General features: G+C 42.5%; 4 protein-coding genes across 5 annotated transcripts in view; 1 reads left to right on the top strand and 3 right to left on the bottom strand.

The window, feature by feature from the left end:
* Nucleotides 1-27,718, bottom strand: part of LOC120563933 (sodium channel protein type 4 subunit alpha B-like) — a gene marked incomplete in the record, with an annotated part of 54,190 nt that extends 26,472 nt beyond the window's left edge. Inside the window, 14 exon segments of one of the 2 annotated variants that reach the window (XM_039808457.1) lie at nt 5,711-5,782; nt 7,741-7,979; nt 10,138-10,189; nt 10,270-10,470; nt 12,156-12,297; nt 13,808-13,871; nt 13,968-14,174; nt 14,699-14,772; nt 15,238-15,366; nt 17,730-17,819; nt 18,833-18,951; nt 19,394-19,531; nt 20,720-20,885; nt 27,333-27,718. In XM_039808457.1, coding sequence (XP_039664391.1) covers nt 5,711-5,782; nt 7,741-7,979; nt 10,138-10,189; nt 10,270-10,470; nt 12,156-12,297; nt 13,808-13,871; nt 13,968-14,174; nt 14,699-14,772; nt 15,238-15,366; nt 17,730-17,819; nt 18,833-18,951; nt 19,394-19,531; nt 20,720-20,885; nt 27,333-27,448 — 1,809 coding nt within the window. 2 annotated transcript variants of the gene reach the window in all.
* A 14,711-nt stretch (nt 27,719-42,429) lies between these two features.
* Nucleotides 42,430-93,455, bottom strand: lamb1a (laminin, beta 1a). Its single transcript, XM_039808042.1, has 32 exons — nt 93,009-93,455; nt 90,010-90,215; nt 83,696-83,834; nt 80,876-80,949; nt 80,257-80,445; nt 79,723-79,786; nt 79,415-79,617; nt 79,075-79,195; nt 78,318-78,506; nt 76,130-76,309; nt 75,322-75,434; nt 74,775-74,854; nt 73,758-73,893; nt 72,705-72,863; nt 71,312-71,439; nt 71,100-71,220; nt 69,005-69,209; nt 68,283-68,426; nt 67,154-67,385; nt 66,482-66,645; nt 65,480-65,704; nt 56,391-56,608; nt 56,125-56,221; nt 54,511-54,880; nt 52,091-52,275; nt 50,798-51,039; nt 50,310-50,519; nt 48,351-48,495; nt 47,904-48,111; nt 46,475-46,616; nt 45,570-45,729; nt 42,430-43,182 (listed from the first exon to the last, which is right to left on the bottom strand). The coding sequence occupies exons 1-32, from the start codon at nt 93,031-93,033 to the stop codon at nt 43,043-43,045; spliced, it is 5,214 nt and encodes a 1,737-aa protein (XP_039663976.1). The 5' UTR covers nt 93,034-93,455; the 3' UTR covers nt 42,430-43,042.
* Nucleotides 93,456-100,982: 7,527 nt separating this feature from the next.
* The window catches only part of lamb4 (laminin, beta 4), a 57,814-nt gene continuing 22,906 nt past the window's right edge, over nt 100,983-135,890 (bottom strand). Inside the window, exons 18-35 of the mRNA XM_039808962.1 lie at nt 132,446-132,566; nt 132,014-132,194; nt 131,263-131,406; nt 130,262-130,493; nt 129,487-129,644; nt 128,641-128,865; nt 127,839-128,056; nt 127,072-127,168; nt 126,606-126,975; nt 126,347-126,507; nt 125,474-125,682; nt 125,051-125,251; nt 116,215-116,359; nt 115,297-115,504; nt 114,822-114,957; nt 114,553-114,723; nt 102,185-102,338; nt 100,983-101,417 (exon numbers count right to left, since the gene is read on the bottom strand). Of these exons, the coding sequence (XP_039664896.1) occupies nt 101,278-101,417; nt 102,185-102,338; nt 114,553-114,723; nt 114,822-114,957; nt 115,297-115,504; nt 116,215-116,359; nt 125,051-125,251; nt 125,474-125,682; nt 126,347-126,507; nt 126,606-126,975; nt 127,072-127,168; nt 127,839-128,056; nt 128,641-128,865; nt 129,487-129,644; nt 130,262-130,493; nt 131,263-131,406; nt 132,014-132,194; nt 132,446-132,566 (3,271 nt within the window). The 3' untranslated portion in view covers nt 100,983-101,277. The remainder of the gene's footprint in view (nt 101,418-102,184; nt 102,339-114,552; nt 114,724-114,821; nt 114,958-115,296; nt 115,505-116,214; nt 116,360-125,050; nt 125,252-125,473; nt 125,683-126,346; nt 126,508-126,605; nt 126,976-127,071; nt 127,169-127,838; nt 128,057-128,640; nt 128,866-129,486; nt 129,645-130,261; nt 130,494-131,262; nt 131,407-132,013; nt 132,195-132,445; nt 132,567-135,890) is intronic.
* LOC120564180 lies at nt 102,513-115,912 on the top strand. The gene is made up of 2 exons (XM_039808963.1): nt 102,513-103,726; nt 115,289-115,912. Exon 1 carries the CDS (start codon nt 102,723-102,725, stop codon nt 103,659-103,661), a length of 939 nt encoding a protein of 312 aa, XP_039664897.1. The 5' UTR covers nt 102,513-102,722; the 3' UTR covers nt 103,662-103,726; nt 115,289-115,912.

Below are 135,890 nucleotides of genomic sequence, written 5' to 3'. Positions count from 1 at the left end.
TACGGCCCAGACAGGTGGTAGATTTGATGGGGATGACTTTGTGACTTCATTAAGGGGTGTTCAGTTGTAAAGGCTTTTACATAGAGCTGTGTATCGTACAGCAGAAAGTGGAGAAATTTTGTGACGGTTGATGATTTCCGGCCATAAAGGATGAGGGTAGAGAATGAAGAGGGACAGCCGGGCGTGACCGACCTGGGGGACAACGCAAAGTAACTGTGTGTGGATTGATTTGGGTGGCCTCAGGGAGACGTATTCCTGTATCCGGGTTGTAGGGGTAAGATTTGAACCAACTGAGAGCAGTGTCATTTAGTCCAGTGGTTGAGGTGTAAACCCCCGGTTTGAAAGAATGTCATGGTCAACAGTATCAAATGCAGAAAGGTCCAGGAGTAGGTGGTAGAGAGGAGCCGGTGCCATTCATAGATGATAAGGAGGAGGTCATTTGTGACTCCGACTAGCGCGCCCGCTGCGCTGTGGGCAGCATCGGAAGCCTGAATTGAATTTTACAAAGAGGTTATTATGTTTGAGGTGATCCTGAAGGTGGATGGCAACTGCTTTCTCAAGTACTTTTGACAAAAGGTGGAGATCGAGATGGCCTATAGTTGGATAGGACTTCTGGATCAAGAGTGGATTTTTTGAGCAGTGGTCTGATAATGGCTTTTTAAGACAGGGGAACGTGGGCCAGTTTGGAGGGAATGGTTAATAGCAGCGGTGATCAGGGGACTTGGGAAAGTGATATGGGTTTTACCAGGGAGGTTGGGAGAGGGTCCAGGGGGAGAGGTGGGAGGATTTCATCTTCCTGATGATGTTTTGCACCTCTTTATGAAACCTCAGGAAAGCAGTTTAGGGGGTTTGGACGACGCGGTATATGTTGGGGAACAGTTTGGGTGGGGAGGACCAGAAAGGGCAGAGCCGCGGATATGTGCAATTTTTGATGTGAAGAAATCCAGGAATTTATTGCACTGCTCTTCTGTAGTGGTAGTAAGTGGGGAGGATTGTGGTTTGAGAAGGTGGTTTATATGTGGGAGAAAAGCTGCTTGGAATTTCCCGGGCTGTTTCTGATTGCACCGTGTAAAACTGTGACCTTGCCTCTTTGAGGGACTGTGCATATGTTTGTTGTTGCTCCCGGGTAAATTTGTTTGTGGACAGTGAGGCCAGAGGCTCTGAAGCGCCGCTCAAGGACCCGTTCCGCTGCCTTCATCTTACGAAGCCCATCTGTGAACCAGGGTGCTGGCGGCGTGAAGGTGACTGTTCTTGTTTTAACAGGGGCATGGAGGTCCAGGAGGCTGCTCCGAGATGACTGTTGTAGTAGTCCACCGCTTCGTCGGGCTGATGAAAAGTGTGGAAAGATGCTGAAAATCTGCTCGCCAAGAGTTCTGGGTTATAATGACACCTGTAGGCAACGTTTATTTGTGTTGAAAGCCCTTTTTTATTAAGCAACTGTAGGAAGGCATTCTTGAAATGTCAACAGATGAGCGCCATCAGCGGATAAGGGCAACAAGCACACGTTCATCAGCTGTTAAAATGTTCTCATCAGGTGTTAACTTCTTTGATCCCTTCGCCGACCGCGGATCAAAACCAGGGGAGACTCCGTTCTACTCCAGGGCCGACGTAGAACATGAATAACCACTTTAACTCTGCCCGTTGCACCTACAACATGTCTGCTTCCTCTTCTATCTCTTTCTGCCCACTTTACACACACTACACTCTCACATCACTCACACACACACACAAACCCGCAGCACCATTTTACAGCAAATTCCTTTATCGCTATGACCGGCGAGCCCAATCCCCGACCATAATTTCTAAATATCTGTCCGAACCCATGCCTTATTGTAATGGTCCACCAACATGAGTTTGTCAATGGCGGATTTTTAGAGAGCAGGCGAACCAATGCGCCAGTGTATGATGCCAATGTCATTGTTGATGTTATTGTGGTTTAGTAGTTTTTGCATCTGATAAAATACAACAATTTAAAATGAATAACAAACGAGACACAAAATTGCTAAGAAAATTTGCCACTTTTTAAAATGTGAATGTCCAATCAGTACTGCGGTATATGTAGTCTTTTGAAGAAATAAATAGCCCAATGTGAGCTATAATGAATGAGAAAGCGAGTCCTCCCTGCTCACGGATGCTGTGGCGGCAGTACCTACATTTACCAGGATGCATAAAGTGCTGAGCTGTGACTTCACTTAGCTCTCTCTTAGCTTTTAGTTAACAAAATAACTAAAACAAACAAAATATTCTCAAGAATAAAAATAAATATTCTTACACCCAAAACCGAGAAATACAACGGAATTCAAGTTTGTCTCTTTCACAAACCAAGATTGAAGAATGAATAACCTTGTTAACCCATCATATAACCCTTCATTCAAACGGGACAGAAACAAAATAAAACTTACAAAATCAGTCTTTGTTAGTGTTTTCCACTGTTCCAACAATAGGTAGTTTTTTTGAGACATGAAAAAATGCTGGTCCACTCGCTGGTTAAAAAACAAACAGTGGCTTGTTGGTGGCTCTCATGCCTTCTTCAGAGGCAGACCCTTAAATTTGCAAAATAGATGACACAATGTGCCCAAAAATAGCCCTGCTGGTCTTGGTTGTCCTTTCCAGTTTATTTTCTGCATCCTGAAGAAGGTTCAGGTTCCAACATCTGGTGGAAAAAGTGAAACCAGAAGAGTGGAGGCTGATATAGCCTATTATTATTGCCTATGGTTTTTAATGATATGATCAAGAATTTACATATGCCTTCGTGTCAACGAACTTTGCTCAGGTGTCCACATACTTTTGGCTATTAAGTGTTTATTACGATCCTCATTAGCTCCTGTCTCTCTTAAACAGAAGCTATTCTTCCTGGGGTGTTATTTCATAAGAATATTACATGAACTGGATTACATACGTCCGTAACATTTATACTCACAATACATCAAAAGAACAGCAAAAACATAACAACATCAGGGGGAACAACAAACATAAACTTACATACATAACAGTCGTACCAGTGTTTCCCACACATAGACTAATTTGTGGGGGTGCGCCGCACAATCAACACCTGCCGCCCCACATTGCGTTTCGTTTATAAATTTTTTTAACGCTATTTCAAACACGGTGTATTTGTTCAGCTGCACTTCCTTTCCCTGCTTTCCTCCATCTCTCTCAGTCACTTACATCATCGTGTTAATGTTGGAGTCCCGACTCTTAGCAAACTTAGCCTGCTTTAGAAAGTTAACTAGTCGCAAGTTTGCAGTAAAATGCAGTTGGGTTGTCGAGGTCAAAACACTATATATGTAGCAGCTGTGAATCAAATAAACTTATTATAAATAATGTTGTGTAATTTTTTTACTCTTACACTGAAAAAGGTACGTGTTGAGGATGAGGACCAGCCTGAACCGGAGGTATCAGTCTGAAACAGAGCTGAACAGTCCGACCAGTGTAATTAGTTATGTTATTAATTTGTTTACAATATTTTCAGGCTTCAGCCAGTGCTGCTCCAGCAGAAAGACAGGGTAAGGGACGGAAAGAGATAAATTTGTTAGGCATTGAACAAACTATAGGAGTGGAGGACAGAATCCAACAGCGTGTCCGCCTCAGTTTTTGATATTTGATTATATGAAAATAAGTATCTGCAATATCTGCAGGATATTGGTTTTAGCTTCAAAGCTCCCATATTGGCCGATCCCTTGATGCACCAGTTTATTGTGATTTAAGATTACTGTGTTCTTTCTTATTTAACACATTACACAACAACAAGTTCTAAACCAGTCACTTCTAACTTAAACATCCTCCATCTGCAGGTTGTTTCTGTCTCGTGGAGCTGACATCAACCAGAAGAACAAGGAGGGAGAGACGGCTCTGGACTGCTGCGTCTACGGCTCCAAGGTGTGGACGGCCCTCAACACCAACAAGAAGCTGACTGACGCCAGGAGAGGCAGGGACTGTCATGGAGAAAGAGTGCTCAGCAGGTAGACAGCAATACTGTGTGTGGGTGTGTTTTGGTTGGGTTATATAATAATATGAAAGCTTCTTTTCCAATATTATACGTAAAGAACTGTTATTTGTAATACATATTGCTGCTGTCTGCTCTCATCTGTGTTTGGTTGATTTTTATTTGCGCTGTTCCTCTGTGAGTTGAGACATTTATAACCATCTTGAAACACGTTGGACACATTGGTGAAACAAAAATCAAATGTGATCAAGCTAAAAAAAAATAAAAACAAGGCTGTTTTTAGGTTTCTGTAATGCGGTATTGTATATAGTGTGGAAAAGATGTATTCTACACAGGGAGTGTCAGAGGAGTTTGAGGAGTTCTCAGAGAATAAAAGATCCAAACCACCCGGGAACAGCTTTTTCTCCATTTTCTGATGTCAGGAAGAAGGTACTAGATACAAAAGGGCCAGCACTGAAAGGCTCAAGAAGAGCTTCTACCATCAGGCCACAGGATCCCAAATGTATAAGACCGCGGTTATTAATACACATTAATATTATTATTTACGCATGGTACTGCATGCACATACGTACGCATTATTATATTACATACATTGCATTACATTATTATGCTATACATACTGCATCGCATGCATTACATATTACATTACGCTACGCTAACATACGCACGTATCTGCACAACTACACATACGCATACTAGCATATATACATATATATATACGCACATACTACGTCATATATAAGCATACACATGCACAACATACCACATAGCATTATTATATTATCAATTATAGCATATAACATAGCATATAGCATTATTATAACATAATAGCAATTCAATAGCAACTATTAGAAGCACAATACATAGCACATAACATACGCATTATAACATATAGCATCACATATCATACAACACATACACATACTATACGCATTATTATATTAATATTACAAGTACAAGTACATTATTACGTAGGAAATATCATATTATATGCACAAGGTGAATAATACATTGTATATATGTAATAGTATAATAGACATATATGTATATATATATGTATATATATGTATATATATGTATATATATGTATATATATATATGGTAATATATGATATATATATATATAGTATATATATGGTAATATATGGGTATATATAGGAAATGTGTATATAACAAGATAGGTGGGGAAGAGAGGGAGAAAGAGAGAGGAGAGGAGAGATACAGAGAAGGGGGGAGAGAGAGAGGTAAGAAGGTAGAAGTAGTATAATAGATGGTGTGTAAGGAAGGAAGGAGTGGATGGAATGGAGGGGGAACTGACCAGAGAGTACAGGGAGCGCAGACCCAAAGGCGGTCACAGAACCGTAAGCCCACCCATGACCTTTTCCTGTGGTCATTTCATGGAATTCTGTGAGATCAGGTTGTATCTCTGCGCATTGATATCGTAAGGGACTTTTAACTGTTCTGTGTGAAGGAAGTATCCGGGATACAGTGAGTCTACGTGAAACAGACAGTCAACAGGCAGTTGTCACACTTACAATTAAAAAGGATAACTTAGCTTAACAACAGTTCAAAGTATATAGTCACCACTAGGAGCTGGTTAAGATATAAATAGCTCACCTGTAACGTAAGCAAATAGAACAGAGTAGGTATATGAAAGTGAATGGTCATCAAACACTGAGCCGCTTGTTGGCCTACACTAGGAGCAAAGTCTGACCTGGAAGTATCAAACACTGAGCCGCTTGCACACTAGGAACAAAGTCTTACCTGGAAGTATCCATACGGGTCCATGGCCACCAGCTTTAAGACCATCTCAGCTGCAAAGATTGCTGAGAAGACCTGACAGAGGACAAAGACAAAAATGTTAAAGAGGGGACAAAAACGTTTGAATTATTTATCCCTGATTTCCCCTTTAAGTACTTAATACTCATAAGTTCCAGCTTGTGCAATTCACACCAGCTCACCTCGGGTCAGCCTAAGGTGATAACCTGATCCTTAAAGCATTAGATCCCTTTATTTTACACTGTGTGTGTGTGTGTGGGCGTGGTGCATACACATACTGCATACATGTGCAATGTATATATGTATGCAGAGTATGTGCATATACATATTATATATATACATACACATACACATACAGCATAGTACATACAGAGAGTATACAGGAGCATGGGGAGAAGAGGAGAGGAGGAGGGAGGGGAGAGAGGGCACTAACAACAATACAAGCAACATAACACAATATACACAATACATATACAACAACACAACTATAACACATATACATAGCTATACAAATAACGCATTATACTCATTATCTATATTCAACTATACACCTATATCTATTATATAATATAACCAACCCCTATAACATATAACATACAACAGATATCACACTAACATATCAATATATACTACATACACATATTTATTATCACTATATTATATACAAACATATATAAACATTATACTACTATATTCTTAACGAAACACATCATAATACATATATGCATTATTACGTATTATTATACATGAACACACAAACACACATTACAAACTATAACATATACACAAACACCAGCATACATACACACATTACAAACACACATACTATATACACAGTACACACATAACATACACACACACACACATATCACACACACATATACTGCACACACACACACATACACACACACAGCAACACACACACATACGCTATACATACACATATTAAACACACACATACATCACTCTTACTCTTATGCATAAAACCACATACACATACACACATACACATACCACATACATACATACATACACACACACATAACATACACAATAAAACAATGTGTATATACACACACATATTCACATACATAATATCTCATTATTATATTATTATTACTGTAAAATATAGACACACACACATACAACACACACATTATTACAGCATACACATCACAAACATATACAAGCACATATATTGCAACACATACATATAGATATACATATACATACAACAATATACACAACACATATACAAATATATTATTATTACATACACACACTTATTATATACATAAACATACAATTATATAGAACACATTACACATATTATAGCAGTGCAGTATTATTATTACATAGCAACATATTACATTATATACACACATACAACACATACACATACATACAACACAGGACATAATTATTACATATGTGCACATACAGCATATTATTATTATTATACATATATACAAGTATTATTATTATTATATACATGTGCAAGTATACATATATATATGCAGTATTACACAATACATATATGTACATATATACATATTATTATGAGACACACATACATACATATACAGTATTATTACATACACATTACATATGCATACACAAACACATATACATATACATATACATGACATATATTACATATATTATACAAGAGGTATTATATTAATATTACATACATATTATTATATACATATACATTATACATACATATATGAGTATACATATATCCATTATATACATATATATCACATATACATACATACATTATTATTATACATCAGTATTATATATTGACATATATTACATATATATACAGGTGAGTATATTATTATACATATACATATATATGCAGTATATTATATATTATACATATATTATTATAGTATATATATACGTATATATATGTGTGTGTGTATGTATGTATGTATATGTATATATATATATATATATATATATATATATATATATATATATATATATTTTTTTTTATCTGTGACCAGATTTGCTTCACCCAGAATCTGCCAAAACTTCTCTGTCATTGGATAATGATCCAGAGACATGAAGACAGTGTTGAGGACGATGCAGACGACGATGCCGAGGTCAAAGAATGGGTTGGTGACGAAGGCGTAGAGCCGCTGTTTGAGCCACCGCCAACAGCCACAACAGTTCCACTTCAACAGGAAGTTGGCCAAGACAAACCAACATGGAGGACATGTCCTCTGTTTCTCATCCACACCTGAAACACACAGCTTCACAACCTGAATCACACTATTATCTTCATATCTATCGTTCTCTATAGTCTGGATCAACGGAAGTACATTTCCAGGATAAAACCTGACATCTGGAGCCAGCTGTTTGTTCTTGATATTTAATAAGAATATGTTAGATAATTTCCTCTCTAACTGGGAGGTTTTATAAAGAATATGTTAGATCATTCCCTCTCTAACGGGGAGGTTTTATAAAGAATATGTTAGATCATTTCCTCTCTAACTGGGAGGTTTTATAAAGAATATATTAGATCACCTCCTCTCTAACTGGGAGGTTTTATAAAGAATATGTTTAGATCATTTCCTCTCTAACTGGGAGGTTTTATAAAGAATATGTTAGATCACCTCCTCTCTAACTGGGAGGTTTTATAAAGAATATATTAGATCACCTCCTCTCTAACTGGGAGGTTTTATAAAGAATATGTTTAGATCATTTCCTCTCTAACTGGGAGGTTTTATAAAGAATATGTTAGATCATTTCCTCTCTAACTGGGAGGTTTTATAAAGAATATGTTAGATAATTTCCTCTCTAACTGGGAGGTTTTATATAGAATATGTTAGATTATCTCCTCTTTAACTGGGAGGTTTTATAAAGAATATGTTAGATCATTCCCTCTCTAACGGGGAGGTTTTATAAAGAATATGTTAGATCATTCCCTCTTTAACTGGGAGGTTTTATAAAGAATATGTTAGATCATTTCCTCTCTAACTGGGAGGTTTTATAAAGAATATGTTAGATCATCTCCTCTCTAACTGGGAGGTTTTATAAAGAATATATTAGATCATCTCCTCTCTAACTGGGAGGTTTTATAAAGAATATGTTAGATCATTTCCTCTCTAACTGGGAGGTTTTATAAAGAATATGTTTAGATCATTTCCTCTCTAACTGGGAGGTTTTATAAAGAATATATTAGATCATCTCCTCTCTAACTGGGAGGTTTTATAAAGAATATGTTTAGATCATTTCCTCTCTAACTGGGAGGTTTTATAAAGAATATGTTAGATTATCTCCTAGATCATTCCCTCTCTAACTGGGAGGTTTTATAAAGAATATATTTAGATCATTTCCTCTCTAACTGGGAGGTTTTATAAAGAATACATTTAGATCATTTCCTCTCTAACTGGGAGGTTTTATAAAGAATATATTTAGATCATTTCCTCTCTAACTGGGAGGTTTTATAAAGAATATATTTAGATAATTTCCTCTCTAACTGGGAGGTTTTATAAAGAATATGTTAGATCATTTCCTCTCTAACTGGGAGGTTTTATAAAGAATATGTTAGATTATCTCCTCTTTAACTGGGAGGTTTTATAAAGAATAAAAAAAATAAAAACTGTGTGTCTGTTTATGCATGTGTGTGTGTCTATTTGTGTGTATGTGTGCGTGTGTCTGTTTGTTTGTATGTTTATGTTTGATGTTTATGTTTGTGTGTGTGTGTGTGTGTGTGCGTGCGTCTGAGGGTGTGTGTGTATATGTGTGTGTGAGGGTGTGTGTGTGTCTGTTTGTGTGTGTGTGCGCAGTGTGTGTGTGAGTGCGCGTGTAGGGGGGGGTGTGTATTTTTATAGTGTAGTAAGGTGGGGGAGGTGATAAGAAGGCGAGAGTGGAGAGCACATGGCAGAGCACACTGGCAGCACACCAGTGAGGAGTTGTCTACTCATCTTCCTTTTCTCCACAAGCAGGTCTGTTCTTTTCCCAACCTCCATGCACATTTAGGTGCTGGAGTTTTGTTGTTTTAGTTTATTGTTTTAGTTTGGGCGGAGATTACCGGTAGTTCAGTTATTCGTTCTTTTTGTTTGTTCTAGGATTAGTTTACCCTTTTAGTTAGTTTAGGGGAGACGCGGGGAGCGACGCCCACCGCGAGGTTGGTCCAGCGCTTCCCATCTTTTGTTCTTTTGGCCGGGGTCTCCAGTCCTTTTTGTTTCTTTTTGGTTTGTTACTTTGGGAGTCTGCATTATTTAATAAAGCTTGTTGGATTATTGTTAACATGGTGTTTGGCATCCTTCTTTTCATATATGTTGCATCCTCATTCCCTTTTGAGCCTTTGTTTGTTCCTTTTAATGGAGGCCGTAACTGTGTGTGTGTGTGTGTGTGTGTGTGTGTGTGTGTGTGTGTGTGTGTGTGTGTACCTTCCATGTTATTTTCCTGATCCTCTGTGAGTGCCGCCCTGGAGGCTTCCCTCTGAAACAGCAACACATTTTAATTCTTTGTTTGAATCCAGCAGTTAACACCAACACGCCTGAAAGCTGACAGGATCTCACCCCATCTTCTTCTTCCTCTCTCCTCTTCAGCACAGCAACGATCCGACTGAACTCTTCTTCTCTGTCTGTGGCCTCGGAGACGCCGGCTTCACTGCACGCCATGGCAACCACCGCCACAGCCAGGCTAAGGACGCAGAAGCAGCCGGGGAAGACCAAGACCACGAATAAGATCACGGCAAATTTACCTGCTGCTCGTAACAGCTGTAGACAGGTAAGAGACAGGAGAGAGAGAGACAGGTAGGAGAGAGACAGGTAGGAGAGAGACAGATGGGAGAGAGACAAGTAGGAGAGAGACAGGTAGCAGAGAGACAGATGAGAGAGAGACAAGTGTGAGAGAGAGACAGGGAGAGTGAGACAGGTAGGAGAGAGATAGATGAGAGAGACAGGTGAGATAGAGACAGGTGACGCTTTTGACACTTTTTCCGATGTTTTAGAATTTTCAGAAATTAACTGACTGAGCAACTTTAAATTTAGAGAATTATATATAATAGGTTTAACAAAATGTTCTGTATTTTAAAGGCATACTATGCAACTTTTCCAGCTTCGCGAGCAGTAGTCGCAAAGAGTCAATCTGTAGGGGGACCGAAGCTGGAAAAGACAGCTTTAAGGAGTCTCCTCCTGCTGGACGTTACAGAGAATACAGGTTTAAGGAGTCTCCTCCTGCTGGACGTTACAGAGAATACAGGTTTAAGGAGTCTCCTCCTGCTGGTAGTTACAGAGAATAGAGGTTTAAGGAGTCTCCTCCTGCTGGACGTTACAGAGAATACAGCTTTAAGGAGTCTCCCCCTGCTGGTAGTTACAGAGAATACAGGTTTAAGGAGTCTCCTCCTGCTGGACGTTACAGAGAATACAGCTTTAAGGAGTCTCCCCCTGCTGGTAGTTACAGAGAATAGAGGTTTAAGGAGTCTCCCCTCCTGGACGTTACAGAGAATACAGCTTTAAGGAGTCTCCTCCTGCTGGACGTTACAGAGAATACAGGTTTAAGGAGTCTCCTCCTGCTGGTAGTTACAGAGAATACAGCTTTAAGGAATCTCCTCCTGCTGGACGTTACAGAGAATACAGGTTTAAGGAGTCTCCTCCTGCTGGACGTTACAGAGAATACAGGTTTAAGGAGTCTCCTCCTGCTGGTAGTTACAGAGAATACAGGTTTAAGGTGTCTCCCCCTGCTGGTAGTTACAGAGAATAGAGGTTTAAGGAGTCTCCTCCTGCTGGTAGTTAGAGAGAATACAGCTTTACGGAGTCTCCCCATGCTGTAAGTTAGAGAGTATACAGCTTTAAGGAGTCTCCCCCTGCTGGAAGTTACAGAGAATACAGCTTTAAGGAGTCTCCCCCTGCTGGACGTTACAGAGAATACAGCTTTAAGGAGTCTCCTCCTGCTCTAAGTTAGAGAGAATACAGGTTTAAAGAGTCTCCTCCTGCTGGAAGTTAGAGAGAATACAGGTTTAAAGAGTCTCCTCCTGCTGGACGTTACAGAGAATACAGGTTTAAGGAGTCTCCTCCTGCTGGACGTTACAGAGAATACAGGTTTAAGGAGTCTCCTCCTGCTGGACGTTACAGAGAATACAGGTTTAAAGAGTCTCCTGCTGGAAATTAGAGAGAATGCAGCTTTAAGGAGTCTCCTCCTGCTGTAAGTTAGAGAGAATACAGCTTTAAGGAGTCTCCTCCTGCTGGACTTTACAGAGAATACAGGTTTAAGGAGTCTCCCCCTGCTGGACGTTACAGAGAATACAGGTTTAAGGAGTCTCCTCCTGCTGGAAGTTAGAGAGAATACAGGTTTAAGGAGTCTCCCCTGCTGGTAGTTACAGAGAATACAGGGTTAAGGAGTCTCCCCCTGCTGTAAGTTAGAGAGAATGCAGCTTTAAGGATCATCAGCTTTGGATACTGACCAGGTGCACCAGGTTTTCCCAGAAGTCTTTGCTCATCAGGCGGATCATAGACAGCAGAGACCAACCAAACGAGTCGAAGCTGGTGTAGCCATAGTTTGGGTTACTCCCAGCCCTCAGACAGGTGAAACCTTCTGGACAGTGCCTGAACACATCATCATCATCATCATCATCATCATCACCTCCATCATCATCATCATCAGTTAAAACTAGGGCTGTCAGAATTTAAAAAAGTGAATCGTGATTAAACTCATGATTGTCCATAGTTAACTCGCAATTAATTTCACATCTTATCTGTAGTAAATGTCTTTTAAAGATAGATGATAGTATATAAAGAAATATGTTCTAATATATAAAGGAACATGTTTTATATAAAGGAATATGTTCTGGTATATAAAGGAATATGTTCTACTATATAAAGGAATATGTTCTACTATATAAAGGAATATATTTCTAGTATATAGTATATAGTATCTATATATATCTATATCTATATCTATATAGTATATAGTATCTATATCTATATAGTATATAGTATCTATATCTATATAGTATATAGTATCTATATCTATATAGTATATAGTATCTATATCTATATATCTATATAGTATATAGTATCTATATATATATATATATATATATATATATATATATATATATATATATATATATATATATATATATATATATATATATATATATATATATATATATACTTACTGAGCTTCTCTCCTCCTCCCTTTCTATTACCATTTGTGTGCATCCCGTCCCAGAAATGCTTGTTACTAATCCTAGCTAGTCCTTATGTTTTTTCCCCCAGCGTATATCCTTGGAGAACGTTGGCACCAAGATCCTGGTTGCAGCTGTTGCTGTGGTCCTGCTGCACTCCCTGCTGAGCTCAACGGTGCCCTGCAGTGTCATGCTGCGTCCTGCTGAACCCTGCTGCTTCCTGCTGAACCCTGCTGCTTCCTGCTACGTCCATCCATGCTCTGCTGGGCCATGCTACATCCTGTAATGCCCTGCAGTGCCCTGATATGACATGAACTACTACGACTACCATTTGAAGTCACTGTTCCATTATTAATTTGACTATTATCGGCACTGTTCATCATATCCCCAACCGGTCCGTCAGACACCGCCTACCAAGAGCCTGGGTCTGTCCGAGGTTTCTTCCCAAGAGGGAGTTTTTCCTTGCCACTGTCGCACTGCTTGCTCTTGAGGGAATTACTGGAATTGTTGGGGCTTTGCAAATTTGTGTGTGTGTGTGTGTGTGTGTGTGTGTGTGTGTGTGTGTGTGTGTGTGTGTGGATAGATAGATAGATAGATAGATAGATAGATAGATAGATAGATAGATAGATAGATAGATAGATAGATAGATAGATAGATAGATCTTGTTATAATTTGATACTATAAATACAATTGAATATATTCTAGTATATAAAGGAAACTACAGAGCGGCATGAATCACAGAATGAAATGTAGCGGCGTTAGAAGGAATTGGCGTTAAATCGTAATATCGCATTCATCTTGACCGACCTAATTATGAGAAAAATTCACACGTGTAAATGTCGAGATGTTCCCTGACCTCCTGCTGATTTTTGATAGCCAGAATACATATTATTATTATGATTATTATTGTTATTATTATTACGTACCCTGCATCAGAGCTGTTTCCACACCGCAGAGCATCTAATACACCAGGCAGGTAGTAATGGTTTACTACCAGAGAGACAGACAGAGACAGAAATTAACATCTGGCAACAGCTGTAGAAGTCATCATCATCATCATCATCATCATCTTCATCATCATCATACAGTGGTTGATCTTGAAATCGTTGAAATCGATGTCGGTGTTTCCTGAGTTGGAGGCCAGCGTCCACATGACACATTTGTTCATCAGAGCTCCCATGAAGAGCTGCTGACCAATCAGAGCGAAGAAGATGAGGCAGAACACCATCAGGCCAATGACGCCAGCGAGTCTCTTCACTGATTGGGCGAGATCTCCGACAGTCTTCTTCAGACCTGAGAGGGGGTGGGGTTAAAACTGTGTGTCATCATGACTTATGGTTCAGGTCTAAACAAATAATCAACTAGAACTGCACACGGTTCTGACGAGTGTCCGCCGCCATTCCCCCCGGACGCCACTCTGCCCACACACACATACAGACAGACACATACAGACAGACACACACACAGACACACACAGACACATACAGACACATACAGACAGACACACAGACACAGACACACACAGACACACACAGACACATACAGACATACACACACACACACACACACACACACACAGACACACACACAGACAGACAGACAGACACACACACATACACACACACACACAGACAGACACACACACACATAAACAGACAGACACACACACACACAAACATAAACAGACAGACACACACACACACACACACACACACACATATACACAGACAGACAGACATACACAGACACACACACACAAACACACACACAGACACACACAAACACACAGACACACACTCAGACAAACACACACACACCTGGAATGAGTGGGATGATCTTCAGGATTCGAAAAATTGGAGATATCCCTAAATAAACAAACTCTTCCACACACCTGAAACACAGAAACATAATCAGCAAAAAGACAAAAAATATATGACACCAAAAGTAAAAAATACTAAAAATCACAGATAAAGACAATGACCATAGAAACAAAAAAGTCTTTTCTCCACTTGGGTGCTGATGTCAGCCGAGAGGATCGCAATGAAAACCTCGAAAGAAAACGACAAAAAAGTAAAAATGAGCTACAAAAATGACGATACATAAAAGACCGCAAAGAAACAGAAAGATACAAAGCGATGCCAAACTCTCATCACTGAACCGCTGTGAGTCTGATCATCAGCAGCAGCAAACAGACATAAAGCTTAAATAACCTTGGAAATAAGCACCACATACTTTTTATAAAGCGAGAAAATGTCAAAACAAGTGAAGAAAAAGTAAAAAATGCAACAAAACTTAGAGAACGGCGATAAGTAGCAGGAAGTGTGTGATGAATATGTTGATCAGATTTGATTATTACGCCGAGAGGATGACCAGGACATCCAGCCAGTTCCAGGGATCTCGGAAGAAGCTGAACTTCCCCAAACAGAAGCCTCGGGACGCCACCTTGATGACGGCTTCAAACGTGTAGACAGCGGTGAACACGTGGCTGTTGGAAGACAAAAACACAGAAATATTTCAAACAATAAACATAAAAGGATGTTTCTCGTTGATGTTCATGCTCAGAAATTCCTCCTTTAATGTGCAGATTTGATTTCTTGTTAAATATAAAACATCCTTTTCATCCATGAAATGTTATTCCATGTTGCTTATTTTTGGCTTTTCTTTCACATGAACAATGAACCAAAAGTAGCACCAAAGTCTTTCTCTCTGAGTCTTCATGGTCCAGCGGTCGGATATCTGTACCAAGATGGCGGCGGCCGTATCTACCTGTTGATGTATCTGCCATGTCTGACGCTGAGGATGGATACATCGTCACGGTGTTCAGATTGGAGCTGTGACTCATTTTAACCCTCATTGACTGGCAACTTTTATGTTTTTCTGAGTCACAATTTTAATAATAAATGAAAAACCTCCATCAACGTTTTGGTCTCCTTTTTTGACACTTTTGTAGCTTTTCCTGATGTTTTTGTCACTTGTTTACTTTTTGACTTTTTTCCGAAATTGTAAAAGCTTTTTCTTTTCACTTTTTTGACATTTTTGTCACTTTTTTCAAAGTTCTTTTATGAATTGTTTATTCTTCAAATGTTATAAAATTGACTAAAAAACCCTAATTCAATGAAAGCAGTGAACTGATTATTTATTTAACTTGTATGGAACCATCCACGTTTTTTTTGGACAAATTGTTTGAAAGAAATCCAAATTTCTGATATAAAAACTTTTTGAAAATGGGTCGGATTTGACCCAAGGACGACAGGAGGGTTAAATCATATTTTGTACTTTTCTGTTTGGTAACTGCATCAGACAGCGAGTGTTGAGACATTCAACAGTTTGAACTTAAGTGACCTCTAGCCTTTTCTCTGAAATGATGCTTTGTGAAGTATTTTGTAAAGCCAAGGACAGACTGGCTCTTTGTTTTTAAACTTTCACTTCAAATTCCAGTTTCATGCTGTGAATCAGATCTGGTATTTACAGATTTTGCAGATTGCCTCATTTGTGGCTCATTGTGTCAAAACTTCCTGTTCCAGTGGCATGAAGTGAACATGTCTCGGTCACTCCGTCCTCTGATAAAACTTTGTACTTTTGACCGTTCCTTTAATCAAGTAAAGTAATCGAGTATCACCTATGTTGTACTACAATATTTAATGATTGTATGAACACAGTGAAACTATGGGTAGCTTGTGTGTGGGTGATCTAAAGTAACGTTTCAATGGTATTTCACAATCAATTAGTTTTTTGAACCAATGATTGTGCAAGATTTCTATAAAGATATTAATGCACAATGCAATGTTTTGAACATTGGACAGCCTGTGTTAAGAGTGATGACCGTTTTGAATTTTGTGTCTAAAGTTTTGTTTTGAAAAATCACATCAAGGTTCTGAAATTAGTAGCAAAGTGATTATAAAGAACTGTATACCCCAGAGAAATTAAATAAAATTAACAGTGAGATATCATTCCTCTGCTGGCGTTGTAAGAAATATAAAGGTACCTTTTTTCATATGCTTTGCTCGTGTGAACAGCTTTCGATATTTTGGAAATTTGTTACCAAGCTGCTATCTCTGTGTTTAAATGTATCTGTTCCCCTTTCACCTCCTTTATGTCTTTTGGGAATTAATATGTCTGACAAGTGGAATAAATATGAAAGTATGTACATAGATCTTGCTCTGATGTTTGATGGCAGCTAGGAAATGCATAGGTTTAAAATGGAAGGCTTCCAATCCCCAGCAATAGTCCACTGGTGGAATCAACTCTCAAGCTACTTTGTTATGGACATATTTTATTATAAGAGTAAATACAAAATTTACAACTTTTTGAAGATATGACATATGTCTCAAAGAGAATTAGATTTTATAAATGTTTACATTAATGTTAGGGATAACGATAAAAGTGTTATCTGAGTGCATTCATTATGTTGTTTCATTTGATTGTTTTGTGTCTATATTTAGTTTGTTTTATTTTTATTCATGTTTTTGGCATTTCTTGTCTGTTTGTGTGAAGGATCTGAAATATGAATAATGAGATTTATGTATGAAATATCTTTACACTGTTTATGCAAAAAAAAAAAAAATCTTTGGGTATGTTGCTAATTTCAGATAGTGTTTTGTATGAATGATTGCAAGTTTTAATTCGTGAACAAAGTGTCTAATGTAAAAAAGCGTGTGTAATGTTTTGAAAGAAGTATGTTGCAGAATTGCAAACAGTGCAAGGCCGAAAATATGTTTGTACTATTGTGTGTGTGTGTGTGTGAGTGCGTGTGTGTGTGTTTGCATGCGTGCGTGCATATGTGTGTGTTTGTGTGTGCGTTCGTGCGTGTGTGTCTGTGTGTGTGTGTGTGTATGCGTGTGAACTCACTCCAGAGTCTTGATCCACGCTGGAGGATTAATCATCGTCATGAACACACAGTTGGTCAGAATCGTCGCCATGATGAAAAAACGGAAAACAGTTTAAGCTGTTAAAGAAAACCTCACCGACACGTCAAACACTGTAATTCTCTGTCTGGGCTCTTTCACAGCGGCCTCATTTAGTTGTGATGAATGTCTCCAGAGTTGTTTTCCCCTTGGTGCTGTTCCTTTGGGCAGCTGTGAATACAGCAATCACAATAGGATGCACACCAAACCAACTCTGGATTGTTCGTTTGTCCGACCTCGAACAGACCCAACTACTGGAAGAACTGCCCATTTTTGGATATAAGGTTCGTCCACATCAAGAATGATAACTGTAACCATAAGGTGACAAGCATGCACTGCATGCTCCAGCTGATAATAATAGGCGAAATAATCCACTAATACAGCAGACGTTGCAACATAAGATTACAGGAATGTCTGTAGTAATATCATATCGTATAATATAGCTACATGGCAACACGCAGATGAACTTGGAGTCAATTCAATATCATTTTATTTATAGTGTCAAATCCTAAGAGGAGCCTTTACAGATAGAGTAGGTCTAGACCACACTCTATCATTTACAGAGACACAACAATTCCCCCCAAGAGCATTTAGGTGAGACAGCAGCGAGGAGAAACTTAAATTTAACAGGCAGCAACCTGTTGTGAGGATGTGCAGAGCCTCAGAGAAATCAACTGTTGACCATATTTCGTCACAGGGTTTATTTATCTAACTGCTCAGGGAAAAGAGGGTTTCATTTGTTTTTAGGAAATTGTTCTAAAACAGTCCAATGATGTGAATGTTGTCATGTGACTTGTGTTGCTGCATTTTGGTTTGTTTTACCAACTCATCAGCCGGTTCGGACAAGATCAAACAGTGTGGTCTAATAGGAACCCTAACAGCTGCTATCATGTAGAATTTGTTGCCCTTGGTCCGGACCAAATGAAGATTACAAAGACACGCTAAACCCCTATAAGAAACATTTAATGACTATTCGAGACTTGATGAGTTCCTGCAGGGTGCCTTGACCAATCAGGGAGAAGCAGAGTGTGACATCATAAAGGATATGAGTGGATGAGGATCTTAATGGCGAAGGTCCTCAGCGGGCTAAACGGACTCAGCAGAAAACAGGATGACTCAGCGTTAAACCTGTGGATGATGTTTCCTCTTCCAATCACGATGAACGTCTGCAGAGAGAGAGAGACAGGTTAGAGAGAGAGAGACACACACACACATACAGAGATAAATACAGGTCAGAGAGAGAGAGACAGGTTAGAGAGAGAGAAACACAGAGAGAGAAAGACAGATCAGAGAGAGACAGAGAACGAGAGAGAAAGACAGGTCAGAGAGAGACAGGATAGAGAGAGAGAGAAAGATAGGTCAGAGAGAGACAGGGTAGATAGAGAGAGAGGGGTCAGAGAGAGAGACAGGTCAGAGAAGAAGAGAGACAGGTTAGAGAGAGAGACAGGTCAGAGAGAGAGACAGGTTAGAAAGAGAGAGAGAGAGGTTAGAGAGAGCGAGAGAGAGAGAGAGACACAGGGAGAAAGGTAAGAGAGAGACAGGTCAGAGAGAGAGAGAGAGAGACACAGGGAGAAAGGTAAGAGAGAGACAGGTCAGAGAGAGAGAGACCTTCTGTGATTGGTAGAAGGGATCTAGCTCCTGCAAAGCGGTGTTCAGTAGCTCAGGGGGCGGGTCTCTGTAGATGAATGGGAGGGGCTTCCCGGCCTCTAGGTCCCTGGCAGGTTTGGGTGGGTCATCCTTCGCTACCTGTCGACCAGGGTGACAGCCAATCAAAGAGGAGACATTTGAAAACCTAAAGACATCTTTAAAGTGATGGTTCGGAGTAATTTCACCCTAGGGTCCTTTGCACCATGACCTCGAGCCAAACACCTTTCCGAAAGCTTTGGTAGAGTTAGCGTAGATACGTTATCAGCTGAATAGCAGTAGAGCAGGCTAATGGACCACATTTGTAGTCTGCGTAAATGACCCACTCTAATGCCCGAAATGATACCAAACTTCTACACTAGTACAAATAGGTTATGCACTCATAAACGATGGATTGGAAAGTGTTTAAGTACACCAGAAGTTTATGAACACTTGACTGCTCTCTTGCTCTCTCTGCTCTCTGCTGCTACCTGCAGTTAGACAGTGCTTAGGCCCGTCTACAAATTAATACCGAAAAGAGATACAACAAGAATATTTATTAATTTAATGATTAAATAAGGTAATGTCTCCAAACTTACCTCAATTATTACTTGTCTCCTGCTAGTTATACTACAGCACTTACTTAAAAAAAAGTTAAATTAAAAAATATTTTTGTTGCATCTCTTTTCGGTGTTGTAATTTGTAGACGGCCCCTAAGCACTCGTCTTACAGCAGCAACAACAACAGCAGAGAGCAGAAGCCAGCAGGCAAGTGTTATTTACATAAACTTCTGGTGTACTTACAAACTTTCCAATCCATCGTTTTATGAGTACATAACCTATATGTACTAGTGTAGACGTTTGGTATCATTTCGGGCATTATTAGTGGGGTCATTTACGAGATACAAACGTGGGTCCATTAGCCCCTGCACTAAGCTATCCAGCTGATAATGCTACTCTACGCTAACTCTCCCAATGTTAGACCCAGGTGAAAAAAGCTTCTGGGAGGGTGTTTGGCTCGAGGTCATGGTGCAAAGGACCCTAGGGTGAAATTACTCTGAACCATCACTTTAAATCCAAACAGAAAATCTCAAACATTTACTGTCATATTTTTAGGTGTTTCTTCTTCAGGCATTTTAGTCAGCAACAGGTCAAAAGATCTGACCTGTGAGTCGGTTGAAATGTTAAACACGACAAATGGCAACCAAAATGTAACTAACTGTAGGTTCAGATTCATGTAAAGCACGAGTCAGCATGTAAAGCATGAGTCAGCATGTAAAGCATGAGTCAGCATGTATGAAAGGTTCTGTACCTCTTTGTTTTTCTCGTCCTCTCTGGCATCTAGGCCTTGTTGTATCTGTGCCAGTGAAGCCGGCGTCAGGCGTCTGAAGACCTCTGTACCAACCGGTGGCAGCAGAGATGCCGTCCTGGTGTTCTGCAGCGCCGCCCGGACTCCACTGTCACCTAGCAACTGCGTCCTGTGGGAAATGGGGAGAACAATAACTATTACTCAGTACTAAAGTGGTTTGAGTCTTATTTAAAGAATAGGGACTACTTTGTGTCTATAGGGAATTATACATCTGAGCATACAAATATGACGTGTGGAGTTCCCTAAAGGCTCAGTTCTGGGGCCTCTCCTGTTTAACATCTACATGCTTCCACTGGCTCAAATTATGGAAAACAATAAAATAAGTTACCATAGTTATGCGGATGACACACAAATGTATATAACCTTATCGCCAGGGGACTATAGTCCAATACTACAACTGACTAAGTGCATTGAACAAATTAATGACTGGATGTGTCAGAACTTTCTTAAATTAAATGACAAAAAAACTGAGGTGGTTGTTTTTGGAGCAAAAGAGGAACGATTAAAGGTCAGTGCTCAGCTTCAAACGACAATGTTAAAAACAACAGACAAAGCCAGAAATCTTAGTGTAGTCATGGACTCAGACCTGAATTATGTCTCAGCAGGATTTGGAAAAACTTGTCCATGCTTTTATCTTCAGTAGACTTGACTACTGCAACGGTGTCTTTACAGGTCTCCCTAAAAAATCCATCAGACAGCTGCAGCTGATTCAGAACGCTGCTGCTCGAGTCCTCACTAAGACCAAGAAAGTGGATCACATCACTCCAGTATTGAAGTCTTTACACTGGCTTCCAGTGCCTCAAAGAATTGATTTCAAAATACTTTTGCTGGTTTATAAATCACTAAACGGTTTAGGGCCAAAATACATTTCTGATCTGCTACTACACTATGACCCACCCAGACCTCTCAGGTGGTCTGGGAAAGGTCTGCTACACTATGACCCACCCAGACCTCTCAGGTGGTCTGGGAAAGGTCTACTACACTGTGACCCACCCAGACCTCTCAGGTGGTCTGGGACAGGTCTACTACACTATGACCCACCCAGACCTCTCAGGTGGTCTGGGACAGGTCTACTTGTTGTCCCCAGAGTCAGAACTAAACAGGGGGAAGCAGTGTTCAGTTTTTATGCTCCACATATCTGGAACAAACTCCCAGAAAACTGCTGAAAACTGAAAACTCTCAGTTCTTTTAAATCAAAGCTAAAGACCTATCTTTTTGATGTTGCCTTTCTTTAAATAACTGTTCAATTGTTATACTGAAGTGGCATTGATGACACTGTATGACACTCGATAACTGCTCTTTAATGTTTAATTTCTTATACTGCTCTGTAACTTTTATTCACGTATTTTATCTCTCAGTTCTTTAAATTGTTACACTGCACTGTCAATTTTATTGTTGTCTTTTAATGTTTTAATTTGTTTTTTAATCGTTTTCTAACTGCTCTTTAATGTTTTATGTAAAGCACTTTGAAATGCCCTGTTGCTGAAATGTGCTATACAGATAAAGCTGCCTTGCCTTGCCTTACTAGAGAGATCTGGGGCCTCATTTATAAATGTTGCGTATGCACGAAAAGCTTGCGTACGCTGGTTTTCACATACACTTAGTGATGTATAAAAAATGAACTTGATGTGAGAATGTGCGGGCCGTCACGCAAACTGTTGAGCAGCCGTGAGAATGTGCGGGCCGTCCGCAAAGTCTTTTCTGGCTCTGTAACATGGCAAATTCTAACTGAAAAGTGCCGAAAATCAAGAAAAATTACAAAATAAAGTTACCACTACGGTTACTGGCATACATCTGTGACGTTGTCTATGAAATATATATCTGCTGATATGTCATAAAAGTTTGATCATGTATGTGGTTAATGTTTCACATCTTTCACACTATCAACTGTTCACAGGCTACTTAATCTCTGTTAAACATGAGGACGGGAAATAAATGATAAATCCACTTAGAAAATACTTTCAGTCATCCTCTGTATTCCCCATAGATGAAATATCTTACTGGCAACAAAATGATCGGCACGGAAAATTCAATAGTGTCTGAGTCTTTAGTTGCTGAGGCTCAGACATCCATGGTGCACATGAGGCTGGACGCACGGATCCATCTCCCCAGGAACAAACGCTGTATCGTGGGGGGCTAACTCATGTGATGCGCAACTGATCACGTGGATGATTTGTAGGCTATTAAGTGAACAAGGTGTACCCGGTCCACCAAACACTGGGCCGTCTTGACTGTCTTAATTCTGCACATATTTCTGTTACTGTAGTCCTATTTACTATTTCATTATTTCATCCATGCGTGGCTCAGCCGTCACCGTGGAGACGCTGGCCTCATTAACCTCTCCTCCTCTGAGTCAGGTCTCCCTCGCACTGGACTCAGTTTCACTGAGCTACTAACACTTAGAAAATAAATAAATGGCATTACATCAGTGAGTTCAAACTGCTTATTGTGCGTTATTTGGACTGACACTGAGATGCATGTTGTTCTGTAACTGGTGTGGCGCTGCTGCTATTCTCTTCATTTCCACTTCGACATTAGACTTTTTTTTTTATTATTTCTGTCAGGGTTCGGTGCATTCACCACCCAGTCACCATTTGCCATTCTGGGCATTTTATTTTATTTCTTATCCAAGATGACAATCCTCCAAAAAGAAAAAAAATTTCTCGCCTCCACCTCTGTGATCAGCACCTCAACCTCAGTCGGTGAAGTTTTTTTTTTTTCATCTGCAGCTGGATAACCCATTGTGATTGGACAAAGAATGACGTCGGGAGTGCATTTATAGTAATTTCCATATTCATTTATGGGAGGAGGCAAGGCGGGGTCGGTCACTCATTCATGTGAGCTCAATTTCACGTTGATTGTGATGTATAAAGGAAAGGTGCGCAGGACCTGGCGTACGACCGGTTTTAAACATGGGAATATTTCTGTGCGTAGGTACTTTTCAAGTTTTGGCCGTACGCCATCTTCTGGTATGAAAGCTGTGCAGTCTTTTATACATGAGTCCCCTGCTGTTTAACCTTCGACTGTGTTCACACCGGACGCAAAGAGAATATTTTACAACACTTTTGTCAAACAAGTTCTGTAACACACCAAAACACTTTCTACACTATTTAACCCTCATGCCCTCTTCGGTCATTTTTGTACATTTTTCTCAAGTTTTGTTTTTCATTTTGTGATCATTTTTGCTGTGTTACTTCTTATGGCATGACATTTTGTAGGAATCCTTCTTTTCAGTCAAATTTTTTAAATCCAGTGTTTTTTACTCTTACATGTCTTTTATACTTAAATGATTCATTTTGTACCCTCTGGACACCTTCGAGGCAAAAATGTCCACGCACACAAAAACTGTTATTAAATCATCATATATCAATATTTTTTTCTGCTTTTTTTTCATGAATCACTTAAACAACTTCTAACCTAATCAAAACCACCAAACATTCAATCATTTTCAGGATTTTTAACCCTTTAAAATGCGCCAGTTTATGTATTTGAAGTATGTCATTTTTTATAAAAAAAACACAAAAATTATTTTTTCCCATATAATGAATAATATGTAGATGGGGCTTTGGTGGTGATTAGAGGCTTGAATATGTCAAAGATAAGCAACAAAACTGATTTGATTGCATTAGTATTTTTTATGTAATTCCAGATACTCCCTCTGGACACCTTCGAGGCAAAAATGGCCCCATTGACTTCCATTATAACCACATGTTTTGATCTCACTGCCTTTACAGTATAAAACCATGCATTCTGTAATGTCAGCATTTCATTTGGAAGAAAACTAGTCATATTTGACATTTTACAGTATTTCACCAACAAATTTTTTTTTTTTTTTAATTTTTTTTTGTTATTTTTGGAGAATTGTTTGTGTTTATGGTTATTATGGAGCTGTGTGTGTGTGGTGGTTGTGTGTGTTGTGTGTGTGTATATGTGTGTGTGTTTGTGTGTGTGTGTCTGTGTGTGTGTGCTGTGTATATATGTATATTTGTGTGTGTGTGGGTGTGTGTGTGTGTGTGTGTGTGTGTGTGTGTGTGTGTGTGGGGTGTGTGTATGTGTGTGTTGTGTGTGTGTGTGTGTATGTTATGTGTGTGTGTGTGTGTTTGTGTGTGCATGGTATGTATGCATGTCTGTGTGTGAGAGAGAGTTTGTGGGTAAATGCATCTGTAAACAAACAATGATAATTTTAGTGGTGAAAAAGAAACGCACCTTACTTTTGCCAGTTATATTATGGAGCTCGTGTGTGTGTGTGTGTGCATGCATGTATGTTGTGCAGTGTGTAGAGAGAGTGTGTAAATCTGTAAACAAACAATGATCATTTTAGTGGTGAAAGAGCCCTTACTTTTGCCAGTTATATTATGGAGCCGTTGGTGTATGTTGTGTGTGTGTGTGTGTGTGTGTGTGTGCATGCTGTGTGTTTTGTGTGTGTGTGAGAGAGAGTTTGTGTAAATCTGGTGTAAAAAAGGGCATCTTTTGAAGAAGATGCATGCTTTCATGTGTCTTTGAAGACGTGCTTGAATAAAAACATTGTCTCCTGCATTTGTTGTAAACAAAACCAACTATTAGTGTGTTCATGCACCTGGCTCTAGAGAAGGAGAAAGACCTGGAGCAAAGAGAAGGAGCCTTTATCTTCCAGCCAACTGCAGGACTCATCTGAAGATGACACAAGTTTTTCGGAGTCTGACAAAATGGTCACTGGTGTCCTCCAACTCTGTGAGTGCCTCTAACCCTTCCTCTGAAAGTGGAGAGGACACTGAAGATCCTGTCCATCCTAACATTGAATGGACAGTGAAGAATTGGCAAGTCTGGTCTCCATCTAATACTGAGACGCTGTGAACATTCAAGCACCGACCGGCATGATGTCAGAGCCCACGAGATATGCCATATCAAGAATCCATGATGTGGCATCCTCTTCGAACCTTTTCTTCACTCTTGACTTGATCCAGCTGATTCAGGAAATGACAAACCTACACGGGAGGTGTTCAATCTCAGGATGGAGTGATGTGGATGCTCAAGAGATTTTAACATACATGGGACTTCACACTTGGCTGGTGTGTACCGGTCCAAAGGGGAATCCACCCGGAGCCTGTGGGATGTCCATAGTGGGAGACCAGTCTTCAGGGCTACCATGTCCCACAAACCATTTGAAATGATAAGCGCCAGTTTACAGCAAATGCAGGAGACAATGTTTTTATTCAAGCACGTCTTCAAAGACACATGAAATGCATCCTTCAAAAGATGCCTTTTTTCAGCCCTAAAATGATCATTGCTTGCACACGCATACATACACACACACACACACACACACACACCCACCCACACACACACAAATATACATATATACACAGACACACACACACACACATACACACACACATATACACACACACACACACACACATCCAAGCACGCACGCACGTGCGCGTGCACACACACACACACACACACACACAGAGCTCCATAATATAACTATAATTTCATACTCGGTCTACAAGAGCAAAATGGTTGAATCTGGTGAAATACTGTAAAAATGTCAAATATGACTAGTTTTCTTCCAAATGAAATGCTGACATTACAGAATGCATGGTTTTATACTGTAAAAGGCAGGGAGATCAAAACATGTGGTTATAATGGAAGTCAATGGGGCCTTTTTGCCTCGAAGGTGTCCAAAGGGAGTATCTGAACTACATAAAAAATACTAATGCAATCAAATCAGTTTTGTTGCTTATCTTTGACATATCCAAGCCTCTAATCACCACCAAAGCCCCATTCCTCCGATGTTTTATTTTATGGAAAATAATTAATGTTTTTTGTTGGTTTTTCATAAATAATTGTTACTTCAAAGATTTAAAACTGGCATTTAAAGGGTTAAAATCCAGAAAATGATTAAATGTTTGGTAGTTTTGAGCAACTTAGAACTTGTTTAAGTGATTTATGAAAAAAAAGTAGAAAAAAATATTGATATATGATGATTTAATAACAGTTTTTTGGACATGTACATTTTTGCCTCGAAGGTGTCGAAAGGGAGTATCTGGAACTATGTAAAAAATACTAATGCAATCAAATTAATTTTGTTGCTTATCTTTGACATATCCAAGCCTCTAATCCCCACCAAAGCCAAATCTAGATATTATTCATTATATGGGAAAAAATATTTTTTGTTTTTTTGTAATAAAAAAAGAAATACTTCAAATACATAAACTGGCATTTAAAGGGTTAAAATCCTGAAAATGATTGAATGTTTTGTAGTTTTGATGAGGTTACAAGTTGTTTAAGTGATTTATGAAAAAAAAAAAGCAGAAAAAAATATTGATATATGATGATTTAATAACAGTTTTTGTGTGCGTGGACATTTTTGCCTCGAAGATGTCGAGAGTAAGTTTTTTTAAGGAGGGCATGAGGGTTAAAAAAACAACGTTCAATGCTTTTTTATCCACGCTTTCGACATTCAGAAACCTAATCTACTGTATAACACCTTCATCTCTACGTTAAAGCATCAACAAGTCCTACAGCTGTGAAGAAAGCAGCTGATGTTAAAACATCAAGACGGTAAACTTACAGCTGTGAAGGACCAAGTCTCAGCTGATTGGCTCTCTGCAACAGCTCTCCTCTCTCCTTCCTGTGGTTCCACATCTCAAACAAGGACATTTCTCTGGAGCTGTCTGTCCTCGCCATCCACCTGTCTCACCTGCCCTCGCTGTCTGTCTGTCTGTCTGTCTGTCTGTCTGTCTGTCTCTGACCAGTCTGTCTCTCTAACCAGTCAGTCTGTCTTTCTGGTTAAGTCTTTCGTCGTCTGCCTCTCCTTGTCTCTCTTCATGGTATTTCATTTTGAATATTCTAAAGGCTTGGTTTATATCTTCAGCCTGGTTGGCTCCTCCCATCTGTAATGTTGTTCCAACTGCAGCTCTTATTTCTGCGCTCTGTCTCTGTCCCTCTTTCATTCTTCTCTCTGTTCATACCGTAGTAAACACACACACACACATACTTAAAGTCCCAGCAGCTTGTTTCTTTCACATGAACAGACTTCCTGTTGTCCACATATCTTAATGGGATCATTACGATTTTATTTCCTGGAAACAGTGAAAGCATCGTCCAACACACACACATCCCTGCCAACATTCATCACACACACTCTAGAGGGAGAGGGAGAAAAGGAACAGATCATTTCATTGTTAGTTAAATGAGAACTTCAGTCTGGCTTCAGTTCATCTTCAAATGTCAAAATGTCTGACTTCCTGCTAAGAGGATTCTACTCAACATGAACAACAACAAAAGTTATTTTAAATGGGACTAATATGTTTTACATCAAAGATTACAGTTACAATACAATCAATATATTATGTTATTGTCCCCTTGTTTTAGACTCCAAGCTGCACACATAGATAATGCCTTGATACAGGAAGGCCACAGTACCGCTGGATACTTTACCAAAATAAACATTTTAAAATAAAACAGCCAGGTTTATGGTGATTTTGGCTGTCTTGACTTCTCACAGTGAGACATGCGATAAGGCACACAAAGACACAAAGACACACACACACACACACACACACACACACACACACACAGTACAGGCCAAAAGTTTGGACACACCTTCTCATTCAATGTGTTGTGGTGACCCACAAGTAAGACTGAAAGAGACATTCACCAAGGGACTGTACCTTTAAGGGAGAGGTGTTTATGTTATGAGAGTTCCGGGTTTACGTGGGGTGGCCGCTGTTGCTCTCACTCTCTGTACAGTGTTGTATACTTTTTTAAGTGGAGAGTAAAGCTGACTAGACGCATCTCCGTCTCCTGTCTCCTCACTTATTGCACTCCACATTGGTGACCCTGACGCGAGTTGGATACGGCTGAATTATGTCGAACAATGACGGTGGTGAGAATGCTGCTGGTTGGCGCCGGCCGCTGCGTTACGCCCCGTAATGTCGGCGCTATCTCCCGCTGCCACCATGAAGTTACCGAACTTTTGGCAGCACAGCCGCGCGCCGTGGTTTCAACACACCGAAGGCACAGTTCCAGCTGAGGGGAATAACGCAGGATGTTACAAAAGTATTGCCATCGGTATCGGCCTTAGATGCCTCGGCGACAGCCAGGGCTATGGCGCTGTTAGAGGCCCCTCCGGCTGATATGGCGGCACGATACCAAACATTCCTGTTGAAACTCTTTGAACTGTCTGAGCTGGAGAAAGCAGATCGCCTGCTGTCCCTGACCGGCCTTGGTGACAGCAAGCCGTCCAAGTTAATGGAGAGGATGCTGGCAGTGCTGGGCACGGCGGATCCCTCATTCCTCTTCGCCCACATCTTCCTGCGGCAGCTTCCAGCACCCGTGCGCACCGCACTGGCCTGCTCCCCCCTCACTTCCTCCAGAGACTATCGGGCGCTGGCTGTGGAGGCAGACAGGATTTTCCTTGCCAACCGGCAGCAGTTTGTCCATGCGCTGCTGCCCCCCCGGCACACGTCTGCCCCGCTTCCACCCCCGGAGGACGACTCGGACACCGCAGCTGCTGTGACGGCCCGCCGACAGCGTGAGGACGGGTGGTGTTATTACCATTCCAGGTTTGGGGCCAAGGCCAAGCAATGTCGCCAGCCTTGCAGTCTTTGGAGCCATGGTCTGGTCGACAGCAGCGTCAGCTCTCTGCCATCTCCGAGTACACCACTGACATTCAGCACGTGGCCGGCAAAGACAATTTTGTCGCCGACTGCCTCTCCCGGGCCGTCACTGGGTCCGTCCACTTGGGCCTAGACTACACAGCCATGGCTGAGGATCAGACCATGGACTCTGAGGTGCAAGCCTACAGGACGGCCCCCTCGGCGCTGCTCATGGAAGATGTGGTGTTTGACGCAGCCAACGCTACACTCCTCTGCGACGTCTCCACTGGCCAACCGCGCCCCATGGTACCTGCTGGCTGGAGGCGTAAGGTTTTTGACGCCATCCACGGGCTTTCCCACCCGGGGGTGAGGGCCTCTACCAAGCTGGTGGGGGCCAAGTTCGTCTGGCCAGGCCTGCGGAGGGACGTCAGGACCTGGGCTGCTGCCTGTGTGGCGTGCCAGCGCGCAAAGGTGACTCGTCATACCAAGGCCCCCTTGGCACCCTTCAAAGTGCCTGAGAGATGTTTTGATCATGTGAATGTGGACCTGGTGGGCCCACTTCCCCCCTCCCGTGGTTACACCTACCTCCTCACCATGGTGGACAGGACCACCAGGTGGCCAGAAGTGGTTCCCCTGTCCTCCACTACAGCAGCTGAGGTGGCCCGGGCGTTCATTATGGCTTGGGTGGCCAGTTTCGCACGCCATCTGACCTCTCCCTGGGACAGAGGTCCGCAGTTCACATCGGAGCTTTGGACTGCGGTCGCCGGAGGTCTTGGGGGTAAAGGTCCACCGTACTCACAGCCTATAACCCACAGAGCAACGGACTTGCGAGCGGTTTCATCGGTGACATGAAGGCTGGGCGCGGGGGCGGCGCCTTACGGGCAGCGACTGGGCTGACCGCCTCCCATGGGTTATGCTTGGCCTCCGGCTCCGCCCCAAGGGAAGATCTTCAAGCCTCATCGCCCGAAGCTGGTATCACGGCCAGCCTCTCCGGTCCCCAGGGAGTTTCTTCCAGATGCCACGGCCCCGTGGTCGGTTGCCTCCCATCGTGCTGGGGTCCGGGATGTTGCCGACGCTTTCGTTCCTGTTCCAACGCCTCACCATGGCCTCCCCAGTCCTATGTTCCCAAGGATTTGCCGGTAAGCAAGTATGTCTTCATCCGCCACGATGGCCATCGTGTTCTCGCCATGCCCCCTATGATGGGCCCTTCCATGTCCTGGCGGGGAGGGTCTAAGAACTTTGTTGTGGATATGGGGGCAGGCCTGAGCGGGTGGCTATAGACCGTCTCAAGCCTGCTCATGTGGATATTGGCGAGGTCGCCAGCTGGCCTCGGCCCCCACGGCGCGAGGGCGCCCTCTGCGGCGGCCTCGGCCCCTGGCCTCCCCCAGCCCTGCCCCTGCTTGCCCTTCTCCTGTTAAGCGTAGCCAAGATGGCCCCCCTGGTCGCCCTCATCGCTGACCTTTCTAGGGACTGTTATGAGCTGGACTGTTCTGTTTTGCACTGGCATAGGTCCTATGTTCTCTTTGGGGTACCTGTTCGGTCTGGCCCTGTTATTGTAGGTGAATTCTGGGGGGCCCCTGTGGTGACCCACAAGTAAGACTGAAAGAGACATTCACCAAGGGACTGTACCTTTAAGGGAGAGGTGTTTATGTTATGAGAGTTCCGGGTTTACGTGGGGTGGCCGCTGTTGCTCTCACTCGCTGTACAGTGTTGTATACTTTTTTAAGTGGAGAGTAAAGCTGACTCGACGCATCTCCGTCTCCTGTCTCCTCACTTATTGCACTCCACAGTGTTTCCTTTTTATTTTCATGACTATTTACATTGTAGATTCTCACTGAAGGCATCAAAACTATGAATGAACACATGGAATTATGTACTTAACAAAAAAGTGTGAAATAACTGAAAACATGTCTTATATTTTAGATTCTTCAAAGTAGCCACCCTTTGCTTTTTTATTAATAAAGGAAAAAATTCACCTAATTAACCCTGACAAGGCACACCTGTGAAGTGAAAACCATTTCAGATGACTACCTCATGAAGCTCATTGAAAGAACACCAAGGGTTTGGAGAGTTATCAAAAAAAAGCAAAGTGTGGCTACTTTGAAGAATCTAAAATATAAGACATGTTTTCAGTTATTTCACACTTTTTTGTTAAGTGCATAATTCCATATGTGTTCATTCATAGTTTTGATGCCTTCAGTGAGAATCTACAATGTAAATAGACATGAAAATAAAGAAACACATTGAATGAGAAGGTGTGTCCAAACTTTTGGCCTGTACTGTACATATAGGCTACAATTGACACAGTTTTCCCCACTCATCTTATCTCTCTTTTTTTTAAGATAATGTTTTGGCCATTTTTAGGCCTTTATTGACAGGACAGCTGAATACATGAAAAGGGAGAAAGAGGGGGGAATGACATGCAGCAAAGTGCCGCAGGTCGGCATCAAACCCTGGCCCGCAAAGCAAAAATCGCGAAAACTTGAAAGTAAATGGCGCTCCACCAAACTGGAAGAGTCTCGTTTGGACTGGCAAGACAGTCTGAAAACCTATAGGAAGGCCCTCAGACATGCCAGATCAGACTATTACTCATCATTAATAGAAGAAAACAAGAACAACCCAAGGTTTCTTTTCAGCACTGTAGCCAGGCTAACAGATAGTCACAGCTCTACTGAGCCATCTATTCCTCTAGCTCTGAGTAGTGGTGACTTCATGAGCTTCTTCAATGATAAAATTATAACAATTAGAGATAAAATTCATCACCTTTTGCCCTCAACTTCTAACGGTTCACCTTTCAACGCAGGACTGCTAGAAAGAACGACTAGACCTGACATATACTTAGACTGTTTTTATCTTATAGACCTTCAACAACTAATGGTAAAGGTATCTTCAGCTAAGCCATCTACCTGTCTCTTAGACCCCATCCCAACGAGACTACTCAAAGAAACATTATCCGTGGTTAACACTTCATTACTAGATATGATCAATATGTCTCTATTAACAGGTCATGTACCGCAGTCATTTAAAGTAGCTCTGATAAAACCTCTTCTGAAAAAACCCACCCTCAATCCTGAGGTCTTAGCAAACTATAGACCTATATCTAACCTTCCCTTTCTCTCCAAGATCCTTGAGAAGGTAGTTGCTAATCAGTTATGTGATTTTCTCCATAGCAACAGTGTATTTGAAGACTTTCAATCAGGATTTAGAAAGACTCATAGCACAGAAATGGCACTGGTGAAAATTACTAACAACCTTCTAACTGCTGCAGACAAAGGACTTGTCTCCATACTTGTTTTCCTAGATCTTAGTGCTGCTTTTGACACTATTGACCATACAATCCTGTTACAGAGATTGGAACACTTAGTCGGAATTAAAGGAATTGCACTAAGCTGGTTTAAGTCTTATTTCTTTGATCGATCTCAATTTGTTAATGTTAATGATAAATCCCCTAAGTACGTAAAAGTTAACCATGGCGTTCCACAAGGCTCAGTGCTTGGACCAATTTTATTCTCCTTATATATGCTTCCTCTTGGTAATATGATTAGGAAACACTCAATTAACTATCACTGCTATGCGGATGACACCCAATTATACTTGTCAATCAAACCAGACGAAACCAGTCAGTTAGCTAAACTTCAAGCATGTATTAAAGATATAAAATCCTGGATGACCAATACTTTTCTGATGTTAAACTGTAACAAAACTGAAGTTATTGTGCTGGGCCCTAAACACCTCCGAACTTCATTATCTAAAGATATAGCTACTCTGAATGGTGTTGTCCTGGCCTCCAGCACTACTGTCAAAACATTTTTTGATCAGGATATATCCTTTAACGCCCATCTAAAACAAACATCGAGAACAGCCTTTTTTCATCTTTGTAACATTGCCAAAATTAGGAATATCCTGTCTCAAAACGATGCTGAAAAACTAGTCTATGCATTCGTTACTTCCAGGCTGGACTATTGTAATTCCCTACTGTCAGGTTGCTCAAATAAGTCCCTTAAGACTCGCCAGCTGATCCAGAATGCTGCAGCACGTGTTCTGACGAGAACTAAGAAAAGAGATCATATTTCTCCTGTTTTAGCTACTCTGCATTGGCTTCCTGTAAAATTCAGGATTGACTTTAAAGTCCTTCTCCTGACCTACAAAGCCCTAAATGGTCAAGCACCATCCTATCTAGAACAGCTCTTAGTACGTTATTGTCCCACTAGAGCACTGCGCTCCCAGAATGCAGAGTTACTTGTGGTTCCTAGAGTCTCTAAAAGTAGACTGGGAGCCAGAGCCTTTAGCTACCAGGCTCCTTTCCTGTGGAACCAGCTCCCAGTCTGGGTTCGGGGGGCAGACACCGTCACCTCATTTAAGAGTAAACTGAAAACTCTCCTCTTTGATAAAGCTTATAGTTAAGAAGTGAGGAGTTGCAGCGTCCGCCTAACCCGGCCCACCTACTTCTCTTCGTAGTCATCAGATTTGTTTATCATATAATCAATAATATAGTGAGAGTAGAGGGAGGCAGGTGAGTACAGCCTCTCATCAATGTTTTCATTTGTTTCCTTTTGTATGCATCCTGTCCCAGAACTGCTCGTTACTAACCTAGTCCTTATGTTTCTTCTTCGCAGAGCCATGCTCTGCGATTCCCTGCAATGTCCAGCCGCGTCCTGCTGCGTCCACCGCATCCACCCATGCTCTGCAGCGCCACGTTTCATCCCGCAACGTCCTGCTGTGATGTTCATATGCACAGAGTAGTCAGGATCCGGTATAGGAGACTGCACTACTCAGTATGACACGATGTGCCCTGCTATGACATGAACTACAACGACTACCTTCAAAGTCACTGTTCCACTATCTTCTAATGTGACTATTATCGCCACTGTTCATCACACCCCCAACCGGCCCCGTCAGACACCGCCTACCAAGAGTCTGGGTCTACCGAGGTTTCTTCCTAAAATGGAGTTTTTCCTCGCCACTGTCGCAATAGCTACTGCTAATGCTTGCTCTTGAGGGAATTACTGTAATTGTTGGGGTTTTGTAAATTATAGAGTGTGGTCTAGACCCACTCTATCTGTAAAGTGTCTCGAGATAACTCGTTATGATTTGATACTATAAATAAAATTGAATTGAAAAATTGAATTGAATTGACTTCAGTTCACCACCTCACCATCTGCATCGCCAAGTCCCATTGTCTCCAAAATGTGCTTACGCATGGGTCAGAGTTTGCGTGGAGGACCGCACATTCTCCCGTCAACTTTGTTTTTTATAAATCACAACCTTTGCATGCGAAGTGGCGTACGCACATTTTCAGCCCCGTTTTGTGCATACGCCACGTTTCTAAATGAGACCCCAGACCACTTACGTAGGCTAAGGTGAAAGCTCTGCATGGAGCAGAACCATGAATGAAACTTTACATGTGCAGTGTTTTATTAAAAATATAGTCTCTGCTGTTCAGAGAAATATGCTGATGGGTTTGTGTCTTTGTACAGTAGGCGGAGGATGGCGATGTCAGAGAATTAAAACATTGAACATTTGTTTGTATAAAGTGTAAAAAGAACTGGGGAGCTTAAAGAACCCTGCGGGGCACCTGTGCTGATTGATCTGACAGGGTGTTATCTACTCTTAAACGCTATCGGTTGATTAAAAAGGGTTCAAAAATAACATTTCATTAAAAAATGAGTTGACACTCATCTGCTTCAGTTTTGAGTTAAGCAGATGATGTTGGTGTGTGTTAAAAGCTGAGCTAAAATCAACAAATAAAATCCATACGTAGGCTTTAATCCATGTCGCATTTTGGCACATTTGTGTTGCTTTTTTCGAAGCTTTATGCTGGAATCAGGGGAAATAAAGCCAGGAAGAGCCAGGAACATCTGGAAGAAGGTGGTCTGGGGAGGAGATATCATCATCCGGTCATCTGTAAACATTCTCCAGCTGGTTGGGTGTTTGGTGGTCTTCTCTGCTCCACAAAGAGCTGAATGGGTTAATAACAACCTTGAGTCAGTCAGTGTACGATAACTGTCTGTGACGGGGGAATCAATACATAAAACATATCTTCTAAGAGTCCTTGACAGCACTAACGTGAATTCTTAACAAGTTCAAGAACGAAGCTCATGCTTTTAATTTCTCCTTCATGAGGCAAAACATGACTAAAACAACTGGCTGGTGGCCAATGATGAACTTTAGGCCCTGGGTGTAAGGTTTTCTTGCCAAACTTTATAAAGTAACTTCGCACATTTACTTAAGGACTGTACTTTAGTCCAAATGTTGAGCTACTTGTACTTTACATGAGTCTTTTCTCTTCATGCCTGTTTTTACTTCTACTCCGCTGCATTTCAGAGAGAAATATTGTACTTTTTACTCCACTACATTTATCTGTTACAGCTTTAGTTACTAGTTACTTTAGTTACTCCACTACATTCATCTGGAAAAGCTTTAGTTACTAGTTACTTTAGTTACTCTGCTACATTCATGTGTTACAGCTTTAGTTACTAGTTACTTTACACATTAAGATTTCTACACACAAAACACAAGTAGTTTATAAAATTAAACTATATAATGGCCTACAAGTCACAGAGACATCGACAGCAACACATCTGTTCCCCCTTTAAACTCAAAACTTTATTTGTCTCAGTGCAGCTGAGACACACACACACTCACACACATACATTCATGATAATAAAGTGCTTGTTGGCTGCTACACGTGTTTGTGCGTCACAGTTCAAACATCCAACAGCTCTGTTCCAGCCAACTGTCCTCAAATTACATACCATGCAAATGTGACTCTCTTGAGTTTTGAGTTCATCGTCCTCTGTGTTTTCTGGAAAGGTTTCTGATCCCACACAGTTCTGTCTCTGAGCTCTGCTTGTGTTTCCTTAGCCTCACAGCTCACTTTATATACAGAACCCTTAACCCTAACCGTGGATTTCCACCAGATGCGGAACGGCTGCGGAACGGCTGCAGAGTCATTAGGTTCCATTAAAGTCAGTGTGTGTATTTCCACTGACTGCATAACGGCTGCATTCCGACTCCGGCACAGCTCCGGGGGTCTGCAGCCATCGGCAGCAGGTACGCAGAGCTTCTATTTTTGCCGGACGCCAAAGAGCTCCGCAGCAATTCAGCACACGGAAGATAGTGCGGGACAGGAAGTCGAGCACAGAAACAAAATAAATATCCGGTTAATTTTCAAAATAAAATCCAGCATGCTCACAGCGGATAATATTTCCCTGCACTACACCTTGAAAACACAGCCCAGAGCTGTTCCCCCTCTACTCCTCTGGATGGAAACTAACTGGTGGTGGTTTTGTGGTTCTATTCTACGTGAATTCGCGTCCTCTTGACTTCAGCTGTCAGTCATGGCCGCAGCCATGCTGCAACAAATCCGGACCTGGTGGGTATTGAAGGACGGTGGAGCGGAGCCGGTCCGCAGCCGTTACACATGCTGTGGAAATCCGGAGTAACCCCTAACCCTTACACGGATACAGAACCCTAACCCTAACCACAACCCCCCTTCAGCCCCACCACCCCAAAGCATCCCAGTATATGGGTCATTTATTCCTATGGCATCAGGTTTATGTCATATTTCGCGAATGCGATAAGACATGCCGACTAAAAAATTATATAATTTCATACACGTGGATATTACTCTCTACAACAATTAAACACAACAAGAGTTGTACAGGCAGCTGTGAGCGTGACACAAAACACTGGGAGAGGGAAAGAATGGCACCTGCGCTTAAAACTAAGCCTCACATGCACAGATAAGCCTCCATGCGCCCCGAGTGTCTGCTGTTCGAGTGGTGGAGGGCATACACGCACTTCGCAGGTAAACTCTGCTCTCCAAGGTGATTTCTGCTCACCTGAATGTCACTGACTTTTGACACCTTGGGGCAGAAACCAAGGAGGCACTGGCCCTCCTGTGATTGGCCAATTTTAAGGTAGTCCATCTCCACAACGTTCCACTTTCGGGATTGCTCCGTTGCCAGATTCCACTCTTTTCAGCCAGATGTCCGTCCCCGTCCTCTGTCTTTGTGTCGGGGTTCCAACCTCCGGTGGATTTGTGAGGACTATGGTTAACTGCTCCTCAGATCTCTGCAGGGTAAATCCAGACAGCTAGCTAGACTATCTGTCCAATCTTGAGTTTTCTGTTGCACGACTAAAACTACTTTTGAACGTACACATGTTCCACCAAAATAAGTTCCTTCCTGAGACTATTTAGCAGAGGCTCCATGGCTCCATCCGGAGCTTAGCCCCGCCCAAGATGATTGTGATTGGTTTAAAGAAATGCCAATAAACCAGAGTATGTTTTTCTCCCATCCAGGAATGCTGTGTGGACTAGCCAGACCCTCCTTTTCTTTTCAAACAGGACATGAACTCCGGTCTCCTGGGGGAAAGTCCTCTGTTAGTTTGACTCCCCCCCAACCTGCCTCCTTACCAGGACATTTGGCGCTCCTATACTACCTCACCTTACTTCCTGCTTTGCTCCAGTCAGAACTACTACAGCCACTAGAGGGCACCACCACTACTAACCTAAATATAGGTCAGAACTACTACAACCACTAGAGGGCTCCACCACTACTAACCTAAATATAGATCAGAACTACTACAACCACTAGAGGTCACCACCACTACAGACCTAAATATAGGTCAGAACTACTACAACCACTAGAGGGCACCACCACTACAGACCTAAATATAGGTCAGAACTACTACGACCACTAGAGGGCACCACCACTACAGACCTAAATATAGGTCAGAACTACTACGACCACTAGAGGGCTCCACCACTACTAACCTAAATATAGGTCAGAACTACTACGACCACTAGAGAGCACCACCACTACTAACCTAAATATAGGTCAGAACTACTACGGCCACTAGAGGGCACCACCACTACAGACCTAAATATAGGTCAGAACTACTACGACCACTAGAGGGCTCCACCACTACAGACCTAAATATAGGTCAGAACTACTACGACCACTAGAGGGCTCCACCACTACTAACCTAAATATAGGTCAGAACTACTACAACCACTAGAGGGGTCCACCATTACTAACCTAAATATAGGTCAGAACTACTACGACCACTAGAGGGCTCCACCACTACAGACCTAAATATAGGTCAGAACTACTACAACCACTAGAGGGGTCCACCATTACTAACCTAAATATAGGTCAGAACTACTACAACCACTAGAGGGGTCCACCATTACTAACCTAAATATAGGTCAGAACTACTACGGCCACTAGAGGGCTCCACCACTACTAACGTAAATATAGGTCAGAACTACTACGGCCACTAGAGGGCTCCACCACTACTAACGTAAATATAGGTCAGAACTACTACGACCACTATCAATCAATCAAACTTTATTTATAGAGCACTAATGTAAAATGTAGCACAAAGTGCTTTACAATTAAAAACAATTGACCCCCCATCACATAAATACATCCCCAGACACCTACAGACAAACAACCAACAACAACATCCACAGACACCGTCTCATACACACAATAAAACTAACATGTCACAGGGCACGGAAAAGCTAAGTTAAACAGGTGGGTCTTGAGCCTGCTCTTAAAAATCTGAACATTCTCTGCAGCCCTGAGGTCCGACGGCAGACTGTTCCACAGACGGGGGCCATAGTACTGAAACAACGCTTCTCAGTGAGTGTGTGTCCTGACCTTGGGAATAGTCAAAAGGCCAGTACCAGAGGACCTCAGGGTTCGCAAAGATTTATATGGTAAAAGCAGTTCAAAAAGATAAGAAGGCCCAACACCATTAAGACATTTAGAAACTAACAAAAGAACCTTAAAATCGATCCTGAAACGCACAGGGAGCCAATGCAGTGATCTTAAAACCGGTGTAATATGTGCCCACCTTCTGGTCCTCATCAGCACACGAGCGGCTGAGTTCTGTAACAGTTGAAGTGGAGAGATACTCTTTTTGGGGAGACCAGAAAGCAGGGCATTACAATAATCAATGCGACTGGTGATAAAAGCATGCATCAGCATCTCTGTGTTGACCCGAGAGAGAATAGGGCGGACTCTGGCTATATTTTTGAGGTGATAAAAACCTATTTTAGTTGTATATTTGATATGTGGGATAAACCCATAACCTGACTCCGCCAGATGGATTGCGTCACATTTGCTCGGCATATCAATCTGGGAACTTTCCGTTGGAGAACTTTTGGGAAGGGACGAAAATACTGGTTAGCTGATTGAATGAACCATCTGTCTATCACCTATGTTGGTGATAGACGGGCCAAATCAACCAATCAGATCCACGAAGCGTATGAAAATACAACCACAAGCCCGCCCCTGCTGCTGCAGGCAAAGTATAGCTCATTAGCTCAGCCAGCAAGCAACATGTCGGTAAAGGCTGTGGTGGAAGTTTTCCTAAGAAGCAGCAGCGTTTAGAAATATCAATGATCAAATGAAAACGAATAACGACTGTTTGAGAATTAAACCAAAGTTTGGTCTTTGAGTATTTATTTACATTTGCAAATGGAGAAAACACAGTTTCAAAGGTACATGCAGCACAACTGAAAATGTCTTTCCCAACTAGAAACCTAAAAATCAAAACATCTTATAGTGAAGAAACTCCATTAAGCCACCCCTCTTCAAATATCTTTAGCATGCTGCCACTTTTCTAAAAAATACCATAGACAGTCAGATGATTTTACAACCTTCCATTCTGCTCCAGTGTCTCCTACATTAGACTAAACACCTGCTTATCTCAGGAGACAGAAAGAGATACGGTTCAGACAGTGTTATAGCCTTCTTCACTTTATCTGCGAGAAATAAACAAATGAGGAGCTGCAATTTCTTTAGCGAAAATAACTTATGCTATTGCTCACAGTCTACAAGGCCAGCGCTCTCTCTGGTGCCTTTAAGTCTACAGGAAGGAACAGGTTTATGTGGAGGTTTAAAACAATCTTTAAACAAATGGTCAATATTATTAAAAACAAATGGTTAAAATAAAATTTGCCACCACAAGGCTATTTGCCGTTTGTGTAATGAGAATTTAGGAATAAAAAGGCCCCATTTTAGGTTCCTGGACCGCTGTCTGAAAATACTGGTTAGCTGATTGGATAAACCATCTGTCTATCACCACCTAACCCACCTCAAAACCAACGCTGATAGGCCCGGTCATTTGGCGAGCGGCTCCAAATTTTCTCTATCTCAAGATGCCAGACTGATCTGTGAGTGGAAAACTGGAGCTAGCGAGATCAGGACGGTCTCACGAGGCTAATAAACCCAAGCTCAGAGTCAAAAATGGCACCTAGGTTTTTCACTTGTGATGATGGATTTAAAGAAAGTTCCTGTATTTTGATTTTGATTTAGGGTTTCTCAGAGCCTTCGGACCGATAATCAAAACTTTAGTTTTGTCCTGGTTAAGCTGTAAAAAGTTCTCAGCCATCCAGGATTTTATATCTGAAATACAGTTAAAAAGCGCATCCATCAGACATGTGTCACCAGGAGGCATGGAGATGTACAGCTGTGTATCATCATCATAACTGTGAAAATTGATTCCATGCCTCCTTATGACACCTGCAAGAGGGAGGATATACAGATTAAAAAGAACAGGGCCCAAAACTGGCCCTTGGGGCACACCACATGTCATTTCATGAATTTTTGACGAGCATGTATCCATAGTTACCGTAAATGTTCTGTCTGTGAGATAGGAAGCTAACCAATTGTACACAGTACCAGATAGTCTGTTTAAAAGAATAGTGTGGTCCACTGTATCACTAGAGGGCTCCACCACTACTAACCTAAATATAGGTCAGAACTACTACGGTCACTAGTGGGCTCCACCACTACAGACCTAAATATAGGTCAGAACTGCTACGACCACTAGAGGGCTCCACCACTACAGACCTAAATATAGGTCAGAACTGCTACGGCCACTAGAGGGCTCCACCACTACAGACCTAAATATAGGTCAGAACTGCTACGACCACTAGAGGGCTCCACCACTACAGACCTAAATATAGGTCAGAACTACTACGACCACTAGAGGGCTCCACCACTACTGACCTAAATATAGGTCAGAACTGCTACGACCACTAGAGGGCTCCACCACTACAGACCTAAATATAGGTCAGAACTGCTACGACCACTAGAGGGCTCCACCACTACAGACCTAAATATAGGTCAGAACTGCTACGACCACTAGAGGGCTCCACCACTAAAGACCTAAATATAGGTCAGAACTACTACGGTCACTAGAGGGCTCCACCACTACAGACCTAAATATAGGTCAGAACTGCTACGGTCACTAGAGGGCTCCACCACTACAGACCTAAATATAGGTCAGAACTGCTACGACCACTAGAGGGCTCCACCACTACAGACCTAAATATAGGTCAGAACTGCTACAACCACTAGAGGGCTCCACCACTACAGACCTAAATATAGGTCAGAACTACTACGGCCACTAGAGGGCTCCACCACTACAGACCTAAATATAGGTCAGAACTACTACGACCACTAGAGGGCTCCACCACTACAGACCTAAATATAGGTCAGAACTGCTACGACCACTAGAGGGCTCCACCACTACAGACCTAAATATAGGTCAGAACTGCTACGACCACTAGAGGGCTCCACCACTACAGACCTAAATATAGGTCAGAACTACTACGGCCACTAGAGGGCGCTGCCACTACTAACCTAAATATAGGTCAGGACTACTACAACCACTAGAGGGCTCCACCACTACAGACCTAAATATAGGTCAGAACTGCTACGACCACTAGAGGGCTCCACCACTACAGACCTAAATATAGGTCAGAACTACTACGACCACTAGAGGGCTCCATCACTACAGACCTAAATATAGGTCAGAACTACTACAACCACTAGAGGGCGCTGCCACTACTAACCTAAATATAGGTCAGAACTACTACGGCCACTAGAGGGCTCCACCACTACTAACCTAAATATAGGTCAGAATGATACTGGAACAAACCACTGATGGGGGAGTTTTTCAGGGGAGGCCAGACTCTACTATAAACAGACATTTTGCAGACTTATTAATTGGTATTAAACATAAAAGAAAGAGCCGTGCACTGTGTGATTTTAACTGGACGCGTTTATTAAAAATAATTTTGGTTCAAAGCTTTGGTCATGTAGAAAAGAATTACAGGAAATACAAAACTAGAAAGTAGAAAAGAACTACAGAAAATACAAAACCAGGAAGTAAAAAAGTTGCAGTCACACGGTTTAAACATTCACTTTAAACCTTTGGTTAAAGTGGAAACAAATTACATTCACCAAGACATTCATCTGATGAACCAGCCAATGAAATCCATCCAGTTCAAACCAATAAGCCAATTAAATCCATCCAGTTCAAACCAATCACATCTGGTTTTATAACATCTTTCAATGGTTCCTTTATCCCTGTGAGTAAATGTTTGAAAACGTGATTATCTAGAACTTATGAAAACATGTTATATGTTTGACGGAGTGGTTCCATTAAAAACTAAATCTTTGGTTCCTTTCAAACTCCAGAGTCTAATATTTCTGTTAACATACAGTATGTTGTAATTGGCTGCAGGGAACAGGTTAAAGTCTGTTTCCTGTTCCTTTAACCCAGCTGACCTTTGACCCTGGAACAGACAGCTGACCTTTGACCCTAGAACAGACAGGTGACCTTTGACCCTAGAACAGACAGGTGACCTTTGACCCTAGAACAGACAGGTGCTGTAGACAGACACCTGGTTGCTGATGTCCTGCAGCAGTTTCTTCACGGCGGCCTCCAGCTGCACCAGCTGCTCCGCCTTCAGATCCAGAGTCCGCTGGTTGTCTTCGTAAGACTTCTCCAGCTCTGAAAAAAAAAAACACCACAAAAAAAAAAAAAAAAAAAAAACACACCACCACCACACACACAAAACCCCCCCCCCCCAAACACACCACACACACAAAAACAACCCACCCCCCCACACCACACACCCACCCCCCCACCACAACCCACAACACACCCACACACACCCCCACCCCACCCCACAAACCACCCCCACACACACACCCCACCCCATCCCCCCCCCCACCCCCCACACCCCCACCACCCCCCACACCCACACCCCACACCACAGACACAACACACACAATCACGTTAGATCTGAAACACAGACACAACACACACAATCACGTTAGATCTGAAACACACAGACAACACACAGACAATCACGTTAGATCTGAAACACAGACACAACACACACAATCACGTTAGATCTGAAACACAGACACAACACACATAATCACGTTAGATCTGAAACAGACCACACACAATCACGTTAGATCTGAAATACACAGACACAACACACACAATCACGTTAGATCTGAAACACACAGACAACACACACAATCACGTTAGATCTAAACACACAGACACAACACACACAATCACTTTAGATCTGAAAAAGTACACAGGAGGAAGAGAATGAGGGAAATGAAGGAGAAGGCAGTAAACTGAAGAGACCAGGACTGTCAGAGCAGGAGAAGACCACAGAAGGAGACGAGGAAATAAGTGAAGGAGACAAGGAAATAAGTTAAGAAAAAAGAAGACTCAGTGAGGGATGAAGAGGAGGCTCCAGAGGGACAGAGGCAGGGAGTGATCAGGAGGAGGAAGATGACAGAGAGGAAGAGATATATATATATAAAAATCCCAAATCCCCAAAACACAACCTGGAGCAGCAAAAAGAAGCTTCCACAGGGAGTGGTACAGTTCTCGGCCATGGCTGGAATATTCCCGGTCTAGAGATGCAGCATAGTGCTTTGCATGCAGACATTTTGCACATTGAAAAAATCAGTGTATTCACAACAGAAAATAGCTATTCTAACTGGAAGAAGGCCACTTCCAAAGACAGTGGGTTCTGTGTACATGCCAGATCAGGGTTAGGGTTAGGGAGCAGCTTTCTCTGGTCGTGAGATATTATTATAATGGTATGGTTATGGAGAGCTTCCTTGGGTACCAGAAAGCAGAACACTTAGATTCAGGGTGGTAAGCTATTATTATTATAATGGTGTGGTAATGGAGAGCTTCCTTGGGTACCAGAAAGCAGAACACTCAGATGCAGCCAGTTTGACAGAGAAAATTATTTAATGTCTGGAAAAGTATGGACTGGAATAAAAAGAGAACCTGGTGGACCAAAGCTATCATGGGGCTGCAGTCATGAGTGGCAGGTGCTCTGGGCTCCAAACAAGGGTTAAGGAAGTTACTAAATATGCGTTTTATGTTCACTGCAGGGCACAATGTTCTTGTCATTGTGGACAGTGTAAAAAATGTCCCAGAAGCTGCATGCTTTTTCACTTTGCTGGAAAGACTGTACACATTCATGTCAGGCTCATATGTTCACATTAAGTGGATGGATGTTCAAAAAGAAATGTTCAGTGGGGCACCAAAAAAAACTAACAAGGCTAAGTGACACTAGATGGGCCTGTCTCTATGCTGCATGTAGAAACTTTATGGACTGGCTGACTGCAGTCAAGAGTGCTGGATGAAATTTCAGATGAGGCCAATCCACTGAGAGCTGTACGGTTTTAATTATAAGTACTTGAGTATTGTCTGCTGTTTTATACTTGCAGTCCACTGCATCTTGGACACAATTATTGTACTTTTTATTTTATATTTTTATTTTGCTTTTTATACTTTTACTTTTTAAAGGATGCACAGTTTTGTTTGAACACTGGGCTTTTTCCTGTCCCAGTGTGTAATTAAACAATAACTACTGTAGTTTAAAAGTATTTTTGTGTGCGTTTGGTTAAAGCCATTCACATATACGATATCCCAGATAGACTATCTGTCCAATCTGAGTTTTCTGTTGCACGACTAAAACTACTTTTGAACGTACACATGTTCCAAAACCAGTTCCTTCCTGAGACTATTTAGCAGAGGCACCGTGGCTCCGTCCGGAGCTTAGCCCCGCCCACGGCGAAACGCCAAAGACACCTGACCAGGGACAATAATGTGACCCACTTACAAAATGACAAATAAACAGTTAGCTAAATTTACAATGAAACATGGTATCCGTTAAGAATGCTAACTAGCTGTGTGTATAACGTTAGCCGGCTGACAAGCTAACGATGGTTCATGCTAGCTAACGAATGGTTTCACACCGCTTCTAATGAGACTCTCACTGCTTTACATCAGGACTCTGTGGAGACAGGAGCAGTGATGATGTCACTGTGAGGATTTCACTGTGATGATGTCACCTTTGAGAAGCTGCAGCTTGTCGCTGGCTTTCAGCAGCAGCTGTTTGGCTTCCTGCTGCAGAGACTCCGCCCTCTTCTTGGCCTCTGCCACACCCCCTGCCTTCTGACCAATCAGCTTCTCCGCTGTGGCGTACTTATCCTTCAGCTCCGAGTCCAGATCCTAAACACACACACACAGACACACACAGACACACACACAGACACACACACAGACACACACACAGACACACACACACACACTTACTTCAGAAACAGCGTGTTCATCTGATCTTTTTGGTTGTAAAAAGGCTTTTCTGGTTAAAGTTGAAGAGTTCATATAACTGCTGAAGTAAAATATCCTGGCTGTTACATAAAGACATCTTATTATCAGAAAATATGTTCTTCAAAAAATATTCCTATTCACTTGATAGTAATTTTCTGCACCATCTGTTACCACCTTTCATCTGACTCTGTCCATGATTTTTTTTTTTTACTACAGACTACATACACACATTCACCTAACAAAATGCAACACGCTTCACCTGAACGCAATACAGACACGTTACCTTCACTTGAACACAACACGTGTCACCTGAACGCAATACAGACACATATATATAACCATATATATATATATAACCATATATATATATATATATATATATATATATAACCATATATATACACATATATATATATATACACATATATACATACATACATACATACATACATACATACATATATATATATACACATATATACATACATACATACATACATACATACATACATACATACATACATACATACATACATACATACATACATACATACATATATATATAGGTGTTCTGGATGTGCTAGAGTTATAATATTTTCAGAATAAGAGTGATATGTGTATATATATATATATATACACTGACGGAGGACAGCAGGGTGTTGGTGTTCTGGATGTCAGCGGCAGCCTGCTGGATGGCGCTGCTGGCGGCGCTCTGAGCCCTCTGAGCTTCTTCCAGAGATTTCTTCACCTTCTCTGCAGAGTCCTTCACATACGCCGCCTCCTCGCTGACAAACAGGAAGAAACACAGGAAATCACTTTATTACAGGCTGGTACTAAACCTTAAGGCCATCGTTTTAATTTGACAAGGGTCACTGACAGATTTCACGTGTTGAGGTTCCTGAGTGAAATAGTGTTAATTTCGCCAGACGAGACGAGACTAAATATGTTCGTCAACGACCTTTTTTTCTATGACTAAGATGAGACGATGACGAGACTGCGCCAATGTCCAAAAATGCTGACTAAAACAAAATTAACATGCATTATTGTTGACGAAAAAAGATGAGACTAAAATGTTTTGCATAAAATAAAAACTAAGATAAAATCTCTCTTCATTTTCGTCTACAATCGTCTCTACTTTTTCATCATGAGATAGAATATTCAGCTGTTACCGAGACCCGGTGCTACGGCACCGACAGGTGCCCTAATGACTGTTATCTACCGGACCGAATAGCCTGTGCTGCTCTCTGATGCTCCTAAACGGACGTTAGAGTCAACCGAAACATCGCTGCACGGGGCGCTAGTTAACACTACACTTGGCAGGAGGTAACGTTAGCCTACCGTTAGCTAGCAGTTGGATTTAACACAGTTAAAATGCTGACAGCTAAACGGTGTAAAGGTTCGTCTCTATTTCCAACACGAGACGTACGACAGTCTGTAGCTGCCGTTGTCTGAAAAACAACACATGTTGCGTTCACTTGAAATACGCCTCGCCAGTTTCGTGCTGCATTTATTTTATTGTAAAATATCCTTTCCCCATGCAGTGGTTGTTTTTGTCGTTTACTAGTGAAATAAGGAAGAGGCTCAATATTTATATAACTTTATAGCATATATTTATTTTTATAACTATTTGACTTAAATGGTTATCAGAAATAATTTATTTTAAAAAAAGACTAAAATGTTTTGACTAAAACTTGACTAAAATGGCGAGACTTTTAGTCGACTAAAACTCGACTAAGATACCTTGAGTTCTCTTTTGACTAAAACTAGACTAAAATGTCGAGACTTTTAGTCGACTAAAACTTGACTAACAAAACATTTTGGCACAAGACTAAGACTAAATTAAAAATAGGTGACAAAATTAACACTAGAGTGAAACAGACAGAGCTGGCTGTGTGCATCTACAGGCCGGACTCACCTGGACCTGCGGGCCTAGTCCAGCAGGTTCTGGGCTCTCTGGATATATATATATATATATATATATATATATATATATATATATACACACACACACACATATACACACATATACACACACACACACACACACACACACACACACGCAAGTTACATACCTGGCTGTGCGGGCCTGGTCCAGCAGGTTCTGGGCTCTCTGGATGTCAGCGGCGCTCTGCTGCAGGATGTTCTCCACGTGTCCCAGCTCTCCCAGCTTCTGCCGGATCTCCTCGGTCAGGTTCTGAAGCTGAGCCGGCGTGCTCGGCATCTGCATGGCCAGAACCTCGTTAGCAACTAGCTCGATGCTCTCCAGGTCTGCAGCGTCCTCTGAAACAACACAAACAACACACTGAAACGGCAGCGTCCTCTGAAACATATCTGACAATACAGACCATTCTGCTGCAGAATATCAGACTCAGGGACTCCAAACCTCTGATCTCAGGAGAAGTCTCTTTGATGAACAGGAAGTGAGAGGCGTACCTGTGAGGAAGTCTCTTTGATGAACAGGAAGTTAGAGGCGTACCTGTGAGGAAGTCTCTTTGATGAACAGGAAGTTAGAGGCGTACCTGTGAGGAAGTCTCGGATCTGTCTGATGAGGCCTCTCAGCTCCTCGTTGCTCTGCTGGACTTTCTGTTTGGTTCTGTTGGACTTAATCAGGACGTCCTGAGCGCTGAGCTTCGCTTCGTCTGCTTTCAGTTTTGCCTCCGACACCTGCAGACAAAACACTGCTGAGAACACCTGAACCAGATCCAGACCAGGACCAGTCAGACCCAGCTTGAGTCTGGATCAAAAGAAGAACATTTCCAGGATAAACGTCCTCTCTCTGTGTGTTTCCATTCACAAAGTCTGTTCTTTTCAGGAAACAACATCAATCTTGTAGCTAGAGAGCTACATGCTGAAATATCAAGTTCTGAAGAATATGTTAGATCATTTCCTCGCTTATATTTTAGATTCTTCAAAGTAGCCACCCTTTGCTTTTTTTGATAACTCTCCAAACCCTTGGTGTTCTCTCAATGAGCTTCATGAGGTAGTCACCTGAAATGGTTTTACCTTCACAGGTGTACTTTGTCAGGGTTAATTAGGTGAATTTTTTCCCTTATTAATAAAAAAGCAAAGGGTGGCTACTTTGAAGAATCTAAAATATAAGACATGTTTTCAGTTATTTCACACTTTTTTGTTAAGTACATAATTCCATATGTGTTCATTCACAGTTTTGATGCCTTCAGTGAGAATCTACAATGTAAATAGTCATGAAAATAAAAAGGAAACGCATTGAATGAGAAGGTGTGTCCAAACTTTTGGCCTGTACTGTATGTTAGGTCATTTCCTCTCTAACTGGGAGGTTTTATAAAGAATATGTTAGATCATTTCCTCTCTAACTGGGAGGTTTTATAAAGAATATGTTAGATAATTTCCTCTCTAACTGGGAGGTTATATAAAGAATATGTTTAGATCATTTCCTCTCTAACTGGGAGGTTTTATAAAGAATATGTTAGATCATTTCCTCTTTAACTGGGAGGTTTTATAAAGAATATGTTTAGATCATTTCCTCTCTAACTGGGAGGTTTTATAAAGAATATGTTAAATCATTTCCTCTTTAACTGGGAGGTTTTATAAAGAATATGTTAGATAATTTCCTCTCTAACTGGGAGGTTTTATAAAGAATATGTTAGATCATTTCCTCTCTAACTGGGAGGTTTTATAAAGAATATGTTAGATCATTTCCTCTCTTAATGGGAGGTTTTGGGACTGATTGGTGGGATTGCTGTGGACGAAGTACACACAGAGATACACTGGTAAGAAAGCCTGGGGAAACACTGACGAACTTCCGGCAAATTTGAGATTTGTTCTACAAGTCTGTCTGGCCAAGAGCCCATTCAAGCCCATTTCTAATTTCTCCAAATTGAGGCACCAATCACAACCGTGGAGGCGGGCTTTACACAATGACGATAGCGCAGCGATGGCAAGCAGCTTCTTGTTTACATTCAACAGGGCGGCCACCGAACCCGTTGATGCCGCGGTCGCTGCTACGTCACATGGATTGTTAGTCTGACTGGTTGAAGGACTATTTCCAATTGCCCCAGAGGCATTTGAACCGCGTCCGTTGGTGACGCCCCTTTGGAAATGCACTGTGAATGAAGCTTCCCCAGACCCCCCCCCCCTCTCAGTTACAGCTGAGAAGGGTCTGGTGTCAACCAGGCTACTGGTAAGAGCCAATCAGGTTTAATCATGTATCATCTAATTTAAATAGCTCATGTTACTGTATTGTGTCAACAGTTAACTTCATTTAATATTGGATGAGGAGTTTTCTTTAGTTCCACCAGAACCAGTTCCTCCCTGAGACTATTTAGCAGAGACACTGTCGCTGCGTCTGGAGCTCAGCACCACCCAGGACTGTTGGGATTGGTTTAAAGAAATGTAAACAACTCAGAATCCCAGAATGCATCTGTGGTGTAGCCAGTCCTTACTCCATAGCACTGTGGAGATACAGACCACGGTTCAGAACAGACCAGGACCAGACTCACCATTTTGGAGAGTTTCTCCACTTCCTCCATGGCGCTGATGATTTCCTGTTCAGAGTCTCGGGCCTGCCTCCAGACGCTGTCGGCCTTCGTCACAACGCCATCACACCCTTCGCCGCCACACCGAGTCCGACCCTCTGAGTCCACGCAGCCCAGACCGCCGCATGGAGAGGACGAGCACGAGTCCTGACCCGAGGATGGACTGCCACAGGTCTGAGAGAACCAGGAGAGACCGGAAATAAAGGTTGGATCTGTTTAGTTCATAAAATATATTTATATAGATCATAGATAATCTACACGGCCTCAATCTGTATGTGGTCGCTGTCAGGTATTTAGTTTGAATCATTTTCTGTCTGAATGTTTATTCACATCCAGCGTAACTATTACAAACTGGTTAGGGAACTAACTTTATGTGTTATAAACAACAAAACATACAATAATCTGGCTCCTTGTAGAAATTATAAAAACAGGAAGATATAATAATGTGGCACCTTGTGGCTTATCTCTGATTGGTCCAGAGTCTGCAGCTCTCCCGCCAGGTCATCGAGCTTCTGAGCATGCTCAGTGTGTCTCCTCAGGAACTCCTCTCTGGTTCGGTTCAGTTTGTCCTCAGCGAGTTGCCGTAGAGCGCCTGAGGTTTCCACGGCGCCGCCGGCCTCGATGGTGGAGGCGTTGGCTCGAGCTTCAGACGCCTGAGACTGCAGGAAGTACTTAGTGACGCTGTCCGTCGCCCCTGGCAACACACAGGAAGTACAGGTCAGATAAAGAAAACTTTATTTAAAGTCTACTAAAGATGTTCATCCATAATCAATATTAATAAAATCTCCTAACCCAGCTGAACCGGAGAATAAACTCTTTGATTTAGGAAATAGTGCTCAATGACCTAAAGCATGGTTAAGAAATACTCCATGAAATACTCCATTAAAGACACAATGTCGCAGAAAGTTTAATAACCAAGCTTTTTCCACAGTAACATCCACTCTACATCTGTTGGAGTCAATTATCTCCAAACTTAAACTGCCATAAACGTGGCAGATGAGATCAGTAGCAGTGGAGATGTCGCCCTAATGTTTTGGAAGCATTGCAATGTATTGATCCCAGGAAATCCACTGGAGATGAAGAACTGGTTCTACTTGTACTAAATGATATATGGTGTCAGCCCTTGTTTGAGATCTGCCACCTGACATCATCCTGGCTCCAGTGATTGGCTTACACTTCAAGCCCCCAGAGTTAGCACTAAACCTTCTGTGGTCCGACACGTGCAACTTCTATTTTTGTCCATTTCGTCAGCTTGCTTTAAATACTTTAACTGACTTTTTCTGCATTAAGTGAGTAAGGGGACCTTGAGTAGTTAGTGGTTATAAACTCTGGCCCAGTTTAAAATATAACCGTTGACCGTGAGACTAGAATAAAAATGGTTCTCACCTCTGGGGAACGTTCAATGGTATGCTATGGTTACCGTGTTGAACAGCACGTTTCCTTGGAACATTTGAGTAATTTTCTCTGCTCATTGGTTGTGTCCCAGCTGACAGCCAATCAGCAAAGACGTGTCTGGTTTGTTGGCTGTGTCCCAGGTGACAGCCAATCAGCAGAGACGGGTCTGTAAACTCGTGGTAATAAAAAGGGGTGTAAGGGTGTTCAACGCCCCCCCCCCCCCATTTCAGTTTAAATAAATGGTCTGCCACGGTTTGTCGGGGCTGAACGTGGCCCTGATGTTACAGAACAGGAAGTAGTTTTACAGAACAGGAAGTCATTTTACAGAACAGGAAGTGTTTTTTTTTCACCCCTGATGTTGGAGTTCTTGATGAACTGGACCTGGTCCAGCAGCTCCAGAACCGTGCGCTCCAGTTTCTGAGCGTCCGCCGTCACAGAGCCCAGTTTACTTCCTGCAGCCGAGTCCTCTTCCTGCAGCTGGACCACAGTCTGCTCAGTGTGGTTCAACGTCTGGCTCAGGGCCCCCATCAGGTCACTGGGGGAACAAACAGAGTTCATTTCATCTCACCTGGCCTGCTGCTGCAGGTTTAATATCATCTGCTACAGCAGGTTTAATATCATCTGCTGCTGCAGGTTTAATATCATCTGCTGCAGCAGGTTTAATATCATCTGCTGCTGCAGCTTTAATATCATCTGCTGCTGCAGCTTTAATATCATCTGCTGCAGCAGGTTTAATATCATCTGCTGCAGGTTTAATATCATCTGCTGCAGCTTTAATATCATCTGCTGCAGCTTTAATATCATCTGCTGCAGCAGGTTTAATATCATCTGCTGCTGCAGCTTTAATATCATCTGCTGCTGCAGCTTTAATATCATCTGCTGCTGCAGGTTTAATATCATCTGCTGCTGCAGCTTTAATATCATCTGCTGCAGGTTTAATATCATCTGCTGCTGCAGCTTTAATATCATCTGCTGCAGCAGGTTTAATATCATCTGCTGCTGCAGGTTTAATATCATCTGCTGCTGCAGCTTTAATATCATCTGCTGCAGGTTTAATATCATCTGCTGCTGCAGCTTTAATATCATCTGCAGCAGCAGGTTTAATATCATCTACTGCTGCAGGTTTAATATCATCTGCTGCTGCAGCTTTAATATCATCTGCAGCAGCAGGTTTAATATCATCTACTGCTGCAGCTTTAATATCATCTGCAGCAGCAGGTTTAATATCATCTGCTGCTGCAGGTTTAATATCATCTGCAGCAGCAGGTTTAATATCATCTGCTGCTGCAGGTTTAATATCATCTACTGCAGCAGCTTTAATATCATCTGCAGCAGCAGGTTTAATATCATCTGCTGCTGCAGGTTTAATATCATCTACTGCAGCAGCTTTAATATCATCTGCAGCAGCAGGTTTAATATCATCTGCTGCTGCAGGTTTAATATCATCTGCTGCTGCAGCTTTAATATCATCTGCAGCAGCAGGTTTAATATCATCTGCTGCTGCAGGTTTAATATCATCTACTGCAGCAGCTTTAATATAATCTGCTGCTGCAGCTTTAATATCATCTGCTGCAGCAGGTTTAATATCATCTGCTGCTGCAGCTTTAATATCATCTGCTGCAGGTTTAATATCATCTGCTGCTGTAGCTTTAATATCATCTGCAGCTGCAGGTTTAATATCATCTGCTGCTGCAGCTTTAATATCATCTGCTGCAGGTTTAATATCATCTGCTGCTGCAGCTTTAATATCATCTGCAGCTGCAGGTTTAATATCATCTGCTGCAGCAGGTTTAATATCATCAGCTGCAGCAGGTTTAATATCATCTGCAGCTGCAGGTTTAATATCATCTGCAGCTGCAGGTTTAATATCATCTGCTGCAGCAGGTTTAATATCATCTGCAGCAGGTTTAATATCATCTGCAGCAGGTTTAATATCATCTGCAGCAGCAGGTTTAATATCATCTGCAGCTGCAGGTTTAATATCATCTGCTGCAGCAGGTTTAATATCATCTGCAGCAGGTTTAATATCATCTGCAGCAGGTTTAATATCATCTGCAGCAGCAGGTTTAATATCATCTGCAGCTGCAGGTTTAATATCATCTGCTGCTGCAGGTTTAATATCATCTGCAGCAGCAGGTTTAATATCATCTGCTAGTGTTTTGGGTTAAGAGCGTAAAAAAAACCCCACAAAAGGATCAAAAGCGTAGAAATCTGATGCCTCTAAAATATAATATAGAATATGGATACATAATATATGATATATATGAAAATAATAACCTGGCCTGCTGGAGTCAGAATTAAAGATAATATATAATATATAATACATATTATATGATATAGAATATATACTATATGATATATATATGATAATAATAACCTGGCCTGCTGGAGTCAGAATTAAAGAAAATATAGAATACATAATATAGAGTATATAATATATGATACATAATATATACAATATGATATATATGATAATAATAACCTGGCCTGCTGCAGCAGGTCCTGGACATGGATCAGCGGTTGATATATATGGAGTCCAGATCAAAGATAATATAGAATACATTATATATAATATGTAATACATTATATATAATATATAATATGTAATACATAATATATAATATATGATATATATGATAACAATAACCTGGCCTGCTGCAGCAGGTCCTGGACATGGATCAGCGGTTGATATATATGGAGTCCAGATCAAAGATAATATAGAATACATAATATATAATACATAATATATGATATGTATGATAATAATAACCTGGCCTGCTGCAGCAGGTCCTGGACATGGATCAGCGGTTGCTCTGCCGGGTTCTGGTTCAGGATGAGTCTGATGTCGGTGGCGCTCCTCTCCAGGCTGTCGATGGACTTCCTGTACGGCCCGCTGACGCCGCTGGCTCTGACGGCGCTCACCTTGTTGACCAGGCGGTGCGTCTGATTGGCCAGCTGGCCGATGACGGCGTCCCACTCGGAGAAGCACTGGTGGCAGCGCTGGCAGTCGGGGAACGTCCCGGAGAAGCCGCGGGCGCAGACGTCGCAGCGCGGGCCAGACACGCCCTCCACACACACGCAGTGACCGCTGCTATGGTTACACTGTGGCGATGCCGTGCCGCGAGGGTCGCAGTCACACGCTGAAACACACACAAGCAGGGTTACACAGTGTCACACACACACACACAAGCAGGGTTACACACTGTCAAACACACACAAGCAGGGTTACACACTGTCACACACACACACAAGCAGGGTTACACACTGTCACACACACACACACACACACACACACACACACACACACACACACACACGCAGGGTTACACACTGTCACACACACACACAAGCAGGGTTACACACTGTCACACACACACACACACACACACACACACACACGCAGGGTTAGACACTGAGAGACACACACACACAACCAGGGTTACACACTGAAATACACACACAACCAGGATTACACACAGACACACAGGAACACTCCTCAGAGACAAACTTCCTGTTTAAAAAAACTGCTGAGAATTTGTGTGTGTGTGTGTGTGTGTGTGTGTGTGTGTGTGTGTGTGTGTGTGTGTGTGTGTGTGTGTGTGTGTGTGTGTGTGTGTGTGTGTGTGTGTGTGCGCGCGTGTGTAACATCTGGTTTGTATTTAAGCTGCAGAAACAAACATCATGGAGTCCCTCAGCTCAGCTCGTCACTAACAAAGCCTCTTTGTGGATTTCGGGCATATTTGGAGGTTCAGACAGATCTCCGGTCTCGTCTCCATGGCGACGGGACCGTCGGGCCTCGGGGGACTTAATATATATCTGAACCCTGACTCAGCAGTTTCTCCCTCCCGCACAGATCTGAACCCTGACTCAGCAGTTCCATTCATGTTTTCGGTCTGTTCTGATGTCTTTTATCCTCCAGAGCGAGGAAACAGAACGACGCTCCGCCATTTATTTTCACCAAGTAAAGAATTAGAATATGCTCAGTTCACACAATCTGGTTGAAATTCATATTTTTAAGCACATTACGATCCAATATTTATTGAAGTGTAAAATAAATAAAAAAAACTGAGGAACTGGAGAGTTCATCTTTTTGAAAATCAGAGGTGCTCTTTGGTAAAAACTCTAGGTAAGATTCCTTCATTCCATCTGACTACAATCAGATTCAAAACATCATGTTAATGTGTTTCTCAGGTGAAATAGACTCAAAGTATCACGTTGTACAGCCAGTCCTACTGTCTGACTGAAGAGTTATTATCAACACTCATTTTTCTCTCCGTTTTCTGATGTTGGGACATGTTTTAATGAATCAGAAACACTAATGGTTGATTGTTTGAACCACTCCAGTTCTCTGATTTCTTAGCGAGGATATAAAGAGTGAGCGTACCGTGACATTTGACCTCCGGGTCTCCCCAGAACAGCTCTCTACACTCGCTGCATGTTCTTCCTCCAAAGCCGGGCTGACAGGAACACTGACCGCTGATCTGTGGAACAAACAAACTTATGTTCAACGTGCAGAAGAAACCAGAGGCTCAATGTTCCACTGCAGAATGGGCTGAGTGTTTGAAAGAATTATTGTAAATGATTTAGAAACTGAAGATAAAAGCTTTTTTTGGTGTATTTTGTTGTGATCCTGTGTCGGTGGCTCCTCACCTCGTTGCAGGACATCCCGTGTGAGTGTTTGGCGTCACAGTTGCAGGCCTGACAGCCGCGGCCGCTCGCCATGTTCCAGGTGTCGGCGGCGCAGCGGTCGCAGTGCTTGCCCATCACGTTGGGGAGGCAGTGACACTGACCGCTGCTGCGCTCGCAGTCACAGTCTCCGGATGGCGGGCAGCTGGACGGCTCGCTGCCCAGCCGGTTACAGACGCACTCTGGGGACGGGAGAGGCAAATACTTACTCACCATTAACCCTAACCAAAGCCCATTCACCCACAGGTTACAGAACCAGAACACATCACCATTCATCCACAGGTTACAGAACCAGACCACATCACCATTCATCCACAGGTTGATCAAGAGGTTACAGAACCAGACCACATCACCATTCACCCAGAGGTTACAGAGCCAGACCACATCACCATTCATCCACAGGTTACAGAGCCAGACCACATCACCATTCATCCACATCACCATTCATCCACAGGTTACAGAACCAGACCACATCACCATTCACCCAGAGGTTACAGAGCCAGACCACATCACCATTCATCCACAGGTTACAGAGCCAGACCACATCACCATTCATCCACATCACCATTCATCCACAGGTTACAGAACCATACCACATCACCATTCACCCAGAGGTTACAGAGCCAGACCACATCACCATTCACCCACAGGTTACAGAGCCAGACCACATCACCATTCATCCACAGGTTACAGAACCAGAACACATCACCATTCACCCACAGGTTACAGAACCAGACCACATCACCATTCACCCACAGGTTACAGAGACAGACCACATCACCTTTCACCCACAGGTTACAGAGACAGACCACATCACCATTCACCCACAGGTTACAGAGCCAGACCACATCACCATTCACCCACAGGTTACAGAGCCAGACCACATCACCATTCACCCACAGGTTACAGAGCCAGACCACATCACCATTCACCCACAGGTTACAGAACCAGACCACATCACCATTCACCCACAGGTTACAGAGCCAGACCACATCACCATTCACCCACAGGTTACAGAACCAGACCACATCACCATTCATCCACAGGTTGATCAACCGGTTACAGAGCCAGACCACATCACCATTCATCCACAGGTTACAGAACCAGACCACATCACCATTCATCCACAGGTTACAGAACCAGACCACATCACCATTCATCCACAGGTTACAGAGCCAGACCACATCACCATTCATCCACAGGTTAATCAAGAGGTTACAGAGCCAGACCACATCACCATCCATCCACAGGTTACAGAACCAGACCACATCACCATTCATCCACAGGTTACAGAACCAGACCACATCACCATTCATCCACAGGTTACAGAACCAGACCACATCACCATTCATCCACAGGTTAATCAAGAGGTTACAGAACCAGACCACAGCTGTTAGAGTCCACTAAAAGTTCTGTTGTTGCTGCTGACAGACTCAGATTATTATTCTAAGTGTCTGATAACATTATGGGATGGATCCCTACAGAGATAGACCTTTTAGTTAAAGAGTAAGATCCTTTTAGTTTAACATGAAACAGCCTCGAAATCACCATTACCAAACCCACCAGACTCCATGTACAATCAGGACTTTTATAATCGTAAAACACACTTCATTTAATTCAGCATTTAATTCAATGCCATGCTTTAATATAACAGAGGACCTTTATGTTAACTCTAGTCCCCCCCCAAATTGATAATTGTGTAGCTGGTGCTACAGCCTGCCTACGGACAACTTTAGACTCTGTTGCTCCCCTCAAAAAGAAGATGAAGCAAAGGAAACTAGCACCTTGGTATAACTCGCAAATTAAAACAAAACTCGCGAAAACTTGAAAGTAAATGGCGATCCACCAAACTGGAAGAATCTTGTTTAGATTGGCAAGAAAACCTATAGGAAGGCCCTCAGAAATGCCAGATCAGACTATTATTCATCACTGATAGAAGAAAATAAGAACAACCCAAGGTTTCTTTTCAGCACTGTAGCCAGGCTGACAGATAGCCACAGCTCTATTGAGCCATCTATTCCTCTAGCTCTGAGTAGTGACGACTTCATGAACTCCTTTAATGATAAAAAACAAAAAACAAATATTTTGCCCTCAACTTCTAACGGTTCACTTTTAAACACAGGACTGCTAGAAAGAATGACATATACTTAGACTGCTTTTACCCTATAAACCTTCAACAACTACTGTTAAAGGTATCTTCAGCTGAGCCCTCTACCTGTCTCTTAGACCCCATCCCAACGAGACTACTCAAAGAAGTGTTACCCGGGGTTAACACTTTATTACTAGATATGATCAATATGTCTTTATTAACAGGTTATGTACCGCAGTCATTTAAAGTAGCTGTGATAAAACCTCTTCTGAAAAAACCCACCCTCGATCCTGAGGTCTTAGCCAACTATAGACCTATATCTAACCTTCCCTTTCTCTCCAGGATCCTTGAGAAGGTAGTTGCTAATCAATTATGTGACTTTCTACATAGCAATACTTTATTTGAGGACTTTCGAATTTAGAAAGCATCATAGCACAGAGACAGCACTGGTGACAATTACTAACAACCTTCTAACTGCTGCAGACAAAGGACTTGTCTCCGTACTTGTCTTATTAGTGCTGCATTCAACACTATTGACCATACCATCCTGCTACAGAGACTGGAACATTTAGTTGGCATTAAAGGAATCGCACTAAGCTGGTTTAAGTCCTATTTCTCTGATCCATCTCAAGGCACGCTAAAGTTAGCCATGGCGTTCCACAAGGCTCAGTGCTTGGACCAATTCTATTCTCCTTATGTATGCTTCCTCTTGGTAATATTTTTAGTAAAAACTCAATTAACTTTCACTGTTATGCGGATTACACCCAATTATACTTGTCAATCAAACCAGACGAAATCAGTCAGCTAGCTAAACTTCAAGCATGCATCAAAGATATAAAATCATGGATGACCATCTGATGTTAAACTCTAACAAAACTGAAGTTATTGTGCTGGGTCCTAAACACCTCCGAACTTCATTATCTAAAGACATAGCTACTCTGGATGGTATTGCCCTGGCCTCCAGCACTACTGTCAGAAATCTAGGGGTTATTTTTGATCAGGATATATCCTTTAACGCCCATCTAAAACAAACCTCAAGAACAGCCTTTTTCCATCTTCGTCACATTGCCAAAATTAGGAATATCCTGTCTCAAAACGATGCTGAAAAACTAGTCCATGCATTCGTTACTTCCAGGCTGGACTATTGTAATTCCCTACTGTCAGGTTGCTCAAATAAGTCCCTTAAGACTCTCCAGCTGATCCAGAATGCTGCAGCACATGTTCTGACGAGAACTAAGAAAAGAGATCATATTTCTCCTGTATTAGCTTCTCTGCATTGGCTTCCTGTAAAATCCAGGATTGAATTTAAAATCCTCCATCATATCTAGAAGAGCTCCTTATACCTTATTGTCCCACTAGAGCACCAGAATACAGAGTTACTTGAGATTCATAGAGTCTCTAAAAGTAGAATGGGAGCCAGAGCCTTCAGCTACCAGGCTCCTCTCCTGTGGAACCAGCTCCCAGTCTGGGTCCGGGGGACAGAGCCTTTAGCTATCAGGCTCCTCTCCTCTGGAACCAGTTCACAATCTGGTCCAGGAGCCAGAGCCTTCAGCTACCAGGCTCCTCTCCTGTGGAACCAGCTCCCAGTCTGTATCCGGGGGGCAGACACTGTCACCACATTTAAGAGTAAACTTAAATCTCTCCTCTTCGATAAAGCTTATAGTTAGGGAGTGAGGAGTTGCAGCATCCACCTAGCCCTGCTTCTCCTCATAGTCGTCAGATTCATCTACCATATAATCAATAATATAATCAAAGTAGAGGGAGGCAGGCCAGTACAGCCCGATCTGGCTGGGAGAGTTCTAGCCTGATCAAGCTCCTCTCCTTAACTTGTCTCTCTTAGCTATGCTGTTATAGTTTTAGACTTTCGGGGGACTTCCTTTGACACACTGAGCTTCTCTTTCCTCTCTCTTTCCATCTGTGTGCTTCCATGTTCCAGAAATGCTCGTTACTAACCTAGCTCTGGGGAGCTTATTCCCTGTTGTCCTTTTGTTTTTTTTTCCGCCCAGCATGTTTCCTTGGATTAGGGTGGCCACTAAATCATGGTTGCAGCCTGTCGCCGTGGTCCTGCTGCGCGCCCTGCTATGCCCTGCTATGCCCTGTTACACCGTGCTACACTCTGCAGTGCCCTGCTACGTCCTGTTACACCCTGCTACGTCCTGCTGCGTCCTACTACGCCCTGCAGTGCTCTGCTACGTCCTGCTACGTCCTACTACGTCCTGCAGTGCTCTGCTGCGTCCTACTACGTCCTACTACGCCCTGCAGTGCTCTGCTACTGCTTGCTCTTGGGGGAATTATTGGAATTGTTGGGTCTTTGTAAATTACAGTGTGATCTAGACCAACTTTATATGTAAAGTGTCTCAAGATAACTCTTGTTATGATTTTATACTATAAATAAAATCTTTCCACTGTTCCAACAATCACCGCTCTGGTTTGGTTGAAATAAACCCTTAATTCACCCATTTACATGTGGAGATATGCTGGCTCTATACATGCTAAAAGTCCTGATTATTTACATGGAGTCTGGTGGAGATATGCTGGCTCTATACACGCTAAAAGTCCTGATTATTTACATGGAGTCTGGTGTAAATATGCTGGCTCTATACACGCTAAAAGTCCTGATTATTTACATGGAGTCTGGTGGAAATATGCTGGCTCAATACACGCTAAGAGAGAGACGGCATTCATCCCACCTGGGACGGTGCCGCTCTCATATCAAAAAATCTGAACGAGTTTATCAGACATAAACCATGACAACCCAAGTTTGATATTAGTAATCAGAGGTGCAGTGCTACGCGCCCCTCTGTGCTTCCGTTGGAGCAGTCGCCCACTCATAGTCTAATAAGCACGGTGTCTGTCCCCCGGCTCAGATCGGTTAAATCAAAGGTAAACGAAGATGCGCTATACTTAACAACCTAATTGGAATTAAAACTACTGCAATAAAACAAAATGGGAAAATTAGATGTGGACTATTAAATATTAGATCTCTGTCTTCTAAAGCAGTACTGGTAAACGAGTTGATATCAGACAATAAAATTGATTTATTTTGTCTTACTGAAACCTGGCTGGGCCATGAAGACTATGTTAGTCTAAATGAAGCCACTCCTCCCAGCCATATTAATACTCAAATTCCTAGAGGCTCAGGCCGAGGAGGGGGAGTTGCAGCCATCTTTGATGCAAGCCTGCTAATTACTCCTAAACCTAAATTACATTATAACTCATTTGAAAGTCTTGTTCTTAATCTTCAACATCCAAAATGGAAAACATTACAGCCAATTATATTCGTTGTTATTTACAGGGCTCCAGGTCCGTATTCTGAATTTTTATCTGAATTCTCAGAGTTTTTATCATGTTTAGTCCTTAAATCAGACCAAGTACTTCTTGTAGGTGATTTTAATATCCATGTGGACGTTGACAATGACAGCCTTAGTACTGCTTTCAAGTCATTACTGGATTCAATCGGTTTCAGTCAGAGTGTGCACAAGGCGCACTCTTTTAACCACACCTAGACCTTGTCGTGGCATATGGTATTGAAATTGAGGATTTAATAATATTTTTGCAGAATTTGGTATTATCAGATCATTCTTTAATCACTTTCGAATTCTTACTACCTGATTATATTAAATTAGATAAAAGCTCCTACACCAGATGCTTATCTGACAGTGCTATAGCTAAATTTAAAGAAGATATTCCAACAGCATTCGACTCTATGTCATGCCTTAACATAACAGAGGACCTGTATGTTAACCTCAGTCCCTCTCAAATTGATGCATTTGTAGACGTTGTTACGACATGCCTACGGACGACCTTAGACTCCGTGCTCCCCTGAAAAAGAAGATGATGAAGCAAAGGAAACTAGCACCTTGGTATAACTCCCAAACTTCGCAAATTAGAAACAAATCTCGCGAAACCTCGAATGTAGGTGGCGTTCCACCAAGGTGGAAGAATCTCGTTTGGATTGGCAAGAAAGTCTCAAAACCTATAGGAAGGCCCTAAGAAAGGCCAGATCAGACTATTACTCATCACTAATAGAAGAAAACAAGAACAAACCAAGGTTTCTTTTCAGCACTGTCGCCAGGCTGACAGATAGCCACAGCTCTACTGAGCCATCTATTCCTCTAGCTCTGAGTAGTGATGACTTCATGAGCTTCTTCAATGATAAAATTACAACAATTAGAGATAAAATTCATCACCTTTTACACTCAACTTCTAACGGTTCACCTTTAAACGCAGAGTCGTTAGAAATAAAGACTAGTGTCGACATATACTTAGACTGCTTTTATCCTATAGATCTTCAACAATTATTGTTAAAGATATCCTCAGCTAAGCCATCTACCTGTCTCTTGGACCCCATCCCAACGAACTACTCAAAGAAGCATTACCTGTGGTTAACACCTCATTACTAGATATGATCAATATGTCTCTATTAACAGGTTATGTACCACAGTCATTTAAAGTAGCTGTGATAAAACCTCTTCTGAAAAAACCCACCCCTGGATCCTGAGGTCTTAGCAAACTATAGACCTATATCTAACATTCCTTTTTCTATCCAAGATCCTTGAGAAGGTGGTTGCTAATCAGTTATGTGATTTTCTACATAGCAACAGTTTATTTGATGACTTTCAATCAGGATTTAGAAAGAATCATAGCACAGAGACAGCACTGGTGAAAATTACTAACGACCTTTTAACTGCTGCAGACAAAGGTCTTGTCTCCATTCTTGTTTTACTAGATCTTAGTGCTGCATTTGACACAATTGACCATTCAATCCTGTTACAGAGATTGGAACACTTGGTTGGCATTAAAGGGAATTCCTCTGAGTTGGTTTAGGTCCTATTTCTCTGTGCGATCTCAATTTGTGAATGTTAATGATAAATCCTCCAAGAATACGCTAAAGTTAGCCATGGGGTTCCTCAAGGCTCAGTGCTTGGACCAATTCTATTCTCCTTATATATGCTTCCTCTAGGCAATATTATTAGAAAACACTCAATTAACTTTCACTGTTATGCGGATGACACCCAATTATACTTGTCAATCAAACCACGACGAACCAGTCAGCTAGCAAAATTTCAAGAGTGCATTAAGGATATAAAATCCTGGATGACCTATAATTTTCTGATGTTAAACCCTAACAAAACTGAAGTTATTGTGCTGGGCCCTAAACACCTCCGAACTTCATTATCTAGGGATATAGCTACTCTGGATGGTGTTGCCCTGGCCTCCAGCACCACTGTTAGAAATTTAGGAGTTATCTTTGATCAGGATATATCCTTTAATGCCAATCTAAAACAAACCTCAAGAACAGCCTTTTTTCATCTTCGTAACATTGCCAAAATTAGGAATATCCTGTCTCAAAACGACGCTGAAAAACTAGTCCATGCATTTGTTACTTCCAGGCTGGACTATTGTAATTCCCTACTGTCAGGTTGCTCAAATAAGTCTCTTAAGACTCTCCAGCTGATCCAGAATGCTGCAGCGTGTTCTCACAAGAACTAAGAAAAGAGATCATATTTCTCCTGTATTAGCTTCTCTGCATTGGCTTCCTGTTGTTGGATCCAGGATTGAGTTTAAAGTCCTTCTCTTGACCTACAAAGCTCTAAATGGTCTAGCACCATCATATCTAGAAGAGCTCCTAATACCCTATTGTCCTACTAGAGCATGCTGGCTCCCAGAATGCAGAGTTACTGGTGGTACCTAGAGTCTCTAAAAGTAGAATGGGAGCAAGAGCCTTCAGTTATCAGGCTCCTCTCCTATGGAACCAGCTCCCGATCTGGGTTCGGGGGGCAGAAACTGTCACCTAATTCAAGAATGAACTTAAAACTCTCCTATTTGATAAAGCTTATAGTTAGGGAGTGAGGAGTTGCAGTGTTCACCTAACTGGCCCAACTGCTTCTCTTCATAATTGTTAGATTAATAATACATAACAAAGTAGAGGGAGGCAGGCCAGCCAAGCCAGATCCGGCGGGGGAGAGTTCTAAGCCCGAAAACGCTACCTCTCCTTATGACCTGTCTCTCTTAGTTACCTGTTATAGTTACGCTGTTATAGTCCTAGACTGCCGGGGGACTTCCTTCCTTTGACACACTGAGCTGCTCTCTCCTCTCCCTTTTTTTTTTTTTTTTTTTTACTGTTACTGTTTCTATTACTGTTACTATTACTATTACTATTTGTGTGCAGCCCGTCCCAGAAATGCTTGTTACTAATCCTAGCTTCTGGGGAGTTTACTCCCCGGAGTACTTATGTTTTTTTTTCCCCCAGCGTATTTCCTTGGAGAACGTTGGCACCAAGATCCTGGTTGCAGCTGTCGCCGTGGTCCTGCTGCACTCCCTGCTGAGCTCAGCGATGCCCTGCAATGTCATGCTGCGTCCTGCTGAACCCTGCAGCTTCCCGCTACATCCAGTCACTGTTCCATTATTAATGTGACTACTATCGCCACTGTTCATCACACCCCCAACCGGCTCGTCAGACACCGCCTACCAAGAGCCTGGGTCTGTCCGAGGTTTCTTCCCAAGAGGGAGTTTTTCCTCGCCACTGTCGCACTGCTTGCTCTTGAGGGAATTACTGGAATTGTTGGAATTGTTGGGGCTTTGTAAATTATAGAGTGTGGTCTAGACCTACTCTATCTGTAAAGTGTCTCGAGATAACTTATGTTATGATTTGATACTATAAATAAAATTGAATTGAATTGAATTGAAATTAAAAGTCCTGATTATTTACATGGAGTCTGATGGAAATATGCTGGATCTATACATGCTAAAAGTCCTGATTATTTACATGGAGTCTGGTGGAAATATGCTGGATCTATACATGCTAAAAGTCCTGATTAAATGAAGTGTGTTTTACAATGATAAAAGTCCTGATTATTTACATGGAGTCTGGTGGGTTTGGTGATGGGGATTTCATGTTAAACTAAAAGGAACTTTAATAAGATGACCCTTAAATGGTACCCAGTAAAGCCAGTATACTCACTGCTACAGTCCTGCAGCAGGGCGTTGCCGTAGTAACCCAGCTTGCAGCTCTGGCAGTAAGCGCCCTCGCTGTGGTAAAGGCAGCGCAGACACTCGCCGGTCTGGGCGTCGCAGGACTCTGGGTCCAACATGTCGATGTTGTTGTTGCACTGACAGGGCTGACACTGCCCTCCCACCTCCCCAGGGTTTCCATAGTAACCAGGGGAGCACTCGTCACAGCGAGCACCTGCAGAGAAGAAGAAGAGTTACAGACGTCTGACATTTCTGACGAACAGTTTCATCTGTAAAATATAACAATCTGTTGATTCCAAACGCCAGCAGTGACTGTCCTCTCCTGACAACAGAAGTTCATTCTATTTAAATCTGACAGCCAATCAGAAACCAGTTTTGTAAAGATGAGTAAAGTCATAAACTCAGAAGATATTCACGTGCGATCCAGTCTGTTGGAGGTTTAAAATGGAAACAAAAGGAGAACGTTTGGGATTCCTGCGTCTGTCAGCAGCTGATTCCAGCCTCAACATCTCATTTCCTGCCGTAATAACAGAGTACATCACATTCCTGCTCTCAGCCTCTTTTTCCATCACACTAAATCACAGCTTCTCTTTAAATCAAACTTGTTTCCATCACACTAAATCACTCTTCTCTTTAGATTAGACCTGTTAGTATCTGCAGGGCAGCTTCTGTTTGACTTGAGTTTATTTCTCTCAGAAAGCTTCCTGCTGAGAAGGAGAGCCTCAGGCTGAAGGTCAAACTGTTATTATTTGGTTTTATCCTGTAATCTAGTCTCGGATTTAAAACTGATTCATTGGGAAATTTACCTAATAAAAAGTTTTTTTTAATGCATTCATTTGCATTTTGATCTACTTCAATGTTCAAAGTATTTACTTCTGTTGATAAACTCTGTTTCAACTAAGTTTTAATCTCTGTTAAGTTAAATAAAATAACTTTTTTTTTAACCTCTGTATGGTTACCTTACTGTTCGTGTTAATAAAGTTTTTCTTACCTCTGAATCCAGTGTTGCAGACACAGACGGCCTGCTGTGAGTCGTCGCCACGGTAACAGCTTCCTGCAAACTGCCGCAGGCTGCCGGGGCCGTCGGGACACATGCAGGGGCGACAGTGGTCACCTGACCCCAACACCGGGTCGCCATAGTAACCATCCAGACACCTGGACAGAGGGGAGACACAGGAAGTGATGAGGACCAGTTATTGGTTCAAAAGTCTGAAGTTGTAGCTATATCTCAGGTATATCTCACCTCTCACAGTGTGTTTTATATCTCAGGTATATCTCACCTCTCACAGTGTGTTTTATATCTCAGGTATATCTCACCTCTCATAGTGTGTTTTATATCTCAGGTATATCTCACCTCTCATAGTGTGTTTTATATCTCAGGTATATCTCACCTCTCACAGTGTGTTTTATATCTCAGGTATATCTCACCTCTCATAGTGTGTTTTATATCTCAGGTATATCTCACCTCTCATAGTGTGTTTTATATCTCAGGTATATCTCACCTCTCATAGTGTGTTTTATATCTCAGGTATATCTCACCTCTCACAGTGTGTTTTATATCTCAGGTATATCTCACCTGGTTGTCTCACCTGTCTCAGTGTGTTTTATATCTCAGGTGTGTCTCACCTGTCTCAGTGTGTTTTATATCTCAGGTGTGTCTCACCTGTCACAGGTGTGTCCGGTGCTGTGGTCCCTGCAGTTGAAGCAGCGTCCCGTGTCAGCCTGGCAGTCGTCCGCGTGTCCATTGCAGGAGCAGGGTCGGCAGGTTGGGAAGCCCCAGTGACCCGGCAGACAGCGCTCACACTGCCGACCGTACGATCCGGAAACACAGACGCACTGACCGCTCAGCTGATCGCAGAACGAACTCTGAGAGCCCTGAGGGTCGCACGCACAGGCTGCAAACACACACAACACAGAAACACTATAACATATATACATATACAGTGTACAGGTTTACAGCTGCCAACACACACAACACAGAAACACTATAACATATATACATATACAGTTTACAGGTTTACAGCTGCAAACACACACAACACAGTTTGTATAAAGTTTATGGTCGGGACTGTAGGGAAAGGTTATATCTGTTGCCAAGAACAAAACCGTAATGACCCGAATTTAAGACGGGTTTTTCCTTATGAATATATAAAAAAGTGAGGTGGTCCTATATTTGGGATCTAGATCAGGGCTTCTCAATTATTTTAACCCAGATAGGGCTGAGTTAAAATAACAGATCTTTGTTTGAGTGATCTGATATTGATAAATAAAATCCAGAAATTGACCTTTTAATATCTGTCTTTTCACCATTGATGTAGAAGTAAAAAGTCCTTTAAACAAAGTTTTCTGCTTGGAGTTTACAGCAGAAGTTCTCTGAGAATTTCTGTCGTGGCACATAGAGACTCAAAAGGAAGATGTTTGCAGACTATTTAATGTCACACGTCTTTGTTATGTAAATGCTTGGTTTATATCCAGATAAACTGGTGTTGGAACTGAAGTGTCCATAACCTGACTGATATCCAATCAGAAATTTAATCCAATCAGGACCTTAGGAATCGGAATCCAAATCATTGGCGATACCCAGCTCTAGTCAAAGATCCATTTCTGGATTTAATTAATCGACATCAGATCACTCAACAAAGATCTATTTAAACTGGAGAATCTATTATTTTAAACCAGTCCTAATTTATTGACGCCCATTATCAGTAAGTATTGATTCTAAATCAAGGGATATATATATAATAAATAAATAAATATTAATAAATAAAAAATGAAGGGATGGGGCTTCTGACCTCTGCAGCCGTTGGGTCCAAACTGGAAGGTGTCCGGAGAACATCTGTCACAGTTCCTGCCGACCACGTTGGGCCGACATTGACACTGACCGCCGCTGGGATCGCACACCGTGCTCAGGGAGCCCTGAGGATCACACTGGCATTCTGGGAAACAGAGTCCAAACATAAAGGGTGAGGATCACACTGGCATTCTGACAAGAGTCCAAACAGGAGATGAGTTTGAGACAACCAACAGGAAAACTTGTTGACAGATCCTTTCCTAAGGGAGCGACGGTGACAGATTTATGAGCCAGACGGTCTGAAGACACTGAAGAAGAGACTAGTCGAGTCCTGTTTAGGAAGTCAAGGATCAACGAGATGGAAACATTGCTTCATTGCTGAGTGACATCACTCAAGAGTTCAACACAAACAGGATGAAAGAGTAAGTATGTTGGAGTCTCAGCTTTCTGTAGAGTGAGGCCCAGATCTGTCCTAGAGCAATGTGTAAAGACATAATTTGGCCTGAATGCTGAAAAGTTGAAGTTCGCTTTTTTGAAATTCTTCAAATCTCTTCTGTGGAAACATTTACATCTTTACTGATGTGGACGAATTGTTTTGGAGTAATTACATTTAAAAAGAGTGTCAAAATATTTCAAAAAGCACCACAAATAGAGTTGAAAGCGTCTGATGAAGAGTGATGTGTATGTACTGTATGTCATCAGATTTAAGGTGGACTGGTGTACCTTTGGCTCCCTGGTGCAGCATGGCAGAGATGCTGAAGATGAAGTTTCTGCAGATGTCGGTCATCTGCGACTTGATAACGCCCTGGCTGTTCTCCAGACAACGATAACGCTGAAAAGTTTCCCAACCGCTGTTCCCGCTGGACTCTCCTTCTTCTGAAGATCCCGTGAAGATCTCCAGGTTCTTACAGTGAGGCATCAACACGATCTGAGGGTCAAAAAGTTCTTACAGTGAGGCATCAACATCATCTGAGGGTCAAAAAGTTCTTACAGTGAGGCATCAACACCATCTGAGGGTCTAAAAGTTCTTACAGTGAGGCATCAACACAATCTGAGGGTCAAAAAGTTCTTACAGTGAGCTATTAACACCATCTGAGGGTCTAAAAGTTCTTACAGTGAGGTATTAACACCATCTGAGGGTCTAAAAGTTCTTACAGTGAGGTATTAACACCATCTGAGGGTCTAAAAGTTCTTACAGTGAGGTATTAACACCATCTGAGGGTCTAAAAGTTCTTACAGTGAGGTATTAACACCATCTGAGGGTCAAAAAGTTCTTACAGTGAGGCATTAACACCATCTGAGGGTCTAAAAGTTCTTACAGTGAGGCATTAACACCATCTGAGGGTCTAAAAGTTCACTCATTCCCCCTGCTCTGGTGTTCCCCCCTCTCATTCCCCCTTCTCTGGTGTCCCCCCCCCCTCTCATTCCCCCTGCAAACAATGTTTCTCCTCCTGATTGGGTCTTATCAGTCACAATGTCTCGTTCTGAGACTAACACTACTAATGTTACCATAGTAACTACCAGCAGGGGGCGGAGTCTCCACGCTGCCTCCTGTTTATGTCCAGTATACCAGGATGATTATGAGATATGAGGTTTGGGCGTGTTAGTGTAAACAGAGATTAGTTCTTCTACTGGAGATAAAAACCCTCGGTGCACCGAGATCACTTTGGATCAAAACTCAAACACTTAAAAACCAAAACGTAGCGCTGCAGATGAAGCCTCACAGTCCATTCAAATAAAACTCACACACACAGCAAGGTAAAAAAAGTTTCTTATCATATCTGCTGCTCAGCTCACTTACTGTCACTAAACAAGCTGGGATTTAAGTGGACGTTCAGTTGTTTGCCTGTTGCTTTTAAAGGCATCATGTAGTCTTTGTTAGAGCATTGAATTACACTTACACTATGTTCTAACAGTTATCTGATGTTTCTGCTAGGAAACCTTGCCAGGTATGTGGTAACTATTTTAGGCTATACAAGCAATTGTTTAATTAAAAGGCACCAGAATACAGGAAATGACATTTACTCCAGTTAAACATTTCTGAGGAAGGACCAACACACAATGTATTTGTATATTATTATATTTATAATAATAATGGGAATCTGTTGCTTATTTTATACAGTGTAGTACACAGAATAAAGTGTGATACATGTCACCACTTTCTCAGAGTAATCGATTAGATGATTGGCAGAAAATGATTCTTAATCTCCTTGGTAATTAGCCTAGAAATCTAGACGCACCCTAGTGGCAGCAAATTTATTTTGCAGCCAGGGGCCAAAAATTTTGTCTACGCACTCTCCGTTGGCTTGCGAGCTGGAAAAAACAAATTTTGGTCAGGCCAATCACATCGTGTATAGAGTCGGTGGGCGGGGCTTATGGCTGCTGCTGCTGGAGAACAGCGGTCTTCTGGAAGACTTGGAGTTCAGCTTTTCTTTGAGAAAAGAACAAAGAACGGCTCTGAAGTCATTCTTCGTTGCTCTGCCTGGTTGTAGCGCTATCCTATTGGTGCAGAGGGAATATGAAAGAAAACCGTTTATCCCGCCCCTCGGATTGAGCCCAGCCAATGGTGAGTTCCCAGACCCAACATCTGGATGTGGGTCTGGCTTGTCAGGCTACTTGGTAATAATTTTTTTAAGCAAAATCTCAAATCCTCTGTTTCCAGCTCTTCTAGTGTGAATATTTTCTATCTTTCAATCTTTGGGTTTTAGACCAAAAGAGACATGTAAAGATGGGATTGTGGTCGGGAGCATGATCTGCAGATTGATGGATAATATAAATAAGGGCTGTTTGTAGCCCTATCTCCAGATGGTTTCCTTACCGAGTCAATGAGTGTGTACGGAGACTGGACGTCGCTGACGGCCGAGTACAGCGGCAGACTGAGGCGGACCGTGTAGTTCAGACCAGATTCAAAACAAACCGGTCTGGGAAGAGCCACATATCTGAGGAGACAGGAAAACTAGTTACTCACAGTTTTAACTTCCTGTTGAAGAGGACTCGTATATTAATGTATTTTTGGCGGCTGAATGTTACCGTGAGCCGGGATGAAGTGAGATCATCTGGTGGTCGTCGTCAGGAACCGTGTTGACACAGCGACTGTCTGCTCTGATAGGTCCAGGTCTCATCACTGTCATCAGAACCTCCTCCCATTGGTCGGGCAGCTGCAGGACCAACACACCACAGCTTTCATGGTTTAAACATTGGACTTTAACCCAAACATGTTTTCTTTTTATTCTCCTTTCTTTGGTCATCTCTTCTTCAACTTTTTACCTTCGCCAACAAGGTTATTGGGGTTAACGTATGTATTGTGATTTAGAACCCTAGAATAGATTTTTTAGTTTTTTTTACTAATGATAGAGCTAAATATTTTGTTTCTACGGTAGCACCGACGGCGAATACATCATATCTGTTTCCAGGGAAACAGAGCGAAAGCAGAAAAAGGTGAAGATCCATGTTATGTTGTTCTTTACAAAGTAAATTAATGTCAGACTGACTGACTCTGTGATGTCATTCTTCTAAGAAAACTATCAGATTTTAGAAATGTCTCATGATATATTGTCTCTAGAAGTGTTTTATTAAACTTTTGTTTTTGTTAGGGAAGGAAAAGAAAATACCAAATACTCAAAATGTAAAATCCAAATCCAATCAGAATCCGGGAAAAAGCATACCGTCCCAGTGCTACAGCTTATGTTCACTTTGTCCGTCTCTCTGTCAGCAGGATTACAGAAAAACTTCTAACTTCAGGCTCGATTTTGAGGAATCTTATTGGTCCAAGCTCCGAGTCTGGGACCAATAAGCAGCTAACGGAGTTCCAGTTCAGACTTTGTTTCCTGCTTCTTGGTTAACGGTTACGAAGGTCAGAAATATAAATCTACATTAGCATCTGTAGTTTCATAGTAGGTTTCTGTTTGTTACGAAGAGAAAAAACAACCGTTACAAAGTTGTTCAGCTCAGTGAGATGAGAAAAGTAGCATCAGTTGCTAGGTAACAGACATAAAAGTTGATACTGTAAGCTATGTTAGATTAACTGTTTAGCATTTTCTAACCTGAGATAAGATAGGATTCTTAAAGTTAGTTAGGATTTGTCTCTGTAATATCAAATCGGTAAAATCCTCTCTTAGACTGAATTTTAGACAGGAAGTTTCTGTAAGTTGGCTGCTGGACTCCACTTCCTATTGGTCAATATAAAGATCTATTGGTCGTTATGTTATAACATAACATTATGTTACGTTATGATAACAGTCTGTCTTAACCACACAACGTTTCTGATGGTTTTATCCAATCGATCGGAGAGTGAGGCCAGCGTCCAATCATTGGTTTGCATTCAGCTGGTGGGCGGAGCTGCACCTTGTTTACTAGGTTTCGCCACTGATTTCCTGAATCCGTTCCAATTCACAAGGTCCCGATTTGATTACATTTCTCCTACCTGAGGTTCGTAGCGGATGATGATGTCGTACTCCATGGAGTGGGGGATGTTGTCCACGGTGAACTCCAGGAATGCCCCCTCTGGGACGTTGACCAGACCGATACCTGTCCAGGTGGGACTGCGGTCCAGAGGGTGGGGCCGCGGCACCACCGTCACTCCCTGAAGGATGACATGAAGACCAGTCACAGGTGGTACCGAAAGCTTTTGTTTTCATATTTCTCATGCTTTAACAACAAATATCAAAGAAGCAATTTCCCTGGGGAAAATAAAATATTAAAATATATATATATTAAAATATTAGTCATGAAATAAGTCCAAACTACAATTTTTTAAGTTTTGAGCTCTTTTGAAATACAAACATTTGATCTTTTTGGAGTTTAAACAAAGTTTCCCCATGGTTTATTTATTAATTTGAACGTAGAACAGTCCAGAATAACAACTTACTTCAGGTACATTTACCCTGTTAACCCTAACCCTGGGCATCAACACTTCACTCTACACACAGACGCATATTTACCCACGAATGACACTGACCAAAGGTTGACAATCAAAGCCACAACTAAATTAAAAAGAATTAACAGTGGCAAATGAATTTATTAAAACTTAAATGTAATAAACAACTGAAAATAAGTAGTTACTGTATATAAATATATATACATACAAGTGTGTGTCGTCATTGTAGAAATTTAACATGGTGAATAATTCAGCTATAAAAACAGAAGTGGGCCAAATATTTAACCCTGTGGGACACCACATTAAATGTATGGCCTCCAATACTGACAAAAACTGTTTTGAAGGTACAAAAGGTATCAAACCAGCTGAGCTTTTCCAGAAATATCAAACTTTTGAAATTAAAAGTCATATTTTGACTTTTTAACTTTTTACATCCCATAATTTTGATGTAAAACGTGACTTAGTATCATAACTTTTGACACACCATCAGTGATCAAGCTTTCACATGTTTTGTACACGATCTTCCACAGAAAACAGCGAGATTTAAAGATATAGGAGAGTTTTGCCAGCTGATGAGTTAAGGTTAAAACAATGACTCACAGGTCCAAACTTGGCGTCCTCGGCCTCGTAGGTGTAGTGATCCAGAGCGATGAAGTAGAATCCAGACTGGACCTGATCACAGCGTCGACCAAACATGTGATCTCTGCAGACGCACTGACCGCTCCCCTGATCGCACCTGCAGGAACACACACAGATTATCCAATCAGAGACTGTTGATGAGTCAGCTGTTAGCAGTGATTTGGATTTTCCTGCCAAAGCTGAAGCTCCCTAAAGCTGCATTCTCTCTAACTTCCAGCAGGGGCGACTCCACTGGCTCTAAACAGAAGTCTGTTTCTGTAGAAGTCTATGAGAAAATGAGCCTACTTCTCTCTTGATTTATTACCTCAGTAAACATTTCCATAATTAGTTTATGGTCTCAATTGCTAGTTTCAAGTCTTCTTCAACACAGCATGATGTTCATTTAGTAAATGATGTCAGTTCCCATTTATTCTAAAATAGAGGATAAAGCAGACGATGCTTTAGGACCTGTCAATCAGGAGGCTTAGCAATGCTAACCATGCTAACACTGTGGACATTAAAATAACTCAACTTGTTTTTGGATGTTGTCCGTGTTTTCATTTTAACCTTTGACCCTCTCACTGAGTGTTAACATCCTAAACTTTGACCCTCTCACTAGCTGTTTCACCTCAGCAAACATCACTGGAACTTTTCAGCAGACTGCCTGAAGAGAAGAGGGAGGGAGACATCATGCTGTGGACTGATGACTTTGAGCAGCATGAATGATCAAAAATTAAGTAGCGTTAGCTGGTAACTTGAGGGAACGTGTGCAGATTTTCTGTTCTGCCGTACGTGCAGATGAATGTTTCTAGCACCCAAAGGTCTGTGTTTATCCACCGGTAAATCTCCACTGGATGACTGGCTTCGGAAGGGTTGAACATCAGAAACTTACACTTAAACAACACTTAGACAGCTCCAGCCTCTTGTTCTACAAGAAGCCAAGATGGCCACGGCCAAAAATCCTAAGTCACTGCTGCTACGTTCATTATTTCTACTCACCGGTTGTTGATGGCTCCTCCTAGATCACAGTCACATGGTCTGCAGCCGTCCATATCGTTACTGAGACCCCAGTGTTCAGCCTACACACACACACACACACACACACACACACACACACACACACACACACACACACACACACACACACACACACACACACACACACACACACACACACACACACACACACACACACACACACACACACACACACACAATATCCTTTCATTAGTTTTAAATCCATCAAGCAGTTGGTTTGATTTAAGCAGAATACTGAAAGCAGCAGAACTGAGAACACTTTAATATCTTTTTATTTTAGTTTATTTATTACAAGTTATAACGTTATCAACATATTCAAAAATGTTATCGCATATTTTCCTCACATCATGCAGCTACTTTTAATCTAAAGTCTTTTCACAGACGTTGTGTACGATAAGTAATTAAGTAAAGAATAAGTAAAGATGAACTCTGTGTGGAATCATTGACCCTGTCAGATACACACACATATCACCTCTCTCGGTTATAAATGTGTAATAACTATTCTCACCACACACTGGTCACAGTCTCGTCCCGTCACCAGACGTTTACAGAAGCAGCTTCCTGTTTCACTGTCGCAGGGGTTTCCTCCAGGAAGAGTTCCCACCAGGCTGCAGCTACATGCTGGAAACACACCGCAACAATATGCACATTAACAACACACACAGAGTAATAACACACACAGCAACAATATGCACATTAACAACAGACACAGTCACAATATACACATTAACAACACACACAGCAACAATATGCACATTAACAACACACACAGAGTAACAACACACACAGAAACAATAATGAGGTCTCAGTGTGTAGGTGTTGTGAGGCTACGTCTACACTGCTACGTTTTGGTTTAAATATGAATATATTCTGCTGCGTCCACAATGCTGCGGCCTTTCCGAGCCCCTAAAACATTTGGAAACAGTGCTGCCCCGTTTTGGTTTGAAAGTAACAACACACACATTAACAACCCACACCGGCACGCACATGCCCAGTGTGTGTGAATGGTCATGTGATTTGTGATGTCAGAGATGTTAATATGGACGTAGATTAGTTGTGCTACTGGAGCTAAAACTCTTGTGTGGACTGCAATGGTTTCTGTCTTAAAACGCTTAAAAATGAGAAGGTAGCAGCGCAGATGTAGCCTGAGAGTGTAGGAGTGTGTGTCTTTGTGTTGTTCGTCTCTGTGTTGTGTATAGTGGGTTGTGTATATAGTGTGTTGTGCGTCTCTGTGTTGTGTATATAGTGTGTTGTGCGTCTCTGTGTTGTGTATATAGTGTGTTGTGCGTCTCGGTGTTGTGTGTATAGTGTGGTACCCGTGCAGCCTCCAGGCGTGGCGTCACTCAGCCCGTAGTGCGCCTGTTTGCAGCGCTCGCAGCGCTCTCCTTCCACGTTGACTTTACAGCGACACTGACCGGCGATCAGACCGCCTCCAACGTCCGTCAGACCGTCACAGACTCCTCCGTTCAGAGAGCCCAAGGGGTCGCAGTTACACACTGCAGACACACACACACAGAGGCAGTTACACACTGCAGACACACACACACAGAGGCAGTTACACACTGCAGACACACACACACACACACACACACACACACAGGCAGTTACACACTGCAGACACACACACACAGAGGCAGTTACACACTGCAGACACACACACAGAGGCAGTTACACACTGCATACACACACAGAGAGGCAGTTACACACTGCATACACACACAGAGAGGCAGTTACACACTGCACACACACACACACACACACACACACACACACACACACACACACACACACACACACACACACACACACACACACACACACACACACACACACACACAGAGGCAGTTACAGGCTGCAGACACACAGGACAGGACGTTAAACAATGTTCAAATAAAGTAAAGTTCTACAGGACAGGAGGTTACATCTTCATGTTAGGAATAATAATAATATCACGGTTAAAGAGACAAAGACAAGAAGACATATTTGTGTTTATGACTTAAACATCAAACTGTAACATGAACTAAAACAACAATGTGTTCACACGGCCTGCATTTTGCCCGAATATAGACTGAGCAATAACAGAGGGTGATTTAAAGAAGCTCCGCATGTTAGGACACGGGGTTTCATTTTACTGCTGGCAGATGTTGGGGGGGGTCTCTCTGAGTGTTGGGGTTAAGTTAGGATTTAAACAGTGACTCACACTGGCAGATGTTGGGGGGGTCTCTCTGAGTGTTGGGGTTAAGTTAGGATTTAAACAGTGACTCACACTGGCAGATGTTGGGGGGCTCTCTGAGTGTTGGGGTTAAGTTAGGATTTAAACAGTGACTCACGCTGGCAGATGTTGGGGGGGTCTCTCTGAGTGTTGGGGTTAAGTTAGGATTTAAACAGTGACTCACGCTGGCAGATGTTGGGGGTCTCTCTGAGTGTTGGGGTTAAGTTAGGATTTAAACAGTGACTCACGCTGGCAGATGTTGGGGTCTCTCTGAGTGTTGGGGTTAAGTTAGGATTTAAACAGTGACTCACACTGGCAGATGTTGGGGGTCTCTCTGAGTGTTGGGGTTAAGTTAGGATTTAAACAGTGACTCACACTGGCAGATGTTGGGGGTCTCTCTGAGTGTTGGGGTTAAGTTAGGATTTAAACAGTGACTCACGCTGGCAGATGTTGGGGGTCTCTCTGAGTGTTGGGGGGTTAAGTTAGGATTTAAACAGTGACTCACGCTGGCAGATGTTGGGGGTCTCTCTGAGTGTTGGGGTTAAGTTAGGATTTAAACAGTGACTCACGCTGGCAGATGTTGGGGGGGGTCTCTCTGAGTGTTGGGGTTAAGTTAGGATTTAAACAGTGACTCACGCTGGCAGATGTTGGGGGTCTCTCTGAGTGTTGGGGTTAAGTTAGGATTTAAACAGTGACTCACACTGGCAGATGTTGGGGGTCTCTCTGAGTGTTGGGGTTAAGTTAGGATTTAAACAGTGACTCACGCTGGCAGATGTTGGGGGGGGTCTCTCTGAGTGTTGGGGTTAAGTTAGGATTTAAACAGTGACTCACACTGGCAGATGTTGGGGGGGTCTCTCTGAGTGTTGGGGTTAAGTTAGGATTTAAACAGTGACTCACACTGGCAGATGTTGGGGGGTCTCTCTGAGTGTTGGGGTTAAGTTAGGATTTAAACAGTGACTCACGCTGGCAGATGTTGGGGGGTCTCTCTGAGTGTTGGGGTTAAGTTAGGATTTAAACAGTGACTCACACTGGCAGATGTTGGGGGGTCTCTGTAGTGTTGGGGTTAAGTTAGGATTTAAACAGTGACTCACACTGGCAGATGTTGGGGGGGGTCTCTCTGAGTGTTGGGGTTAAGTTAGGATTTAAACAGTGACTCACACTGGCAGATGTTGGGGGGGGTCTCTCTGAGTGTTGGGGTTAAGTTAGGATTTAAACAGTGACTCACACTGGCAGATGTTGGGGGGGGTCTCTCTGAGTGTTGGGGTTAAGTTAGGATTTAAACAGTGACTCACACTGGCAGATGTTGGGGTCTCGGACGTCTCTCTCGGGGTGCTGGTAGAAAAACGGTTGACACTGCTGACAGTTGGGTCCGGCTGTGTTGTGCTGACAGTCGTCACAGACTCCTCCGCTGACGTTTCCTGAAGCCACGAACATGGCCATGTCGAAGTGACACGAGTCTGAATGCTGGTTACAGTTACACTCTACAACACCACAGAAGAAGAAGAGAGGAGATTCAGTTTCCTGTTGACCGACTTCAAATTAAATTAATCTCTAATCTGATCAAGGTCATGATGATTGATCAATGATCAGATATAAAATCAGGATTTAAACAAGCCGTTTTCTTCTTGACTGTTTTCAGGATCAGGAACACAAACAAACACGACCTCAGGTCTCAGTTTAGTTTTTAAAATAGTCCCAGTCCACCAGGAACCATTAGAGACCTACAGTGGAAACAGTGGTAAAGACCAGGAGAAACCAGTAGAGACCAGTAAACAGTGGTAAAGACCAGGAGAAACCAGTAGAGACCAGTAAACAGTGGTAAAGACCAGGAGAAACCAGTAGAGACCAGTAAACAGTGGTAAAGACCAGGAGAAACCAGTAGAGACCAGTAAACAGTGGTAAAGACCAGGAGAAACCAGTAGAGACCAGTAAACAGTGGTTAAAAAAAACAGTAGAAACCAGTTAACAGCAGTAGTTTACAGCAGTAGAAACCAGTTGACAGCAGTAGTTTACAGCAGTAGAAACCAGTTTACAGCAGCATGGACTGACTTTTGCAGGCGTTGGTGTTGCGTCCCTCGGCTGGTCTCCATGGCAGGTCGTGGTAGAAGTCCTGACATTGCTCACAGTTCAGACCTTTAGTGTTGTGGTTACACATGCAGTGACCGTGGACCTGGAGACAGAAAACACAATTAATAATCAGAAATCAATCTGTATTCTGAACATGCTTTTCCTGGGTTAAAGTCTTTTGTTTTCACGCTTCCCTGTCAAGTGGTGTAGCCGTAGCTAGCTCGTAGCTAGCCGTTCTGCACGTGCGTGACTCACATTGTGTCTTCACAGTGTCCATTATCAGGAATAAACGGCCAAGGGTTAGGAGGCCAGAGCGACTCACCATGCCCTCAGTGGCCTGGCCGGTTCCCTGGACCGGGGCGCACTCGGAGGCGTGTCCGTAGCAGAAGCAGTTTCCTCGGACCACCATGTCGAAGACGGCGTAGTAATACTTCTCCTTGATCTCCATGCGGGAGTCCAGCAGGTTGTCTCCAAGCGTGTGCAGTTTGGTGAACTTCACCCGCAGGTCCGTGATCTTCAACATGTCTGAACAAAAGATCAACAGCAGCTCAGTGACGGATAATAACTAATAATCAATAACTCTGTATCGCAGATCAGACAGAAGTTATGGGTGGCGGTGAGGAGACCTACTCTGGATCCGGGGGCTGTAGGGGTCCTCGATCCTGAATGCCGGGTCCAGGACTCGGAAAATCACCTGGAAGAAAACAAATGTAAGATCATTTATTTAAACTTTTATTGACAACTTAACAGTTAATGATTACAGCACAGTCAGAGATGGGTATCGCCAAGGATTTCATAAATTGATTTGATTCATAAGGTCCCAATTCGAATACATTAGTGATTGGATATCAGTCAGGTTAGGGAACCTTCAGTCCCAGTTCATGTGGATATAAAAGAGATCCTCAGAGAACCAACGCTGTAAACTGGCCTCAGATCTCTTATAATGCACCAGGTTCATGTTTACATTAAAAACTGAGCCCCAGCAACTTAGTTTAAAGGACTTTTTACTTCTCCATTCATGGTGAGAAGACAGCTATTAAAAGATCCATTTCTGGGTTTTATTCATCGATGTCAGATCACTCAGACTAAGACCAGTTTTAACGGGAGGGTCCGTTATTTGAACCCAGGCCTGATCAGAGACAACCAGAGAGATGATTTCTGTACCTCTCCTTCAGTGGACGGCTCGATGTCAGAGTAACGCGAGTCACAGATGACATCGTCGACCTTCTGCATTGGACCCTGGGAAACTGATGGGAACGAGGTCTCACAATCATAGGCAAAGTAACGGTAAACCTTCCACGTCTTCCCGAAGTCAGATGACCGCTCGATAACCATGGCAGCCGGTCGAAACGTCTGAGGAGAGAGAACCATGTTAGAAAACAAACTTTGACTCAATTCAATTCAATTTTATTAATAATATCAAATCATAGCAAAAGTTATCTCAGAGACCCAACAATTCCCCCAAAAAACATGCAAGCATTTGGTTGTGATGAAAACCCTTCTTTAAACAGGCAGAATATCAAGAAGGTCTGTGGTGTTCATGTGAGACTGCAAAGATCCTTTAAACTATGCAACACCAACTATAGTGCACTGTCTAATAAACACGAAGGGATTCTGACCAATCAGAGCACAGAGTTTCTATTCACTCAGTGAGGTTTACACTGGCTGTCTGATGTGTTTACAGAGACATGAAACAACCGTTACAGGCTGAGAGAACCAAGGAGCAGTACCTCATCTATTAGCCTGTGATTACCCAGAACCCCCTGCTGCATACAGAACTCACCTTAAAGGTCATGATGAGATGTGTGAAGTGAAACTCGGCCTCCAGCTTCAGCTGCACTGTGACGTTCTCCACACCTGCACACAGGTACACCAACACATCGGCAATAAGAAGCAATAATCTACGGAGCAAACGTATATTCATTAAGTTTGATATATGCACTGTCGGCCCTGTTGGCCAGGCTACTCAACAGACACCCACAGGATACAGAATCTCTATGAAAAGGAAGTGATGTCAGATATCTGGAATCTGATATATACACAATAGATGTTGTTAGAAAGCTTTTAAAAACAACACTACACAGTGATTGTGTTTTCTATGATGGATGAATAATCTTAAAGTTTGATGGTTATTAATAGGGGTGTGCCAAAAAATCGTTTCACAGAAGAATCTAGATTCTCATTTGCAACGATTCAGAATCGATCTGAAATGTCCAAGAATCGATTTAATAAATAAATAAAATCAGCTGGCTGTTCGCCTCCATTTTTGTAACTAGCCTATACGGGACGTCCGGGCGTCACCACGCAGCCGGTTTTTGAACGTGAGCGGCAAATCACTAAAACAAAGAGGAAGCAAATATGGATGAGAGGGAGATCCAACCAGCCCCGTCTTCACTTAAAGTTAAAGTTTGGCTTCATTTCGGTTTTTACCGAATGCCTGGAAGCACTGCGCTGGACATGACACACACAGTGTGCAAGCTTTGCAAAACGAAGACCAAGTACTTCGGCAGCACAACAAATGCGCGGGCTCATATTACTAGGCATCACCCGGAGCTCAGCGACACCGAGCAGAGTCAGCCGCCAGCTGCAGACCAACGCACACTGCAGTGCTTCACGAAACTTCCTGCCAACTCCAAGAGGGCAAAAAAAATAACTCTGTCTATCGCCTGCTTCATCGCCAAAGACCTAAGGCCTTAGAGTGTGGTGGAGAACGAGGGGTTCGTCTGCATGTTACAGACAGCGGAGCCGAGGTACGCCATACCGTCCCGCAAGTTTTTCACTGAGACAGCTGTGCCACAGCTTTACAATGAGACTAAAAGAAAGGTCGCCAGTGCCCTAACCGAAACGACCAGAGCGGCACTAACATGTGATGCATGGACATCAAGAGCAACCAAGTCTTTTGTGACATTCACTGCTCACTAGATAACTGATACGTGGGTGCTCGAATCCCGTGTTTTGCAAACTCGTGTGATGCACGAGAGCCATACAGCCGTAAATGTCAATGCCATGTTTCACTCTGTTGCTAATGAATGGGAGCTGACGGTCTCGGATCTGGTGATTGTGACTGATAATGCTGCAGTTCTATTGTTGTAAGAGACACTGTCATGAACATTTCGGAGACAGGTAGCTTAAGGGTACTATTTTTCATTTTGAAAGAAGCACTTTATTCACATAACTTGATATAATAACTTCATAACTTGTTATTCTTTAAGTTACTGAGTCTGACTGAGAAATATAGATGTTTTTTTGTCTTCACCAGTTGTGTTCTACATGATATTTGTGGTAAACTTTCCTGGGAAATCTATTTTCAATTACAATACAAAAATTTGTATTATGAAGAAGCACTTTATTTTTGTTCCAACTTATTTTATAGCTAGCTACTAATGAGTAGCAATTGAGAACCAGACAATGTTTTTGATAAAAGGCACTTCCCTGAGAATTGAACTTAAAATGTGAAAAAGACACTTTAATGTCTCCGTCATTCTGTATAGCAAAGCAGATGAGAGTAGATCATGATCAGAAACCCGATTAGAAATCATTATGGATAAAATTGAATCGTTTTGAATCGAAAAATTTTTTGAATCGAAAATCAATTTTGAATCGAATCGTAGCCTCAAGAATCGGAATCGAATTGAATCGTGAGATGGTAAAAGATTCCCACCCGTAGTTATTAACGTCTGATTCAAGAAGACTTGATTGATTGATTGATTGATTCAGCTGCAGATCTTTGATCTTTGATCTTTGCACATTAAACACTCTTATTTCTCTCTCAAAAATCAGTAAATATGAACACTTATTTTATGAATGCAGCTGTGTGAAGTTGTAGTTTAAAGCGTATTGCTTCTCGGGAAAGTTCCTGCAGTGGAAACATCCTGTTTGTTTTTATCGCCTCTGGTCAAACACCCCCCCCCCCACACCTGTAATAATATGGCCTGTAGCAGGGCCCCGCCCCACAGATTTACAACCACTAATCCTGAAGAAAGGACGGCCTGCAGCGGGTCCCGCCCCACAGCTTTACAACCCCTAATCCTGAAGAAAGAGAATGACTGAATGAACGAGCTGTCTGTGTGTCTGTGTTATGCTGAGAAGCTGAAATCTGTCTGCAGAAACTTTGTGAAGAATCAGAGTGGATCACATGTGAAACATGAATGTCTCTGATTGGTCAAACACAAACCTGATTCCCTTCTATCAGAGAGAGACACACTTGTGAACATTAAAAACATGTATTAAACTCAGAGGGTACTGTAACCATGGAGATTCCATTTGTTAACCAGTAACAACGGGACCGGTAGAGTTCTGCTTTCATCAACATGACGTCTCCACACAGATGCTCATAATTACTAAACAATGTGAACGCAGCAGAATCAAACATCTTTAACAGATTCACTGTTAGTCTCTAACCTTTCATCATGTATTCATCTCATTCACACTAACAGACTTTTACTTCCTGACTTCAGCTGTTTCTACACAAAAAGGAGCTCTTTGTCTCTGAGCAGATGTTTAATAAAAGTTACAGTCAGCTGATCTGTAATCACGTAATCATCCTGAACGCTGACCCTCTGTCTGTGTGTGTGTGTGTGTGTGTGTGTGTGTGTGTTTCTACCATTCTCAGACTGCCACCAGGTCTTCAGTCTGTTGGGAGCGAACGTTGTGACAACATTCTCGATGCGATGGCCGCTGGTCTGTTCGCTCAGCTGATCGTACGGAGTCGCCGAGTCGCACAGGAAGCACTTCTTCTCCTCCTGGTTCATCAGAGAGAGAGAGACAGGCAGAGAGAGAGAGACAGGCAGAGAGACAGGGGGAGACGGGGCAGTAAAGAGTTAATAATGAGGTGAATTCCTCAGATTCCTGTCTGGTCTCGGTCAGGACAGATCAAACTCTCTGATCAACACATTTCTCAAAGGTGGTCTATGATCATTTTATTGATGCAACTTTGCACATATTTGCATATTATTGTAAATGAAGTGTGAATATGTATCTACACCCTGGAGCATGTTTAACACTGTCCCTGTTTAAATCACCTTAACATTTCTGTTAAACAGCAGAATGATTTTAAATAAATAAAATCACGTTAACATTTCTGTTAAACAGAATGATTTTAAATAAATAAATCACCTTAACAGCAGAATAACAGCAGAATAATTTTAAATAAATAAAATCACGTTAACATTTCTGTTAAACAGAATGATTTTAAATAAATAAATCACGAATGATCTGCTTCCCTTCCTGACTGAAACAAACTCAGTTTACTAAAATGCTTTCAGATAAATGATAGATTTGATTTAAAGCATTTACAGTACAGGCCAAAAGTTCTCATTCACACACCTTCTCATTCAATGCGTTTCCTTTTTATTTTCATGACTATTTACATTGTAGATTCTCACTGAAGGCATCAAAACTATGAATGAACACATATGGAATTATGTACTTAACAAAAAAGTGTGAAATAACTGAAAACATGTCTTATATTTTAGATTCCTCAAAGTAGCCACCCTTTGCTTTTTTATTAATAAGGGAAAAACTTCCACTAATGAACCCTGACAAAGCACACCTGTGAAGGTAAAACCATTTCAGGTGACTACCTCATGAAGCTCATTGAGAGAACACCAAGGGTTTTGCAGAGTTATACAAAAAGCAAAGGGTGGCTACTTTGAGGAATCTAAAATATAAGACATGTTTTCAGTTATTTCACACTTTTTTGTTAAGTACATAATTCCATATGTGTTCATTCATAGTTTTGATGCCTTCAATGAGAATCTACAATGTAAATAGTCATGAAAATAAAGAAACACCTTGAATGAGAAGGTGTGTCCAAACTTTTGGCCTGTACTGTATATCTGTTAATGTTTTTTTCCAGTGTTGGGCAAGTTACTGAAAATGAGTAATTAGTTAAACCAGTTACTAGTACTACTACTGAACAGTCAAACACAATAAACATCATTTTTAGACCTATTTATTGTTATCAACAGGGCAGCAGGCCTTCAAATCAAGCAGTAGTACAAAAGTCTCTTTTAATACTTGAAACAAAACAACAACTGTCTCAGTCATTTAACAGTGGTTGTTTTGCTCAACCTGCATTTTAGCATATTCTCTGTCTAAATAGCTGGAAAACGTCTTCCTGCACATGTGCCCCGAGCCTCCATTTGTCACCTGTATTTTGCTTATTAATTGCCTGAAGGCAACTGAATCGAGAGTTGACAGAGGGTGCATGTCATTGACAACATACCTAGCAATCAATTTATTCAGCTCTGCCTGGTTTATCGGCTGCACTGCAGTCCGTGTAAATCTAGCTTTGGTTGTTTACATGGAGTGGTGCCTTCAGCATCCCAACCCGATCTCACTCGAAAGCGTACAAATAACACGGGTTTCTACCGTGCAATGTGTACGCGAAAGTGAAATTCTACGTGCATTACATACGCGGAGCGCTCCAATTGAAGTCATGGGGACCGGTGCGTTTTATATGCACGAGCACGCGTGTCGCCACGCGTTTGTGTTATCGCGAGAACAGCATACACACAAAAAACATAGATATGGTTGGGTTTAGAGAAAGAATGCAGGGAAAGGCTTTAATAACACAAGAAAATCACAACAACACAAATAAAACGGTTGGGTTTAGGGAAGAAACATTGGGAAAGGCGTAACAAAAAACACTAAGGCGTGCAAAAACCGCCCCCCATAAACACGCTTAAAAAACGGCCTAAAATCGCCAAACACGGACGCGAACCCTGGTCTCCTGGGTGAAAGTCCTGTGTTTTACCCATCCACCACCGCCAACCAACCTCCTTATGCGGGCCACACGTCCTTTTCATACTATAAACGCAGTGGTTTCCATTACTGTAATTGAGCTTCGCTGGACGTAGTGTACGCACTATTTGAATTTCGCGTACACATTGCACGTATTTCACAGGTAGAAACCCGTGGTATTTGTACGCTTTTCAGTGAGACTGGGCTGAGCATCCGTAGGGCTGGGGTCTTTGCTACTAGCTTTGGTTGTTTACATGGAGCGGTGCCTTCAGCATCCGTAGGGCTGGGGTCTTTGCTACTAGCTTTGGTTGTTTACATGGAGCGGTGCCTTCAGCATCCGTAGGGCTGGGGTCTTTGCTACTAGCTTTGGTTGTTTACATGAAGCGGTGCCTTCAGCATCCGTAGGGCTGGGGTCTTTGCTACTAGCTTTGGTTGTTTACATGGAGTGGGGCCTTCAGCATCCGTAGGGCTGGGGTCTTTGCTACTAGCTTTGGTTGTTTACATGGAGTGTCTGGATGTTTCCATCCAGAGGAGTAGAGGGGGAACGACTCTGTGCTGTCTGTTTTCAAGGTGTAGTGCAGGAAATATGATCCGCCGTGAGCACGGTGTTTTTTATTTTGAAAATTAACCGGATATTTCTTTTGTTTCTGTGCTCGACTTCCTGTCCCGCACTATCTGCGTCGTTGCTGAAGTTGTGCGGAGCTCTCCGTCCATTCAAAAAAAAGAAGTTTCGTTATCTCCTGCAGAGGGCTGCGGACTGACGGAACTGGGACGGAGTCGGGACGCAGACGTTCCGCAGTCTGTGGAAATACACACACTGACTTTAATGGAAACCTAATGACTCCGTCGACGTTCCGCAGACGTTCTGCATCCAGTGGAAATTGCCGGTTCAGCATCCGTAGGGCTGGGGTCTTTGCTACTAACTCTGGTTGTTTACATGGAGTGGTGCCTTCAGCATCCGTAGGGCTGGGGTCTTTGCTACTAACTCTGGTTGTTTACATGGAGTGGTGCCTTCAGCATCCGTAGGGCTGGAGTCTTTGCTACTAACTCTGGTTGTTTACATGGAGTGGTGCCTTCAGCATCCGTAGGGCTGGAGTCTTTGCTACTAGCTTTGTCAAAGCGTGTTGCTTCAACAGGTGCTTCATAAGATTTGAATTGCTACTCTATGATGTGTATAAGTTCTTTACACATGCACATTGACCACTCGCCACTACATTTTTGTCTTTAATTTCGACGGGCGAAAAGTAATGTCCATACTTCCAGGAGAGAAAGCTCATTCTATCGGCACTATCGGCCATTCTGTGGTTTAATGCTCGTTGTTGGATTGGTGTATCATTGCGCCACCATAAGGTCCTGTGACGTTAGATTAGAAGCCTATCTGTCTTCTTGTCTGCAAGTGTTCATTTTACACAAAAGAGAGTAACGTGAGTAATTGTAATTGCGTTTCTTAATTAAAAAAAATATTTAGTTACATGCTTGTTATTGCTAAAAGTAGTGGAATTACTGTAACGCGTTACTCCCAACACTGGTTATTTCAGTAGTTTACTTCTTTCATCAGGAGAACAATTCTTCCGTTATTCTGAATCAAGTCTTTTCGTTGTCAATAAAGTTATGGTGATGGAATGAAAACTGCGGAGCTTTATCTTCTTTAAAGTCTTGAGGTTATTAATAATGTGTTTGTTTATTAATGTGTTCATTTAAACAGGAAGCAGTGTGTGGTCGACATCTTTCCCTCAAACAGAATTAAAATCAGCTTCACATTGAGCACGCTCAGTCCCTCTTTCAATCTGATTGGACGCCTTCACTTTGAAGTCGTCTGTGAGTTCTCCACAGAAACATCTGGACAAACATCAAACATCTGTCTGCTGTCAGAGCTCTGTGTGTCCTTATAGGGAGGTCGGTTTACACAGGAAACACTGCAGACACACAGACACACAGACACACACACACACACACACACACACACACACACACACACACACACACACACACACACACACACACACACACACACACACACACACACACACACACACACATTTCAGACGCAGCCTAGTTTAGAGTTTAGTTTAGTTTGGTTCTGTTGGATCTCAGTGCAGCTCATTTACTCATCAACAGACTAGGGCTGTAGCGATACACTAATCTCACGATACGATACACGATATTCAGCTCACAATACGATATATATCACAATATTCAGCCAACGATACGATTCGATTCGATATAATTCGATACACTTACATCATTTTCGGAAAGATTTAAAGGGGACCGAGTGATTTTGGTGACATCTTGTGAGTGTTCCATTTACTTGGATTTAATTAATTGAACTGAAAACATCAATTACACAATATATGTCTCTGACTGGACAGAGAGTCTACAGCAGGGATAATCAACTACATTTACACAATATATGTCTCTGACTGGACAGAGAGTCTACAGCAGGGATCATCAACTTTTCAGAATTTTTCTAAGCACTCTGGCTGCCGGACTTTCAAATAAAGAAAATAAAATGAATTTATACCTAATACCTAATTTATACCTTTTTTTTTACATGTATTAGTGTGAGCAAACTCCTAAAAAACATGGAAACTCCATAATGAAAATGGATCTTTAACTAGAAAAAGATCTCAGACTAGGAGGCAGTTCACTGAGGAGTGATGGTTAAAGTCTGTGATTATGGAAAAATTATTGTAGTATGCAGCATCCTGATTGGTGGAAAATGCTTGCAGAAAGAAAGGCTGTTGTCAGGTAAACATGTCACTGTCAAAGAGGCTGAAGCAAAAAGTTGACGTGGAAAAGCCAAAAGCCCTGCTTTAATGATGAATGGACTGATAAGCAGGCTATGCACTCGTCATGTATGCCTCATTTGCAATGAAACGATGTTGTTGCAAAATAATACAACCGGCATCATCATCATCACTGAACATAACGATCGCGTCATTCACGTCAATATTAAGTAGCTCCAGATTGTCCGCTCTAGCGGAGAGTTTGGTTTGTTCAGCCAGCAGTGAGGTTTACAAGAATTTGTCCAAATTTCCAGATTCCTGGCAACCTAAGATAAACAGTTAGACTACAAATCGACAGCTTTTGTTTTAGCTTGTTTGTAAAAATTCGCTGTTTGCAGAGTAGAGCTGTGTTTGCGTAAAACAGCGCGGTGGACTGAGCAGATTGAAATATCGCTTTCTACATGTTTATTCCGGTCTACACAGGTGAGTGCATTGATAAGTATTGACTTTCTACTCACAGAGGTTTAATTGTAGCCTATTAACAGAAAAGAGACCAGCGTGAGTTCATCTGCCCCAGCGGCCGTTGGTAACTCTGTATCGTTCCCAGTCAGGTGCTGCATGTTTTAACCTTTAACGCACACACATCTCGGCTCAGCTGTGTGTGTGTTTTAACGCACACACATCTCGGCTCAGCTGTGTGTGTGTGGAGCTCGGGCATCGCTGTACAGACTCCGGGCATGTAAATAGAGATGTAAATACAGGGGGCTGGGTTTTTGCTCTAAATGCTGGAAATGATAAATAACAGATCACATTTTTTCCTCTTTACATTTAGTGAATTCATGATTATTCTGCGGGCCAGACTAAAAGCTTTGGCGGTGGGCCAGTTGACGTTGGCTGCTCTACAGCGACACTAGCGGCTGGCTGACCAAATCGCTCTTCCTGCAACGCGAACGGGGGTAAACACGGGGGATTTGAATGGGACTTATGTATCGATACTCGCAGCATAAAAATCGATACTTTCTTGGGGAATAAAATATTGATTTATATCGCAGAATCGATAAAATTGCTCAGCCTTACAACAGACTGTGGTGTTCCCCAAGGTTCTGTCTTTGGTCCCTTTCTGTTCACCTGTCTGTAGTGTCTGTAGTTTACCTGTCTGTAGTGTACCTGTAGCGTACCTTTCTGTAGTTTACGTAGTTTAACTGTCTGAAGTTTACCTGTCTGTAGTGTACCTTTCTGTAGTGTACCTTTCTGTAGTTTCTGTAGTTTACTGTCTGAAGTTTACCTGTCTGTAGTGTCTGTAGTGTCCCTGTCTGTAGCTGACCTGTCTGTAGTTGACTTGTCAGTAGTGTACCTTTCTGTAGTTTCTGTAGTTTAACTGTCTGAAGTTTACCTGTCTGTAGTGTACCTGTCTGTAGTTGACTTGTCAGTAGTGTCTGTGATTTACCTGTAGGTGGCTGACGATGCAGAACGGTTCGGGGCGGTTCAGTCCGCAGGTAGAGGTGGACGACAGTTGGTGGGCTCGGCCAATCAGAAGGTCTCCTGTTGCCGGGTAACAGCTGCCCTCTGTGCACACGTCACTGAGCTCGGGGAGGCTGACATCATCGACTGAGGCCCCGCCACCCTGGGCGCCTCCCGAGCACACCTGCAGGGCTGAGAACACAAGCTCTTATTGTGAAAGGCTCTACTTTAGAAGAAAACCTTCCAGACGCTCTTATTGTGAAAGGCTCTACTTTAGAAGAAAACCTTCCAGACGCTCTTATTGTGAAAGGCTCTACTTCAGAAGAAAGCCTTCCAGACGCTCTTATTGTGACCATTACCGTGTCCACTAAAGAACACAACAGGGATTCATTAAACTTCTGGCTTTAACAAGATCTCATTCTCTGACAGATGGCTGATTCATGAATCAAACATACTTGTGTGATATTTTGAATATGCAGAATGTTTTGAACAATACAGGAGAATAATAACTTTCTTTACATAAAGACATTTGCATCGTAAATTGTTGCAGAAACATTCACCAGAATGCAGGAAATGAAGTGTTTGATGCTCAACATTTATGGTGCGTTCTTTTTGTCCACCGAAGTCGATTTACGAGTCGTTTTGCGGAGTTACGAACCGGAAGTTGCAAAAAGACAACCCCCGAGGTCGTATATATACGACTCGTCAAGTCGTCTGAACTCAGAGGACCCCGAGTTCACTTTCAAAGATGGCTACGTCGTGCATCACACGTAGTAAACATTGTGGTTTTCTACAATTTTAAGCACTTTTGTCTTTGTTGTAACCAAATGAAGAAGTGGTATACATAGCGCTGTATACTGCTACCTATAGGCATGTCTCTACAGTCTTATTAGGAGTTAAACATAGTGCTGTATACTGCTACCTATAGGCATGTCACTACAGTCTTATTAGGAGTTAAACATAGCGCTGTATACTGCTACCTATAGACATGTCTCTACAGTCTTATTAGGAGTTAAACATAGTGCTGTATACTGCTACCTATAGGCATGTCTCTACAGTCTTATTAGGAGTTAAACATAGCGCTGTATACTGCTACCTATAGGCATGTCTCTACAGTCTTATTAGGAGTTAAACATAGTGCTGTATACTGCTACCTATAGGCATGTCTCTACAGTCTTATTAGGAGTTAAACATAGCGCTGTATACTGCTACCTATAGACATGTCTCTACAGTCTTATTAGGAGTTAAACATAGTGCTGTATACTGCTACCTATAGGCATGTCTCTACAGTCTTATTAGGAGTTAAACATAGCGCTGTATACTGCTACCTATAGGCATGTCTCTACAGTCTTATTAGGAGTTAAACATAGCGCTGTATACTGCTACCTATAGACATGTCTCTACAGTCTTATTAGGAGTTAAACATAGTGCTGTATACTGCTACCTATAGGCATGTCTCTACAGTCTTATTAGGAGTTAAACATAGTGCTGTATACTGCTACCTATAGACATGTCTCTACAGTCTTATTAGGAGTTAAACATAGTGCTGTATACTGCTACCTATAGGCATGTCTCTACAGTCTTATTAGGAGTTAAACATAGCGCTGTATACTGCTACCTATAGACATGTCTCTACAGTCTTATTAGGAGTTAAACATAGCGCTGTATACTGCTACCTATAGGCATGTCTCTACAGTCTTATTAGGAGTTAAACATAGTGCTGTATACTGCTACCTATAGACATGTCTCTACAGTCTTATTAGGAGTTAAACATAGTGCTGTATACTGCTACCTATAGGCATGTCTCTACAGTCTTATTAGGAGTTAAACATAGTGCTGTATACTGCTACCTATAGGCATGTCTCTACAGTCTTATTAGGAGTTAAACATAGCGCTGTATACTGCTACCTATAGGCATGTCTCTACAGTCTTATTAGGAGTTAAATACTGCCTGATTAGTTATTTTGGAGCTTGTGCAGCTGAAATTGGCTAGAGACGCTCGGTTGCTATATGACAACAATGGCCGAGTCTTGAGCAGAAAGCAGAGCAGTAGCCAACCCGCGGTTATTCGTTTTTCGACACTGATGTGACGTCACACTCGAGCTACTAGTTGCGATTACAAGACAAAAAGAACACACCATTAGTGAGGGAGGACACTCAGACCCCCCCCTTCATTCACTTCTCTAACAAAGACTGACCCTGGATCAGCCATTTCATTACTTCACTTCTCTAACTGAGTTACAGACTGACCCTAGATCAGCCATTTCATTACTTCACTTCTCTAACAAAGACTGACCCTGGATCAGCCATTTCATTACTTCACTTCTCTAACAGAGTTACAGACTGACCCTGGATCAGCCATTTCATTACTTCACTTCTCTAACAAAGACTGACCCTGGATCAGCCATTTCATTACTTCACTTCTCTAACAAAGAAAGACTCCTTTAAACTTTTAATCTGTTAACTTTTCTTCAAACTGATGAAAACATTTAATGTCTTTATTTTATGACACATTTCTTCTTCTGAAAATATTTCCAAATGACTGATATTAATTTTCTTTATTAATTATAGGCTAAATTATTATTTCTTCGATTAATCTGATTGTATTTCTCCATTAATCATTAAGTTAGTTAGTAAGTCAATCTTTCAATCAATCCAGAAAATATCAGACTTCCATTTTATCTGCAGATGTTTTATATTTTACATATTTAAAAGTTCAGAAAACTAAACGGACTCCAGAATCAAACAGTTCCTCAACGATTAATCGACTATCAAACTGCTGGCGGTTCCTTCTCTGTTAATCAGTTCATATAAAGATGAATGAACTAAAGAGATGTTTAACCAAAATTAACTTGGTCTTTACTTTGAAGTCAAATGTTTGACTTGAAAACTTTATTGAGATGCAGCTGATTAACAGAAGAAATACAACTTTATGACTCTCTATTGTCGAGTTTTAGAGTATTAAAGTATTTAGAGTAAACTCACCGAGCAGCAGCGCGAGCTCCAACATGCTGCTGATCTTCAAACAAAACCTCAAAGCGACTCAAACTCTCCAGACTCTTTAAATCCGTCCAGAACTAAAACCAGAGTCCAGAAACCTTCAGAACCGTTGAACCGTCGGAGCCCCGGTCCGGTCCGTGTGCCCCTCCTGTTAACGTAAGAAACCTGCAGAGGTTAACTCTTCAGAGTCCTAGAAGTCTCCGGAGGAAAGTCTTGAGGAAGTTTGAGGACCGTTAACCTCCTGCTGGTGTTAATGTTTCAGGGTTAGAAACCTGCAGAGACTCTTCAGACTAGAAGTGTCCGGAGTAAAGTCTTCAGACCGTTAACCGTGCTGTTACCTCGTGTTAAGACCTCCTGTTGGTATTAACGTTAATGTTAAAGTGTTAGAAACCCTGCAGAAACTCAGACCCCCTCAGACCACCTCAGACCCGGACTCCGCCTCCTCAGATCACATCCACCGGCACCTACACCTCAGCACGACACTTCCTGGCTGACTTTCAAAATAAAACGGGCTGAAATGTTAAATGGCTTGTTGAGTTGTTACTTTACTCACAGAGCAGAAATAAAGCAGCGTTACAAAAAACTTGATATTAGTATTATTGTTTATATATTGCCTATATATTGTTAATATTATGATATAGATTGTCTTATATAATATATGTTTAATATATGATGATTAGCAAACGGTATAGAGTTACAACACAATATCAAAAAATACTAAGAGAAATCATATTCCATTACAAAGCAAGAAAAGACTTTAATTTTGATTGTTTCTGTCTCAGCGCCACCTTGAGTCTGATGCTTTTATTCTGAAAAACATCTCCAATGACTTCCTGTCTGACCTCCACAGCTTTCAACTTTGGTCTCTTTGTTCCAAAGAAGAGAACATGTGACTGTGTTCAGATTCAGTAAAGTCAGATTACTTTATACTTTATTACTGTTTTATTATTAATTATAGTATCTTTGTTGTCCCTAACAGAGAAACTGAATGAGTTAAAGTATCTTTGTTGTCTCTAACAGAGAAACTGAATGAGTTATAGTATCTTTGTTGTCTCTAACAGAGAAACTGAATGAGTTATAGTATCTTTGTTGTCTCTGACAGAGAAACTGAATGAGTTATAGTATCTTTGTTGTCTCTGACAGAGAAACTGAATGAGTTATAGTATCTTTGTTGTCTCTGACAGAGAAACTGAATGAGTTATAGTATCTTTGTTGTCTCTGACAGAGAAACTGAATGAGTTAAAGTATCTTTGTTGTCTTTAACAGAGAAACTGAATGAGTTATAGTATCTTTGTTGTCTTTAACAGAGAAACTGAATGAGTTATAGTATCTTTGTTGTCTTTAACAGAGAAACTGAATGAGTTAAAGTATCTTTGTTGTCTTTAACAGAGAAACTGAATGAGTTAAAGTATCTTTGTTGTCTTTAACAGAGAAACTGAATGAGTTAAAGTATCTTTGTTGTCTCTGACAGAGAAACTGAATGAGTTAAAGTATCTTTGTTGTCTTTAACAGAGAAACTGAATGAGTTACAGTATCTTTGCTGTCTCTGGCACATTAACAGTACAAGTACTTCATCATACATGCATATATATATATATATATATATATATATCCATGTATATTAAGAGAGAAAGAATATATATCTATATATATATATATATATTGGATGTTAGTGTTTCTTGTTCTTCTGAAGAATCTGCTGGACTTCCCCTCCTCCCTCAGGGCTCAGACAAAAGACATTCCTGACACACACACACACACACACACACACACACACACACACACACACACACACACACACACAATCCTTTGTTGTTGCAGGTGAGGTTTGACTGTGTGGGAGGTGTGTGTGTATGTGTGTGTGTGTGAGAGAGTGTGTGTTTTGGGGGAAGGGGGTGTTTAGGATTCTGACCCCCCACCTGAACATCTGAAGGCTTATCCATGCCCCGCTGCACTCTGGGTAAAGACTGAACGTGTGGTGGCCTGCAGAGAGGCGAGCTCTCAGCCAATCAGAGATCATCTCGTCTGTCTGAGGACAAACATTAACACCTAAAAGGAAATAGCATTAACACACACACACACACAAACACACACACACACACACAAACTCACACACACACAAAAACACGCATGCATGCACACACACACACAAAAAAATGCTCGCATGCACACACACACACAAACTTTAGATTTACAGATTGTAATACTTCTGATCATTAAACAACAGAAACGGTTTATTAAACTATATCACTGATCATGTGACTGTCTGGATCAGCGCTGATCAGCCGACCCAAACAGAATCTGTGGATGTTTTGTAGTTTTCAGAGGTGATCCAGAATGAAAATCTTTCTCATAGAAACAAAATGGATAGAACCATTAAACTGTTTGGTCATCTGTTGTTGTTAGTTGTCATGGTGACAGCTGTGTTGCAGCTCACTGGAGGAGAGCGGCCCGAGACCCAGCAGCAGGATGAAGAGGAGGGACAGTAAGAACCCAAACCCCAAAGAGAGAAAAAAAAAAAGAAAAAAAAAGAAGAAGAAGAAAGAGAAGAGGAAGAGGTGAAAAAAAAAAAATAAATTTTATTTTAATATTTTATTTTTTTTTTTTTTTTTATGAAGGATTTTTGCAGTTATTTTGATTCTAATAGTGTTTTTATGGTAGGCTATAAAGAGAATCAGATTACGCTGAAGACCTTCAAGAAACTTTAGGATGACACCTGCCTCCTCAGGTTGTAGAAGCAAGTCACCACTGCACTGAACACAACCAGGTCAACAAAACCTAATCTCCAACACATAAGTCACAGTATACTGTTAACTACCAGCATGTCTGTTGGAGTGATAAAATAATTACAAATACTCACACTCATATACTCAAAAACTACAATGCAGTCCCATAAAATAGAGATTTGTGTGTGTGTGTGTGTGTGTTTGTTTGTCCTTACTTTCTCAGCTTGGCTCCCTGGCTCAGCTTCCCCTGTGATAGACCCTGCCTCTGCTTACTGATTGTGCAGCTACATATGCATGAGAAGAACATCAGTTATAAATATGACTAAGAATAAAACATTTTTTAGTTCAATCTGTGCTTCAGTCAAGTTATTATCTAGTATGTAGAACTATTGGCATTTTATCCTATATGTAAATATCTGATTGATTGATATGCCTAATATGATTGCCTACCCAGCCCTGCACACTGCCCCTCTACCTGTCTGGTTCCTGCTCTTCCTCTCTCCTCCTCTCTCCTCCTGCTGCTCCTCCTCCTCCTCTCTCCTACTACCTACCTCACATCACCAAATCCAAACCTGACTGAAAGTAAACTCTTTTTTCGGCGCCTTAAGTTTGAGCCAATCGGATGTCAGGAAAAACGAGGATCAGTCCAAGTTAGGAGGGGCCGCTCGTATTCCCCTCAAGACTGAAAGTATTGGTTTGGCCCGGTCTGAAACACACACACAGACACAGCGCTCCGCTGCAGCTGAACGGCCGGCCAGGCCGGTCGCGTATGACAGAAAAAAAAATAAAAAACGTATTGACCACGGGCCGGTTCGGCCTGAAATGGACCGGCCGTTCGGGATTGTTCCCGGTTTTCCCGATGGCCAATCCGCCCCTGAAGAGGAGGGACAGTCAAGGCCGTTTTACACTTGTGCGGAAGCTCCACGCAGAGCTCTCGCCATAGCCTATGTAAGTGGCCTGATGTTTATACTTGTGCGCTGGTGTGTGCGTCGAGCCGCGTGTGTGTGTCTGGGGAGTGTAGAGGGAGAAGTGAGAGAGTGCCGGCGATTGGAGCGAGTAGCGACTCTAGAGTCATAGTGAGAGAAACAAAGTGTCTCCCCTGTGTTTTCTGACCACAGTGGGGAATCTGTAGCAGGAAAAGTTGGCCCTCTCCTTCATGTCATGTTGTTTATGGAGAAGGAGAACCAGGAAACGACTAGGGGGAAATGCAACGCTACCAAGCCACGGCCGAGCGACGCGCGTCGCTGCGACGTGTAGTTAAATTTTTTGAGAGGTGCACGTCCGGCTACGGCGCAGAGGGGTCTGAGTCTACGCCGGACCCTGCACCGTAGATTCGACGCACAACTATAAAAAGGCCTTTAGACACAGCAGCAGGATGAAGAGGAGGGACAGCAGCAGGATGAAGAGGAGGGACAGTTAGACCCAGCAGCAGGATGAAGAGGAGGGACAGCAGCAGGATGAAGAGGAGGGACAGTTAGACTAAGCAGGATGAAGAGGAGGGAAAGCAGCAGGATGAAGAGGAGGGACAGTTAGACTCAGCAGCAGGATGAAGTGGAGGGACAGTTAGACGCTGCAGCAGGATGAAGAGGAGGGACAGCAGCAGGATGAAGAGGAGGGACAGTTAGACTCAGCAGCAGGATGAAGAGGAGGGACAGTTAGACGCTGCAGCAGGATGAAGAGGAGAGACAACAGCAGGATGAAGAGGAGGGACAGCAGCAGGATGAAGAGGAGGGACAACAGCAGGATGAAGAGGAGGGACAACAGCAGGATGAAGAGGAGGGACAGCAGCAGGATGAAGAGGAGGGACAGTTAGACTCAGCAGCAGGATGAAGAGGAGGGACAGTTAGACTCAGCAGCAGGAGGAAGAGGAGGGACAGTTAGATACTGCAGCAGGATGAAGAGGAGGGACAGCAGCAGGATGTAAGAGGAGGGACAACAGCAGGATGAAGAGGAGGGACAGTTAGACGCTGCAGCTGGATGAAGAGGAGGGACAGCAGCAGGATGAAGAGGAGGGACAGTTAGACCCAGCAGCAGGATGAAGAGGAGGGACAGTTAGACTCAGCAGCAGGATGAAGAGGAGGGACAGTTAGACTCAGCAGCAGGATGAAGAGGAGGGACAGTTAGACTCAGCAGCAGGAGGAAGAGGAGGGACAGTTAGACACTGCAGCAGGATGAAGAGGAGGGACAGCAGCAGGATGAAGAGGAGGGACAACAGCAGGATGAAGAGGAGGAGGGACAAGTTAGAACGCTGCAGCTGGATGAAAAGGAGGGACAGCAGCAGGGATGAAGAACAAGGTCGAGATAAAAGACAGGTCGACACCTACTCGAGATAAAGAATTTCAATTCGATACTCTTTCGAGATAAAGAAAAGTCGACGGCTTCAGGAAAAAGAAGAACGTCAAACCTACTCGAATAAAGAACTCTCGAGATAAATTTCGTCGGCTTCACCACTCGAATAAAATTAGTCGGCTCTCTCGAATAAAACGGTCTCTACTTTCGGGTCAGAAAGAGATTTCGTCGGCTCTCGAAGATAAAGGAAAAAGAACTCTCTCGAATAAATTTCTTTCTCGGCGGAATAAAGAACAGACTTCTCTCCAGCGAATAAAGAACAGGTCATCTCTCGAAAGAACAGGTCATTTCAGATAAAGACTCTCTTTCGAATAAAGACTCGTCCTTTCATCAAATAAATCGCTCTCTCGGCGAATAAAGACAAACCAGGCTCGGCGAATAAAGTTCGTCCGGCTCTCTCGAATAAACTTTTCTTTCGAAGATAAAGAACTCATCGACTTCTTTCGATCGCGTTCGTCGGCTCTTTCGAGATAAAGTTTCTTTCGGGTCTCTTTCGAGATAAATTTCGTCGGCTTCTCTCGAGATCGCGTCATCGACTTCTCTCGAACTCATCGACAAAGTTCGACGGCTTCTTTCGAATAAAGTTTCGTCATTCAGATAAAATTTCGAGATAAAGTTTCGTCGCTCTCGATCTTTCTCTTTCGAATAAAGACTCAACGGCTCTTTCGAATAAAGAACTCGACGGCTTCTCTTTCGGAGAATCGCAACGATTTCGAATCATTTCATCGTAATCATCAAATCATTTCTTTCTTTCGAGATAAAGACAATAAACTTCAGGAAATTTGAATCGCGTTTCGTCGACTCTCGAATAAAGTTTCTTTCGAGATAAACTCGTCCTTTCTTTCTTTCGAGATAAAGTTTCTTTGAATAGACTCATCACTTTAGATCGCGACGGCTCTTTCACTCATCCTCTCTTCCTCTAATCGCTCTCTCGATCCGACTCTCACATCGAAGTTTCTCTTTGGATCGCATCGACTTCACTCGAGATAAAGTACTTCGGATCGCATCGACTCTTTCTCGGATCGTTTCGAGATCGCGCTCGTCGACCTTTCGAGATCGCTCTCTTTCGGCGGATCGTTTCTTTCGGGATCGAACAGGTCAAGGATCATCCGTCTCTTTGATCGAACAATAAATTTCATCGACTCTTGATCGTCACTTCTCTCGATCGTTCTCTTGATCGTCTGATCTATAGTCTACCACTAAAATCGATGTCGATCTACTCTGATGTGATGTATCATACTTGATCAACGATTTCATCAGGATGGATCGTCGGCTCTCTCGGCGTTTGCGTACGTAAAGTATTGCGGAGGAGGGACAGCAGCAGGATGAAGAGGAGGGACAGTTAGACCAGCAGCAGGATGAAGAGGAGGGACAGCAGCAGGATGAAGAGGAGGGACAGTTAGACTCAGCAGCAGGATGAAGAGGAGGGACAGTTAGACCAGCAGCAGGATGAAGAGGAGGGACAGCAGCAGGATGAAGAGGAGGGACAGTTAGACTCAGCAGCAGGATGAAGAGGAGGGACAGCAGCAGGATGAAGAGGAGGGACAGTTAGACTCAGCAGCAGGATGAAGAGGAGGGACAGTTAGACACTGCAGCAGGAAGAAGAGGAGGGACAGTTAGACCCAGCAGCATGATGAAGAGGAGGGACAGCAGCAGGATGAAGAGGAGGGACAGTAAGACACTGCAGCAGGATGAAGAGGAGAGACAGTTAGACGCTGCAGCAGGATGAAGAGGAGGGACAGTTAGACTCAGGAGCAGGATGAAGAGTTAGAAGGAGGTACAGTTAGGTTACTGAGCAGCAGGATGACGAGAAGCTTAGAGTCATAGAACTGTAGTTACATGCAGGTTACTGAACAGCAGACAGGCAGCACAGAGCTGCAGAGTCATAGAACTGGTGTTGCATACAGGTTACTGAACAGCAGACAGGCGGCACATAGCTGTAGAGTCATAGAACTGGAGTTACATGCAGGTTACTGAACAGCAGACAGGCGGCACAGAGCTGCAGAGTCATAGAACTGGAGTTACATGCAGGTTACTGAACAGCAGCTGGGCGGCCGTTATTTACTGATACAGAGCTGATTGCCGTCACTTTAACTTCCTGTCTCTCAAACTCCGCCTCTTTGTTCTGAAGCTTTGGGAGGATCCACAGAACGCATTACGTTGTGTTTGTTGTGAAGATAACGGTTTTTAACAGTGTAATACTTCTGGCAAAGTTCTTCATCCAAATGGAGGAAAATAAAGTCCAGGTTTTCTGTTTTTAACTCCTGAAGATCTCTGCTGAGCTTCTGAGGAGAGGATGGTGTTAGAAATAGAGATTCACTATCAGAAGTCGGTTTTATTATTAAATAATATATTATAATACAATTTGTTTCATATTATATTTGTATAAACTTGAAGTTATCCTTCTATCCAGTGTGGAATCAAAGCGTTGTTATAATAATTTTCTTCTGTCAAGTGTTTCCTCATGTTTTCACAGAATCAATTAAACGGCTTATTTGTAGGATGTAGACGTATTTTATACAAAATGTATGAAAACACACAAATCTCCAGATTAGTCCAGATCTGGATCTTTACAGTAAAGGGTTAGGGTTTAATGTTTTTGTTGCTTTTTTCTTCTTCTATGTAATATGTTATTGATTACAAGTTACCATATTTAAAAATGACTCTATCAAAGTAATGTAACTTATAATTAATACTGTCCCTTAATATTTTTGTTATTATGTATGCACCATCAACCAAGGCAAATTCCTAGCAAGTGCTACTTAGCTGCCACTAGATCTCTTTCTGATTCTGATTCTTACATTTAATAACTCTTCGTTAGTGGCAACTCTCAGACAGCTTGAGAGGCGATTTAACAGTCAGTAAGTTCAAACAGGAGAACCAATCCAAAGCATCAGAATAGCACCAAACTTTATTAACATCTGTGGCTGGAAATGGCATCACAAGACATTGTGCACATGAAAAACATGCAACGCAACACAGTTAATATCATTCCACATGTAGCCTAGCTTTTTACAGAACATATTCAGATGTAACCCCAAACGTAATCATGAACATTTTCATAGATATCTGTAATTTAATTACACATTTTCTCCCAGTAACTGTAACGGATTACAGTTATCTTAATTTTGTAATAAGAGTACACGTAACTAGTTACTCTCCAACCCTGTCAGCTGTGTCTAGGTGGTACAGCTGATGTATCCTTCGGCCCGTTTGGAGATTTCCCGTCGAAGTGAATCCACCGTGTCCAACAACATGGAGACTTCAGCCACTTTGATCTCTTTGTTCTGGATCAGCTTCTGGATCTTCTGCTCCAGATCTGAAACACACAAATATACACACAGAATATATACTGTATATCTTCATTCAGACGTCATTCAGAATTAGCTTGTTTTGGGCAGAGTGTAATAGCGACACTGACTCATTTGTTGGACATAGCGAGTTTGTTGGGTATTGTATGTATTGCGATGTTTCTACGTTCATTGCTGTCAGGATGTCACATTCAAAGGAACGGATGCAGTTTCTCCTGCAGAAAAACTTGCAGAGGAAAACTGGGAGTGTGTTCACATGCAAACAAAATGAGATTCAAGCTCTTATGGATGATGGATTTGCAAAATCAGACTACATACCATAAAGCTGAAATGTGAAACGCTTGAAATATACTTGAAGAATATTTCTGACCAGAAGTTCCTGTCACAAAAAGAACAAGTGGATTATATCCAGCCTGAGAAAAAGGGGTTTAGACAATTTTTTGGTAGAAAATTTAAAGTGAGGTTGATGTTTTGGATGTTTAATGTTGGGATACATGAGCAGAGAACATGCCATCTGTCTAAACCCCCCCCGACATGTAGAGACGACAGCGCTCACAAAGAGAAATCTGCTTTGCAGATACTAACAGATTACAACTAATCATGACGATCATTTTCAGTAGTAGAGTATTATGAAGTTAAAGTAGTTATACATTGACTCTGTGGGTATTATCAAGGAAAAGTACTGGTTGTACCTTGTATCTGTGTGTATTATCAAGTAAAATACTGGTTGTACCTTGTATCTGTGTGTATTACCAAGTAAAAGTACTGGTTGTACCTTGTATCTGTTGCAGTTTGTCCTCCACCTGTTTCTTCATCTTCTCCGCCTCCTCCACGATGTTCTTCAGACGTTCTCCGGCTTCACTCTGAACCGTCTGGTTGGAGTTTTTCTGCTTTAAAAGCTCGAATAGCTTCATCACGTCCTCCAGCTCCTGTTCCAGAGACAGTCAGACAGAAACACTGTGACAAAAAGTCAAGTTTCAGCAGTCTGTACCGGCCCGTCTCAGCCCAACTCAAACAGCTGCGACTCTGCTGTTTGAGTCTCCAGAGGCTGGTTTTAGAACGTAAGAGAGTCTCCTGTTTCAACAGCCAATAGAGAAGTCAGCTGGTGGAGTCTCCAGAGGCTGGTTTTAGAACGTAAGAGACATCTCCTATTTCTACAGACAATATATTCTATATTTTGGTAGCAGTAACGGGCTATCCACAGCTTGCTAACACAAGCAGGAGCACCTGCATTGTAATTCGACTTGTGAAAATGGATCGGTTTTAGGAGAAGGCCTCCATCAACGTTGCTACTAGCTAAACTAGCAAGCTACATGATGCCCTCCCTCAGCTGTTCACCTGGCTGTGACTCGTGCCTCCTGTTCAGCCAGAAGATAGTGGAACTTGAAGCCAGAATATCGACTCTCCACCAGATCAAGGCAAGTGAACAGTTCCTCGACACCATTATCATTGGAAGTTCCCCTCACACACACACTGTCGGATGTCTTGATTCCACTGTGCCCTGCAATACTCTCACCCCACCACGCACTAATACAACCTCTGACCCTGTTGTCTCTCCTCGGCTTCTGCCGAGGACCCAGCCAGCTCTGCTGACCAGCTCCACTCCACACCAGCCTGAGCCATGGCGTGTAAGCAAGCACCAGAGCAGGCGGTCAGGACGACGCTCAGCCCCAGCCCAACCCCTACAACTAGAAAATCGCTACAGCATTCTGACGAACGACGAGGAGTTCCCTTCTCTGCCACGTCCCCACGCAGCTCATCCTGGTCCATCCACACAGTCGACGCGCCCATTGAGGGCGGACTCTCCCCCCTCGGACTCATCAACCTCCACGCTGGTCATCGGAAGCTCCATGGTCAGGGACCTCTACATTCCCCCTTCACCTAGCAGTCCCTCCAAGGTCTACTGCTTCCCCGGTGCCAATGTCCGTGACATCCAGCACAAACTTCCCAGCATCCTCGCCCGCCACGCCAAGGTCAACAACATCATCGTGCATGTGGGCACAAACGACATCAGAGAGAGACGGTCAATAGCACTCCGGAAAGACTTCATAACTCTCATCACCATCCCTGATGGGCACAGGAAAACGGATCGTCATCTCTGGGCCTCTACCTACCTACAGGAAGGGTGCGGAGAGATGGTCCAGACTGTTCTGGCTCCACACCTGGCTGGAACCACTCTGCACCTCCCTGAGCATTCCCTATGTCGACAACTTCAACTTGTTCTGGGAAATGCCCAACCTCCTGAAGCATGATGGTCTCCACCCAAACTGACACGGAGCCAGGCTGCTATCTGACAACAGAACGACCACACTGAAAGGCAAGTATTGACATTCGGTGGAAAATATCACAGATTCATGCCCCCCAAGTATTGATCCTGATAGCACTATACAAGTGGATGAATCTGAAAATGTTTTCTGCAGGATAACATGTAGTACTAGTATTATTCCAGTAACATGTAGTACTAGTACTATTCCAGTAACATGTAGTACTAGTACTATTCCAATTATAATCAACAACAGACCATACAAAGTGGTGAATCCCCTAAGTAATAAGAAGTTGACTGCAAACATAGTCAATTTAGCATCCAGTTCACGTCAGCCAAGGCCTGTCCCAAAAAATGAGACGGTGTCTGTTCCTCGACTCAGATCAGTTAAATCAAAGGTAACCAAGAGAGGGGCAATACTTAACAACCTAATTGGAATTAAAACTACCACTGCAATGATAGAAAAGGATAGGAAAATTAGATGTGGATTACTAAATATCAGATCTCTGTCTTCTAAAACAATACTAATAAATGAATTGATAAATTAACAAAGTACTCATTGTAGGTGATTTTAATATCCATGTGGACGTTGACAGCAATAGCCTTAGTACTGCTTTCAACTCACTACTAGATTCTATTGGCTTCAGTCAGAGTGTGCATGAGGCCACGCACTGTTTTAACCACACCCTCGACCTCGTGCTGGCATATGGTATCAAAATTTTACGATGTATTAGTATTCCCGCAAAATCCTTTATTATCAGACCACTTCTTAATTACTTTCGAATTCTTAATACCCGATTATACGAAATTAGATAAAAGCTTCAATACTAGATGCCTATCTGACAGTGCTATAGCTAAATTTAAGGAAGACATTCCAACAGCACTAAACTCATTACCTTGTTTTAATACAACAGAGGACCTTTATGTAAACTTTAGTCCCTCTCAAATCGACAATTGTGTAGATGGTGTTACGGCCTGCCTACGGACTACTTTAGACTCTGTTGCTCCACTCAAAAAGAAGAAGATGAAGCAAAGGAAACTAGCACCTTGGTATAACTCCCAAACTCGTAAATTAAAGCAAAACTCGCGAAAACTTGAAAGTAAATGGCGCTCCACCAAAATGGAAGAGTCTTGTTTGGACTGGCAAGACAGTCTGACAACCTATAGGACGGCCCTCAAACATGCCAGATCAGACTATTACTCATCATTAATAGAAGAAAACAAGAACAACTCAAGGTTTCTTTTCAGCACTGTAGCCAGACTGACAGATAGTCACAGCTCTACTGAGCCATCTATTCCTCTAGCTCTGAGTAGTAATGACTTCATGAGCTTCTTTAATGATAAAATTATAACAATTAGAGATAAAAATCATCACCTTTTGCCCTCAACTTCTAATGGTTCACCTTTCAACGCAGGACCGCTAGAAAGAACGACTAGACCTGACATACTTAGACTGCTTTTATCCTATAGACCTTCAACAACTAATGGTAAAGGTATCTTCAGCTAAGCCATCTACCTGTCTCTTAGGCCCCGTCCACACGTACCAAAACAATCTTTTTTTTACCCGTCTTCCCTGGATTCGTTTCAAGAAAAGTTGCGTCCAAACGAATCCACTTGTAAATGACTCAACACGCTACTTCATATGCCAGGCCTATAGGCGGCGCTGTTTCTGCTACAGAAATTCACCAAAAACGGAGAAGAAGAGCATAATCACTTCCACTTCCCTTCATAACATGACTAGATTATAACGTTCTCTTAATACATCCGTGGACTATAATCACTTTCACCACTGCTCATTTTATAAAGGCTGCCGTCTTTGTTTACATTGTATAATGTGCTGTTGGATTGCCTTTTATTTTGCATGATTGCAGCGCGCTAGTAGCGAGCTAACGTTAGCGCGCTAACGTTAGCGCAAGAGGGGTGTGGCGATGACATCATCGATATGGATCCGTATCGTTAGCGCGCTAACGTTAGCGCGCTAACGTTAGCTAGCTCTGACATCGGCAGTCAAACAAACATCAATGATCCATGAATGACGTTGGCTACATAACGTTAGCAATATATCTTGTGTAGAATCCAGAGGGAAGGGTCAGGGAGCAGAGACACAGTATTTAGATGAAGTGAGCTGGTTTGACCATGGAGATGGGACATGCTCGCTTAGCTTCACCGCAGTTGTGTGCGCGTCAGTGCCGTGGAGAGGGTGTAAAAGAGGGGGGTGGCGATGACATCATCGATATGGATCCGTATTCACCATTCACACGAAGCCAAACGAGAGCCGTTTCGGATTTTTTCACCCTGAGACCAGGTTTCAAAAAAGTGCGTTTTCAGGCACTGCGTTTGCAGGATTCGTCTGGACGGTCGGCCCAAATGATGCAAAACACGTGCATTTGCACCAAAAAACGTTTCCGTGTGGATGGCCCCTTAGACCCCATCCCAACGAGGCTACTCAAAGAAGCATTACCCGTGGTTAACACCTCTCTACTAGACATGATCAATATGTCCTTATTAACAGGTCATGTACCGCAGTCATTTAAAGTAGCTGTGATAAAACCTCTTCTGAAAAAACCCACCCTCGATCCTGAGGTCTTAGCAAACTATAGACCTATATCTAACCTTCCCTTTCTCTCCAAGATCCTTGAGAAAGTAGTTGCTAATCAGTTATGTGATTTTCTCCATAGCAACAGTCTATTTGAAGACTTTCAATCAGGATTTAGAAAGAATCATAGCACAGAGACGGCACTGGTGAAAATTACTAACGACGTTCTAACTGCTGCAGACAAAGGTCTCCATACTTGTTTTATTAGATCTTAGTGCTGCTTTTGACACTATTGACCTTACAATCCTGTTACAGAGATTAGAACACTTAGTCGGAATTAAAGGAATTGCACTAAGCTGGTTTAAGTCTTATTTCTCTGATCGATCTCAATTTGTTAATGTTAAGTATGCGAAAGTTAAACATGGCGTTCCACAAGGCTCAGTGCTTGGACCAATTTTATTCTCCTTATATATGCTTCCTCTTGGTAATATCATTAGGAAACACTCAATTATACTTATCAATCAAACCATACGAAACCAGTCAGTTAGCTAAACTTCAAGCATGTATTAAAGATATAAAATCCTGGATGACCTATAATTTTCTGATGGTAAACTGTAACAAAACTGAAGTTATTGCGCTGGGCCCTAAACACCTCCGAACTTCATTATCTAAAGATATAGCTACTCTGGATGGTGTTGTCCTGGCCTCCAGCACTACTGTCAGAAATCTAGGAGTTATTTTTGATCAGGATATATCCTTTAACGCCCATCTAAAACAAACATCGAGAACAGCCATTTTTCATCTTCGTAACATTGCCAAAATTAATAATAATAATAATAAATTGAATTTATATAGCGCTTTTCATGGACTCAAAGTCGCTTTACAGGGCAGGGTAGATTATAAAAACATAAAACAAAACGAACAAAACAAAACAAGTAGAACCAAACAAAATTCAGATGAAAAAGGGAGGGGGGCGGGGGCTATGGGTAGGCAGAGTTGAAGAGATGGGTCTTGAGGCGGGACTGGAAGATGGTGAGGGACTCAGAGGTGCGGATCTCTTGGGGGAGGGAGTTCCAGAGCCTGGGAGCTGCTCTGGAGAAGGCTCTGTCCCCAAAACTGCGGAGTTTGGACTTTTGGATGGAGAGGAGACCGGCTGAGGTGGATCTGAGGGACCGTGAGGGTTGGTATGGCGGAGAGGAGGTCAGTGAGGTATGAGGGGGCCAGATGGTGGAGGGCTTTGTAGGTGAGGACTAGGATTTTGTAGGTGATCCGGTGGGAAATAGGAAGCCAGTGGAGTTGTTTTAGGACAGGAGTGATGTGGTGCCAGGATTTGGAGCGGGTAATGAGGCGGGCGGCTGAGTTCTGGACCAGTTGGAGTCGGTTGATGTTGGTAGAGCTGATGCCAAGGAGAAGTGAGCTGCAGTAGTCCAGTCGGGAGGAGATGAAGGCGTGAATGAGTCTTTCAGCAGCGGGGGGGTGTGAGAGAGGGTCTGATTTTGGCAATGTTGCGGAGGGTAAAGTAAAAGGTTTAATGACTTGGACGGATGTGAGGCTCAAGGGAGAGGGTGGAATCAAAGATCACGCCACGCCGGTTGCGGGCCTGGGGAGATGGGGAGACAATGGTGCCATCGATGGTGAAGTTTAGGGTTATTGGTTTTGCTAAGTGTGGATTTGGAGCCGATCAGAAGGAATTCTGTTTTGTCGCTGTTGAGTTTGAGGAAGTTGTGTTGCATCCAGGTTTTAATAGCTGACAGACAGGAGTTGATGTGGGAGAGGGGAGGATTGTGGGGGGATTTGGTGCTGAGGTAGATCTGGGTGTCATCAGCATAGCAGTGGAAGTCCAGGTTGAAGTGGCGGAGTATCTGACCAAGAGGGAGGATGTAGATGATGAAGAGGAGGGGGCCAAGTACGGAGCCTTGGGGAACACCTTGAGTGACTGTGGCTGTGGCAGAGGTGTGGTTGTGGAGAGAGATGAAATGGGATCTGTTGGCTAGGTAGGACTGGAGCCAGCTGAGTGCAGTACCTTCGATACCGAGGTCTTTGAGTCTGGTGAGCAGGATGTTATGGCTCACAGTATCGAAGGCTGCACTCAGGTCGAGGAAGATGAGGATGTTGAGGGAACCGGTGTCAGCAGAGGTTAGGAGGTCGTTGAGGACTTTTAGGAGAGCGGTTTCTGTGCTGTGTAGGGGGCGAAAACCAGATTGGAGAGGTTCGAATAGGTTATTGGCATGAAGATGGGTTTGTAGTTGTGAGGCGACTATGCATTCCAGGGTTTTAGACAGAAAGGGGAGATGGAAATTGGGAGGTAGTTGTTGAGAGAGGAGGGATGTAGACCAGGTTTTTTAAGGATTGTGGTGACAGCAGCAGTTTTGAAAGCAGAGGGGACAGTTCCAAGGGACAGTGAGGAGTTGAAGAGGTTAGTGAGGTAGGGGCATAGGACCGGGAGGCAGGACTTCAGGAGTGGAGTAGGGAGGGGGTCAAGGGAGCAGGTAGTGGGTTTGGAAGAGCTGATGAGTTTGGAGATTTCAGGAGGAGTGACTGGGTCAAACTGGGAGAGGAGGAAGTGTGGAGGAGGGGTCGGGAGGTCTGGAGGGATGGGGAGAGGAGGGTCCAAGGTAGGTGCTGGAGTAGATCCTGGGAGGTCAGATACAGGGGATAGAGATTTGTAAATGAGATTGATTTTGTCAGTGAAAAAGTGGAGGAATGCGTTGCAGAGATCCGGAGTAGAGGTAAGGAGGCTGTTGGTCCGAGGCTTGATGAGGTTGTTCATTGTGGGAGAAGAGGGTTCTGGGGTTTTGGCAGGGTGGTCGGTAAGGATGGTGGAGAGGTAGGCAGATTGTGCGGAACAATGGGGGCATCTTTGTAGGCGGTGAGATGGGATTTATAGGCTTCATGATGGACTGTAAGGGATGATTTCTTTGTCAGACGTTCAAGTTGGCGGCCAGTTTGTTTCATTTTCCGGGTGCAGGTGTGTACAGGGTGAAGAGGTGTTAAAAGTGACGGTTTTGTTTTGAGGGGGGCTAGGGTGTTGAGGGAGGTAGACAAGGTGGAGTTGAGGTGGTCTGTGAGGTCATCAGGTGAGGTGAGGGTGGAGTCCAGGTGGAGAGTGGTGGAGAGCAGGTCAGAGAGATGGTGGGGATTGATAGATTTGAGGTTGCGGAAGGTGATTTCCCTGAGGAGGCGGGGGCGTGGGGTTGGAGAAGGGATGGTGAACCGTATCAGTTTGTGATCAGAGAGGGAAAGAGGCATGGATGGAGGTCGAGCACCGGTTGGTTGGTGGAGCAGACCAGGTCGAGGATGTGTCCTTTTTCATGGGTGGGGAATGTGACATGTTGGGTGAGAGAGAAGTTATCCAGTAAAATGGTGAATTCTGATGAGAGCTTGCAGGTGGGGGAGTCCATGTGGATGTTTAAGTCACCGAGTAGCAGCAGACGTGGAGAGAGAGATGAGGCTAGTGTGAGGAGTTCAGTAAAAGGAGGGAATTGGTTTAGGTGGCCGGTAAATGAGGATGACTGTCATGGAGGAAAGCGCTTTGAAGGCGAGATATTCAAATGATGATACTGAGGGGAGGGTGAGTTCTGTGATCCGGAAGTTCTGATTGAAAATAACGGCGAGGCCACCTCCACGGCGGGAGGGGCGGGGTTTGCCGATGTAGTTGTAGCCAGGGGGGGATGCTTGGTTGAGGGAGAAGAAGTCGTTGGGTTGTTGCCAGGTTTCGGTGAGCAGAAGGAAGTCCAGAGTGTTGTCGAGGATTAGTTCATGGAGGGCAGGGGCTTTATTGTTGAGCGATCGGGTGTTGAGGAGGGCAAAGTTGGCATGGTGAGAGGGTGGTGGGATGGGGGCAGGCTGGAGAGATCTGAGGTTGTCCCGGTTAGCAGTGCGTGTGGTCGGTGGGGTGTGGGGGTATTGCAGTTGAGGGGGGACAGTGAGCCGATTAGCAAATGATTGGAGAGTATGATTAAGTGTAAGTGAAGTGGGGAAAGCACTGTAGTCCGGGTTTTCTGTGTAGCCTGACGGTGCGTTCAGCCCTATGTGAACCAGTGGGTGAAGCATTCTGATGACATGGGACAGGTGCGGGCGACAAGCGCGGGGGCGTGAGATGGATTGGATTGTCCGTGGTGGAAGAAAACAAACTTGGGGGCGAGAGCTTCTGTGGATGTACGAATTGGCGTAGAAGTCCGAGCTGTCTGATGACTGGGATGCAGGATGGAATGGAGTAGTTGCGAAGTTGGACCAGTTGCAGAGTTGAATATTTGATCATGATGCCGAGCGGAGGGACTGAGAGCTCCGTGATAGCGGTTAGCCATGGGCTAGGAGCACAGAGGTGGATGAATGAGGTGAGTGCCAGAATGATCCACGGCATGACAGGAGGAGAGGAATGTCTAGTCTTGGTCGCGGCTCGCATCTTGTGGAGGTTGCCTGTGAGAAGGAGGTCAGCAATCGGGTTAGCCGCTGTAGCAGCTAGGATTAGCCGCCACGCATTTGGTGAACGGGGGCAGCCAGCTAGCGGCTAACCGACGAGGCAAGAGTCCGGTCAAGGAGCCCAGGCGGCTTCGGGAACCAGCTGAGAGACTGTCCAAGGGTACAGAGGCTGTCCAGAGGTAGGGGGTACAGCGAACACAAACACACAAGAGAATAGCAGACGGAGAAGCGGCGAATAACCAGCGCCAGCGTCCTCTCACGTCAATGACACTACTGTGCCTTTAGGGCTCAAAGGGTTAAAACAAAAACAGTGACAGAGACAGAAGATTAGGAAAATTAGGAATATCCTGTCTCAAAACGATGCTGAAAAACTAATCCATGCATTTGTTACTTCCAGGCTGGACTATTGTAATTCCCTACTGTCAGGTTGCTCAAATAAGTCCCTTAAGACTCTCCAGCTGATCCAGAATGCTGCAGCACGTGTTCTGACGAGAACTAAGAAAAGAGATCATATTTCTCCTGTTTTAGCTACTCTGCATTGGCTTCCTGTAAAATTCAGGGTTGACTTTAAAGTCCTTCTCCTGACCTACAAAGCCCTGAATGGTCAAGCACCATCCTATCTAGAACAGCTCTTAGTACGTTATTGTCCCACTAGAGCACTGCGCTCCCAGAATGCAGAGTTACTTGTGGTTCCTAGAGTCTCCAAAAGTAGAATGGGAGCCAGAGCCTTCAGCTACCAGGCTCCTTTCCTGTGGAACCAGCTCCCAGTCTGGGTTAGGGGGGCAGACACCATCACCTCATTTAAGAGTAAACTGAAAACTCTCCTCTTTGATAAAGCTTATAGTTAAGAAGTGAGGAGTTGCAGCGTCCACCTAACCCGGCCCACCTGCTTCTCTTCGTAGTCATCAGATTTATTGATCATATAATATCATTCAATAATATAGTGAGAGTAGAGGGAGGCAGGCCAGTACAGCCTCTCATCAATGTTTTCATTTGTTTCCTTTTGTATACATCCTGTCCCAGAATAGCTTTTTACTAATCTAGCTCTGGGGAGTTTACTCCCCGGAGTCCTTATGTTTCTTCTTCGCAGAGCCATGCTCTGCGATTCCCTGCAACGCCCGGCAGCGTTCTGCTGCGTCCGCATCCACCCATGCTCTGCAGCGCCACGTTTCATCCCGCAACGTCCTGCTGTAACATGAACTACAACGACTACCTTCAAAGTCACTGTTCCACTATCTTTAATGTGACTATTATCGCCACTGTTCATCACACCCCCAACCGGCCCCGTCAGACACCGCCTACCAAGAGTCTGGGTCTGCCAAGGTTTCTTCCTAAAAGGGAGTTTTTCCTTGCCACTGTCGCAATAGCCACTGCTAATGCTTGCTCTTGAGGGAATTACTGGAATTGTTGGGGCTTTGTATATTATAGAGTGTGGTCTAGACCCACTCGATCTGTAAAGTGTCTCGAGATAACTCTGTTATGATTTGATACTATAAATAAAATTGAATTGAATTGAATTCAATAGAGAAGTCAGCTGGTGGAGTCTCCAGAGGCTGGTTTTAGAACGTAATGAGAGTCTCCTGTTTCTACAGCCAATAGAGAAGTCAGCTGGTGGAGTCTCCAGAGGCTGGTTTTAGAACGTAAGAGAGTCTCCTGTTTCAACAGCCAATAGAGAAATCAGCTGGTGGAGTCTCCAGAGGCTGGTTTTAGAATGTAAGAGATGTCTCCTGTTTCAACAGCCAATAGACAAGTCAGCTGGTGGAGTCTCCAGAGGCTGGTTTTAGAATGTAAGAGATGTCTCCTGTTTCTACAGCCAATAGAGAAGTCAGCTAGTCGAGTCAGCTACAAACCATAGAAATAAAATGATCGAGAATCCATTTTAATGTCTGTGTTACAAGCTGTCAGCTGGTGGAAATGTCAGAGTTTAAAACGGAGGCTCAATGAGCTAGACAGCACGGTATGTGGTGGAATGGGTTAGGGAGAGACTGAAGACAGGGATTGGCATCAGAACAAAACAGAGAATCAGAGAAATAAAACATTGTTTTCTCTACTTCATCTCTACTAGAAATGCAGCTATGGTATCTTACTATCACAATCCTCATTAGGGCCCGAGCGCCGACAGCGGCGAAGGCCCTATTGAAACTGAAGGAATTATTGTTTCTTTCTTTCTTTCTTTCTATTATTTTCCCGTCAAATGAATTGCCTTTTTGAGGGGCTTAACATATTCAAAAACTCACCACATTTGGCGGTCGCATCAAGTCTGGTGAAAATATACGTATTTTAAGGGTTTCGGGAATAGGCGCACAAAAATGGCTCGCTAGCGCCCCCTAGAAAGTTAAGAAAATTGAGCTCCTGCAGTGCGTTTAATGTAGACTCACGAAACTTGGTACACATATGTACCATGTCAAGATGTACAAAAATTTTGTACAGCCATTTTGTGCGTTTAGCCGCCGAAACAGGAAGTGGGTGTAACTCGAGTGTACGTTGTCCGATTACCTCGAAACTTTTCACGATTCATAAGAGTCCAACCCTTAGGACAAATAAAGGCCGATATTTACTTAAAGTCATAGCGCCCCCTAGTAGCAACAGGAAGTAGGCCTAAAAGTCAAGGTGCTATACTTTAACGAACTCCTCCTAGAGATTTCATCCGATGGACTTCAAACTTGGTCTGTACCATCCCAACACCTTATCGATGAAAAGTTATTAAAAGAAAAACTTTTCGTTAGACGGTGTAGGCGTGGCGTGGCGGCCATTTTGAGTGTTTGGCGATGAACAAAGAAGTTGTTGTAACTTGAGTGTACGTTGTCGTATCTGCCCGAAATTTCTCACGATGGACAAGGGTCCAGACCTGAGGAAACCTACAGGCCAAAATTTCCTTTTGGTCATAGTGTCCCCCCTGGCCACAGGAAATCTGCCTTATATGACAAACATCATCCGATTTACATGAAACTTATGTGTGGTCTACATGTGATACTGAGCCAGCCCTATAATATGACCATGCCCACTTACTCAGGCCACGCCCCCTTTCATAACATTTGAACCGTTTAAGGTAGAGTCTTGTGTGAGGTGTCATTGAACTCAGCAGAGACTTCATTTTTAATTGGTGATGGTTTGACCCGCCCCTATGCTTAAGCCCCGCCCCCTTTCATAAAATTTGAACCGTTTAAGGTATACCCTTGTGTGAGGTATCAATGAACTCAGCAGAGACTTCCTTCTTCATTGGTGATGGTTTGGCCCGCCCCCTATGTTTAATCCACGCCCCCTTTCTTAAAATTTGAACCGTTTAAGATAGACCCTTGTGTGAGGTATCATTGAACTCAGCAGAGACTTCCTTTTTAATTGGTTATGGTTTGGCCCGCCCCCTATGTTTAATCCACGCCCCCTTTCTTAAAATTTGAACCATTTAAGATAGACCCTTGTGTGAGGTATCATTGAACTCAGCACAGACTTCCTTTTTAATTGGTTATGGTTTGACCCGCCCCCTATGCTTTAGCCATGCCCTCTTTCACAGCTGATGAACCGTATGACGTAGAGTCTTGTGTGAGGTATCATGGTATTCCCTTTCCATTGGTGACGATTTGTGGTGTCTGAGTGCCGAGCGAATGAACAGTCGCAAGGAGCGGCGTCTGCCAGTAACCGCGACGCGCGGAGAGGTGCGAGGGCCCGTCCATCGCTGCTCGCAGCTTTAATTCATATTTAAGATGCTACTAATGATAATCCAGCTAGAAAAAGCCTGAGAAGTCTAAAGTTAGAAAGGAAGTACAGAGAGTGGTTTCTATGGAGATGATACACTATCTCGTATCGTCTCATTAGAGGAATCTGGCAGCTGCAGACCTGAGACTTGCAAGGAGACTAAAGTTTAAACTCGTCAATAACCTTTGCCCTGAACTGGACTTTACTGGTTCCGTGTTACAAGTCTTACTGGTTCTGTGTCGGTAGTCTGGTTTAAAGCAGAGTCTGCAGCCTCTTGGGCGTCTCTGGCCATCTCTTTGTTCTGTTCAGTTTTCTCCTTCAGGGCTTCAATCTCATCCTGCAGATTTTTAGGTCGACGATTCATCAACTTTGTCTCGACGTCGTCCAGTTTGTCTTTCATCTGAAACAGAGACAGAGAAAAATTTAAAACACATCAACCTCAACATTAAACTCATGCAGGGCTAAAGCCAGGTGACAAATGTTTGTAGACATATTTACATCTTGGATGCGGTCTTTGGTCATGTCTCTGTCTCGGCTGGCTGCATCCAGGTTGTTGTTGGCTTTGTCCTGAGCTTTCTCTGCTCCAGAAATGTCTCTGCTGATCTCAGTCACATCAATGTTCTTTGTCCGCTCCCTTAACACAAGACGCAATAACACAACTTCAAAATACAAGTTTCTTCATGAAGACACTAAGGTTAAAGTTGTGTGTTTCAGTTCAAGTCTTGTATTTTAGTCAGTTAACATTCATGTTTTCACAGAGTTAATAAATTAGTGTTTTCAGAGAGATATTTAATGTTTCACAGAGTTAAAAGATGTTTTCAGAGAGATATTTCATGTTTTACAGAGTCAACAGATGTTTTCGGAGAGATATTTCATGTATTACAGAGTCAACATATGTTTCAGAGAGATATTTCATGTTTTACAGAGTTAACATATGTTTTCAGAGAGATATTTCATGTTTTCAGACACTGACTTGAGTTCCCGAGCTCTCTGCAGCAGGTCTTGGGCGGTCTCGGCGGTCTCCTGCAGGTACCTCAGGTCGTCTTGGATGTTGATGGTGTTGGACAGCAGATTATTGATGTCTTTGATCATTGATCGGATCTGATCTGGTGTTCCTGGCAGCTGGATGGCCAGAACAGCTTGGGACATTTTCTCAATGTCCTCCGGAGGAACCATCTCATCTGTCCGGGAGAAAACATGATGAGTTACCTTTCAGTTGTACGACGGTTGTTGTTGATTATATTGTGTCAACTTTGTAATACTGATAAGCACTTTTCCTACCCTGTGTGGGCTACTTTGACGCTGCTACCCATGTGCCTTGCTTAGTACTTGTATTTATTTGTTCTCATACTGTAACGGTTGTGTTCCAGTTTTTATTGTTGTTTTAGGCTTACTCTATTCCCCCCAACCCACCCCACTAGTGACTGTGTGTATATCTTCTTGTATGTGTTTATAACTGCTGCACACCCAATCGCCCTTCAGGGACACAAATAACATTGAAGTTGTACGACGGTTATTGTTAAACTCTACAACTGTCTGTATTGTTGTATGACGGTTGTTGTTAAAGCATAAAACTGTCTGTATATGAACTTTCACAGAGTCATTTACTCTCCTCTGGTTGAGTGAATCAAGCTCCTGGATCTTGAAGAAACACTTTGGGTTTGTATCATGTTGAAGTTATATTTATCAGTTTTAGATTTGTAAATATTGTTCAAGTCATAATTACCACTGAGTTTTTTTCTGAAATTGCAGAAGTATATCAGACTTTAAACTTAATAATATGTCAGTGTCTGAAATCCAAAACATGACGCCTCACATCATCAGAATCTCTGATGTGTGAATCGATTAGACGGCTGTACCAGAGTCCTCCAGGCGAGGACTGAACACTGACCCATCAGGTAGTCTTTGACTCGCTGGATCAACTGCTTGGTTTGATTCTTCTCTCTCTCCAGGGAGACCATGCTGTCATTGATCCGGTCCTGGAGGTCTTTGGCCCGGTCTTTCGTGTCCTGAGCTGCCCGCTGGGCATCTTTGATCTGACACACAAATACAGCTATAATATTTATTTAACAGTTATAACATTTATTTAACAACAAGGTAGTAAAGTGACCAGTGATATTATAATGTGGCCTGTATTTGTATCTCAGTAGTTAGCAACATTCTGTTAACATCATATGTTTCTGCAGAGAGTTTCTTATAAATTACCGTCTTACTGATACTTGGACAATAACAACATAAATATGATGCGTTTATATAGAAGGAGACAGAACTGGGGGGTGTTGCACAAAAGTAGAATTTATAAATCCAGGATAACCAATAAAGTGAGGCTTGACAAAGTTTAATCTGTGCATCCTGGCTTGGTGCATTTCACGAAGGCCAAGCCAGGCTGAGGAGGAGCGACTAGGTCGAGTCAGACTGAAGTAATTCGGAAAGATGCGCGTTCACACGGCCGCTGTAATGAAACAGTGAGAGAAAGTGTGGCAGATGATTGCGGACCGACTGACTGCGTATGTAGCCTAAAAATGTACATTAACTGCCCACTGCTCTGAATTTAAACCATCATAATCAAGCCATTCAAGGAGGCTGATTGTTTGCACAAATGAACAGTTGTACTATTTGCCTTAAAAGTGAGCAGAAGATAATGTTACTTAGGAAATTTATCATGAAGATCAATTACAATTACAAGATTTAGTCTGTGAACCAGGTCACTAAGAAAGACAATGTGAACTTGTCAGATATATCTGTGAACTTAAGAGACAGACTGTGAACTGTCACGGATTTAATTCAATTCAATTCAATTTTATTTATAGTATCAAATCATAACAGAGTTATCTCGAGACACTTTACAGATAGAGTAGGTCTAGACCACACTCTATAATTTACAAAGCCCCAACAATTCCAGTAATTCCCTCAAGAGCATGCATTAGCAGTGGCTATTGCGACAGTGGCAAGGAAAAACTCCCTTTTAGGAAGAAACCTCGGCAGACCCAGACTATTGGTAGGCGGTGTCTGACGGGGCCGGTTGGGGGTGTGATGGCGATAATAGTCGCATTAAAGATAGTGGAATAGTGACTTTGAAGGTAGTCGTTGTAGTTCATGTCACAGCAGGACGTTGCTGGATGAAACGTGGCGCTGCAGAGCATGGGTGGGTGCAACAGATGCATCAGGACGCGACCGGGCGTTGAAGGGAATCGCAGAGCATAGCTCTGCGAAGAAGAACCATAAGGACTCCGGGGAGTAAACTCCCCAGAGCTAGGTTAGTAACAAGCAGTTCTGGGACAGGATGCATACAAAAGGAAACAAATGAAAACATTGATGAGAGGCTGTACTGGCCTGCCTCCCTCTACTCTCACTATATTATTGATTATATGATCAATAAATAAATCTGATGACTACAAAGAGAAGCAGGTAGGCCGGGTTAGGTGGATGCTGCAACTCCTCACTTCTTAACTATAAGCTTTATCAAAGAGGAGAGTTTTCAGTTTATTCTTAAATGAGGTGATGGTGTCTGCCCCCCTAACCCAGACTGGGAGCTGGTTCCACAGGAAAGGAGCCTGGTAGCTGAAGGCTCTTGCTCCCATTCTACTTTTGGAGACTCTAGGAACCACAAGTAACTCTGCATTCTGGGAGCGCAGTGCTCTAGTGGGATAATAAGGTACTAAGAGCTGTTCTAGATAGGATGGTGCTTGACCATTTAGGGCTTTGTAGGTCAGGAGAAGGACTTTAAAGTCAATCCTGAATTTCACAGGAAGCCAATGCAGAGTAGCTAAAACAGGAGAAATATGATCTCTTTTCTTAGTTCTCGTCAGAACACGTGCTGCAGCATTCTGGATCAGCTGGAAAGTCCTAAGGGATTTATTTGAGCAACCTGACAGTAGGGAATTACAATAGTCCAGCCTGGAAGTAACGAATGCATGGACTAGTTTTTCAGCATCGTTTTGAGACAGGATATTCCTAATTTTGGCAATGTTACGAAGATGAAAAGAGGCTGTTCTCGATGATTGTTTTAGATGGGCATTAAAGGATATATCCTGATCAAAAATAACTCCTAGATTTCTGACAGTAGTGCTGGAGGCCAGGACAACACCATCCAGAGTAGCTATATCTTTAGATAATGAAGTTCGGAGGTGTTTAGGGCCCAGCACAATAACTTCAGAAAATTATAGGTCATCCAGGATTTTATATCTTTAATACATGCTTGAAGTTTAGCTAACTGACTTGTTTCATCTGGTTTGATTGACAAGTATAATTGGGTGTCGTCCGCATAGCAGTGATAGTTAATTGAGTGTTTCCTAATGATATTACCAAGAGGAAGCATATATAAGGAGAATAAAATTGGTCCAAGCACTGAGCCTTGTGGAACGCCATGTTTAACTTTCGCGTACTTAGAGGATTTATCATTAACATTAACAAATTGAGATCGATCAGAGAAATAAGACTTAAACCAGCTTAGTGCAATTCCTTTAATTCCGACTAAGTGTTCTAATCTCTGTAACAGGATTGTATGGTCAATAGTGTCAAAAGCTGCACTAAGATCTAATAAAACAAGTATGGAGACCTTTGTCTGCAGCAGTTAGAACGTCGTTAGTAATTTTCACCAGTGCCGTCTCTGTGCTATGATTCTTTCTAAATCCTGATTGAAAGTCTTCAAATAAGCTGTTGCTATGGAGAAAATCACATAACTGATTAGCAACTACTTTCTCAAGGATCTTGGAGAGAAAGGGAAGGTTAGATATAGGTCTATAGTTTGCTAAGACCTCAGGATCGAGGGTGGGTTTTTTCAGAGAGGTTTTATCACAGCTACTTTAAATGACTGCGGTACATGACCTGTTAATATAGACATATTGATCATATCTAGTAGAGAGGTGTTAACCACGGGTAATGCTTCTTTGAGTAGCCTCGTTGGGATGGGGTCTAAGAGACAGGTAGATGGCTTAGCTGAAGATACCTTTACCATTAGTTGTTGAAGGTCTATAGGATAAAAACAGTCTAAGTATATGTCAGGTCTAGTCATTCTTTCTAGCAGTCCTGCGTTGAAAGGTGAACCATTAGAAGTTGAGGGCAAAAGGTGATGAATTTTATCTCTAATTGTTATAATTTTATCATTAAAGAAGCTCATGAAGTCATCACTACTCAGAGCTAGAGGAATAGATTGCTCAGTAGAGCTGTGACTGTCTGTCAGCCTGGCTACAGTGCTGAAAAGAAACCTTGGGTTGTTCTTGTTTTCTTCTATTAATGATGAGTAATAGTCTGATCTGGCATGTCTGAGGTCCGTCCTATAGGTTTTTCAGACTGTCTTGCCAGTCCAAACGAGACTCTTCCATTTTGGTGGAGTGCCATTTACTTTCAAGTTTTCGCGAGTTTTGCTTTAATTTACGAGTTTGGGAGTTATACCAAGGTGCTAGTTTCCTTTGCTTCATCTTCTTCTTTTTGAGCGGAGCAACAGAGTCTAAAATAGTCCGTAGGCAGGCCTGAACACCATCTACACAATTGTCGATTTGAGAGGGACTAAAGTTTACATAAAGGTCCTCTGTTGTATTAAAACAAGGTAATCGTATAATCGGGTATTAAGAATTCGAAAGTAATTAAGAAGTGGTCTGATATAAAGGATTTTGCGGGAATACTAATACATCTTCAATTTTGATACCATATGCCAGCATGAGGTCGAGGGTGTGGTTAAAACAGTGCGTGGCCTCATGCACACTCTGACTGAAGCCAATAGAATCTAGTAGTGAGTTGAAAGCGGTACTAAGGCTATTGCTGTCAACGTCCACATGGATATTAAAATCACCTACAATAAGTACTTTGTCTGATTTAAGGACTACACATGATAAAAACTGAGAATTCAGATAAAAATTCAGAATACGGACCTGGAGCTCGGTAGACAACAACAAATATAATTGGCTGTACTGATTTCCGTGTTGGATGTTGAAGATTAAGAACAAGGCTTTCAAAAGAGTTATAATTTAGTTTGGGTTTAGGGTTAATTAACAGGCTTGAATCAAATATGGCTGCAACTCCCCCTCCTCGGCCTGAGCCTCTAGGAATTTGAGTATTAATATGACTGGGAGGAGTCGCTTCATTTAGACTAATATATTCTTCATGGCCCAGACAGGTTTCAGTAAGACAGAATAGATCAATTTGATTATCAGATATCAATTCATTTATTAGTATTGTAAGACAGAGATCTGATATTTAGTAATCCACATCTAATTTTCCTATCATTTTCTATCATTGCAGTGGTAGTTTTAATTCCAATTAGGTTGTTAAGTATTGCCCCTCTCTTGGTTACCTTTGATTTAACTGATCTTAGTCGAGGAACAGACACCGTCTCATTTTCTTTTGGGACAGGCTGTGGCTGACATGAACTGGATGCTAAATTGACTATGTTTGCAGTCAACTTCTTATTACTTAGGGGATTCACCACTTTGTATGGTCTGTTGTTGATTATAATTGGAATATGTTACTGGAATAGTACTAGTACTACATGTTACTGGAATAATACTAGTACTACATGTTATCCTGCAGAAAACATTTTCAGATTCATCCACTTGTATAGTGCTATCAGGATCAATACCTGGGGGGCATGAATCTGTGATATTTTCAACAGAATGTCAATACTTGCCTTTCAGTGTGGTCGTTATGTTGTCAGATAGCAAGATTAAACTAAGCTTTGTAGTGACGGCTACATCGTAGTGAAAAGTAGAACTACTGCAATCTTGTAATGGGTAACGAAAACACCAAGTCACCCTTTTGTTTTGTTTTTTATCATTTTTACCTGCACTTTAATGTTTTAATTTGTTTTTTAATTGTTTTTAATTGCTTTTTAATGTTTTATGTAAAGCACTTTGAATTGCCCTGTTGCTGAAATGTGCTATACAAATAAAGCTGCCTTGCCTTGCCTTGCCTACAACCACTAATTTACAATGCTAGAATAGGCCTATTGATGTGTAAATATCTCTCTCTCTTACTCTGTCTCTCCTCTCTCTCGTATAGGCTATAAAATACATTACCTAAGTAACATATTTACTCCCACTGCTCGCTTTTCAGGCAAAGGGTACAAACTCACAAACAGTCCATTTGTGGAAATAATTTGCCTAACTCATTGAATGTTTCAGTTAAGAGCAGTAGTTCGTAAATCTATATTTTTAGATATACAGGGCCGCTATTATCTGCCATGCTTTTTTATTTTTACAGAGGCAGAGTTTCCTTCTTTACACATTATATGCTTTGCTTCCTTTGCTTTGAAGGCCTATTAATGGACATAGAAAAGAAAGACACTGAAGAAATTAGACTCTGAAATCTAGAAACTATAAAGATAATTAAGTGATAAATTTAAACCATTGGGGTGTCCTCTCCCTGTTGTTACATGAATGTACAGTAGTCCACATCATTAGATAGTTACTGGTCCAGTGAACTAAGGCTATCATTTGGGAGGATTGTACAATTAGGAAAGGTTTTATAATTGTACAAGTCTCCCAAATTGCAGTTCACTGGAGTGCTAAGAATGCCAAATTAAATGCACATGGAAGAGGAACATACATGATCCTTTGTTAAAGAATACAAATAGAAATAAATCAACTAAAATAATTAAAGGTGTTGTTGGGGACCAAGAAGTTGGTTAAACAGCGATTTGGCTCAACTTGAATTGACTGCGAGACAAAGGATCTTGGCCTACATGTAAATTCCAAAGCCAGCCTCACGAAACTCACACAAGCCAAATCTTCACAACATGGAGATTCTCCATTTAACACAAGGACGGCAAGGCAGACTGGCGGTGAGACAAAGAACTGCTCCACACCTTTGACCAGGTTCCAGTTCTTCCATTGGCTGTCGGTCCTTGAATGCACCACCCGTCACTAGGAGGCGGAGGAAGGATAAAAGGTGTCTGCAGTGTGTTTCTCTTTGCTTTTCCACCGTGACTCACGTTGCCATAGGAAGCACTCTAGCCCGGGTTAGCTAGCTAGCAAACTAGCATCACCTCGCTGGCCGAGTTTCGAGCTGGTACAAAGTATATTGGCCTGATATACAAAGGGGATCCGAGGAAATAGTTTGACAAAGTATTCCTTCATCTGCAGCGGGCTTAATCAGCCTGGATACAAGAAAGGACGTCGTTTCTTTTCTTGTTTGGTCGGCCTGGATTACATTTCTCCCCTCTGCTCCGGACGAAACGGATTGTTAAGCTCTGGCCAAGAGTCTTAACTGACAAACAACGCATTTACAGTAAGGAGGCTTTACACAGTTCTGGGCAGAAAATAGAACTAGTGCGTTTTGTTTTGTTACTAATGAGCAAAAGGGTTCGCTACCACTTGTTTGCCATTAATGTGATCTGATTTAATCATGTACATGGACCATATGTGATTATTAATCTGTGCTGTGAATGTATGACCGATCATTATACCGTTTGATTCATGTTGTGTTAAGTAGCTGGGTTGAAACCGTAATTGCTACACTGCTACTCACTCCTTTCACGGAGTTTTTAGTTACTGTCTGCGATAGAATCACGAAAATCAGCTGTTACGCCACTGAGCTGGCCGTTATCAATATCTGAGATCATAGTGCCTCTTTTCTTTTCTTTACTCTCCTTCTCTTTCTTCTTTTACTAACACACACACACACACACACACACGACGCATGCTAACCGCGTAATTACCAAGCTAAATCTTAGCCTCACACGTGGAATCTGCAGGGAATCTTTTACGTTCGTAAAAGAGCTAAACAGGAACTAGCTACCATATTGGCTAAGCATGCACGTTGCCGTTGCCTAACAACCCTGGCTTCTTCGGCCCGTGCACCCAGCACCACTACCGCCCTCTTGAGGCTAAATAGTGTTGTGCAGCTCACAGGAGCAGCCATCTTTGGAGTTGTTTTGGTGTTTAGAACTACACTCCGACACCGCCCCCTCCTGTTTCACTCACTCTCTTACACACACACACACACACACACACACACACACACACACACACACACACACACACACGCACAGACACAGACGTGTCCATGCTGCTTTTGTTTTTGCTTTGTTTTTGGTTGTGATATTATAAAAGGGTATATGAGTTTATTATTGAAGAATTATTGTTTAGTTACTGATAATTGCGACGTTAATAAATCTTATTATGCTTAATTAGCAGTTGCTTGTGATTATTTGTGTACTGGTTGTGACAACTGCTGGTCAATCAGGTCCGTGCTCGGATTCACCCCTTCCTTTATTTCCTTTTAAAGGATTTACACAGAAATGAGACTGATCCACAGTTTGATTATTGGTCCCTGACTAGCAGGGTGGTGCCCCGTTTTTGATTGTTTGTCGATTTGATAAAGTTATTAATAACCATATTCATAACTTTATTAATATTGATAAAACATCTTTGATAATTTGCCAATGATCAAATCCGTACCCTAAGGGAATCCTACAGTGTATTGGCCTCTGACCAGTCTGCTGTTGTTAGAACCACTAACACCTGTATAGCACTTTATATATTATCCTTCATCGCTGACTTTAATTAAAACACATATACAATTGTATCAGCCTTTCCAACAACTGCCGTAATATATTTATTAAACTTCTAACAATATGAACAGTAGTCTTCATACAGCAATATAACAGTAACAATGACTGTCACATGAATAATAATAAAAATAATGGTCTCAACATTAAATAATAACAGTGTTTGACTGAACAGCAATATGTACCTGTTGTATAAGGTAAAACCTCTGCTGAGTGAAAAGAAAAGGTTCCAGGATGAATAAATCCTGGCTGTTAGCCTGGTCAGGAGCACCCTAGCTGTTAGCCTGCCTGTTAGCCTGGTCAGGAGCAGGCTAGCTGTTAGCATGCCTGTTAGCCTGGTCAGGAGCAGGCTAGCTGTTAGCCTGCCTGTTAGCCTGGTCAGGAGCAGGCTAGTTGTTAGCCTGCCTTTTAGCCTGGTCAGGAGCAGGCTAGCTGTTAGCCTGCCTGTTAGCCTGGTCAGGAGCAGGCTAGTTGTTAGCATGCCTGTTAGCCTGGTCAGGAGCAGGCTAGCTGTTAGCCTGCCTGTTAGCCTGGTCAGGAGCAGGCTAGTTGTTAGCATGCCTGTTAGCCTGGTCAGGAACAGGCTAGCTGAACAGAATAAATCTCCATGGTAACTTAGGTGCCTCTGCTTTTGTGCAACGAAATCTAGGCTAAATTGAGCCAGGATAACTGAAATATCCTGGCTTAATCCCTAACCCCCTGGTTTTGTGCAATATCCCTCTGGACTGTTGCATCTCTAATCTGAACTATTGATCTAATCTAAGCCTTTACTGAGTTCAATTCAATTTCAATTTGATTTATAGTGTAAAATCCTAACAGGAGTTAACTCCGGACACTTTACAGATAGAATAAGAATAGCTAGATAACACTCACCACTCTCGCTATCATTTACAAAGACACCAATCGCACACACGACCATGTTAAAACCCCCTGATTCATGTAAGAACAGCTCGGACCACTGAAACATTCAAGTCCTTGCTTAAGACCCATTACTATGCATTGGCTTTCAATTATAGTTGAGCTTTGATATCTTGGCCTTTTTCTACTGTTGGTTATTTTGTATTGTATATTGTGTATTGTTTGTGTATATTATCTCTTTGATTTTGGACCTTGTTAAGCACTTTGGTCAACTATGGTTGTTTTTAAATGTGCTATATAAATGAAATTGAACTGAACTGAACTGCACTCTAGTTTCAGCCCAGCGATCCCAGAGTAAACCTGCCTTGTTATGGGACTCCTGCAAACTGGACGGGAGCATGGCCAGTCGATCCTTCGCCCTCTCTGCTGTCTCTGAAGCTATCTGACTCACAGGAACCACTCCGTCACAGTTTGGACCTCCACATTTCCTGTTTCCCAGATGCAGAGATCCACACAGTGCTCCACCACAGCCTGAACAGTTATCCAGACCTGGTCCTCCACAGAGCTGCATCAGTCCACAACATACTGGTTAAAGATCATGAATACATTCACCTGACTGTGACTATTCATCACTTAGTGGTCACTTGAACTTTAGGATTTATATCATACTTTAGACTGCACACAGTATCACAACACACTCTTAATTATAAACATTACATGAAGGAACTTCATCCACATCTCTGATTGGTTGACCAGTGAGTCATGTGACTCTACAGTTAATACTTACCTTTCGATTGAGGTCGACCACGCTGAGCTCTTTGACATTCTTCTCCAGCAGCGCAAGGTCTCCGCTGCCGCTGCTGCTGCACATGCTCAGTTTGTGTTTAACTTCCTGTCTGGTGTCCATGGAGTCCTCCAGAGTTCTGCTAGCGTTTCTCACTCTCTTCTCGTCCAACATGAAGGCGTTGTGACGCTTCTGGATCTCATCCAGGAGCTCTACAACAGGATCAGAGGACACACTGAGTTTAGAATAAACTAAAGAAGAATAAATCTAATCCTGCAGCTCTTCGACAGGATCAGACAACACACTGAGATCAGAATAAACTAAGAAAGAATTAAACCAGCACAGTCTGTTCTGTGAAGTTTTGTTTTAAAATGAAACATGATCAGCATGTTTAATTTTCTCGAACATGTGTGCAGGTGACTCAGCATCAGTCTCAGTGTAACTGCTTTGTTAAATTCTTAACAACAATATTCATATTTTTAATAATGTAAGCAGGTTAGAGGGTTCCTTGTACAATTTACAGCATTAGTTTTCTGATGTCTTTCACATCAAGCAAAGTTGGTATTGCAACTGAAATATCCCTGTGTCAGACAAAAGGAACTCTTAGTAAACCACCATGACACTGTGTGGAGGCAAAGATCTGAACGAGACTATTAAACTCCTAGAAGAACAGCGGACTCATCACTGTAAGAGGTCCTGAACCAGCAGAGGGACAAGCTGACCCCACAGAAGCTGCAGAAAATGGGTGAATATACTGTATATATTCAAATCTATAACACAATAAAGTGTGCAAGAGCGAAGGGTTATCAGTACTTCAGAGAAGTATTATCTGTCATTTTAGTACATGAAAATGTTACAAGAACAGCATCGCTGTACCCTCAATGTGTTCCTCTTCAACGTCCGGATCTTCGATGAGTTTCTTCTTCAGGTTATTCAGCAGGGTCTTGAACTCCAGACGAATGTTGTCGATGTCCGTGTTGAGGAGAGGAGACAGGTCAATCAGAATCATGTTCGGGTCGATGCCGTCTTTCACCTTCCTGTGAGGAAGAACATTTTTCTTCACAGTGTTACTCTGTTTGCTGATGTTGCTGTGAGGCTGTAACTCTTCTGTGAAGTTAATAACTGCAGAACATACCCGATCATCGCAAACAGTTTCTCCAGCTTCTCCAGATTTGGTGGCGAGAGTCTCGTCAAGTTGGCGAGGCTGTCCAGCTTGGACTTCATCTCCAGCATCTGTTGCAGTTGGCAACCGTCTCTGGGCCGCAGGTCATCGCCATGGCTAGTGATGAAGGTTTTCATCCTCTGGGCGGCTTGCTGGACATCGGTCACGCTTTCAGCCCAGAGGCCGGTGCACGGGTGACACTCCACACAGGCCGGGAATGCTGAGTCATAGCCAGGGGCGCACTGATCACAGAAGATACCGGTGATGCCGACCCGACAGAGACACTCGCCGGTTTCAGGGTCACACGACGGACGCTCGGTTCCCTCCAGGTTACAGTCACAAGCTGACAACGAGACGAGTTATACAGATAAAACCAGGTCAGATCTGTCACAGAAAGGCTTAAAGACAATGTTAGAGGTGTATTTGTGTCTTTACTCACAGATACACTGCAGGTCTGGATTCCCAAAATGATTTTCTCCACATTCGTCACACTGTCTTCCTCCAAACTCAGGACGACACGGACACTGTCCCGTCACCTGAACACATCACCACTTCAGTCAATAAACAGTTTCTACTGTAAGTAATTAACCCCAAACTGGAAATGTGCTGAATATATAAAGTTGTTTTATCCCTTAAAGTTACACATTACAACCCTTTAACCTAAAGATGAAACTTTGTGATTATGTTTGTAGTGTAAGGTAAAAAAAATGAATAGCAGTCTAAACAGTACACTGTCTGTTATGTCTGTGGTTGTGTCTGTGTCTGTGGTTATGGTTGTGTCTGTGTCTGTCTGTGGTTGTGTCTGTGTCTGTGGTTGTGTCTGTGTATGTGGCTGTGTCTGTGTCTGTGTCTGTGTCTGTGGTTGTGGTTTTGTCTGTCTGTGGTTGTGGTTTTGTCTGTCTGTGGTTGTGTCTGTGTCTGTGGTTGTGTATGTGGTTGTGGATGTGGTTGTGGTTTTGATTGTGTCTGTGTATGTGGTTGTGTCTGTCTGTGGTTGTGTATGTGGTTGTGTCTGTGTCTGTCGTGGTTGTGTCTGTGTCTGTGGTTGTGTCTGTGGTTGTGTATGTCTTACCTTGTTGCAGATGTTGGAGAAAGAGTTAACAGGATCACAGATGCAGGGTTGACATCTGTGGTTGTGTCTGTGGTTGTGTATGTTGTGTCTGTGGTTGTGTCTGTGTCTGTGTCTGTGGATGTGTCTGTGGTTACCTTGTTGCAGATGTTGGAGAAAGAGTTAACAGGATCACAGCTGCAGGGTTGACACCCTGAGGCTCTGCCCAGGTTCCAGTATCCGTCCTCACACTCGTCACAGAGGACGCCAAGCACCCCCGTCCTGCAGGGACACTGTCCCGTCCTGGAATCACAGAAGCAGGGACTCTCCAGAGGACACTGAGTCACCTCCGTCCCCCGCCGGTCACAAGAGCATTCTGGGAAATGCACAATAAATATAAGGTAGTCATTTCTTTCACCGAGTAGCGATCTATGATAAAGCCAGCCGACACATACAATCAGATTTATTACAAAAGACAACAATGAAATAGCAATTAATCATATATTTATGGCAGCAATGATAAATACGTTTTTAATCTGTTAGTCCTGTACCTACGGCCAGACGTAGCAACTGAAACGCCTCCGACAGAGGATGGCTGTGGTCCAACTTTTTAAAAACTCTCACTTTGGATCAATTGGAGAACTCGGTCAGAGTAGTGTCTGCAAATTTCATGCCCACTTTCACTCTCCTCTGAATCCGTTTTTCTCTTTTTGGTTCAGTAAACCGAACCAACTTACGAAGGTAAACAATTCTCATCAGAGTCACATCAACAGTAATATTTCTGAATTTCAAATCTCAAAAAGTTGTAAACAATTAAAGGAAGAATTAAAGTGAGGAAATGTGGAAACGAGATGGAGTAAATGTGAGTGGTTGGAATGTTAAGAGAATAAAACGGGTTTAGAGTGCTAGAGTGTTATATAACCCAGCAGAATATATATAAAACGTTATCATAATCTCTACCGTTGCAGTCCTGGTCCAGGGCGTTGCCGTAGTAACCAGGTTTGCAGTCTTGGCAGCGGGGTCCCATCGTGTTGTGAAGGCATTGCAGACATTCGCCCGTCAGGCTGTCGCAGGCGTCACGGTCGTCCGGGCTGATGTTGTTGTTGCAGGGACACTCCTCACACCGGGCGCCAGGCAACGACAGGTCACCATAGAAACCAGGGCTGCATCTGTCGCAGCTTGGACCTGAGACAGTCACCGTCAGTTTGAAATGCTAACATGTTGAAGGTAAATGTTCATGCACAGAAACAAAGCTAAGCCTCTGCCTGCACTCCTTTCACTGCATTGACAGCACTGCTTAAAACTGTACAAGTGACTTAAACAACTCTTTTTAGTCTCCTGAGTTGAGTTTCGCCTCTTACAACTAAAACTTATATATATACATACTCCACGGTATAATGATGAAACATGCTCTTAACTACTCCTGCAGGAGATTAGAACACAAATGGCATGAGTCAAAACTGACAGTTAACTATGTCTCATGGAACGAATATGTTTAAATGATGTACTCTAGCTTAATCAGCAGGATCACAGGGAATCTGTGGATGCAGAATTTTCTGCAGATTTTCATTCTGAGTCACCGCTGAAAACTATAAAAAAATCAGATTTCATCTATGTTTAATCAGTAACAATATACCTTTATTTAATGACAAACATACTCATAAGCAGTTACTACCTGTCTTATCTCCTTAAACCTCATAGTCCAATCAGGACTCTCCGCTCTCTGGATACAGTGCTCCTGTCTCTTCCCAGAGTTAATTTTAAAAAGTAGTCAGCCATCATTGTGACAGAGAGGTAAGGTCCTACCTGTGTGCCCCTCCCGGCAGTCACAGGTAACACTGAGGGATTGTGGGTCGTGTTGGCAAGAGGTGGCGAAGAAACGTCCGCTGCTCTGAGCGTCCGGACACAGGCAGGGCTGACAGGGCGTTCTGGATACAGGATTACCATAGTAACCCTCCACACACCTGGTCAGCAACACAGGAGGTCACTAGAAATTAATCTACAGGATGCTCCTGGCTTTAGTGCAGGAGAGGGGTTAACCCTAGCCCTGTTCTATGCCCAACGAGGTGTCCTTTGTCAGGTATTAATATTAATACCTGACAATGGACACCCCTAAAGGCATTAACCTGCTTATACCACGGTCACTTGCTAAATAACATTGTTTTAAACCATCAATTTATATTTTGAAGCGTTTTACAATCAAAATCTAAAGTTACGCCTGAGGGTGTGACTATTACCTGGAACAATCATTCCCATCCCATAAGGTTCTTCGGCAATGCAAAATTTTTTTACTGCTCCCACTGCAGCTTGTGTGTTAGTGCCATCCTGTGGTGTTCAGCGGACAAGGCACTGAAGCACTACACAGTGTTGGAATTAACAGATTCCCATTTTCTTTTAATGTAGCGCATTCATTTAGAACAGTAAACAGTCAGTTTCACCAGAACTCCTTCAGTAGGTGTCCTGTTTCACTTTTTTATGGACATCCTGCAGCCAATCAGAATTGAGTATTCATCCAGACCATGGTATAATTACAGATATATAATGAGTGTTAAATATTTGTAGATATATAATGACATATAACCTGTCACAGTTTGGTCCCATGGCCTGCTCCCTGCAGTTCAGACACTCTCCGGTTTCTTCATCACACACCTCCGACAGTCCGTTACATTCACAGGGTCGACAGAAAGGGAAACCCCAGAACCCCGCCAGACAGCGATCACAGCGTTGACCCGTTACCTCTAAACGACACACACACTGACCTCTGACCTGATCACAAAGCTCCGACAGCAAACCTCGAGGGTCACACTCACATGCTGCAAACAAAACAGTAGAAAAGAAATCCTCAGACTGATTTTCATTAACACCTGGGATTAGCTTTCATTAGCTTTCCAGCCCTTTTTATTAGAGCGGAAAGGGTGGGGGGACGGGGAGGTTCAGGGACAGACAGCATGTCAACATCATCTGAAACCTGGGAACCTGAAGATTAATCTGAGATGCAGCTCAGCACTGTGTCAAGTTCTTCTAATTATAAATCAGAATAAAAATAATTAATTAATTGATTCGAAATGTACTTTAATTAACTGAAGTGTATAGGAAAACATTATATATGGTTTTGATGGCCATTCTCATGCTCGGTTATGTCTCATGATTTGTTGCAGCATTTTGTTTCGGTTATCATTTCAACAGAATTGGTGAAAAAATCAAACCGTTTTTTATGACCTGAAAACAGCTCTGAAACCATCTAATGGTCAATAAATCCATGAACCCATTTTCATTCAGATATATTGAGGCCAAAGGTCAAGGGAAACCTTTAAAAATGTCAGTTTTTCTTTCCCCAAAATTTAGCATTGTTATTTACTGGCCGGTGCCACTGGATTCCCTAGATTATATAGTTTCTTATTATATCATCTTCACTTTACCTAGAGCCTCCTGCAGCCTCTGAAAGACAGAAAAGTCAGCCGGCAGGCCGTCGGAGTGTTAATTTTTCATACAAATTATGAAACTTCAGAAGGACTTCCTCTATTAGAAATCTTTATGTTGTATCTTGTGTGTTTTGGGATTTTGCATGTGAGAGTTTCTTACGTTTGCAGCCGTCAGGTCCGAAACCAAACGTCAGTGGTGCACAGGTATCACAGCAATGTCCAATCACATTGGGTTTACATTCACAGAATCCTCCCTGGCCACTGCAAGATGGTCCGACAGAGCCAACGACGTTACACCTGCAAACTGACAACAGGAAAACCCAGAGATTAATTTAGAAAGGCGGGCAGGAAAGATTGTAGCCGATCCCTCTCACCCCGGACACAGACTGTTTGATCCCCTCCCCTCTGGCAGGAGGCTGCGGTCCATCAGGACAAAAACCTCACACCACAAAAACTATTTCTTCCCCTCTGCAGTCAGCCTCACCAACAAGGCCCCGGACCCCTGCTGACACTGACTCTTAACCCCACCCCATCCCCCCATCCCTAGCCACCACACAGCCACTCCTTCATCCTGGACTTTACAGCTGCCTATTGCACATACTTTGTGTTTTGCATTCTATACACAACCCATTCAGCCTTCATTTTATTATGCTAAACAGCTATTTTGTATATATTTGTTTTCTGTATTAATTGTTTGTTTCATATTAATGTTTAATATGTTTGTTTGTTTATGTATGCACCAATCACCAAGGGAAATGCCACGTAAGTTTAACTTTCTATGGCAATAAACCCTTTTCTGAAAACAAAACAAGAGATTCAGAAAAACGGGGAGAACAAGAAATCTGAAAGTGTAAAATCATTAAATTTATAAAAAGAAAAGCTCAGTTATGGATTTGTGTTGAAATACATACGAACAGCTCCGTTGTGGATTCGTGCTGACATGCTCTTGATGAGTCCCTCGCAGACTCCCAATAGCGACTCTGGCTGGCCAAGCTCGGCAGCCAATCCAACGCAGCGAAAGTGTCGGAAAGAGTCAAGGTCACTCTGGGAGCAGAAGTCACGGACAGACTCGATACTGGGAATCAGATCCATCTGAAAAACATATGTATTCATAGATGTATTCAAGTGTATTGGTCTATGAATATGCCTTCCGATTGGCAGGCGACTGCTCTACCACTGAGCCACAGCCGCCCCTATATATATAAATATGGAGATACAAACACTGACACACACACACTGTTACTACTTCCTGCTGCTGAGCTCTGATTGGACAGTCAGACTACTTCCTGCTGCTGAGTTGTGATTGGACAGTCAGACTGTACAACAGATGAAGACTTCCTCACCGAGTCGATCAGGAGGTGTGAGCTGGACAAGGCGTCCGATCCCGGCTGTTTGTTGAAGACGACGTTCACAAAGTACTGACCGCCTGCGTTCAGACACACCGCAGAGTCCAGAATATGTCCTCTGGAGACAAACAAGTCAACAGTCAACAGAATACGTCCTCTGGAGACAAACAAGTCAACAGTCAACAGAATACGTCCTCTGGAGACAAAAAAGTAAAGAGTCAACATAATATGTCCTCAGAGGCCCGTTCCAGAAAGCAGGTTTAGTGAAAACTCTGAGTTTGTTAACCCTGAGATGAGGGAAACTCTGGGTTTTCCGTTCCAGAAAGAGAGGTAACTTAACCTCGGAGTCAGTTACTATGGTAACTGAGTCTGTGAACCTAACCTGGTCGGGAGCAGGTTTTCTTCAAGAAACCTTGAGTTTCTCTCAATCTCCTCCCTCTGAGAATATTCATGCAGATAACAAACTGCATTAAAATGCACCTGATACAGACTGAATGAATGAATGAATGAATGAATGAGGAAACTCAAGTTTTTTCCCCCGTTTCTCCTCCCTCTCAGAGGGAGGAGACTGAGAGAAACTCGAGGTTTCTTGAAGAAAACCTGCTCCCGACCAGTTTAGGTTCACAGACTCAGTTACCATAGTAACTGACTCCGAGGTTAAGTTACCTCTCTTTCTGGAATGGAAAACACAGAGTTTCCCTCATCTCAGGGTTAACAAACTCAGAGTTTTCACTAAACCTGCATTCTGGAGACAAACAAGTAAACAAACAGTTAACAGAATACGTCCTCTGGAGACAAACAAGTAAACAGTCAACAGAATACGTCCTCTGGGGTCCGTTCCAGGTAGAAGGTTTAACAAACTCTGAGTCTAACCTTGATGTCTGAGTTGATTTCCCCTGAGATGGAAAACTCAGAGTTTTCGGTTCCAGAACAGCTGATTTGAGTTGGTTCAATCAACTTGGAGTAGGTTCACTCAGGGTTACGCGTGTGCACAACCACTATAAAAACCCTGAGATGAGGGAAACTCTGGGTTTTCCGTTCCAGAAAGAGAGGTAACTTAACCTCGGAGTCAGTTACTATGGTAACTGAGTCTGTGAACCTAACCTGGTCGGGAGCAGGTTTTCTTCAAGAAACCTTGAGTTTCTCTCAATCTCCTCCCTCTGAGAATATTCATGCAGATAACAAACTGCATTAAAATGCACCTGATACAGACTGAATGAATGAATGAATGAATGAGGAAACTCAAGTTTTTTCCCCCGTTTCTCCTCCCTCTCAGAGGGAGGAGACTGAGAGAAACTCGAGGTTTCTTGAAGAAAACCTGCTCCCGACCAGTTTAGGTTCACAGACTCAGTTACCATAGTAACTGACTCCGAGGTTAAGTTACCTCTCTTTCTGGAATGGAAAACACAGAGTTTCCCTCATCTCAGGGTTAACAAACTCAGAGTTTTCACTAAACCTGCTTTCTGGAGACAAACAAGTAAACAAACAGTTAACAGAATACGTCCTCTGGAGACAAACAAGTAAACAGTCAACAGAATACGTCCTCTGGAGACAAACAAGTAAACAGTCAACAGAATACGTCCTCTGGGGTCCGTTCCAGGTAGAAGGTTTAACAAACTCTGAGTCTAACCTTGATGTCTGAGTTGATTTCCCCTGAGATGGAAAACTCAGAGTTTTCGGTTCCAGAACAGCTGATTTGAGTTGGTTCAATCAACTTGGAGTAGGTTCACTCAGGGTTACGCGTGTGCACAACCACTATAAAAAGGCAACATGAATGGAGCCATGATTCTACGATTCACCATGGCAACAACCACAAACAAACGGGTCGGGGAAAATACTCATGCGCACAAACATTGAGTTTGAACATGCTGTCTATGGTTTGGACCTACTGTCTATGGTTTGGTAGCCTGGATGCCAGCCAAACTTAGCCCCGCCCACAACATTCGAGGTCGGGAAGTTCGACTAGAATCTGAGTAGGACCACGTCAGGCTAATGATTTGATGGTTTGAACCTACTGTCTATGGTTTGGACCTGCTGTCTATGGTTTGGACCTGCTGTCTATGGTTTGAACCTACTGTCTATGGTTTGAACATGCATTTTGTTAAAAAAAGCAAGACAGCATCTGCTGCTGCAGAAGAGAAAGAATTGGTGTGGGAGAAAATTGCTGCTCGAGTCAATGCGTACGCAGTAACAGTGTATTAATTTCATATTTAATCACAGTTAACTTATAATATTACTAGTGAAAACTGGATTTGTATTACACCTATAATTTCAATTAGGTGCAATCCTGCGGGTGAAAAAGTAAACTATAGCCTACTATCCCATTCTGAGGCTGCAGCACCATGATCATTAACAGAACTATAATGTATAATCATTTATTTCTTTTTAATGGCTCTCACTGGTTTGTGTCCAGGGAACACTACAACAACGTTTAAAAAAACGTTTCAGAGCGAGTCACACTTTTCTGTCTATATCTAATGGACTGTGATAAAAAATACCTCTCAAATCGGTTATCTGGAAATGAAAATATATCTAGTCTGGACTCAATATCATCTCCTGACGTAAACTCTCTGTGAATTAATACAGCTTCAGGACATGACATGTTTGAGAAAAAAAACGTTTTATAGTATGCCTAACATAAACCAATAAGTTTTTTTATTCATGCAGATAACAAACTGCATTAAAATGCACCTGATACAGACTGAATGAATGAATGAGGAAATGAGTTTCTCCTCTCGCAGAGGGAGGAGACTGAGAGAAACTCAAGGTTTTTTTTCTCAGTTTCTCTCAGTCTCAACCCTCTCAGAGGGAGAAACTCGAGGTTTCTTGAAGAAAACCTGCTCACGACCAGGTTAGGTTCACAGGCTCAGTTACCATAGTAACTGACTCTGAGGTGAAGTTACCATAGTAACTGACTCCGAGGTTAAGTTACCTCTCTTTCTGAAACGGAAAACCCAGAGTTTCTCTCATCTCAGGGTTAACAAACTCAGAGTTTTCACTAAACCTGCTTTCTGGAACGGGCCTCTGGAGACAAACAAGTAAACAAACAGTTAAGGGGAGACAGCCCAGTTGAAGAGGAAAATAATTAACTAATAGATATCACCATGAAACTTTCCCAGTTGATTACTGAAATTAAGACAAATATATATTTTTTCATTACAAGTTTTGTCAAATTATGTTAAATATGCAAATTATGCATTATTTTGTTAAAAATGTGCTTATTTGCATACATTTCCAGAACAGAAATCTGAACATTGGAAAAAGTTTCATTTTGTTGACATATTAGAGTCAAATTTTTTTACATAGGGGGATTTCGGATATCTCTTTTTATCTCTCCATAAATCAGAATATGTTGTCAACAGCAATGAAAAAAATCTATTTTAGCTATGTTTTTAGGTATAAAATGTTAGATACATCAGGCTATGAAGGATATCTGAACATA

The sequence above is a fragment of the Perca fluviatilis genome, chromosome 8, assembly GCF_010015445.1.
Source record: "Perca fluviatilis chromosome 8, GENO_Pfluv_1.0, whole genome shotgun sequence".
NCBI classification, from domain to species: domain Eukaryota; kingdom Metazoa; phylum Chordata; class Actinopteri; order Perciformes; family Percidae; genus Perca; species Perca fluviatilis.
This window is presented reverse-complemented; position numbering and strand designations above follow the sequence as displayed.

Coding starts and splice junctions, on each gene's coding strand:
- lamb1a (XM_039808042.1), bottom strand. CDS start 93,033: ATGTTGGAGCTCGCGCTGCTGCTCG. Junction 79,618..79,722: donor CTACAGCCCCCGGATCCAGA/GTAGGTCTCCTC, acceptor TCTTTTGTTCAG/ACATGTTGAAGATCACGGAC. Junction 48,496..50,309: donor TGGAGAAACTCTCCAAAATG/GTGAGTCTGGTC, acceptor TTTTGTCTGCAG/GTGTCGGAGGCAAAACTGAA.
- LOC120564180 (XM_039808963.1), top strand. CDS start 102,723: ATGATGCCCTCCCTCAGCTGTTCACCTGGCTGTGACTCGTGCCTCCTG.